The following is a 126,216-nucleotide window of genomic DNA, read 5'->3' as shown; positions in this document are numbered from 1 at the left end:
CAGAACATTTGACACAAGTTAGAGGGATGACAAGTAAGCACCTTATCGATGATGGAGAGAATTATCTTGGTTAGGTCAGTCCTCAGCTCTATCCTAGTATACATGTTGTCTAATATTATCTTGCCAGTGGAACCTCTGAGATCTATAGAGCAAATGTTTAGGAACTTCATCTGGAGTAGGCGAGGATGGGGTGGGCGTAGTACTCACCTACTTGCCTGAGATGTGATTTGTCAGCCGACTAGCTGTAGGGGACTGGGCGTTCATTTCCTGATCACCAGGCGGGAGATCATGGCAGCCAAACATGTAGCCAGGTATCTACTAGAGCCAGAGGGCCTATGGAGTTCACTGATGAGGGCAAAGTACAGAGAGGGGATGACAAGGTCTTCCTTTCATCCTGGTCACCAGTGCTTCTTCATATGGCGTGAGATCAGTGCTCGGTCCCCCTTGGTGATGCCGATAATTAGTTGGGCTATTAGTGACGGTCGAGATATTGATATCTTGGAGGATAGTTGGGTGTCAGAGCAGCCCCTCGGACAGTGGCCTACCTTGTTTGACCTGGACAGCTTGGCTGGGAGTAGGGTATGTGATCTCCTTGTACTCAAGAGGAGAGGATAGGATGGGGATGTTGTACGCCGAGCTATTGGGGTGCAGTTGACGGAGAGGATCTTGGCCGTGATAGTGCCCACTATGGAGTCTATGGACAAGAGGGTCTGGTGCACTGCTAGTGGGACCAAGGTTAGAGCATGGGAGCTTCAGACCATGATCAGTGAGGAGCCGACCTATCGGATAGATGGAGGGTGGATCTGGAGGTTGCGTATCCGCCCCCAAGTTGCTTTGTTCCTTTGGAAGGTGGCATAGGGCTGCTTGCCGACCAGAGACGTCCTGGCCAGGAGGGGCTGCAGGTCCCATCAGTATGTGTGGAGTGCCCCAGTGTGGAGGAGACGATCAGTCATGTACTCTTTGGATGCCATCAGGTAGTGCAAGTATGGGGTTGTATTGTAGATCCACCGTAGGGAATGATGTATACCGAGGACTTTCTAAGCTAGCTGAAGGAATTCCAGCAAAATCTGGGCTCCCTGGAGTGGAGGATTAGATGCACCTACATGATCTATCACATCTGGCTAGATAAAAATGGATCGATATTTGAGGGGAGATTAGTGCATCCTAGGGAAGTGCCTGATAGTGCCTTATGCCATGCAGCGAAGATCCTTGATGGTACTACTATGACCTCATATGGGTTGGTCGAAAATACCTGAAGTTTCCATCAAGCTCATGTAGCGTCCAAGACCATATTTGTCTCCTATGAACCCCCATCCACTGGTTCTCTCTAGGTTAATTGATGAGAGCATAAAAGTGCAACCTACATGTCACTAAAATTAGTGTTATTGCTAACCGATAATGGTAAATTCATTGGATTAATATTATATTTGGGGTTGACACAGATTATCATAAATTAGAGATAAAATGCACATTGAGTACAAATTTGACTTCAAAAGGATCCCTTCCCAGATCCGACCCGGTTGAAGATCGGGTCGGGTCCGAGTCAGGTTCGGGTCCGAATCAGGTCCACTTTCTTTGTGCTTTTGGGAAAGAATTTTGGGCAAATCTAATTTGGCCATATCATAACTATGAGGTGCTGGGTGACCCATGACTTGAAAGACTTGCACTTGATCTCCAGTCAGAACAGATGACCCGTGACGAACTCAGTCCGTCTGTCTACAAGCCAAATTTCATATCACACTATTTTTTTATCTATATGACTAATTGGACGGAACTTGGCATCTCCCAGCTCTCCTCTCAGGAGGGCAAAGAAAGTCCCAGACCTTCTTCCAAAATCTAATTCCATTGCAGAAACTGGCACATGACCCATTCAACGTTCCAGCAAGGCGTGATCACGCCACCATCCGCCGTCCACGACACCTCCAACTCTTTCCGAATCTGCAGCTCCTCCGCCTCATCCCACGCGCGTCTCTTCCATTCCGCGTCTTCAACGCTGCTCTCAGCGGCTCACAGCCACTCATCCCGTCCGGCCTCCTCCACATCGAGAGCTCCCGAGCCAGCTCTTCCCTCCCGTGATGCTAGCAGTGGTCCCGCGGCGCTTTCCAAGTGAGCTCCAGCCCCTCTCCCGTGATCCAAGCCGGACGATCCCACGGCAGCCTTCGCCTCAGCCCGCTAGCCAGCAGCCGGTAATCCAGCTCATCCCGTGATCCCCCTCCACGGATCAAGCTTCCGCGTCTCCAACGATCATCGACCCCCTCCTCCACAATCCGCCATGATCCCAGCCTGTGAAGCAGCCCAAGATTCCATCCCGTGATCCAAGCCCTTCCGTCGATCCCGCGATGCATTGTCAAGGAACAGCAGGCCAGCTCTCTTCCGGTTTAGCACCTCGATTCAGCCCCAGCATCCCGGATGACACGCATTCCTCCCCTAATTTTAGCACCCCGCGATCTATAAGAAGGGGGAGAACGAGAGGAGGAGGGAGCTTGGCTGGGTGGTGGCCGGCGGGTCCAAGAAAGAAACAGGGGAGGAGGGAGGTTCGGTTCGGGGAAGAAGAAATAAAGAAAAAGTTCATGCTCTGTTTTCAAACAGAGCATGTTACTTGTTCTTCTTTTTTTTTTTTCTTTTAGTTTTAGTTTAATTAAGAGCATTGTTGTTTTTAATTTAATTAAGAGTCTTATTTGTAGCTCTTTCTGTTGCAATTTTACTGGAGAGTTTTATTTTAAGAGCTTTAGATTTGCAATCTTAATTTATGTTTTTCACATTCTGTAATTTTTCTTTTTATGCAATATAATTAAATCTTCCTTCATGCAATTTGTGTTCGCCTCAATTTTCTTGTTTTCATCCATTTTAATTTATGCCAAAACTCTTCTTTGATTAATTAAATAAATGCTTTTCGAATCTAAGTACCTTTCTTTTAGTTAGTTTCAATTAGAAAATCATATCAACATCCCCGACATAATGTTTTTCTTTAGTTATTCAAAAATCACTTTTGAATCCGAGTGAACGTTTTTATTTTTAAGCAACTCCAATCGCCTCCCTGTGGATCGACCTCTTACAACCGCTATTCTTCGAGTAGGAAAGGTAAGAGTAAAATTAAATTAAACTTTGTTTGTCGGTTCTAACAACGATCTATCTAGCATATTTTTAGTTAGACAGGAATCGGACGAACATTAATTTTGATGTGAGTGTCTTTGAGGAGGGTGACTTGGCTGGAGTGGGCTTCGTGATCAAGAATCACAGATCCAGGCTAATGGCGGTCAAGTGACGACGCATATTTGATGTGTCTGTTTGTGGCATAGAGCTGAGAGCAGCTTGGAAGGATATTACTTATGCTGGGACCGTGTTGGGAGTGGAGTGCATCCGCCTCGAAGGAGACGTTGCTAAAGTGATCGACTGGATTTAACAGAGCGTTGACAGGCACAGATGGGGTGACTAGCGCCTGTTTCTACTTGATGTACATGAGATGGTGCGGGAGATTGTGGCTTTCCGGGCCGTGCATGTGCTTCGGGAGGCGAATAGTGCAATGAACTGAGCTGCCTCCTTCGCGGCACACCACTCAGAAGAGTTTCTCTGGGAGAGTTTTGAGTCCGCCCCTTTTTCCCTTCGCCTTCTTCTTTTCCATGACTCTTATGGGTGCACCTGCGCGTGTGTAGCGTGAGGCACCGTTGTATTTTTTTTAAAAAAAGAACTTGTGAGGCCCAGCCTCACTGGGCCGGCCCATTGGCCTAGCCCGACTCCAAGAGAGGGCCCGAAAGCTCTCTTTCCATTCGGAACATGGTTCTGTAGCCTTGCATGCTTGTATGGTCCATTCTACAGGTATGCAGCACCTATTACATTTTGGGTTTGGGGCGTGACAGAACTTAAATTTTTTTTTATGAAATTAGAGACCAAATAGCCCACGTGAAGGAATTGAATTGAATGGAGTAGACACTTACTTGGTACAAACAATGTAGATGGAATGGAACTTCATATTAGAGAGATTCGTAGATAAAGAATTCGTGGGGTTGCAAAAATAAAGTAGTTGCTGCGATCGAAAGCCTTGAGAGAATTCTGTTCTTGTCCTTCTTCCTCCCCTCTATTTGTATGTTCTGAGGATCTCTCAGGGAAACTGCTAAAGGACCGTTTGAACCATTTGAAACCGCTCAATCTGCAATCCTACACCATTCGAACGCTTTTTTGGGTTTGAACTTGAGAAAGGGTTTTAGGAATGAACCAGGCCCAATCAAATGGACGTGGTCTAGAAGTGGGCTAGGGTCTTTTGGAATTTAGACAATTGACCAAGGCTAAGCTTAAAACAAGGTTTTAAAATAATATTATCTTTTATGGCATCTAGCAATTGATACTAAGATGAACTGTGATCCAAAAATCTATCTTGACCAAGATGACAGATGAGAATTTCTTAAAACTAATATTATAAAACTTCAACCAAAATCAGAACCAAGATTTTGATATCTCGATTTGTATAAAGAACTCGCAACTAACAAGTATCAGTAAGGTTACTTTATAACTACTGTTATAAGCTCAAAAAAATAGAAGAAAGTGCATAAAAGAGAGAGAGAGAGAGAGAGAAGGGAGAGGATAGGAAGGGTCACTGCCATCACACCTTGATGCTCTCTATGTCGATACCTAACTATCCTCTTCATATCGAGCCTATGCTTAGAGGGGAAGTGCTAGATCTAATCCTTTGTACAATTTTTTTTATTTACATGCACTAAAAATCTGACATGTAGCAAATAAATTTTTAAAGATAAACATATAAAAAGTATAAAGAATTTTCACTCTCATCGACATCTTTTTCTTGCCCATTCTAGTATTTTGATCATGGGGCACCTTGTCATTGCCCTCCTTTCATTTTCTTTTCCAATTTTTTAGATGAGAGCTTGGAGTCCATTTTTACCCGAACCGGCCATATCTATATTTTTATCAAAATTCAAACAAAAAGAATGGTATTAAAAAAGTCAAATTATATTTTTTCTAAAAAATTTAATAAACAAAATCTATTTAGTTTCTAAGAATAACCACTCCTCACATGAGGTACATCTCCTCACGTATTAGACCAATCCCCTCATCTCACATTGGATAAGTAAATAGGTAAGTTTGGTAATCCTTAGCAATGCCTGGGTTGGATAGGGGATTTTTTAAATTATGTGAATTTTGTGAGTTCAAAATGAATTTGAGGGTTTGTTTTGGATTAATGCAAAAGTTTATGGACTCAAAGTAAGTACTTTTGGGCTTAAAGTAAGTAAATTTTTTTCTATAACTCCTACAAGTAGAAGCTTGGCTAGAAATTAGGTGCATAATCTAACTTATATCTCTTATATTCATACTAAGAAACTTTACCATCTTAACCGCTTAGCAACTTGAACATAGGTATAGATTTAAAGGTTCGAAATAATTTCATTTTGAGTTCACATAGACTTATTTTGAGTCCATAAATATAAACTTCATAGGGACTAAAATTTTAGTCCTACTTATTTTGAACCTGTTAAATTTGCAATAGACTTGCAAATATAGAACTTGTATCAAAGATTGGGTCCTCTATCTCATTTGAAGGAAAATAGGAAAAGGAAGAAGAATCATTCTACTACTAACCCTTTCATTTTATTTGAGTCATTGGCCTGCCTTTTGGCCACCTCTTAGTTCTTAAGCAACCTCCACAATACCTAGCTACATTCTTCGGCTTTAAACACTTCATCGATTCATCTTTAACATCTTTTTCAAAGCCCTAATCCTTATTTCAAGATCCCATTCTGCTCATCAGAAGCTAGGCAATGATCTTATAAATCAAAGCCCCAATCCTTATTTCAAGACCCATTCTGTTCACAGGAGCTGGGCAATGATCTTATAAAAAGAGAGCAATGGTGAGATTGGAAAAGTACTTACGACCCCTTTTTTTTTTCCGTACAATGGTAGATTACGTCAGACGAGCGTAAGCACTACCAGTAGAATCAAGAAAAATAAGATGACACAAAGGTGTAGGGGCATAGTCAGACCCTGTCCATAAGATCTCTCTCAAGTGATGAGCAACATAGGAGGCAATTCAGTCAGCAGCCCTGTTTGCCTCCCGATACATATGAGCAGCCTGAATAGAAAGACAACCACATATCAATCTTTGGATATCTCTGAGTAATGGATGGCTGTTACCCTGCTACGCAACCCTAAGCTCACCTCCAATAGTAATTATATTGCCAGTGTGCCACCCGCCTACCACAACCAAGTGGAGGTGGAGTCCCGAATCACAAACCCCATCCCTCCTCTGTCTCCACCTATCAAAACATTACCGTCGAAGTACTTATGACCTTTCAAATATCAAAGTAATGAGAGTGAGTTTTCAAGTCCAGGGCATGGGAGAGAAAAAAATAGTATAAAAAAATATGATTTAAAAAAAGAATATATATTTACATACAGAAAAGTGTTGATAGCAGTTATTTTCATTACATAACAACAAGTATATTAGAATAATAGTCAAATAATGACCATTATTTAACTACTTGGAATTAAACACCGAACTGCTGTCACCTTGAAACACGACTGGGATGGAAAGAAGAAAAAAATTTGCAGCTAATGGCGAGCCATGAGCCTTAATTCATTTCTATTAAAAGTGGAGAGAAAAAAAAGAAAGAAAAAGAAGGTGCTCGCACGTGTGGCCCAGACCAAAAGGCCCCAGAAGTTCCCCCGAGTTAGCGACCGGCCCCCGCCCAGCCGGCTCTTTTCGTTGGACCGCCATGTCAAGTCAGGCAGTATCTACACCCGGCCGGTCCGATAAACCAAAACCCTAACCCCTTTCTTTCCCGCCGCGCGCTCCTTTTTTCGACCTCGCTCTCCGCCATCCTGGGCGGCCAAGCGATGGCGATCCGCTCTCGCTTCTTTCCCTCCTTCCGCCGTCTCTCCTCCGCTGCCTCCTCTGCCGGCCCGCTCCTTTGGAGCCACGCCGGAGAGGAAACCTCTGCACCGTCATCGACCGTCCAAATCCTATCGTGGGGCCGGGGCAGCTCCGGCCAGCTCGGCGGCGGCAAGGAGGAGATCCGGTTCTACCCCACCCCCGTGGCTTCTCTCCGCCTCCCGCTGGACTTCCGCCTTGCCCCCGTCCAAGGCCGTCTCCCGCTTTCTCCTCCTCCTTTTCCTTCGCAGGACTCGGCCACTGCCGCTGCCCCCATCGAGGTTGGGATCTCCAGTGGGCTGTTCCACTCTGCCTTGCTCGTGGACGGGAGGTTCTGGATCTGGGGCAAGGGCGATGGTGGCAGGCTTGGTTCTGGTGATGAGAGCTCCGTCTTCGTCCCGATGCTCAACCCTAATCTTGATGGTGTTCGGAGTATTTCGCTTGGTGGAATCCACTCTACCGCCCTCACCCGGTCTGGTGAGGTATTTACATGGTCAGTAGACAGGTTTTTTGGGGATTTGTTTGATCGCTGGGTAGGCAAAATGTGGTTAAAATCAAAACTTTTGCTTTGGTTTCGGTTCTAAAGTTAGATTTTTGTGCCTTGAGTTGAAAACTATCGTTGTTTCAGTTTTACTCAACAAGAAGTTTCCTTTTACAACGTGTAGTGGTGCTTTTGGAACAAGGAGGGTTGCGTATACTCATTTTCATCACATTTATGCACATTTTGATGCGCCGTTTCATTTTTATATCGTTGTTTGTGAATAGAAGATTTCGTTTTAATAAGACATGGTGTTTTATCCTTCCAAATATGACCTCCAATGGCTTTGTTATGTGTTTCTTTCAGTTTGATTTTGACAAATTTCCAACTACGCTCGTCAGATGATATATAGTCATATTTCCGCAACAGCAATCTATATGCCGTTCTTTAAGAAGCATGAACTAGATCACCTCAACTTGCATTGAGTGCCCTATTTTAGTGCATCTGCCACTTAATTAGATCTGTCCATCTTATCGAAGATGAATTGTAGATGTTTAAAGAAGCACAACCCATTTGACATTCCTTCCGTTGTTGGGCTTTTACTGGTCGTTAATGTAATTTAAGGCCACGTTTGGTTTGCAGGAATTGGGAAGTGGGAATGGATATCAGTTTCCCATCCAACATCTTTCCATGTTTGATAACTTTTTGAGGATTTGGACAAACTTTTATCATATTTTGATCTAACAATCGCTATTTTAAAGACAACAGACCTCTTCTTGTTATCAAATATAAACTCCCAATCATTAATGTAGCTTAGTGCACCTTGCATGGAAGTTGTTTCTGAGTTAATCGTTTCTTCAATATGTTGTTGTCTAATGAGTAGCCAAATTACTAAAGTTTTTTATGCTTGCTACATTTGGTGCCTTCCTCCTCGCCCTTCTGCTAACCATCTTTGACTTGTATATTATCTTTTATATTTTCTTCTCTGATTGCTAGTTCTGTAAAGTTCCCAAATTGATGGTTATGATGATCCTCCACAATACGCTCCAATCCTAAGTCATCGATAATCATAGTTCATAAATGTTAGGAAGCTAAATTTAACCATGTCAACATGCTTCATTTGTTCTACATTTGCTGCTTTTGGGTAGGTTTATTTGATGATGCTAGATGTTGAGTTTGCCTCTATGTTGGAAGAATCCCCATTACTTGAAAATTGGATTGAACATATCAATTTTTTTAGGTGAGCTATGAGCACCAATTCAAAATCCAGTCTACGTGGCCTTGTACACCCACATATGCATACAAGGTTTTAAATACCATTGGGACAACGGGGCATCCCACCATCTTGAGTGTTGGAATGGGGCATGTTGGGAAATAGACTAGGAAAATAGGGGACATGCATTATGCTGAGTATTGGGACATGGAGCATGCAATCCCATGGAAAAATCAGATCGGCCTTGTCCCACAGTTTTTAAAACTTTGTATGTTCATGTAATCTAGTGAGCGCATTACATAGGTTAATTTGTAGTCCCCATGCTCAGTCACACAGCAGATTGATAATATATCGGCTGCCATTCCTGTGCTTGATAATCCTCAATACATTCATATATGAGTATATATGAGAGAAAGGGAAGAGATTTTAAGGATATTACATGCCATGAGGTTGAATCTAGTGATGGTGGCCATGGTGGTACTAGAGGGCCAACTTCCTAAGGTGGCCTACAAACAAGAGTGATATCACTTGTCGAATGTTTTATAGAGTGTTCTTCCTTGTGAGAGGCCCCACCAACCATAGTTGTTTTTTCAGCACCACCACTTCTTCGCTTGCCATCCTTGCCCTCCAATGTCGTCTCACCTTCAGACATTCAAAAACCTCAAGATGCAAGAGAGTTTGTGAGAGAACTAATTCACATATTTTCTAGAAAAGATTGAGATTCTTTTAGTATGGAGCAAAGTTTTTTTGGTATGGAGGAAAATAATTCACATTTCTTTTTACTGGTTGGGGACTTGGACAGGTATATAGGGAGTTTCATTAAAATGGGTGCCGGGCAGATTGCCAAGTGCTAAGCGGTGCCAAATGGATTAATGTTCGAACTTCGAAGCCTAATTTTTTATGCTAGATATTTCCAATATTAGTCAAGTAGATTGTTTTGTAAAGCAACATTCTTCAGTAGAAGATATGAAGAAAGATTACCTTTATGGTTTCTTAGCAGATAAGATACAGATCCTTCTTGAACTAACTTCACTGCTTTTGTTGGGGCTGGGTTCTGGGCAGGAAACAAATTCTTGGGGCATGACAAGATCCTGTAAAGATGTTAGTGACCCTTCCTATAATTTGTATTGCACCGAGTCATTTGAAATACCTTTTTCCCTGCACATGTTCAACAATTTAATGACATTAGACATAGTGACTATTTATACTCTTGAAATTCTTAAGTAGGTCCAAAAGAAGTTTTTGCTTATGTTCCGCAATGGAAGTCATATTTATTTATTATTCTTCTGGATTGCCAGAGTCACATTACTGCTCAATTGGCTGGAGTTTGCAGGGGTTATGGTGGGTTTGGAGCTCTTGGGCACTCTGTTTATCACAGGGAACTACTGCCCAGGGTTGTGAATGGTTCTTGGAAGGGACGCATATCCCATCTTGCTACCAGTGGAGCCCATACTGCGGCACTTACTGATTCTGGTCAGTCTTCCGTACATTAATCAGATGCCAATGAATTCTGAACCTTTTTCATCCTAGATGATGATCTGCATTTAGATTCCCGAAGCATGTTTTAAAATGTACTGCATGAGGCTGTGCATGTGGCTGCCTATGCATATGCAGTCCCCTGATTGCATACCTTATATGCAGATACCATGTGGTTAGGCCGTCTATGGGCTGAAAAGACATTTTGGTAAGCACTTTTTGGACGCATATACAATACAATTAGCATTGAGTGGCTGCATAATTAACCCACTTATCATTATGTCACCACATGTATGGCCCTTTTAGCATTGCGGAATCATATATGTGGGTCCTCTTATGTAGGTCCATATGAACAAGGCAGGGTGAAGCTAATTGTTGGGTTGAATGCAGATTTCAAGCAGGACACATGTATATTAGTGATGTCAGTGTAGTAATTATGCTGTAGCTGTTGCTACTAAGCAATAAACACTAGTTACTAGATGTTATTGTTATTAATATGGGTATTCTATATAAAATATTGTTATTGTTGTATATAATACTTTTCATTATTTTTAAAATTTTAAACTCTGACCATGTATGCATATGAATCATGCAGGCAATGTGTATGCAGCCTGCATGATTCATATGTACTATGCAGTCCCTTGACCGCTTCCGTACTGCTTCAACTTTTTAAAACATTCTTTCGAAGTATTTTCAGACATTAATGGTCATTATGTTAATGCGGTCTTCTATAATTGGAGTTTTGCATGAAACTAAAGGTCTGGTTATTCTATAATTTCAAACTAGAATGGACAATTATTTTGGTGCAGTCCTAAATATTGAACTACGTCGCATTTATATTATCTACATCAAAAGCTTAAACTCTGTTTAAAATCAAAACATCTGTTGCTTGGAAAGAATAGTTTTTTATGGAGCTATTCATAAGTGACAATGCAGATTTGTTGAATAAGAATTAATACAAGATGAATGGAAAGAAGAAAAGATAAGAGGTTCCTTGACTTCCGTTTGTTTGAACAATAGAGAAGAATCAACATTTAGGTTACAAAATTTGGATCTAAATGGAACTAAATACATAAATACACCTAAAGCAATAATGACAATATCCAAATGCCTTGAGTACTTCCTCAACTCAGTATTTAGTTGTAGTTTAAATCTAAACATAACCCTAATAACTCAAGAAATTTCTCAACCAATATTTAGCCATTCTTTGTGGCTGTGTTTGGATGGGGAATAACTAGCGGATAACCCCCTATTATCTCCCTTATCCTGTCTAGTGGTTTTTTGAGCCAACAAAATAGGGGTATTCCATCCATATGAATTGAGACTTTGCTATTGTTATAAATTTGAATTCAAAACCATGCTGGATTAATCTTGAATCCAAACCATGTTGGATTTGCACTGATTCACTCTACTAGGTCCACTGCTGAAGCATAACGGTTGACAGTAGGATCTTAGCTGCAAGCATTTTTTTTTGGTTGTATTGTCATATGCTATCAGTTTCAATTTGAACAAAGCATTGCTTCATCTTTCAAGAGTGTAGCTATATGTTGCCTTGCTAAGTAGCTGGTGTCAATGAATTAAAGTCATTCATCTACCAAATTGTGTGAACCTTTATATTCATTTAACCTGATATACATGTGCATTAAATGTGCCATCTCAATTTTGTTGAACATTGGTGAAATCCGTCATTGACTGCAAACTTTTTAATGGATACCATGTAATGAATTGAAGTTTTGGCTCGTTAAACTACTAACAACATACAGATCATCTTATATGTCAGTATATCACACATGAATGCAATTTCCCTGGATGATATTTTAATGATACCTTGGAGTTTGCAGACACAGCTACTGAATTTCCTGAGAATGACTTGGAATTCATTTTTCTGCTGGAATTTGTTTGAATCAAGTTTTATTGACTAAGATTATGCTTCGTGATGCATGTCATGATTCATTGTAGGTGAGCTTTATACCTGGGGCCGTGATGAAGGTGATGGTAGATTGGGCCTTGGCAGCGGTGGCGGTCCAGGTGAGGGGGGTTCTCTTGGAACTCCATCCAAAGTGAACGCACTACCTGTGCCTGCTGCAGCAGTCTCTTGTGGTGGATTTTTCACAATGGCACTAACTTCAGATGGCCAAGTATGGAGTTGGGGAGGTGAGGATGTTTCTAGTATCTGTGATATTTTGCTTCAAACGGCTATGAACATTAAGTACGTACAAGTTGATTTATTTTTGCTTCATTTTTAGATTATCAGATAATGACGTGAATTTGAATATTTTGACCAAAATTGAAGATATGAATCTAAGGCATTATTTTCTGTATGAATTTATCTTTTATGGAATTTCATAAACTAAATTTATATTTAAGACACACATCAAGTTTGTGGTTTAATCATATATTAACTTGTTGGTTGCCTAGCATTTTGATTAAAGCATTGATTGACTTGATAACTAGAAATAAATTTTAGTTTCTTATAGAACTTTGATTAGCTGTTAAAAAGTGAAAGATTGAAAGGAATTTCAAGGGAAGAAAGAAAAGAGCACATTTTTCTTTTTTCTTTTTTTTTTGTTGGGGGGGGGGGGCGGTAACAAGAAAAATTACTCAGGATTAACATGATTCTGGGACCAGTAACCAATTTTTCTCGAGTTTCTTTTCTCAATCCTCTGTCATATTCACCACATAAAATGTAGGAAAATTTTAGGACTTCCCCGCAAAAGATCCCTGATTATCTTATTTTCCACATTCTGAGATTTTTTTGTTACATCGTGAAATAATGAAAAGTGTGTTCTTTCATCTTTCTTAAGTTGCAATGTTTTCATAATACCTTAACAATTGCATCAGGTTACTGACCTTGTTATTGTAGCTGCACACTAGACCATGTAATTGAACCTGGATTACTTAAAACTTGGAATTATGGTATCTAATGCATTTTATTACCTCTAGCATTTCTCTTGCTAATAAAAACTGTAACCTTTGGCACATTTTTTTCTTTCTGTATGGAGCAAATAGCATAATTGAGCCTAAATCTATATATCTTATGAGAATTGCAACTTGAATTCATGCCTATGCAGATTTGCATTTGAGAACTTAGATGTGGAGAGCAAATTGAAGAAATGACCTGAAATCTTTGTGTACTAATTTCTAATCAAATTAGTTGGGATTCAGAAGTGAAAGAAATCATTTTATCTACTAATAGTGGCCAAATTAGTGTATTACAAAACCACACCCCTATTGCTACGACTGTAGATATAGGTCTTCTTAAAATGCTACTAAAGAAGGATACACTAAATTATGTAGATTTTTTATTTTCATTAAGCTAAGATAAATTGAAGTAAGACATTTTTAAATTCGAAAGGCCATTACGTAGTTATGTTCCCGACAATATGGGGTTATGCGAGGGACAAACAAGGGGCAGACCTAACATTTACCCTTTTTTGTGCACAAAGTGGCTGCTATAGGACTCGAACTTGAGCCATTGCACTTATCAACCTAAGCCTTTACCATTAACCAAGCAATGCCCCCTTTCATGCAAGTTAATGTCTTCTCTAAAATTTTCATAACAGCTTTTGCATGCATGTATAGTGTCAAAGTTTTCATTTTTATTAACTTTTGCTTCCAAGTAGAAAGAAACAAATCTTCATTAATAACTATGTTATATTCAGTCTTTGATTGAGCAACAAGAGCACTAGATTCCAAGTACTTAAACCCTAAGTACATAAAAGATGGAAGAGTGGTTAAAAAAGAAATCTGAAACATACTTTACCTTCATTTTTAACTTGTTGAAAGTGACAAATGAAGGCAATTCAGTATTTCACCATATGTCCATGAATCGAAAAAGCCAATGAGGAAAAAGTCCAAACATGACAAGGAATACGGGCCCTTTGTCGAGGAACTTAAACCCTAATGATTCCTACTAAATCAATTAAAGATAGAAAGATAAAAAATAACAGGATCAAAAAGAAAAAAAGAAAATCAGTTATACAATGCTGAAATTGTATCTTCTTGAAGAATCGGAGATTCTGCTTTTTTGCATGCATTTTTTTTTGATACAACGACAACTCACACCATACGTGCATGAGTACACCTATAAGAGTCAAAAAGAAGAAGTTGACGAAGGGGTGGGGGAGCAGATTCGTGCTCTCCCAGCGAAATCCTCCTGGGTGGTATGCTGCATAGGAAGTGACCCGGTCGGCCGCACTGTTCACCTCCCGATAGACATGGGTAGCCCGAAATGCTGCATGCCCTTTCACAATCTCACATATATCTTACAAGAGCGGGTGCCTATCCAGACGCTTGTGCCTGTCAGCACTCTTCTGAATCTAGGTAATCACAAGGGCCACGCCACCCTCAAGGTGGATGCAAGAAGCCCCTAGTACCAATCTGGCAAAGATAATGCCCTCCCATGCTGCTCTTTACTCCGCACCACTAACTGACTCATCGAAGATGTGCCATCCCACGACCGCAATGAGTTTGGACTCATGATCCTTGATCACAAAGCTCACTCCACCTCTATCTCCGTCGTCAGCGATACTGCCATCAAAGTTAACCTTGAGAAAACCAAGGGGTGAGGGCTCCCAAGAGACCAGAATGGTCTTGGGCGCTACACTAGCTAAGTGGAAACTCCAGATGTTCCTAGCCGACCCAGGCAATGATGCAACAGTAGTGCTGGTGATCTCCACTGCGTGGAGTAAAGCCATGTTCGCTATTGTCTTTGGGTGCATTCTTCTGCCCTCAAAGATTTGGACGTTTTTGTCCAGCCATATATGATATGCCACATAGGTACATCTAATGCCCCACTCCAGAGTGCTCGATCGCTGTCGGGCTTCCTTTAGCCGGCCTAAAAAGTCCTCTGCCGAAGTCCCACTCTGCGGTGAGTCCGTGGCCCAACTCCACACGTGAGCTACATGGGGGCACCCAAATAGTACATGACTGATGGTTTCCTCCACACTGGGGCATCCCTCACATATTGATGTGACTCGCACCTCCCGCCTTGCCAGCACACTTCTCGTTGGTAAGCAACCTCAGACCACCTTCTAAAGAAAGAGGACGACATGGGGATGAATGCGTAGCCTCCAAATCCATCATCCATCCGTCGAGTAGACCCTCGCTGACCAGGACTTGTAGTTCTCGAGCACCCACCCTCGTCCTTCCAGTTGCACTCCACACTCTCCTGTCCGTGGTCTCCCCTAGTAGGGGCCGGCAAGGCCAAGACCCTCGCCGTCAACTACTCCCCAAACGCTCTGCGGACACGATCCACATCCCATCTTCTCTCTCCATGTGCAAGCAGATCATATACTCTTCTCCCTGCCAAACACTTCGGGTCAAACATGGTGGGCCATCGATCGAGGGGCAGCTCTGACACCCAACAATCCTCCAGTGCGTCAATAGCCCGCCCATCTCCGATGGCCCATTTGATCCGGGAGCACCAACGGAGCACGAGCGCAAATTTCTCTCTAGATGAAAGAACAGCGACGACCAGTACGAAAAACTGACCTGACCACCCGCTCCCCATACTTTGCCCTTATCAGTATGCACCATAGGCTCTTGGGTTCCAAAAGGTACCTAGCCACATGTTTGGTCGCCATAATCTCTCGTTGGACTATCAGGAAGTGAACACCCAGACCTCCCCACCTAATCTGCTGACAGATCACATCCCAAGCAAGAAGGTGTGTACCACGCCCTCCCCCTCCTCGTCTCCTTCAGATGAAGCTTCTGAACATATGCTCCAAGGCTCTCAACGATGCCACTGACACAATGGTATTAGACAATAAATAAACTAGGATCGAGCTAAGAACCGACCCAACCAGGGTGATCCTCTTCATCTTTATAAAGCGCTCGCTTGCCACCCCTCCATCCTGTGTCTGATATTCTGTTCGATGGCTGAACAATTTTCTCGTCTTTTTTGCCGACCAGTGATTGGAACTCCAAGATACCTTAAGGTGCTCCCACGCTCGCCCATGCCTAAGATCTCCATGATGGTCCTCAGTCATGCTTTGGTTTTCGGGCTGAAACAGATTGCTAACTTATCCAGATTCATCCTTTGCTCAAAAGCCTCACAGTACACCACCAAGATCCTTCGTAGCACCTATGCGGAGTGTCTCTTAGCTCGGGCTAGTCATAAAAAATCATTCGCAAATAGTAAGTGAGAAATCTGGACTGACCCCTCCACTGGTCTGTAGGCCTCCAATGCTTGATCCTTAGTGGCCTGTCGTAGCCATCTGGACAATGCATCTAATAAATGATGAATAAAAGAGGCGATAATGGACAACCCTATCACAGTCCTACCGCAGACTCGAAAAATGCTGGTGTACCATTCACTAGGATGGCAAAGGAGGGGGTTCGGATTCACCCAAAAATTCACTTGATACACTATTGATGAAAACCGAAGCTCTTCAAGGATTGCGCCAGGAAACCCCAGTTCATCTTGTTGTAGGCTCTCTCCATATCAAGCTTGATGCCCATCAAGCGCTTCCTCCCAGACGCTTCTTAGAGGTTAGACTTGAACTCCCGGGCTATCAGCAAGTTGTTGGAGATGCTGCGCCCCCCCAACAAAGGCTTCTTGCTTAGGGCTGATAAGCCTAAGCAAAAACCTCCCTACTCGTCGCACCAAAATTTTCGCTACAACCTTGTATAAGGTGGTGCACAAGCTGATCAGACGGTAGTGGCTCGGCTCTGTAGGATTTTTCCTCTTTGGAATCAGGGTGATGAAAGTCTGCTTCCACTCACAAGGCATGCTGGCTGAAATAAAGAACAGCTAAACAACCTCAATTATGTCTTTCCTAACAATGTGCCAGTACCTCCTGAAGAAGACCGAGAAAAACCATCCGGACCCGGTGTCTTATCCTCAGCAAGCGATCAGAGGGCTTCCTAGATCTCCAAGCTTGATACTGGCCTAATCAGCTTTGCATTCTCCTTCGTCACCCTCGATGCTGGTGCAGGCGTTGTGGATGATTCCATGCCACCCGACACATCTATCCACCTCGATCTGAAGAACTTCTCTAGCACACTCTTGATGGCACTGGGGTCCTCCGTCATTTGTCCGTTGCCCTTCCTGATATTGTCGATTTGATTCCTTTGTCGGCATATGATCGTCGATTGATGGAAAAACTTGATGTTCCTGTCCCCCTTCATGACCCACTGAATTCTTGACTTCTGTTTCCATAAGATTTTCTGCTGCCGAAGAAGTGAATTATGCATGGCTAAATAGGCCCTGAGTTCTTCTAGCTCCACATCTGTCATGCCTCCCCTCCTCTCCTCCCGCTCCTGGAGGTTAGCAATTGAAGCCTCAATCTTCTCAACCCTTCTGAAGATGTTTCCAACCTTTACTCGGTTCCACTTCCTCAACTGGCATTTGGTTAGCTCCAATTTTCGTGTCACCCTGTACATAGCATTTTTCTGCACCGACACCTGCCAAGCCTTCCTTACCACCTCCCACGACCGAAAGTAGGAAAGCCAAATATTCTCAAAACAAAAGGGCCAAGAGTAAGGGCATATAGTCGAGGTACTCACTAGAACTGTGCAGTGGTTCGATGCTATCCGAGGTAGATGAGTCACTCGAAAGTCTGGCCAGTGCTGAATTCATCCCGCCGTGGCGAACACTCGGTCAGTCCTTTCACTCGTCCCAACCTATTGTTGCACTAGGTGAATCTCGTCCTGGTGTACCTCAGATCAACCAGTCCATTCACTGCTATGAACTCCTAAAATTTCCTAACTTCTATCTTGTTGGTGAATGCCTTGCCCCCTTTCTTCTCCTGAGGACCATCAATATAATTGAAATCCCCTGCCACTACTGCTGGAAATTCCTGCTGTACCAAACTGGATATTAGGTGTGGCAATTGGGTCGGGTCGGGTCATAAACGGGTCGGGTCACGTGCAGGTCCGGTCAGAAAATTATAAACCTGAACCCGACCTGTTTATTAAACAGGTCAGAAATTACAACCTGAACCTGTCATGTTTAATAAACAGGTAACCCGACCCGACCCGTTTAACCTGTTTAATAAACAGGTAACCTGTTTGCCCAACCCGACCTGTTTAACCTGTTTAGACCTGTTTAACCTGCCCAACCCGATCCGTTTAACCTGCCCAACCAAACCTGTTTTAATCTGTTTAATAAAGCAGCACAAAAAAAAGAAGATAAATGTAGAAAACATTATAAAAATCTTGTCCCAACATCATTGACATTAAAAAATCATTCAATCTTTACAAAAAGCTGAACATAAAGAATACAAGTTATTTGTTCATTCATCTAATACCAGCAATATTCAAAAAGTATTTAATCTTTACAAAGACAAGGAATACAAGTCAAATCATCCAAATTTACATATGGATTTGCCCGAAAATACTATCTGCTTCACATAGAACAAATGTCAATATACATGATCGCCTCCAATGCTAGGAAAGCACGGTACTTCTTAGCAAGCTTTTTGACCAGCTTCTTATTTTTGTTCATTTTTTTAGTGCTTCAACATCCCTATTTTTTTAGCAAGCTTTTTTGACCAGCTTCTTTTCACAAGAAGAATACTTTGCTTCCACAAATTGCTCCGGTGCTGCTCTTTTTGAGTCATCATCTATTGAGATACCCTGGCTGATAATCCCCATGGCATGAGTATTGTTTTCAAGAGACTGAAGATAAACTGCATCTCCCCTTTCTTTCAATTGGTCATATAAATAATAAAATGATTGAATAACAAGTAAAACCCGACTATTTTGATGCAATAACTAACCTCAAGAGGATCAAATTTGGCACCCAGATTGCTAAGTTTAGCATGAGCTTCAGCATAATCCTTGAAAAATGCATCCTGATCCTCCGCATATTTCTCAGCATAAGCCAGCAAAAATTAGAACTCGTCAGACATATATCCTTGAGTTGGATCATCCTGAAGGCAGCACGAGTTTCTCTGTTTACCTTGAAAGATGGGTCCAAGGAGCTGTTGTCGAACTTCAACCATTGGACTGTCCATGACTGTCCTCCAGGCGTTGGCATATGTTCACACATCATCAAGAATTAATATCACCAATGGCAACCATAGATAATATGCAGTCAACAGCCTGTGGCACAACCACACCAAATACCAGACTGACAGATGATTCAGACAAGGCACAATCTAAGCAACTCTGTTCATTAAAAATCAAAATCATACATAGGCAATGTTGATGATGATGACAATAATGATGATCATGGTCGAGGCGATACTGTTAGTTTGCAACAACATCACAAACTAAACTCTTGTATGTTTACTTGCATACAAGACACTACATTTATAGCTGACAAAGTTAATCCACTACAAGAGAAGAGTGCATGCAGAAAAAAAAAAGTTCATTCCTTCATTTATCAGTCAAAAGATTACATTTCAGTTCTAGAATATTGCTTCCTTTTCTGTTGAAAAATAAATTTTGAGAACTTATTAAACAAATTATGATGTGTGAACATATGCCAATGCCTGTCATCCAAAGATGGATCATCTTACCTTGAAGTAGCTGTTGTCGAACTTCAACCATTGCACTGTCCATGACTGTCCTCCAGGTGCTCCAGGTCCATCTTTCTATAAAGCAGCAGATACAAGTCAACAAGATGATTATACCAAACCCTGTTGTATGTACAGAGCATGCAAAGTTAGATGATATGTCTGCAGAAGCAGCAGAGCCAACTTAGCACTCAGATGATGAGGTTTCAGTAAAATTGCGCTTCTTCTCCCGAGAATCATTTGCAATCTGAGACATTGCTTCCATCAAAAGTTACAAACTTACAATAGCAACCTGTGCAAAAAAAGAATCTAGCAAAAGAAACTATCAAATAGCTATAAGTATCAAAAGAAGCCACACATAAAATTGATGGTAAAATAAAATTGAATATGTTAAGTTACCAATGTTTAAGCTAACACAAAAAAAAGGGGTACTCTCATCAGCATGCAGCTTGATGGCATACAAATTTCCCCATAGATGAACTTGTCTCATTATAATGAAACATGGTGGGCTTCAATCACACTTTTCTTTTGGAACAAAGGCCTCTACTCCTAGGCAGGTCTGTTCAAAATTTTGATATTTGCTTTGAAACTTCTCTTGCTGATTTGAGACGCATAGGCTACTCAAAATTTTTAGATTAACTGAATCTCCAGTCCGAGGTGAATGGGAGCAATATATTTCCTGAAATGGAGTGTTATTGGTTGCTGGTGCTGCAAATGGATTGGATGAATGCTATTTGTACTTTTGGATCAGGTCTCCATTGAATCTTAGTTATAGCCAAGGTGACGATAGGGTGTTTCAGAAGCTTGACCTGGCCAACAAAATTCAAAGTTGAAAGCCATTCCTGTTGGGTCTAGTCCGAGCTTATGAAATTGTTGATGGAAGAAATCCCCAAGAATGCTAGACCTTGACAAAGTGCTCTACCGTTTGATGGTGAATGTCTTTTCTGCTAATATTCTTTAAAAAAAACAAAAAAATTATCTGATATTATAAAACCTTTGGGGTTTTTCTAATATCAAAAAAAGTACTAGCAGTCTAGCAGATCTATACAAATCATGGCCTACTTTAACAGTATGATTCTTATATATTTGTTGAAGATTAAAATATCAAAGAGAACAACAGGAGAAAAGAGAACAACAAAAAAAACCCTAGAAATCCAAGAAATAAACGTAGGTAGGGATGAATCCGTACCGTATCAGATCTGAGAGATAATTGGAAGAAAAAAAAATAAACTAGACGAGTGAATCGAAAGCATTCATCAAAAGATGGATCTTACCTCGGTAGAGCAGAGGATCCGACCTCGCACGCACGGAAGACTTTGAACAGAAGAGGGAGAGGGAAGGCGACGGGAGCCAAAGAAATCCCAGGACCGGTCGAGCCGCCGTGGTCGCCGTCGACGGGGAGGCGGAAGTAGTCGGCAAGGGGGACGAGAGGGCGGAGGTGGAGGTCTAGAGGAGAGGGCTCGGGAGGCGAAGAATCCGGAGCTCGGGCGGCACCGAGAGTAGAGGGGAGAGCGAGAGACAGAGACTATGAGCTCGGGCGGCGCACAAACGGCAATCCCTAACCCTAAGGACCTCGCGGTGAAATCGGGCCAACGCGGTGAAATTGGGCCGAGGCGGAGAATTGGGCCGGCCCTGAATCTTGTGGATTGTGGCCCTTATCTATCAGCCCAACAGTTAAACAGGTTATACGGGTTAAACGGGTCCGACGTCTAAAACCCGTATCCGACCCAATTAATAAACAAGTTAAACGGGTCAACCTGTTTACGACCCGAACCTGTTTAGGCCAAATCCAAACCTGTTTATGGCGGGTCGAACACGGGTCGGGTTGGCGGGTCGGGTCATATTTTGCCACCTCTACTGGATATCTCATCCAACAGTACCCACAAACTGCAGAGAAAATCCATTGGCGCCCATTTTCTTCTGATATGACCATAATGACCTGTTGATTATATTTATGACAAAATATCAATGTTACAACTTCCTAGCCGCCAAGTCACAATAATCCCTCCGACAGCCTTTGAGATTCTACTGCATAGAACTCTCATGATCTTGGCAAACCCCACCTGGCTCGATGCAGACTGCCCCCTGACAACCGAGTTTCGAACAACACATATCTCTGGATCATGTAACTGTACAATCCTACGGAAGGCCGGACGAAAGGATGGCTTCCCGCCCCCCCCCCCCCGACAATTCCATAGCAGGTTTTTCATTCACCCCGTTGGGGGGTTGGTCATCACTCGTGAGCCTCACCTCCCCAGCCTCCTTCACCACCAGCTCATCCGAGTCCTTGCCCCTCTACCAGCCCTTGGAGGACTGTTTTCAACTGTGCCACAACTTTCATTGAGCTCCTGGCCCGTTTCAACGGGCCAGCCCAATGTCAGCCTCCCCCATAGCCACATCGACCGGGGCCGCTATGGCTCGCTCCGGCAGGCTCGGAACCGGCACCGGGCCTAGCCCATCGGCCCCACTTGCCCCCGACTCAGAACCAGAAACCCCTATCCTCCCCTCATCACCCGAGTACGCCGAGCCGCCGGCTGAGCTGCCCCCTTTCACTGGCGACCTCCGCGCCACCTTGGAGGGCTTTTGCGGTCCATTCGAGTCGCTGCCAAACTCGGATGAATTCGGTCGAGCCCTCAGGGAACTCAGGCCGGAATGGCTAGATGACGGGTCCAAAGTTGACTCCGGGATGGTCGCAGTCGCCCTCCTCTGCCGCACCTCAACAACGGCCACCTTTGGCTATCGGACCTGGTTAGTGGCCAACCACGATCCGAAGATTGGGCGGCGACCCTGGTCAGACACCTCCCCTCCTGGCTCCGCAAAGGCCTCCACGACCATTGGCACAGGGGATGCCCTAACCCCCTCCTCCGTCGATACTGTTGGGGGGGAGGGGGGAAACGATATTCCCCCTCGACATGCTCGATCTGGGCACATCTGTAGCAGGACGTCGGCAAGTTTTTATAAACGAAAGCCTGCCAGTGTCTCATCTCCTCCCCCTTGATATAGATCCCTGGCTTGAGCGATTTGAGGGCATCTACTTCCACCTTGACCCGGGCAAATCCTAGCTTCCGCACCTAGTATGTGAATCCATCTAGGGCCAGTGGCCGGCCGCCGTCGCAATATCCCATATTGACTCCTTTTCCTAATACTCCAACAGAAGGGAGGGGAGCCGGATCCATACAACAACCCAGCTCACGGTCTTGACGCCTGGGGCAAAGTTCGGCATCCAACGCTCCATGGCCAAAAGTTGGTCGGCCACTAGCCACAGGCCGTTGGCCAGTGCCACGTCCCTGTGCCCCTCGCTCCTAAAACGAACGATCAAGTGCTCCTCCGCCATCGGGAACACCTCGATGTCATAGTCGAGCTTCCCCCTCAGTCTTAATTCCCGAGCAATCCATTTCGCCCGTACCTGCCTTCCCAGACTTCGGAAGATGACTGACGTGGACGCCCATGCCTTTCGAGCCTTCCCCACCCTCTCCGACGGCAGCTCGAGTACCTCTATGAAATGCTTTAGGAGGGTCTCGAGTTCCTGTTTCGATATGCGATGGTTGGTCCACAGTGGCTGCTGAGGCTGAGCTTGGGCCACTGTCGACCACATCGGAAGCTTCTCCACCTTTCTCGGGGTTGGCCATTCACCGCCTATGCCTTTCCCCTTGGCCTCGCTGGCCCTCTATTCCTCCTCTGCCTTCTCCTCCGTCGTCATCACCGAGCTCTGTTTACTCATCACTGTAAACTACCAAGTGCTCGTCGAATCGTCATTGAGGACACACGAATATTGACGCAAACACCAATTGGTCGCACTGGGCGCAAACGTATGTTTTTATTCGTTAATTAAGAGGAACTACAAAGCCTCTGTTATATATGCTCTTCAAGGCCGTCTGCATGCTTTCATTGTCATAGTTTATTTTGGAAAGATATCAACTTAATTATTTAATTTTGCACAAAATTGTTGGGTGTTTTTTTGGCAAACTGTTATACATTTAGGGTCCCATTATGATTTGTCCATTACTATGAGTATAAGGCGGGTGGTAGTCTGAACAAGTGTGCATCAGACATTCAAAATTTGTGTATTGAGTGTTTTGGAAATCTGTTCAGTAAATGTGTTTTGGAAACCCTGCAAATGTGTATAGCTTGTCTTGTACTTAGACCAATGTGTATTCTTCTGTAAAAGAAATTCTGCAAAAAAAGGAAGAAAAGTTAATTTTATGCAACATTCACTTTGTCATAATTAATTTAGAGTAGTCTGCTTTGTTCACGAACTGCCAACATTCCTACTGAAGAAGTTCTGGAGCTTTATTTTTGTCGAGTAATCCAGAGTGTTGGTTAAACTGGTCAACATCTGTAATGCACAATTCTGAAATCGTCATTTGCCCAAAAAATAGGTGCATTTGATAGCCCAACGTATTGATTTTGCGCTGTCATAGTCAATTTTGATTTTTCAACGGTCTGCTCGGTTTACCAGTTAAATGTCATTTGGAGGTGTTCTGGAGTTCCATTTCTGTCTAACAAGTACTTCTGGTGGAATTCTATGAATCGGGGTCTCTCTCTCTCTCTCTCTCTCTCTCTTGTGTGTGCGTGTTTGCATGCTCTGTGGTTCCCACGGAAAAGATAATGTCCCAAGCAGGGTACGCCATACTCTTCGGTACCAGTATCCGGTACGGGTGGCATATCGATATTCGGTACGTCCAAAAAATTTTGTATCGTACCATACCGACACTGTGCTGGTGTGGCACCGGTACAGGATTTGGTACTGAGACGGCGAACTTTGTTCCCAACTAAAAACTTCATAGACTTAGTGGTTTTGTATTTCTATTTTTTATAAGATACATGCTGATCATGGGGATGAATGGAAGAACAGTCTTGTAGATACCCCAATGGCATATCTGAAGAAAAATCTGTAGATGGAGAACTCATTTCAGTCTAAAACAAAATACCTGGCAACGTGGTCCCTTTTGGGTGATTAATACTATTTTGGAATATGAGTACATCTTAATGTTGTAGTATAGTTTTCTGTTTCTGTTTATTTTGTCTTGATATAGTTAGTCTATTTATGAGATCACAGAAATCTTAACATTATTTTTTGTTATTATTTTACAGCTATACCAACATTTTATTTGATTCAATGGAAGTATCTAGATTTTTCTCAGTTTTCACTTTCCATATGATAGAAACTTCCGCACCAATTACAGTTTTGCTCAAAGTGCCATTGCTAAAAGTGGTTCTTATCTGCTTACTCGACTCTTTCTTATATACTCTCGAATATAGACATGCTGTCTTGTGTTGCACTAATATAGACTAGAGATCAGTGCACTTGATGCTTTTCAGTTTTCGGGCATGTTGGATACAAAGTTGCTGTACTGTTGGAATGCAATGAAAATTCTGTTAAATATTTAATTATCTTCCTCGGCAACTTTTCTGACTTTGACCTATCAGCCAACTGCTTAGCAATAGTATATTGTTTTTGGGCAGCAAATTCGAATTTTGAACTAGGACGGGGTGATAGAACAAGTGATTGGAAGCCACGACTTATTCCTAGCCTCAACGATGTTCGAATCATTCAAATAGCTTGTGGTGGTTACCATTCTTTAGCTTTAACAGGTAAAATAGTTACAGTGTCCTTCTCAGGAGTTTGATAGATTGTGAAAAATTACGTCACCTAGCAGTTGTCATGTCAAGTATTTCTTTATTTCTGCTAATGCTCTTTGCTGTTAACTTACTATTTAATATGTGGATGTATTTAGACAATTCTGAATAGAAATTAGTATCTCAAGATGTTCTCAGATAATGGCAAAGTTCTTTCATGGGGCCATGGTGGTCATGGTCAATTGGGTCATCATTCTATTCAAAACCAGGGAGTTCCTCTTGTTATTGAAGCTCTGGCTCAGGAAAATATTGTCTTTATAGCATGTGGAGGTTCATCTTCAGCTGCTGTTACAGGTAAGGCTATATTTTCAGATACTCTTAGCTTACTGCGTTTCTTGTTATCTTACCTGGTCTGTTTGCATGTTTCTGCAATTTTCAACACTGGATGTATTTCATGGCCAATTTTAGTTGGTTTGCTTTTAGTTGCTCAAACCAATTGTCTGACTGAAATCCTGCCCATTTTGGCTTTGTTTACACTTTGGCTGATAATTGGTTGCCAATTCAAGTTTTTCCACCATCTCAGACGCAATTTATTGCTCATATTCTCTTCCTCAAGTTTGCTTTTAGTTTGTTCTAATGCAACGGCCTTCAGTTTGCTATCCTCTTCTTCAACTTCCTTTTCACAAGCCATGATGGTCTCAAAAGCTCCAGAAAGTGGATTATTGTCAATCCTTGAAATTTCCTTTCCTTTTTCAGGGTTAGTAACTCTGTATATTGTCTGGTACCTTATTTCAAACATCAGGAAAATTATTAGTTGAATGCCTTAAAAAGTTATGAAATTTTAATTATTTGTTTCCTTTCATTTGTTTTAAAGAAGCATTGTTATTCGGCAACCTAATAAATTGAACGGCCAACATTTGATCAAAATTTTGACTGGCTTTAGTTAAATTGGACATTTTCAGCTTTCCATCTTCATGAAAGTGATTCTTTACTTGCTGATTTTTCATGCTCTTTGGCTAACTCATGGCTTTTTCTCCAATGACTTCAGCCGCATCAATGTCAATTTCATGTTAGGCTGATCTGGTTAATATGCACCAAAAGAAGAAATCTTCTTTTAAGCTTTTTTTGTTTCTGAGAATTGTACTATAACACATGACCCTAGTGGCCAGTTTAAATAAGTCTTAAGTTTTTCACCCTCAAACTTTGTCTTTAAAATCTAGATAATTTATGCTAACTAAACAAATATTCAATTTCAGATACGTGATATGACACCAATCCCTAGTTTTCTTAACTTGTATAATGTATTGCATGGCAGTTTCTCCTAGCCGCTGCCTCAGCCTACATATGTCAGCCATTGAGACCTCAGGCTCTATTCAAAAGAGCTGAGCTTGAAATTGTTGCACCATCTCTTGCCACAAATTAATGGAATTCACTGGCAAGTTAACATATTATGCCAAGATTGTTGAGAAGTATGTATTCAAGATAGTTTCTCCAAATTGAACAGTAAATCAACCAATGTGTTCTATGGTTGATTTGTTTACATCCCAAGAAATAATGTAAACTCACGTAACTTGTGCCAGCGAGGTAAGTTATGCAATTTAACAGTCCATTTAGAATATGTTTTTTGGTGTATTGGATGTCCCACTGATTTTATCCGCAGGCCCATGGTCCATAATATTCCCAGGTCATATCTTGCAATTAGTTTCGATTCATATTAAACTGGGGATTGCCACCCAAAGTAGTTCTGTCTTTACTCACGGTCCATTTTAGCCAATTAAACACCAGATTCTTCATCAAATATAGGTTTATCATGTTGATTTCTTCATGTCTGGTCATTTCTTCTCTTACAATATTTCCTCCTTTGTTGGCTAGAACTTAGCACGTGCAGCAGATGGTTGTGGAGGATGGGTAGGTTGAGGCTGCACATTGTCATTTGAATTTAATTGTTAGGTCACTACGACCAGTAACTGTTCCAGCTCTGTCTAATATTCCTTGTTTGCTCCTACTTTTATTTCCTAATGGCCTCTAGGACAGTTAACTTTGGTCTAAGGTCTCAAATTATTGGTCACTTGCCAAGTGACTTGCTTAGAAACTTAATTGTTCGTTTCACTAATTTGCTGCCTGAAATTGTTTCCTAAATTTCCAAAAGCAGATATTCATCCTCCAAGATTTTCTTTCTCAAACTTTGTTTGGATTAGAGTTCTATTGGACCTCTACATCATTTGATGTTCTGGTTTGACTTCTGCATTAAAGTGACCATTGCTGGTTTCATTCTCGCATTTTCACAAAAATATGTTTCCCTTGGCTTCCCTCTTGTTGATTGGAATTGATTCTTGATTAACTGATAAACGACTGGTTGGTTGAATTATCAATTCAACCATTTTAAGTGATTTAGGTGATATAGGTTCCACTTGTCTTGATGAAGTTGACTTCAACATTTGAAGTGCTGAACAAGATTACTGTTTAACAAAAATGACTAAAGAAAAACGTTAATGAAAATAGCTGTCCAACTAACCTTAACAGCTTAAGCTTCCAAGAAGCACCATTCTACTTGAAACCAATCATTGAAGATAGCTATTACTCCAATCCAAACTAATTGATAAAAGCTAAATTTTAAAAGATAGGATGATGATGACATGAGCATTATCTCTGTGATCAATGGCAAGTGGGGGTCTGTGGGCTTTGAGTCTCGAGTAGTGTTACCCTCACGATTTTGCCCAGTTATGGATGGGAATTCCTTCCAACTCCAAGCGAAAATCCTGGGTTCGGGTCTCAGACCAGCCCAGGTACTTACATGGGTGGGACTCCTTCCTAACCTTTGAAAAAAACGAAAAGATAGGAGGGAGAAATATTCAAATGTTGGTGATGCCCTCTTTTCTTTGTTCCTGTCGATGTAATAATTGTTCAATTATTGCAACTGGGACTGCTCAGTTAAAACTCCTTGGTGTGGTAACCTCTCACTTGGATGGAACTGTTCAATTTGGGCATTTAAAATAATCTGGCATGGAATGAATCTTCTCAAAATTGGCCTCCATATCGCTATCATAGCTTTTTTACTATTTCTTGTGTATCAATAGAAATGTCTCTATTTTCAGTTAATGGAAGAATATACAAGGCCATAACCAAATGATCTTTAATTACTCATATAACCTGTTGAGTTACTGGTATGGTAATGGTAGTTTTCAAAATTTAACTATTAACATTTTTCTGGACAAATCAGACACAGGGAAGTTATTCATGTGGGGAAATGCAAGGGATTGTCAGCTAGGTGTTCCTGGGCTACCAGATGTTCAACCTTTTCCCATTGAAGTGAAGTTCCTTATGGAGGATGAAGAATTGGGCCCACATCATGTTATTTCTGTTGCAGTTGGTGCATCACATGGCATGTGCTTGGTTGCAAGACAATGCCAATTGCTAGAGGATTTGCCATCCAGATTGTACCAAACACCTTAATTTAAGAAGCCACAGCTCTCCTAAACTATTGTGTATAAACATCCTAGCTGAGATTGTAGAGGAAGTCTGCGATTCATTAAAATCTGAGTCCAAGTAGTGCTCCCATCTATAGCAAATAAATTGGGGGGAAGAATCCTGGTGAGGAGTAAGAGTCCATACAAATTTGAGTGATCGGCTGCAATTGATGTCTGATGAAACAAAGTAGAAACTGTGGTATATAGTGCTGATAGTGTTGATGTGCACTTTGGACACCTCCATGCCAGGGAACGGCGAACCAAATGTTGCAGATATAGTAGGAGAATTTTTACGGTTTCATTTTGATATTTTTCTTATGTGATTGTTGCCCTTGTAATCACTACTGCAAGGGACAAATATGATCACAGTGCTATATCGTAGCCCACAATCAGGAAACAAGAGTTGAATAAGTATTTTTGAGTTTGCTGGTTGAAGACATACTTGTTTCTGGCATTCTGTTTGCGGCATTAAATTTCATACACCTGTGCAGAATGATATTTTATGTCATTTGCAGCTGGTGCTCAAGATTCAAGGTTTTGACTGCTTTATACGTGGCATTGAATCCATCTACTTAATCTTGCACTCCTTTTAAGTTGAAGAGGTACCTCAGCTTTATTAAACAGTGCAACAATATGATGCCTAGAACTCTAGTTCTTTTCTAGACTCCAACAGCAAGTTCTTGACTCCTTGGCCTTTTTCTACAATATGTATATTTACTTGAATTTATCTGCAAAATGTATCTTGGCTATTCCATGAAGAGGGGTGGTACATGTCAGGTGTTTGGTTTTTCATCTTAGTAATTCGAACTCTTTTTTACGATCCTCTACTACAGTCAATGACATATCTGCTATTACAAAAATAACCAATGTTATAGTCGCCATTGAATGAGCTAACTAGCTAAACTTGCAGACCGGGCTGTCATCCGAGCAGTTGCTACACTCAATTTAGAGATTGTGACCTCAATGACAATCAAAATGGCCTGCGATGTTTAGATTTTTATGGCCAAATCATAGGATGCACTCAATTTCAGCTGAATTCAGTGCCCGAGGATTGTAGGGTATTGAGTGCTCGAGTTTGTGCCAAGAGTTGCTTGTGATTTCTGCTTTCAGGCTGTATTACAGAAACATAATCAAGAGGTCTGTTGTTTGGATTGGAATCTCTAGCTTAGTATGGCGTGGTGATGCAATATGCCATGTTACCTGGAGGAGATGATTAAAGAGTTTACATAGAATCCATGAGTACTTCTCTTCAGCATGCAGTAAGGGAAGCCAAGCAAGGTTGCCAACTAGTTGGCTGACAAAAGATCCCTTGAATCACGTCTTGTATTGAACTATGAGAAGCCTGGTCTACTTATAGAACTTAATGCCCTTATTGGAGGCATCTTTTAAAAGAGGAAAATGTGGCCGTTTGACTGTTTAGTAGCTTTTGGATGGTCTCAGCTGAGTCACCCTTGCTCATTCCTTTACCATTCACCTTCTTTTACAACTTTTAAGAAGGCCGGGATTTTGCCATGCCAGAGTTACTTTGACTACCTTAGAGACTTGCGAGACGTTGCCCACATAAATTTACTGATAAGACTCCACTGTTTCCGGATCATGGTTAATGCATTAATTATTCACTAAAGAGCTGCCTAAGAGAATCAGATGGTGCTCTAATTGCTCCCATTTCTCTAGGAGGAATTTAAATTATATTTCCATCTAATCTAATGAAGCCGAAAAAGGCTTATGTAGTCATGTTTTAGCCCTCTAAAAAGAGGAGCCAACGATGCCTCAACGATTCTTCCTCGTCCCTTATTATCTCTATTCTATATGATGTCAAGGCCTTGGGTGAAGCCATCAATTGCCGGCCAGCGATGAAGTTTGTATGAAAGAAATTTCTTTTCTTAGTATGTGCATCATCTTAATCTAATCACCCTCAAAATAACGCTTGAGAGAGAGAGAGAGAGAGAGAGAGAGAGAGAGTCGTCAAATATGTGTGTAGTTATCAGTTCTCGTAGTCACAGAGAAAAAAAATATGTAACCAAAAATCTAATTGATAAACTTTTATTAGTTGATAGGATCATGACCATTTGTCATATGCTTCCCCCCTGAGTCAATCCTGATATCAAATTTTAGGAGTGATGTTACTTTGGTTGGAAAAATAACCTTCTATACCTATCTAAAACCATTTTTCTCTTCAAACCCACATTATTAGCATCTAATACCTAGTGGCTTTACCAACTCAACTAGCTTGTATCCTTGTTGTATACAGTACTTTGTCACACTAAGATCTAGATACATTTAATATAAAATTGCAATGAATATTATTAAGAGCTTGTTCCTTTAAATTTGCACCAGCAGTAACGAGATGGTTTTTTTTTTTTTTGGGAGGGTGGTGGGTGGTGGGTGGGGAGAATGACCAAGTATGCATGAGTTTGCTTGCAAGTAGTTTTTACCAGGGCATTGAAGGTGTTTGAGCTCCTTTCTTCCATCCAAATATTCCAATTATCTTGCAGGAAACCAACCATGGCTTGGTCCAGCAAGTATTATCTTGTCACTCAGCGGTGGAAGTCAATGACTTAAATGTGAATTAAGTACAACCTATTGATAGTATAACTATTCCAGTGTTATGAAAACTACAATGCTAACATTTAAGCATGTATGCAAGCACCTAGACGATCTAGATGGATTACTAGATCTAATGTGTACTACTCTGGCTAATAAAAAAAAGGTTAGGATAAGGTCGGGAAACTGAATCGGATGCCAAATTTTCGGAGACTTTAATTTGCTTGCATGGTATGTCCGATTGAAATGCTTTTTTTAAGATTAGATAACTTTTGAGTTATACGACATGGGTGCACCTCTAAAGGATTTAAAATACTATCGAGTAGGGCTAAATTCCATTATTTTGTCTTGAAATGGGTTGAACAAGATAAAAATTTTGTTTTTAGAGAAGACTTCAATCATGTTCATCTATCAATTTGAGATCTATCTCTGGTAAGAATTTAACTTTTATGATTATTTTCACTAATCATTTCCATTTTGGAAACACTGTAATCTTCTTTAACTAGAAGGGTAATCCAATCCGGATTGTATAAGGACAGACTTCATTAGTACAAATAAAGACCTTGTGGCTCAGCTTTATCATCATTAATAAAACAAATAGGGATCTAGACCCTATTTTTGCGAATTTTCCTATTTTTCAATATTCTTTTGAGAAATACAAGTTGAGTTGGTTGAAGAAATTTGTTCTTTTTCTCCGATCGAGCTAATAGACCAACATTGCTATTTATGATTAATGATGTTTGTATGGCAAAATCTTGGCTGATTTAATTACTAGTGATTGTAGTTGATTCATGACTTGGACAAGTTAAACTAAGAGCTAAAAAATGATTAGAAAATATAGGAATGCAAATAATACGAAAATTAAAAACTAGAACATACAACAAATAAGCAAAAAAGAATTCATAATATATAATATTTAATAATAATTTTTGTAACTATACATATAATTGAGATATATGAAAATTTTTCAAGAAGATAATTTTGGAGATTAATTAATTGAGTTGGATCATTGATCGACCTGAAAATTTAATTGAGTTATTGATTTGGATCACTCATCTGCCAACTGGATTAGTTGTTTAGCTCATGATTGCATGATGTAGTGACCTATGCAATAAGGAATTTAGAGGATCTATTTTGTATTGGTTGATCTTCTGTCTAGAACACGTTGGATAATACTAGATTTGCATTTAAGAAAAAATAAAGATATACCCATGTCATGAAGGATACAGAAGTGCAAAGAATAATATGATATAAATCTTTGTTAATTAAAACATCCACACAAAGAGAGAGAGAGAGAGAGAGAGAGAGAGAGAGAGAGAGAGAGAGAGAGAGGAGTGGGGAAGGAGTGAGGAAATACGTATTAAATAAAGTGAAACAATCCTATCTACTACACATAAGGCAAAAATCAGCTTTTGTGTGAAACGTATTTATCTATGCTCATGACTAATCAAGGATCATTAGATAAATAATTATACTAAAGAGATTGGAACTTGTGATCTCCAACAAATCTAAGCTCAAATACTATATTAAATAACTAATTAATCTCAAAAGCTTAAGTTAATAAAGAATGGATCATCAATATATAATAGCCTTGACAATCTATTTTAATATTAAATAAAAAGTTAAAATAATATAAATAATGCAACAAACTGAACAAGACTGGAGTATTGCAGCCATATACTCTCTGTCATGTGCATCGCATGTGTCAAATTCCAGTATATGATTACCTCGTTAAGTAAGCCTGACCTCTCCCAATTTGAACACCATAACACCAAAGCATTTGTTTATTATCCTGTTCCATTTCTTTTGAGGCCATGAATGATTATCCAACCATACTCATATTGTAACATTGAAGCTTGGCTAATCTCATATGTTAACTAACACATTATCTCTTCTCTGTATATTTTTGTGTACGTCTGGCATTCGAGTATAGAGGAGCAGAAACTACATTCTTGAGCCCTATAAAATATTTGTGTGTGTGAGAGAGAGAGACAGAGAGAGAATCCAGCACTACTGCTGTCTGCTGCTACTGCAACTATCATGCAAAAGAAGCGAAGCTTCCCCTCTTCCTGATGGTACTTTCTTATCCCGAATCCCTTTTTTCTCTTTACTCTCCCTCCTCTCTCTGTCTCTCTCTTTTCGCGAACACCAAAGCTGTCCCTTCCCAGAGACAGTGCCTCAACAGCATCCGAGGTGCTTTGATCTTCCCCACAGATGATTTCCATTGGAAAACGAGCCTTAAACCCCTCCTCATATGGCGCTCTGACCACCCACCTTTTGAATATAATGCTTCCCCACCTTGCCTCCCCTCCAAAGCTCTCAGAGAAGCTTCCTCGAGGACTGCACTCTCTGGTTGTGTTTCTCCCTTTAGCCTTTATCCCTCCCTTCTCTCTCTCTCTCTCTCTCTCTCGGGTGGAGAGCTTTCTCTTGCCAACTTGCACCCTCCCTACATTTCCCTGAGACCAATAAAGGCAACTGCACCATCTCCTCCTCTTTACTCCACGACCCAAAAAAAAAGAAAGGAAAAAGCCTCCAACTAGAGAGATCTTGGAGGACCATATAAACTAGTCCAAGTTGTCATAGAGCTACGGTACTCTTGTAATGCTCATGAAACCGGAGTGTGCTGATATATGGAAAAAGAGAAAAAGGAAGACTAGATACTCTTTGTCTGCCTTGCTCAAAAGGAAGAGTTTCCAATGAGGGCTATGTCTCTTGCTTTATTTTTCGTTTTTCAATTTTTTTAAAATCTTTAAGGATAGAGTGTTGTGTATAGGACTTGTAGGTCTGCATGGTATATATTTTCTACCACGATTGATATATTCAATGGTTAATGCTTGCAATGATGAGAGTAACTAACTTGGAGTAACAAACCTAAAAGCAAAGGCCAAAAAGGGTTACTCCTCGGTAAAGAACAAGGGAGGAGATGAACACTAGAAGACCCACATGAGCTGACGTTAGAATTCTAAATAAGAGTACGCTCGGCACCAAGATCATTGGAAACCGTGAAGCCGTGACAACTGGTTTTTCTTTTTATTGTTTGCTACCTTTAAGAAAGATTTCCAAGTGATAAGCAGATAGAGGCATTGGGGTGGGGGGTGGGGTGGAGGCTCCCAGGCTTCTTCAAAAGAAACAGCAAAGCAAAGATGGAGCGAGCCAAGGACCATCTTTCGTAAGTTCTCTCTCATTGTCACAAGTATTCTTCCTTCCAAATAATAAAATTCTAGCGTACTTAATATCATTTTCTGTCTTCTACCCTGACTTTCTTAGGTCATGTCATTCCATTAGCATAGAAAGACAATTCACAGAATGAATAGAAGATTAGAAGCATAAATAGCATAACCGGTCAAGAACAGTTCTTTTTTCTATAAAAAAAAAATCTTTCGCAGGGTATCTAAGTTTTCTACAGTCAACGATAAACACAGTCTTCATGCTACAAGTATATTACATGCATGTTAATTAATTAATTTGCCAAAGTTCCATAGCTCATTTGCTGCCTGAGAAGAGAAGAATTTAGATAAATGACACGGGAAAAAAACAGATGCTTCTCATGGCATTGATCTAAAACCATTCGACAAATATAATTTACTTAAATAATCTCCAATCGAGTTACTTATCTAAGCATGCACAGCCAAACTTCCTTACAAGGACAAACTCGACCCTACCTCACCCATAAAACACAACAGAAGACTGATGAACATAAACGTCTTAAGAGTTTTTAACATGAAGTACTTCGCATAGCATCGTAACTTGTACTTGACCATGAACCCTAATGCCAATTTGACTTAAAGATTTACGTAGTCGTTCCCACTCAAGTCAATTATTTAAGCATGAAGGAGTGAATTTTCTTGCAGAATCAACAATCCTCACCCGTAGGATATATTTCTAGTCTGTGGTAGAGCACCACCTCTTATCATCGGATTAATCCTTTCCACAGGAAGAGTAGCTCTTTGTGGAGATGGCCTCTCCAGCTTTGATGATCCCTCATACTTCTTCTCACCCATGCTGTCAGTCGAGAGCACTGGTTTGGTCTCATAGACATCTGTCATCGAGTCCATGTCCATTCCACTATCGATCACAGATGGTGCAAGTTGGAGCTGATCACTCTTAGAAGGTTCTTCTTGTGTGCCCATGCATGCTGCAGCTGATCCCAGTTCTTGCAGACGGAAGTCATCAACCCAGATCAATGGGCTCTTCCCATTAGAACTGTAGGGGTGGGTTCTTTTCTTGCCTAGACAAATGCCTTCATTAGTTGGAAAGAATCCATCAAGAGGCCTATCCATTTGTTGCTGCATGTCTAGTTGATCTCCACCATATAACTGTAGATCTTGGAGTGAAGGATAGCTCATTTGTGAGCCCATATCTTTCATGGCTGCCATATCCACGACTCCTTGGTTTCCAAGAGCTTTGTAACTTCCCGAGCCGGCCATGCCCTCGCCAGCAAGTGTTTGACATGCTTTCTCCAAAATGGTCTGCATATACTTGCCTTGAGCCTCTATCCTCATTTGGAGGTGCTTTTGCACCTATTGATCCAAAAATTCATGACGAATTAATTTAACAGAAAGTAAGTATTAATACTATCAAACACATGTAGATGGAAAATAATGGGTGCTTTTATAAAATTTATTTTCACCTCTAATTGCTCATGCAATCTCCTCTGCACTTCCATCTGCATCCTAATTGCTTCAGTGATATGCACGTTCCTGCTAAAAAGATTTGCAAATCCAGGAACAGTCTCAATAACCAAATAATCCCTCGAAGACAAATATAGCTGTTCTCTTTAGATAAGTTCTTTTAGTCAGCTTTCTTAAAATATGACATGTTAGTAGCTTACTCATTCATGGTTCGACTCATAATCCCTGATGAAGAGGCTCCATTTCTTTGCATCTCTAATGCAGAAGCTGCCATCATGGTTAAAAAAAAGTTAAACAGTAAGTTTATGTTGAACAAGAAACGTGATACAAAGAAAGGAAGATATCAAAGATCTTAAAAATATTTATATGGGATTAAATTTTTATAAAACAGTCACTAGCTTGAGCCAGTTAAAAATATATATATATATATATATATATATATCATGTGGTCAGATCTGTCTCACCATCCTTAACAGAATGGTCGTTTAATTCTTTGTGTGGTTGTTTCCCGAGCCTGAATTTCTGCAAAATAAAACATGCAGGAAGGAACCAAGATTGTATAAAGGGATATGAAAATTGATCAACCCTAGAAGGAGGCAGCTAAACAATATAGCATGGCGAAGGTAATATCACTTTTTCACATATAGATATACCTGAAGGTGGCTCTTAAGGTGATAGAGAGTTAGACCCTTGACGCCCATAACCCTCATGATTGTTTTTGGCGTGGCTTCTACAAAACCAAAGGCGGTACTTGTCATCCATAGTCTATAGATGATTACTAGAATTTTTTTCCGGGGGGAGGAGAAGGGGAGAGAGAGAGAGAGAGATAACTCAGCAGAATAAGAGGAATAAGAAGAAGAAGAGGAGGAGGAGGAGGAGGAGTAGAGACGGGGAGAAAATAAGGAGAGAGCGTGAAGGAGCAGGAATAGAAGAAGGAAGAAGAGTTAGGGGGGGAGAGAGAGAGAGAGAGAGAGAGAGGCAGAGGATGATCATACTGTCAGGTCCTCCGAGTTGAGTTACAGCATCAACAAAGCGATCATGGAGCTCAACCGTCCAGCGAAGCCGGGGCTTGGGATCGGTGGTGAGGACAAGGCCAGAGTCCCCTTGGACACATGACATCGGCCTTTCATGTGAATTCATAGTTGGCTTCTTGGAAGGGAACATTCTTTCTTCTCTCTCTAATTCTCTTTCTCTCCTGCTATAGATTTGGAAGAGATTCAAAAACAAAAGCGTCGCATATATGGAGGAATAGGGTGCGTTTTCTGGAGAGATGGCCTGAGCTTACTCTCTTCTCTTCTCTCTCTCACTCTCTCTCTTGCAAAGCCATGGTATGTTATTCTAACCCTGCGATAAAAGCCACCGACTCGAAAACCTTTGCCAAAAGATGAGAGAGAGAGAGAAAGAGAGAGAGAGAGAGAGAGAGAACATATGTCTTTATAGGGCCATTATTCTTCAAGTCACTCGAAGCTTTTTCAAAATAAGAGAGCCCCATGCAATCATATTGGCCTAGCATGCAGCCCTACCTTCCTCAATTTTGAACTTATTCCAGGTGCACCTATCAATCACTGCCTCTCTCTCTCTCTCTCTCTCTCTCTCGGCCCTCTTTTTTTTCTTCCTCTTGGAGCATAACACTTTTGTGCTCCAGTGCTATCATAAACCAAACTTCGCGTTTAGAACTATTGTTGAATGGTCAGGAACAAGGCCATCATTTAGTTCTTTATATATCACCAAAGAAGAGGTTCCATGGTGATGGTAAGTTGGACAGGTATCTCTATGTTTCACTGCTATTCAAGTTCTCTGCTTCTTATATTAAGGCATCCATCTCGGCGTTTTCTCTATGCTCATCTCGTCACCAAAACGAAAAGTTCAACAACTTAAGTTCTACCCTTTAAGTACCTTTTGGTCAAACATGAACTTCAGACAAATTTGTGCAACATCGATCGACTCCTTATTATTGTGTTCTCTCAAAAAAAATAATAATTATTGTGCTCTACGAGAAACAAAAAAAAACTACTGATCATTGTGACTTGTGGAAATTAATGAGCCTAATAGCCTATACACATTGTTATGGCGTCTTTTTTAAAGAAAAAAAAGGCAGTTTTGAGCCATTTCTTTATCCCAGAAACAACAATACTGGATATACTTCCCATGAATCACTAGTACGTTTGTTTTCTAAAGTCATTCATCAAGCTCGCATACCAAGTTGCGATCAATATTCTATAGATGCCATAAGCCAGCAAATTTTATATATTGCACCAAAGGACAGTCAGAGTACAGATTTTGTTGTGATCTTCCGTATCAACATAACATGAGAATTGGATTGGTAATCACTAGAATATTTAAACGACTATATGTATATTTGCACTGAGCGCCAGTGTTGGTGCTTGGGCATGGCACCATCATTCCCTAAAGTCTCTCGGAGAGGAGCCAGTCGATGGTGCGGTGCTGTGTGGGGCCCTATTCGCTTTGGTAGAATGGAAGATTGTCTCACCCATGCATACGTCACTAAAGCATTTCCATCACCCAAATCACAACAAAAATAAATAAGTCAAAACCCATATGGTTGACAACGTAGGCCCCCACTGGAGAAAAGTAGAGAGGATGAGTAAGAACATTATAAAGTTCAGTGTCTCTCTCCTCTCATCTCTCTCTCTCTCTCGCACAGAGAGATAATGCATGCCATTTACTCTCTTCCAGAAGGGAATAGATGCTTTCTTCTTTGACACTTAAATGAAGATTCGTCTTAAATCTTTAGAACATGGAAATAGGTTTTATTTACAATTTCATTTTTCTTAGTTTTTCCCTGTAAGCTAGCTTCTCCATCATAGTTAAATTTTCCTATCATTCTTTCAAGTTATCCTGATAGTATGTGTTATGTTGAAGGTCGGCGAGAATTCGGAAAATGCATCATGAAAACACTGATAAGAAAAAGATTTATCAGCAGCTTGTGATAATAAAGTAGATAACTTAGGCTGATTGTGTAACCATGCATATATATTTTCAGACTTCCTTATATGTGACTCTCTGCTAATTTCCTCGTTTTTCTCATGTTTTTCTCCTCATGCTTAGTTACAATAAGCAGGTTTTTCATGGCCTGTTCATGAAATGCTCATTTAATAAGGAATTACGAAAATTATTTGTGGTTGGAATCCCTTCGTACTGCTAAATTTTCATGCACTACCTACCATAAAGTGCAACGACTAATTTACATTCGTTTGGATTAATTTCTGAAGTTTAAATTTTTACTTGAAATTTAGTAGCTTCCAATGTACATGCACAAATTTCCCTCAGTCATATCATTCTTGAATACCATATACCTGTGACTATCCTTCCATTTGATCATTGAATACTTTTCTCGAAAATTCTAAGAAAGTGCAACCCAATAAAGCCAAGATTCTAAAGGAATAATATTATCATCACTCATTTTTTTACATTACTCGCTTTGGAACCCACCATTTCCAGCACCTACCATTGCATGACAAATATTGGTTCAATTTGGAGAGCTCGGCTGTGTCAAGGGCCCAAAGCGACTCAAATCTAACTTGGCTCGAAGCCAACCGACTCAAACAATGACCTGAAAACATACAAACGTATCGACCTAAACATAATTCGGTTTTGTTGGTTAGGTTCTCTAGTGCCAAAATTGTTTCTGATTGCAACCTTCATAAGTTCATTTTAGTCTGGGCTAGGCTTCATTGCACTGAATCGGACCGGTCGACCCAATATCTAAAATTAGAATTACGACTTGAGCTAGGAAACCAATCATAAAAATTTTAAATTACACACAAGCTTTTCAGGCCTCATCTTAAATTCCCAACCGAGCTGAACTAGGTACATATTTGTTCAATTTAGACTCAAAGTTACAACCTAGCCTAGATTAGTTGCACCCTTGCAATGAAGAAAGCAGTGTTTAAGAATAAGTGGGTGTCAATAGCAAGCCTCTCTCTCTCTCTCTCTCTCTAAACACTCTTGCCGCATAACATTGTCCTTAGTCCATAGTGGTTCCTGTCATCATATTCTACAAGGAAATTTCGGCCTCATTAGCCTAAAAGGTTCCTTATAAAATCCACGTGCAAAGGAGCTGTCCCATTTAAATATACTTTGCAAAGTTGGTGTTTAACTTTTAGTTCATTAAGCTTCAAATCATATCCACCAGCCATGTTAGCTTAGATTTCAAGCACGACTTCAGAGATGCTCTTTAGAATGAATGATTCCTTGTATAATATATTGGTGCCAATCTTTTCTGTCAAGCTTCATGCAGGCCCTCGCTTTATAGGTAACCCTAGAGGCAAAGAGCACATCAGCACAGCTAATGCATATAAAAAGCATTCGCTCGAAAAATAATATCGGAAGCAAATATATCCTTGTCTTGACCTATATCCTAGTCCGAATGTTGTCTGACTAATTAAATCCTTTTACTTTACGTATGTATATTTTTTTCATGCGCTACGTGATTCTCCAAATTGAATAATTAATTAGCGAGTGATTAAATTTTTGAAAATATATTTATTGTGATTAACTTAATTTACTCAGTGATCATGGAAATGGCTGTAGCATAGTCGTGAAGCAATTAGCTAGAAGTTCTTTTCCATAAGTAGTGGATACCTTTTGTTTTGCTTCCTCACAATTGCTTGGTCCACATATTACTGGCATAGAGCTAAATTAAATTGACAAAGCTCTTTACGGCTAGTCTTTGCATGACCAGGAAGAGATCCAAAGTCATCCCATTTCAGTTTCAGAACTGCAGTAGCTTGCCACGTTTTTCACTTTAGTCGTTGCCATTTTTCCTTTTTCGATCGTTTTCATATTTCCTTCCCAAGTCTCGTTCTTGCATGCTTTGTCTAGCTAGTTTTGCATCATTGTTATGCTGCTTTTTTCTTTTTTTTGTACTCAAAACTTAAACATATAGTTAGGGATAAAAAAAAAATCAATCGGTTTTAAGTTTACAATTTAAACCGAAAACTGAGCTTATTAGCTAAGACACAAATCATAAAGACCGTATCATGTCACCCAAAAATATGAGCTCTATGGGTTTTGGATACAGGAAGATCAATTGAATACCTGTCATCTTACCTCCCAAGTGTACCATTACATTTTTCTTTATCTATGAAAAAAAAATCTAATTGAATGTCTCTCTCCCTCTCTGTGTGTGTGTGGTCTATCATAGCATTCAGTTATATGGAGATTAAGGTGTGAACGATCATAATATCTGGCCAATGATATCTTCACCATAATGGGATTTTTAATATAAGAATTGTTAAAGATCATCAAGCTTTTCTAAAGCACTAGGATTGCAAAAGAACTCATGAAGCGTTTAACGTGTCCCCTTTTTTCCTCTTTACCTTTTCCGTTTGAATTGGGTACGGCACCAAACTAAGGTTTGCGGGACCCTTGGGACTTCTACTTGGAAGAAGGGATAATATAGGAGTTCAAACCTGAAGAAACACTACAAAAGCATGCATGGCACGTCAAAATCATGCGAACCGGTCCTAAGGTGCACTTTTTTTAAGCAAAGACTAGCCGTGTTTCCTGTTACAGTAGTGGCCCTAGTTTAAACCTCTGGTGTCCAAGATACTTGTGGGAGAGTTTGGGCTGATTTAAATCCTTTTTTCCAGCCTCTCAGTTCCTCTCAAATATCATAATGATCCATTGAAGTGGTCTCTCTAGAAAGGGGGCAGTAAATGATATGTATGAACCAATAACATAATCCAGGAAACAAGTAGATTCGGATCTGATGAACTTATTGTGCTAAGATTGGCCCAAAAGGCAAGATCTATTTCTTATGGCACTAAGATTGTCTATGCTTGTTGCGATCTCATGCATTAAGTTGATAAATTGATTAGAAAGTTAACAAACACATTCATATGCATGCATTAGTGACGACTTCAATTTTCTCAGGTGTAACTTAGTTGCATACTACACACACACAAACACACACTAAAATGCATTGTAGGTGATTTTAAGTCAATGATCCATATGATATGTACAGTTCAGTGAATATAATAGCACAAGTAGCTTGGATAATTCTAACAATAAATCTAAGAAACAAATCTTCTATTCAATCATTGGCGTCGTTTCATGATCATGGGATGTGTTGCTAACAAGTAATGTGTGTCTAGGGAGTTTGGATATTGACCACATGAATGTATGCATTATTAATTTGGATTTCGCACAGCATATTTTGACTACTGGACATAATCAAGCTGCTTATACCCTTTCAATATTAATCTAGCTACTAATTGCATAAAAGCATTTTTGCATATATGCATGCATGCATGCATGGGAGTATGCACACACACACAATTACACAATTATACTTCTATATAGTGCAAACTTCTGTGTTGTATCTGTGCATGAGGTATCTAATTGTCCAAGTTTTCTCAATATCATAGTTTTTTCTCATATCATGTGTTTCCTCCCCAACCCTTATTTTACATTTTAACCACAAAATCAAAGATTCTAGTAGTTCTTTTAGAATTTATTTGTTATTTACTTTATAAATTTTATTTTTAATTAAAATAAATGACACATGCATTTTGCATGTGTCATATTCTAGTACACACATATATATAGATACATAAACATGATATACACACAGAGGGAAAGAGAGTAGAAGCATATTTATGAAAATACGAGAATAAGATTAGGGTATTTTGTAAAAATTCATTTCCATTTTAGCAAAATCGAAAAAAAGTAGTGGGCACCAATCGATATTGTAGCATCCTGAAATCAATGATTATATGAATAAAGCCAAATTAACTTATGGATGCTAGCATCCTAACATTTTATAAAGTGAGGATATAATTCTAAACTTTTCAATTTCCATATACCCTTTAATTAGATTTCTCAACCCAAAAATCCAAATCTGTCACTCAAACCCCCATCTTACCCAAATTCTAATCCTAAAATATCTTGCCTTATTAGTTTATAAACCCACGACCCTTTGCTCACAATAACCCTTATTTTTCAAATATAATATAGTTAAATTATCCTATATCCAAAATCTCTAGCAGCAATATGCATTAGTACATGCATTATTACTAGTCTATTAATAAGTTAACGTTTATAAGTTGAGCTACAAATGGTCGGGTCGACCCATGAACTGATCCAATCCCGACTCAATTAGACCTATCTCGTTCCATATTTGAAGACCCGTGGATTGGGTCATGGTCAAAACTTGGACCATTTAGTGTTTTGAAATACTTAAGGGAAAATAAATATTTGAATCTCGAAACTGTCATCATTATGATCCAAACCCATTTAGTCTTTCGAGCATGGATGGACCTCCTGCTGGATTCACCAATTCAGACCAACCTAATCCTAACTTCACCAAGCCTCTCACCCCACTATAAAACTCTCAGCCAGTGATAACATTGGACCAGGATTTCAAGTAGCTAATTGGTTTGGGTATAGGCAAACAAAACAAATCAATGCAGCAAACTAGTCTGGGCCTGATTGGACCTCAGACCAGCCCAGAAAGCCCAAAGATTACTCTGAGCTCATATTGGAAGCCTTCCATAGTTTTGACCCCCTACATTTTCCTCTACCAATAACAAGACCCCTTCTAATTGATAAAGATTAGAGTATAATGATAATATCATCATTAAATTATCTCGGAACATAAGAAGTAGAGAATAATTAATAAGTCGGTTTATATACGAAAACAGGCATATAAGGAATATAAAAACGTCGAGAATAATAAAACGCCCATCTTTGCTATTTTCTTAGATTTTTCTTAACTTAGATCAGATTTTTTTTTTGTTAAAAAAAAAAAAGTATATAAAGCGACGGTGTTATACCTTGGCATTGTTTCCGCTGATGTTCGGCCACATCCTCAACCCGACGGGTAAGCGCTCGCCCCACAAGATCCTCCGCAAGAAGCTCATCGGCGACATCAAGAACGACGACCCCCTCGTCGTCGCCCGCGAAGAGAAGGAGTACGCTTCTCTCTCTCTCTTCTTTCTCTTCTTCCCCGTTCGATGTTGTTGCGTGTCATCGTGTCTGTTTATGCATGCCATATGTTTGCTTTTATGCCTATATGAGAATTGCGGAAGTAGGCCCACTTCGAGGCGGCCTTCGGCTGCTAGATTAAGGAAAAGAGAAAAATCCAGTCGTCTGGGAAGTAGTTGGATGATTGTTTAGGAAGTTGTTTAAATTTTTTTTGTGTTTGCTTTCTTTTCTCTTTATGCTTGCCAGTTGTTCGCTTTTATGTCTCTGTGGGGAAGTTCTGAAATAAACACCTTTGATTGTTTAAAGAATCATGTCAAAAGAGTTCAAGAGAAAAGGCTGGACGATTAATAACTTGCTTTGCTGAGTTTATCTTTAAGACTAACCTCTACTCGAAATTCTTGAAAGAACACATCATCCATGAAGGATCGTTATTGTTAAAGCTTAGAGTCTCGAGTCTCAACTTCATGCTTTCTTTTCTAGATGGTAAAACGAAAATTTAGATTAATTCATGAAGAGCATATAATCACAACTCTGTAAAAAATTTGGGAGAAGTCCTTGAAAGTTTCAGATTTTAGAAACTTAAAACGAGGCATGTATATAGTTGCGATTGTATCTGGTATTATATAGCTGTGATTGTGTCTTAATATGGGGTTGCACATAGCTCTTAAATGGGAGCAGGAGAGGAGTTTTTGGACTCTTAGTGGCTGGAGATTTAGTTTGGATTCTAGGATCAAGTTAACAAAACAAAATTGATATAGTTTTAGGGGCTGAAATTTTCTTGATAAGATCAAGCGGCCATTACTGCTCGACAATCAATATGGTTTGAGGGCTGACGTTTACTCGAGAAGATTAGACAGCGATAACTTCTTATTCTGTACCTCTTGGCCTTGAATGAGCTGAAACAATTGCATTTTCAACTCGTTCACAATCCATTCATCCATCTGCCCATCATGTATCATGCATGCATATGCACATACATTGATATAGTTTCATTTTATTGTTCAAAATCATGCAGGCTTAAAAGGTATCAGTAGTTTGCATGAAAAAAATTGACATTGGAAAAAAAAAATTATTACATTTATAGTTTAACGTAATTTTGGGACATTTTGGTTATGCGTTGAAGTTTCGATGAATTCAAATATCCTTTTTTCACCAAAATATCAATCAGTACTCCCTAACATTTGCAATGGAAAACTTGCAAGTTCCTGGATAAATTAAACAACATGGTATGTAGTTACATGGTTGTTATTTTGGCCATTGGTCAGGTTCATATCAGACTGTCCATAGGGATATTTTGACCACTCCTTATGCTTATTTAAAGCACATTACTGAGGAAAATCTTACCATATCTATATGTGGTTGTTGAAATTTATGCAACTAATGAGTTTGTGGCTATGTTATGCTGCCTGTATGCTGGGCTACAAACCTGGAGTGGCACCCCTCCTCCATATAGAGGTTCCAGATTAGAATCTAGAGAATGGCTGACCCAAGCATCAATGGGTTATTTTCGTATCATGTTAAAGAAATGATCAGTATCTCCCTGTCATAATTCGAAAAGAATAAGAACTTTGTTATGCTGGCTGGGTACTTTACTTGCTTATTTGTCAAGTGGGGTCGATAAACATGTGGATAAGATACCAACTAAACTGTAGTAGGAAGATAAACCGATGTAATGAAACATGAATAAAACCCTTGGGCTTCTTTGATCATATAATAAAACCTGATTTGTTATGCGGCAGACTTTTTAAGTATTTTATTTTGTTCTTTTTTACTAAAATGTTTGTTTCTCAGAAAATCCAGGTTGGATACATTTTCCTAGAAGCACTATTATCCTAAAGGTGGCATTTGGTATGGGGTGATGACCTTGGGATCAATTGTAATGTGGGTGGGGGTGACAAGATCATCGTATTTGAGAATTTTTAATCATTGAAACATACATATCAAACATGGTGATTTTAGCTCATCCGAAATCATATTATGCCGGAATGAGGATCACCAGTGATCAAAGATCATTGTAATGATCCCGTTTGGGTCACCAAATGCAACCGAAAATGCTTAATGCAATTGAAATTGCATTCAGAATGAATTTAGTTACCATCATTTGCTTTAGATATGAATGAGCTTTTTTTTTCCATGACAGGCGGTTGGCTAAATTTGAAATGTTGAAGCATCGTGGAAAGGGTCCACCAAAGAAGGGGCAGGGAAGGCATGCTGTTAAGCGCAATAAATAATTACACCATCTTAACTTTTTTTTAATTTTATACATGAATCCTCTTGTTCAAACATTGAAGGGGTCTGTATTAGGTTTCCATTCCTGATTGTTGATCGCAAGGATCGATTCTCAACATAATTACCCCTTTTTGTTTCAGCTAATGTACTGAAACCTTCGTGCCACTTTGTACTTGGAGATGACATTGGCATTGAATTGCTATCAAAATCTTCTCATCCATTGTATGGATGTGGGGGCCAGTTTTCATTATCCACAGTCAAACTAAAGCTCATTTATATGAGACATCAGTAAACAATTGTGATTCTCCTGTGCTTTGTGGTGTTTGATCATGAAATCTATGGGGAGGATGATGTATTCCAGAGTTGTCAATTTGGAGTTAATTTTAAGATGGTGATCGGGTGAAGGTGAATGTGATAACAGATATTTCGATATAATTCTAATACTAGGCTCTCCATCAATCTAAATTTTATCATTAATCTTTAAATTCAGCATAAATTTTTAAATTTAGCATGTCTCTCATGAGTCCTCTGTGAAGCAGTTACATTGCATTAGATTGTTAGCATCCAGATGAGTGTATGGTTGATTATGAATAGGGCCACACACCCAGACCCAGGGGAGCAAGCAAATTGTTACAAGAGATATATAGTCAGCTTCTTTAGTAATGGACTCTTGATTTTAAAAGAAAAAGTAAAAGAAAGTTCGCATGATTTTTTTTCTTTTTAAAAAAAGTAATTCTCTGCTCCATTTTCCTTCATTTGGAAAGCAGGTTTTTCTTCCCTTCTTTATTTTGAGTAGAATGAAACATATGAACAAGAGATTAGACTAGAAAGGAGATATGAAGATTTCCCCCATAGGTGTTTTCAATCAATTCTTTAGCTAGCAGGTTTGGAATCAAATAGGAATTTTCTTTGGAAACAAAACAATACCGCCTTTAGGTTTTCTATTTAAAACAGAGAGAATTTTTTAACCCTCCCCAAAAAGTAATCCGGATAGTGTTGAGCTCCCAGGGTACATAAAACTAGTTCTTTACAGATTGAGAGAGAGATCTTTTCTTTGCCTTGACCTCAAAGTGATGCAACTAGAAATGTGAGGATGAGTTTAGAACACATTGATTTAAGCAGAAGTGAGACAAGTAACGAGATGTACTTTCTATTGTTTGCATCATCATCCACTGGATTCATGGCAGCCTACCTACATGATATGGTCTATGTTGGCACCAGCATAGTTTGTCCCAACCAGCCACTGTTTGTCATTTATGCACATAGTGCATAACCATATCTACAAATCCGTTTTTGCTGCAGCTCCTAATTTCTACTCATTTCCTCAAAACAGAGTGTATTTAGAAAGTATGAAATGCAAAGTCTAGCAACCAAAGTCTGGTACTTCATTTGGATTGCTGGTGCTCTTCAATTTGGACATAAACTAGCATGGTAGATGCTTGCATTTTAGGTTCTACAAGGATTACCATCTACATACTATTTATACAAAAACCTTCTCTTGAAAATACGTGAAAAAGGAAAACAAACAGGTTGATCTACAAGTTACTCGCGATTAAAGAAACTACTTGTTTGAACCCAGCGCCGTGCCACTATCTGGTAACCTACCAGTGGGCAGCTCACTAGGTTTACAAGGCGATAAACTTGACTCCTTATCTCAGTGAACTATGATTAACGCTTACCATCGTAACTAGTAGTTGCCATCATTAGCTCCAGCTGAGTGGTTTTCTGCTATCATTTTGTATTAAGCCTCCTTCATGTTCCCCAAACAGACATATTTAAGCTACAAGCAGAGGGAACAAGACATGTCACCACACACACACACACTCTCTCTCTCTCTCTTGGAGGAAAACTTGACAAGAAATAATTAGGGAAAAATACTATTATCCACTTACTTCCAAATACTCATCTATCCCATATTTTGAACCTTCTCGTCCAAGACCAGACTGCTTAAATCCTCCAAATGGTGCCACCTGCAAGATGGAACAAATGGTATTTAATAATTATTGTCATCTACTGAGAACAAACTGCCATGTTTGTGAAATTTTCACCTCAGTAGATATCAGTCCTTCATTTACACCAACAAGTCCATATTCAAGAGCTTCAGTTACACGCCAAGAACGAGGTATGCTTGTTGTGAATATGTAAGCAGCAAGCCCTGTGCCATTATGCATGAAAATAGCATATAGTGCAATATAAGAAATAATACAATATAAACACCAATACGAAGTTGGCTACAAGATTCCATTAAACATCTATATGCCTACCTGAGGCTTAGGTCCTTCTACCATAGGTTCAAAGATTACTTAGCTCAGCCAAACACCATTGTGCAATATCAAGCAGTACTACTAGAGCATATCAGCGCTCTGCATTTTTTTATGCTTACAGTATTCAAAAACAAAATGAAAAGGGAATAGAAGGTTCTCTAGGTGTCGTAATAGTTTCCATCTCTGTTATGATTATATCTCTTTATTTTCCATAACATTGAAAACTTTTCCATGATACATTTGTTTGAATACAATTAAATACACAAACAATATTGTTGATTATAGTTTATTTTCACAATCTAACAGTATCTTCCGAGGTGAAAGGCAGCATATGCTTTACCAGAAACTGAAAACTATGTTATGGAGTTGGACGGCATGCAATTGCAGGAAATTCAGTGTTAATGTTCCTCTTATCATTTTTATGATGAGGAGAATATGCAAACTTTTTAGACATGAAGAACAATAATGCTTTTCATGTGTTCATTCTTTACATTGTACCAAGGTTTGCTGGTCCGCTTTCCTCTCCATACTTTTCCAAGGAGGCAGTCAGCACCCTATGGAGTCTCAGCTACACCACTTCTTACATACAACATAAATCATGCTGGATTGAAGCAACTGGCAGGTGAATAGCAGATGAGCTGGTTGAATTCATGTCTTATTGGCCAAGGTATGAGCTCGAATCCTTGTTGCAACAAATACTGAAAACCCTAGGGTGGTTTTGTGGCAAATATTGAAGGTCATCATTTGGACTTGGTTTGGTAAGTGGGCTCTTGCCCTGGACCAGTTGGGAGAAGTCTATGAGGGATGGGTTACCTCTCATGTAGCCACACTGAGCCTACAGGAAGACATATCAAGAAGATATAAACAACTAGCAGCATAAGTTCAAGGCAACAGTATAGTAAGTTAGTAACCTTAAGTCATTCCAATGTAGATCCGGTACTATCTTTTTACTAAGCATGGTTCTCAATCCATGGAATAGTACATGCTTAAAAGTGATTCTTTTACACTTCTGTAATAAATTCTTCTTGGAAGTTGAAGCCCAGGTGCTTCAGAAAGGATGAACTAAATAAGCCCTTCTGTTACCATTTCAGACAATTTATTACAGCTCATCAATATCCACAAAAGTCTTACATTCCTGACGAGTTCACAACAAATGATATAATAACTGCAATGTACAAAATAATTGGAGAAACAATTGAAACAATCAAGCCTCCTACATTAGAGCTCTTAAATCATTATCTTGAATAGTTAAAACTGGAACTATCTAAACATATGCTGCAGTTACCCATTAAAGAATGCAATATTTTAGTATTCCCTTTAAAAAAATAGATACATTGATGAAAGCCATGTTGATTGAAAAATTAGAAAGCAAATAAAAAGTCACTAACTATGCTATCTTAACTATGATTCTTAACATCATACTAGCCTGACTCTGTTATCTTTTCTGACAAATTAAATGATTTTGAGGATTCACATATTTTGTCTAATCTTAAAAGGCATTATATAGTGGCAAGATGAAACAGATAATATTTAATGTTCAAGAAGTAAAAGTTAATGAATTCCAAGCAACAAAGTATAGAGTAGATCGAACTAATACTTCGCTGACCAAAATCAGATTCCTGAAATAGAGAAGTTTGTGCACTGAAGTGTGGTAAGAACCTGCATTTGTGTCATTAGCTATATGAATAGCATCTTCTTCCGTTTTAAAACGCAGGAGCGGTGCAACTGGACCAAATACTTCTTCCCTGTAAGCATATTAATAGTTGGTTGATTAAAAAAAACACAGAACAAAAACAAATAAGGCTTATAAATGGAACTTCTAAAGGATCACAGAAATCAGATAACTGTATGGTATTAATGAAATGTTAGCTTTGGTACTATAAGATTCATGAGGATGGATACTAGAAACAATCAACTAACCATAACAAACGCTTAAATTTCTCAAAGTATACTACTCTGTCAGTGCAAGCTTTTCCAGATCAAAATTCAGCCATTCACAGACTATAGTAACGATAACCAACATCACAAAGTAAAATAGTAGCCAAGGCATGCCATCATGAATGTTATAAATGGTTTTGGAGTTTCACCTAGATACGAGCATTTCATCATTAACATTCCCAAGTACAGTAGGCTCATAAAATGTCATGCCCAGACTGTGTCTCCTTCCCCCAAGTATAACGTTTGCTCCCTGTTAAAAGATAATGAATAGGGATTTCAAGGTTATATAGAATCATAATCCAATGCAGATTTATGCTACTAGGAGTCAGAGATCTCAAGCGAAGGAAGCCCACCCACATGCCTTAGATGACATAATTATTTCACATCCAGATTATTTAAAAAAAATGAAAAATGCAATAAACAACACATCACAGGGGCAGGCAGAAGCCTTCTCTGACAAACATTCTTTCCCCATACAAGAGTTTTCATATATATATATATATATATATATGCACCAGTGTCTATACTATGATGTGATGCAAGAACCAATTCTCTACCAATATCCTCGAGAGCCAGTGTCCATTAACATCACTGCGGCATCCTTATACATTTAGTAGCTAGGCGTTGAGCTGCTGGTGAACTGACCTCATAGCATGATAGTATAAATTACTCACCATTACCTGTTTATGGGGATTATGTAGTCTCCAAACCCTGCTATTATATTAGGATGCTTTCACAATGATCTTTAAGGATGGAATAGGCATAGCATATACTACAAAACTGACCTGCTAGCTAAGACAGCATTAATGCAAATATACAGTTGGAGGAAAGATGAGTCTCCCATATATGTCAAATTGGGTTTTTTTTTTTCTTTTGGCGGAAGGGGCAGGGGGATGATAACGAGGGTATGAGTACTCTTTCTTGGCTAGGATTTAGGCTTTAATTCTGTCAGTGCACAAACAATGATGAATTAAGGATCCACACTATTGATCACGGCCTAAAACAGACAAAGTACCTGGTTTCGAAGGTCACTTATCGCAATAGGTGGTCACAAAATAAAGAGAGGATTTCAATGGATCAATGCCACGTTTTGATATGTTCTATGATTTACAAGTACCCAAAAAATTGAACTTTAATTGATACATTTTAAAATTTACGAATCATAATCAACAATGTCAACTTAAACTAATGTGTTATTGTATTCTTGTGTACATGTGGCAGTTTTTGTGCCATATTTTTTGCATGCACTCGATGCATAGTTAAATTACCTCCGAAATAGTGAGTGTTTGTTTCCAAAAATTTTTAGTGTAGATTATAATCCTTCAAGACTCTCCCCCCTGTAAAGCATGGATATGGATGCTTGATACAAACATGACATGATACAGATATACCGATATAGCAAGTCATGAAAAAGTAGGACACAATATAGCCAGAATATCTCAAGGAATATATGTATGTACGTACGTAAGTATGTGTATATATGTATACAAGGTTCGCCATCTCGGTACCGGCTCCATATCGGTACCATCCTATTATAGTGTTCGTACGCAGTACGATATGGTAAAGTTCAGTATACCAAGTGTCGATACGGTATGATAACCGGTTCGGTACCGGTATGGTACAGTACCGACCAGTATGGCGAATGTATATATGCATATACATGTAAATGCATATATATGTGTACATATATATATGTACCTACGAATAAAATACATGCATGCACATATACATATACACACAAACATATATATGTATATGTATAAAAAAAGCATCCATAAAGTATAGCAGGCTAGCAAATAATTAGTCCCACTTTATACGATAGCATTAACTTTTACAAGGTCATCATTTGGTCATTATTCCATAAACCATAATCTATACTCCATAATTAATATTATAAACTACAAAATTTACCCTTGCAAGTATCTAAGTGTATCCAAAAAGTATCCAGATTCAAGAGTATTTTTTAATTTTGAAAAATAGGATACTTAACACAAGCATCGGATACGTATCTGAGAAGTATCAAATGAGTATCAATATTAGATATAGATACAATAGCGACATGGCATGTGATTTGGCATGTGATTTTAAGCATCTGTGCTTCTCTCACCCACTAGTTCACACATTTTACAAGATCTGTTACATCTATATTTAAGTGCATAAGGCTGCAAACCATGCCTGATCTTCTAGATGAATAGCAAGGCTGCATAATTGGAGACTCTTGCATCACTGATTCTAGGTTTTACCTCCATATGAAAGTTTGATTGCTTATAACCAAATAAACTCATAGGTCCTATTTGGTTGTGGAATAATTTAGCCTAAAGCAAATCGGCAAAACTATCCTTCACCCACTGTAACTTGGAGCGAACTATTTCAACCTATAGAGTGGAATAGTTTACTCTGGGTTAAATGGAAAAAGTGGTACCATGAACTTTCCACAAAATAGAGTTTTTGATCAGAATAAATGAAATAAGTGGGATAAAGCAGGTTCAAGAAGGTCAGTTCCATCTTATTCCACAATCAAACATGACCATAAAGGTTATAGATGATATAAGGAATGTGTAAGTTATAATAACTTGAATGACAATATTGATTTATTAATACTGATGTTAGAAATTACCTTTGAAGTGGCATCTTTGATAAATTTTTCAACCTACAAAATGAAAATTTAAATACAGCATGACACATGTGATTAGACTGTTTAGAAGCTTTAGCAATTAAAGATAAATTGCTTACTAACAAAATTAACATCAGAGAAATTAATATGTCATGTCAAGAGCATGAATCACCTTTTCTACAGCAGCTTCATTGATTAATGGGCCCTGTACAAAGAAAACCAAAAAACTTCGTGATCAAGTAATTAGAAATCAAACAAAACTTAGAAATAAAGCTCACTTTAGAAAAGAAAAATTAAGCTAAAGCACAATCAAATGCTTCTGCAACACAATAGAAGATGCCATATTATGCATGGATGGAAAGAAACTATTTGTTCCATAAAACCAGTCAACAAAATTGGTTATTGAAGATAAACTAATTTCTAAGTGTCAAAATAGATACTCTTTAGGAAAAGAATGGTCATAAAGGTAGGCCAAAATGACTCCAGTTTTGAGTTCCAGGACGATAGAGCACCAAATGAAAGAAATTAGTACCTGAGCTATGCCTTCTACGAGGCCATTGCCAACCTGCAAATTCTGAACAGCCTTTGCAAAAGCATTTGCAAACTTTTCATAAATGCCTGCATATAAGGGGTTGAGTATTCTTAACGGGACAAGAAGTAGTGAAATAAATAGCAGGAATTTTGAACAATCGTAGTGATATTCTTCAAAAAGCTCAGCAATTACAGGAAGTTTGAATAATTATGGCGGCCAATGAGTAACTCAGCAATTCTATTATTAAAAAAAAAAAAGAATGAGCAGTAATTTTGATAGCACATCATTGCTATCAAGTTTAATTTCTTATAAATTAGAAATTTAGAATATGGAAGAACTAAAGCACTAATAGCCAATCAAAAACCCAGCAAGACCACTCATAGACAAAATATACAGATCTAAAAGACATGCATACCAGCAGCACATAATATGATAATATACTAGAAGCATCTCTCCAAGAAGCCCGACGTGGATAGTGGAATATGAGAGGTTGTACAGCATGATCTCAAGCATCTAGTCAAACAGATTGCATGTAAGTCCTTAAAACAGTAAAGTGCAAGAGAATACTGTATTTCAACCAAACAAGCTAGCTGTATAATATTTGTTCATTTATCTGATCTTCAGCAAAATTCGATGAATCCAAACCAATAAATAAGAATCCTTTATAGCCTAGCAGGGACAAGTATATGTAATTAAACTTGAATGAGAATCTTCCTATGCTTGCTAGTTTAATGAATCCACTTGACTTTCTGTCCTATAAATGGATATATACTAAGTCAAAGCATGTATCAGAAGTCTTCTCCCTACTTTTCAAAGTCATCATGAGATCTTCTAGTATGTTTGAATTGCATATACATACATACATACATACACACATCTATGCATGCATGCATACATACATAAGTGAGCTAAAGTTTAATGGTAGGTAGTCAGACCAAAGTGCGGTTACTAAAGTTTAATGGTAATCTCAGTTAGGGGAAATTTTAAAATATGGGATGCTGTGATTTGAAGATATCACCACTTGATGTGAGCTACAACATCTAAAATGCCTACAAAAAAAATTCTGGAAGCCCAGTGCCATGCATCGGGTTGTCCTAAAATGGAGAGTACAATCAAAGCTTAAACCTAAAATGCATTTGTAGCCCATAAAAATAGAGAATCCAAATTGTTGGTCTTGATCTAAGTATCTCGAAGCACATAGCAATCAACAGCAAACCTTTTTGGTTGCTTGACACCTGTAATTGTATAAGCAAGTGCTTTGACAATATATCTTCTACTATATATAATGCAAACTCTAGGCCAGGGTGCTTCTCCACCGCTGAGTTCAACTCCACCATGGGCCTCAAAGTTGGCGCAATTCCATCATTTTAAGGTTTTTTATAGTATAAATGTTTTATATCTTACACTAGGAAACTTCCATCATCCCTTTCTCCTCCTGGTCCATGTGCATTGCATGTGCAGAACTCTAATGGATTTTAATTACAAGAAAGATAATCCATTCTATATATGAGCTCTGATGATAAATTAAACACAACATTGTTCTAGCATATGACAAATGTTCTTAGTATATAACTTATAACAAAGCAAAATATGGAAAACTATTTGCCATTCTGCTAATATAAACAAAATATGCAATGAAGTCATGAACTTAAATAAACCCAACAATATAGTACCATACAGGAGAAAACAAATGTACCTTCTTGCACCAGTATTCTATTTGCACAAACACATGTTTGCCCACTGTTACGAAACTTTGCTGCAAGCTGAAAACATCAATAATAAAGAGGATGTTTAGAGCTGGTAAGACACTAGGTTAGAATCAGATAAAACTGATTGTAAAATGTATTCATGTGTATATACCACTCATTCTTATCAAAATCTGTCTAAACACCATAAATAAGAAAACCATGGAATCTAGCCACAGTATGAGATGGCATAAAGAAACGGATTAAAAGGCATTCTGTGATTCATCATCATACAATCTATGTCTATATCTTTTCCAGTGAGCAAATATAATGCTCTCTAAATCTGGGAAGGCCTATGCAGAAATGTTTCATATTTTGGAGATGTAGAATGAAACCCACCATGTTTTCAAGGGAAGGTGGAAAAGAGCCACAGCTTGATCCAGTCTGTATCTTTTGGACATGCAACTGAGCAGTGGAAATGGCTGAAGGCTAAAGCACCCACTCTAGGAAGTAGGAAGAAAAGCATCTGACACTCAACTAACATGTTCCATCTAGAGGCTTCAAGGAGAATTTACAGGTATAAATTTTAGCTAGCTATACTGCATTTTTACTATCATCTTGGCATACAAAAATCAAACATAAAAAGATGCTTGGGTTCTTCTAGATAACCTAGTAGTTGTGATGACTAATTCTTAAGGGAAGGTCAAGTTTCCAAATATCTAGTATGATGTATGCTGACTTAATAATGCCAAGGAATGTCAATTGCATACAGAAGGAAGCATTCTAGTGAATGTGAAGGGCTTAAACCGGAGGTTTTAAGGGGCAGTCCATGCCAATGGCACATACCATGCCTGGCTGGTGGCGGCAGGGGGTGGACATGCACAAAGTGGAGCCAGGATTTTCAATGCATGTAGAGAGGGAGGACGGAATATTATCTACTAAACATGAGTATATTTATTTATTAACTTGTCTTTGAATTTATTGATAAATAGATATAAAAATTCCCTTAGTCTGTTGCCAGTATTAAATCCAACGGATAAAGGAATCATGGTTTTAATAACACCTTATATGATGGCCATACTCTAAAACAATTACAGACCATGTTAGCATTACATTTGATTGTTATGTCCATTTTAACAATATATGATGGCACATGATTAGGACATCTCTATACTGATTGCTTTGCTTTCTAAAATAGCAATACTTGTAGAAATTATAAATTTAATGCTATTGAAAAAATATTTGATCCTCAATCATCAATGTGAATTTGATGATTGTCATCTATAAGCTATTACATGATTTAATGTTATCACTAACGTATTTTGAAGTTATTATGACACAATAACTATTCTCTTTGCAATTAATGAACTACTCCATATTTTGAGAAATAGCATTGAAAATAAATGATAATGGCACAAGATCGATAAATTTAGATAACATTAACTGGTAATGTAGGTGCAAATAGTTGTGGAAATAGAGAAAAATAGTCCTTTTTAAAGCTAGGCTAATATCCAATCATCTTCTCTAGCCTTTGCATAGCATGGGAAGGATCATAGCTGATGAAATTACAGTTGCAACTTTTAGACAGGATAAAATGTTTGCTTAGTTCCTTTCCATGTGACGATAGATATGAGATTGCCTGCTTGCCAGACTGAAGGACAAAATGCAACGAGTCAGGTGCTAATTTTGTGCCGCTACTATAGAAGACGTGCAAGTCTTAATTAGGGCAACAACGGCCGTATATATGGCTATACAGTTATAAAATGAGTAGAAGTGGCCCGTCCAGCCTATCCTTGGCTTTGCTTCTGTGCATGTCCCAAGTAAATATGGCAGTGTATCGAATTATACTGCAGTCAAAGGGTGCCGATTAATTTAGCATGGCTCAGTATCGACCAAAACCAAATCAAAAGGTTCAAAACACTTTCATTTTGACCCTTCCATTACCTTGGAAATATGCAAGGTTCTTTCTAGGTTGTGGACAATTTATGACTTGCCGGCAAACAACTTGAACAAAAACTATTACATGTAAATGTGGAACTAATCCCCAATTGAGTCCACTAAGAAAATCTAAAATTCAAACTATATCAAAATAAAATCAATTTTCCAACTTGAACAAACTTTGTATTCTTCAGTTGGGCCCAAGGTTGTCAAGGCAGCTAGGCCATAGCCAAGTGACTTAGGTGTCCAATAAGTAGGTGACCTGGCTGCCTAGGTGCCTGAGGGAATTTAGACAGAATTTGATGGATCAAAGTAACAACTTTTTAAAAGACTAAGGCCACACGTTACCAGTATCTTGACTCTTGAGTCTAGCAGAACAAGTCTTATATTTTAGCTTTCAAAGTGTTTTGTCTAATATGACACAGATGAACATAAACACATGAATACATGTCTTATTGTTTTAAAATCTTAGTCTCCGAAAAAGCATTTAAAATTTAATGAATGATTACATACTATCATTATCAAGGATTGACATTAAGATAATGATGATGGATTATGAGGTTGATACATCCCAGAGTATTGAGTATGCATACTCATACTTTTGATAGTATGACTTTGTGGAGGGGCTTAAAGTATTGTTTTAATTCATAAAACAACTCTTAACTGCACTAGAAAGGAATTTAAAGTACTATTAAAAAAAACCCAAAAAGGTAACCATTGCCATTATCTGCCAGCCTGTGTAGTTCTGCACTTCTGCCCAATGGTTGGCACACGCCATACCAATGGCATTCAAATCCTTTCTTACACACCCTAAGTAGGTCATGGATGTGCTGCATGTGCATGAAATAATTTGAATAATATACTCTATTTGAACCAACTTATGTCCAAATTTTCATAGGAAAAGCAAGAATATATACTGATTGTACACATATATAAGTACCATATGGACAAAATTATAGGATACTAAATTATATCCAAGAGACCCTCTTTATCTTGGATAGATCATGCAACAAGACTTGTCCAAAGAGAGACAGCCCTACCATAAGATATACACTGTATGCCAAAGTGCCAATAATGAAGATTATAGTTATGGTGAACAAAATATCAGTTCATCATATATTTATTGTATTTTGCTTTCTTTTATTTTAAGTAAGAACGGCGTGAAAAAGTACTACTTTAGATCTATTTTGGATTGGGATGAGTCATTAAGTCGTTGAGATTTAATATTTTGTTGTTTTTGACCTCCTTCTATAAAGGCTGCTGCATAATTTGGAACTTTGCATTTCAGGAAAGATTCTGGGTATCCACATAGAAATTGATTTCTTGGTTTTCAAGGATCCTAGTTTCATTACGAAACAACGTGTAGAACTTCTAACTCACAGTTTTGATTGAATACACTAGTTAGGGATTTAGATTATTGTTTTAATTTATAAATAATTCTTAGCTGCACTAGAAAGAAGTTGAAAGTATCATTAAGAAAATAAAAAAAGGTGTGCACCCTAATTTATCATCCAGCAATCTGATTTATCATCAGCAACAATTTCATTGCAACATATCAAGATACCATCATCAGTGAAAACCCCAAGGAGTGATCAATATGCAGCACCAAGCAATTTACATAGTTTGATTACTATTATGAAAATTCTTAACTACAACTTACATAACCTGGAGAAATGCATATATTGACAAATAACATTCTGGTAAAGAATATCAAGATGCTGTTTTTGGCTTACAGCGCCTTTTACTGCAACATCCAGATCTGCATCATCAAAGACAATGCAGGGTGCATTTCCACCAAGTTCCAAGGATATCTGAAAACATAAAATTTCATAAGTAGCAGTAAGTAATCTAATGTTATAATTATCATACAGGCTTTTAAATCTAATCTAAAACTTAGTAGAAATTGATAAATTGGTGGAAGTAATTTTTTTCTAAAACAAAAGGACCATGTGACCAAATAGGCTCAGGTTCAAATAATTAAAGCATCCATCTCCAACAGATTTAAAATATAACTGGACAATATATTCATTTTTAACTCCATAATATCAATCACTGGAAGCACCCTAAATGAGAAGTATTATAGCATGGCTTAGATAAAAGTATTCATTACATGAACAAGCAGCAAAGGATAATGTTTAAAATCAGATAAAGACACTCTGTCAGCATGCAGGAGGCATCACATAACAGTGAAGTACCCATTATGACTGCAAGGTTCATTTTTTCATACCTCCAGCTTATGCTGATAGATCAAATGATGTTTGATCTTTCAATTTCAACTTCTAAAAGCTCCATTTTTTAAGCAGTTATGTCCATAGAGTTTATGCTTGAAAATTCCACATACAGTAAAGGTTCTTATACCACTTTGTTGGGAAAACAAGCTTCTCTGTAGAACAAAAAAATATCAAAAAGCTTTAAGTTCTTATGATGTATCGTTTATTAATACAATGGTTAGTGTTTGGAATTTAGCACTCAATCATTGCCTTGTGTATGGGTCAACCACCTTGGTATTTCCATAATTACAATAGTAACCTAGACTTGACAAGGTTGACTTAATTTTAAGAAAAATAACAGAGACATCACACACAAAGGTAATCAATACACGGACATGGAAATTTAGGTACCAAAATCATACATGAGGAAGACTAGGATAACCTACACATGCAGGAAGGCTTCCTAAATTTTCAAAATTTTGAATACAAACTGGAGCCTTCATATTTGCATATCAAGCACATGCACTTTAATATATGATCATTAAACTTTTTTTTTTCCTTAGGTAGAAAGTTGTTAAAAAGACTGTCAAAGATATTTATTAAAAAACCGAGATTGTTAAATTAGGTTTTACAAGTTTCGATTTGCAGTATAGAAAATATTTTGTTTGGACAGAAATTCAACTAACTTCGGTTAGATGAGGAAAATTAACATGAAAATTTAGCATCAAACAGACATAAAAAGAAACATCAAATTGATCCTCCTCTGGAGCTGATTGACAGGGCCCGACAGCCACCTTTTGATATTTATAATTTGTTCGTGGAAGCACTTAATCTCCTCAATACAAGAGGATGTGAAACAAGAAAACCAAGAGAAGACACGAAACAGTTCATGTCACTTGAGGGTTAATATCATGTCATGCACTTTATATGGTTCTCTTTTGTCACTTCAAATTTCTCCTCTCTTTTTACTTTAAGTCAAATATTTCATTTTTACTTTTAACATAGAAGATACTCTACAGTCTACCCCACTTGGGTAATAGTGGTAATGCCAAAGTATGAGGTTCATATGCCATGAAACGAGAGGGAAGCACGGAGTACCTAGGCTGCTAATGTTGGGCATGAGCCAGCCAACCATAAGTTCAAGATGGCCAGTCCTAAAGCTCCAATCATTTAGGCCTAGCTTGGTTCAAAATAACTAGGCCTGCACCCAGCCCAAATTCGGCCTAAAACTCGCAACAATTAGAAAATAAAAATAAATTATTTTTATTTATTTATCTCCCTTCTCAACAAATAAATATTTTATCAAAAAATCTTAAACACCATCCAAATCAAGCCAAAAACAATTCTATGCCTAAAATTAGAGGTCCAGGCTTCGCCCATGGCCCAGTTTGATTAGGCCAACTTGGGCCTGGGCAAGCCAAAATCAACAAGAGCAACCTTGGCCCAGGTCCATCAGAAGCCCTAATAATATCAAATCCCTTTTTTAGTAACTTACTAATTTAAAAAAATTCCCTTAACTTATTATATGTTCTATATGGGTATTTAATATGCCTCCTGATGATGTTAATGATCCGGATATCTACGAGAGGCATCGCCACTTGCCCCTATTTTTAGATATCATTATGTATGTTTGTTGGACTTCAAAAGTATGTAATTGATTGTATTTGGATTTGAAGATATTTTATGTTGTTCATTTTATGATTTGCATCATTTTTAAAGCAATAAGATGCATCATCTAGCCATAAGATGCACCCGGTACCGGTTCGGCGATCCTTGTGGAGAACATCAAAAAAACAACAAAAAAAAAAATCACATTAGACTTAAATTTATAGAAAAAATTCGAAAAGAAAGAGAACTCCCACAAATGGGAGTTATTTAGGGGCCAACCGGTTCGTCCCGATTCGGTTCGGTCCAAGGTCCGCCGTACCGGTCCGGATCGGCGTACCGGTGGCCGGCCGGACCGGTACGGTACCGGTCCGGATCGGTACCGTACCGGTCCGGACCGGTACCGTACCGGCCGTTACCGCGAGCCAGACTTTTTTTTTTTAATGTTGTCTCTGTTGGATCTTAAATTAAGTGAAAATTGATGTTTTTTTATTACTTTTTTCATGATTTTTGATATTTTCATATTTAAATTTAGGGTTGAAATTTGAAACATATATGATGCATGATTGCATGTTATGTTTTCCTCCCGTTCCAAATGATAAAATCATACACATAAAATATCTTCAAATTAAGATACAATCATTTACATACATTTAAAGTACTCTAAGATATCTAAAATCGGGACGAGTGCCGATGGCTCTCGTAGATATCTGGATCATAAGTATAATCAGGAGGAGGCAAATCAACCCAATCAGAAGGAACGCGCGCCAGGTTATAAGAACTGTCGGATCTCTCGCTCACGCTCTGGCTCTGAGAGGTGTCCTCTGATTGTGTAGGGGCCCATCCAAATATGGCGGAAGCAAAATTCATTGCACCATATCCATATTCGTCAGGCTGAGGCTGTGGATAATAGAATCCGTATCCGTATGTTGTCGGATCTGCAGTCGTATCCTGTCTTTCTGAACGACCTCGAGGAGCCCGTCTTCTATATCCAATAATATCCTCACGAAATCTATCAGGTGGTCGACCGTGGTCCGTATCCTGTGTAGCACCCATAAATTGGGACTCACCGGTGAAATAAAGACCACCCTCCGGCTGTGTCTCATGAGTACCATACTGTCCTCCGCTCCCTCCATGGCTAGAAGATCCATCACCACCAGAACCTTCATCGCTGCTAGTCCAAGTCTCTTCCTCGACACTCTCCATTGGGATTCTTTGTTTTTCTTTTCTGGCCCTCTCTGTCTGGCTCCCCTGTGCCTGCAGCTGATCAGCTCTGGGAGTGCGTGGAATATTGCGCTCAGCCCATTGCTCTGGATCGACCCCAGCTTCGGTGGCTATGAAGGTAGCTGGTCATGGAGGCGATCCTGACTCGTCAAGCTCGGGCTCCTGCTGCTGGCCTACAAGCCAGCCGAGTAGTGGATCATCGTCATTAGCGGTGAAGGACCCGTAAATCGGATCTGTATACTTGAGCTCCACTTTCTCCTGGATGCACTTTAGCCTCAACCGCAAATTGTAATGCACATAAACAAGGTCGTTGAGGCGCTTTTGCGTCAAACGGTTTCTTTGTTTGCTGTGAATAAGGGCGAAGGTGGACCAATTGCGCTCACATCCACTAGAGGAGACTGTTTGGGAGAGGATCCGGATAGCTATCCGCTTTAGATTTCTCGCGGATCCGCCAAAATGCACCCACCATTCAGCTGCAAAAATATTTATGAAAATTACATATATGATAGTTCCATAATAGTAACTAAGTAACACCAGGTGAATGTTTTCCTGATGTGTCACGTACCTGGATTCATATTGTGTTTGCTGACGACAGCCGCTCGTTGGCCAAAACTGTAGCTGCCCTCTCTAAATAATTTGCTCTGTGAAAAATAAGCATAAAAAAACCATGTTAATAATTGAAGATGCTGATATACTTACACATGCTGGTAATTACTAAATCATAATTACCTCTTCAAGACATAGGGCCGCTTTTTCTGGATCTGCCTCCATCTTATAAATCACATTACGCAAAGCATCCAGAAGTGTTTCATCCATACCAATTCCTTCTATGCTGTAATGAAACCGGGGGTTTAGGTAGTATGCTGCACATATACGAGACTATCTTAGCATAATTATATAATTATATCCATCACTATAATTGTCACTATAATTATATCTTAGTTTACCTGCTAGATGTAATTCCGTACCCATTTGCGCTCCCCACCGTTGCTCAATGATGTTGATGTATGACCGGCCATGTGCTGGATCTGCCTCCACAATCTGATCCATTGCCTTGACCATCATGTGATACAAAAACCCCATCTGGGAGTAGATCTCGCTATCTACGGCCCGCAGCACTTCATATAATGGTTTGATAGCCTTGACCAAGGTCCGCCGTACCGGTCCGGATCGGCGTACCGGTGGCCGGCTGGACCGATACCGTACCGGTCCGGACCACTTTCTTTCCCATCAAAAAAAAAAAAACACCGTACCGGCCGGTTCATAGAAGAAAACCGGAAATACCGGTTTTCATCTGTGTCCGGTACCGGTCAGGGACCGGACCGGTACGTACCGGCCCGTACCGGCCGGTACGGACCGGTACGGCATTCCTTGGTTCGGTCCAAACCGGTACTGAACCGTACCGGGCGCTGACTGGTATGGCACCCAGTACCGATTCGGTGATCCTTGATAAGTAAGCATATTCTTTCCAAAACTCTATCTATTTACAGTGGCATGATAATTAGTTGAACAAGCTTGCATTCTACAAATAGAATCTGTAATACATAGACAAAAAAGACACTTTGTATTTAACACTTCACAAGTAGATGGTATGCACATATTCAAAAATTACACAGCCAAATCATTACCAAGCATATTTATGCATAAATCAGGTAAACAAACATCTTGTATTGAACTTTTGCAATCTTTGAAGAATTTTATGTGAAAAATCCTTGCAAAAAAACTCAAATTAAAGTAAGAAATACTGATCTACTGCATAAAATGACCATTTTATGGATGAAGTACTTTTTCTTTCGGTAAACATACCCTTTTAACAGTATTTGCTGAAACTGCTAACAATTTCTTCCCAACAGCTGTTGATCCAGTGAACGTGATCTTTCTTACCTAAAAGAAAGCTAAACATGTCACATACAACAGTTCCCTGCTCCTAACTCTGCATTAAGACCAGAACAATATTGGAAGGGAAAAAATCAAACAAAAGACAGAACCTTGGTGCTTTGGAGTAGAGTATCACCAATATCAGAAGCATTGCCCACCACCACATTCAGCACACCCTGAATGATAACAAGCCAACAATAATTAATATAACCAAAAGTTTAATGACATCTATTGATGGACTAGCATAGGTGCAAAATCACTAAAAAATATAGCATACTCCAAAAATAAACAGTAAAAGACAAATTGAAAATCTGAAAGTTCAGATGAGAAGAAAAACAAATTTGGACCCTAAGCAGGTACAGCACAAATGGATGTGTATGAAATGAAAAATGTGGAACCAAAAAAAGATAAAGTGCACTGCTTGTCCATCTAATAAAAGGTAGTTTGTCAATATTTTTAGTCAGGGCACCATTTCCCATGATTAGGTATTTCATGATGCAGCACCTGTTTTTTGAACTTAATTGAATGAGGTGCACCAGTCACTTTACATCATCCACATATGAACACCCTCACATAAACATGCACGCAGATGCACATACAAATCTATATACATATGCATGCACACACATATTTATACAGATTACAGAATCAGTTCTGCTGGGTTAAAAAAAAACTAAAAATCTGATAGTGAACAAATTATAAAGCAATATTTATGGCCAAAATAATAGCAATTCAGAACACTTCTCTCACACTCCTACCTTAGACCAATTTGAGGCATCATCACATCCTCATTCCCGCACACATCCAAACTGTGATCCACTACCACTCTCCCTTCCAATGTGTCATAAGGCCTATTTTATATCATATTGCATTTATATTAATGGGCAAATGTTGTAAAATCCATATGTTACATGTTTTTTGTAAGTCAAGATTGTCATACCCCGAGTAACTGGCTTCCCTTGTTAATTCACTCCAATGCTTATTCCTCAAGTTTCAAGGGTCTTTGAAAACAAATTGTCTTTTGAGTTATTAATTTGGAGCCAAACTTGGATTAAAAATTATTATTGCATTGGAAAAAAAATCAAGTGACCAAAAAGAAGAATATAGAAGTGAGAGATTACTGGTGGTATTCCAGCTTGAAGAGAGAGCTCAGCGGCAGCTAATGCAGTCAAGGGTGTATACTCTGATGGTTTAACAACAACGGTGCAGCCACAAGCTAGTGCAGGGCCAACCTGATACATCATAAAATACATACCTTGTAGACAAAGAAAGCCATGTGCAAGGACAAGCATAGTTTTTCCTTTGAAAAGAATAGTTGTCAAAATTGTACATATAAGAGCTGACAAAGACCTTCCGTGTAATCATGGCTAAAGGAAAGTTCCATGGGGTAATTGCGCCAACTACTCCTACAGGCTGCAAGACACATCGAACAAACACTAATTACGGTATTTTTTGGAGAAAAATCTATGCTTGGTGGTAAATCATTAGAATTTATGAAGCATACACATATGAAAGAACAACAGAAGATGAAAAAAACGAATAGATCAGATAAAATGCAAACCAAAGTAAATATTAAACAGCACCATCTCAACAAAAGCTTTGATAAACACGATTTCACAAGATACAAGTCATATCCTACCTATATTTTTTCATTCTCAACCAAAGTTCCCTTAGAAGAAACCCCAAAAAATGCTTGCTGTAATTAAACATGAGGAAAAGTGCAAACTATTTGAAACTGGTGGCATACCTGTTAAACCCGCACAACAGTGATGAAAGTTATTATTTATAATGGCACATTTGATTCACATTCACGACTAGACCTGCCTATCCCCTAGCACATTCTTCACCTGAAATTCTTAATGTAAAACAGGTCAGCATGATTGCTAATAAAGGCGGTCACTTGAACTAGTCCATATGTAGAAGTAGTACGAATAACCTTCTCATCATGAGCTTTCTCAAAACCCTTGTTGCAGCATTTATCTGGGAATTTTCAGGTTGTTCATGATCTTTTTAGTCCAATGAGTATTTTATCTCCCTTTACAAATTTACTTTCCACTTTCCAGTCTCTCTCACATAGTCGCGTATAACCATCTCAATTAGTTCTATATCACGTTGTCCACTATTTCCATAATTTCATCATCTTTAACATTGATCATCCTAGTATTTTAACACCTAACTACCCGTATATTAGCATTTGAATCTTAGACTACAACATGTACTTAATGTATTAAAAAAATATATATCCACTTGACCTTTCTTCCGCCATCAAGTTGTATAATTGTACAATTTAGCTCATGAAATCAGCATGAACTGAAAAATTCAGAGGATTTAGAAAGTTGAGTCATGGTTAAGTAGCTCATAAATTTTGCACTACTGTAGTCAGAGCAGTCTAATATTTCACCATTATCACAAATGATTCTACATCTCACATGTAATAAGCTACTACTACAAATTAGTTTCCCTATTAGCTATCGTTCATTTAAACAAACTACATACTGGCACTTGTACCCTTGTTCTGATCTTGGCTCTAAAAAGGGCCATTACCCAGTTATGATCCTGGCAATCAAGGGTCCTAGAAGGGCCATTGCTTGGTGTGATGACCCAGTTATGTTCTTACCTTGGCTTTATAACTCTGAAATATATTCCCTAATATCCTCACTTCTCAACAGCATCCAGAAATTTCATTCCCATCTGTCCAAATTCGTTTTCTGTGACTATAAATTTAGAATCTTAACAGGCAATCTTATTGTTAACCGTCAAAAATTTATTAATACTTTCAATAAAAAGTTGATAGAAATGTACAACACACATAGTTACAGAAAAACTAAAGTATGAATCAACTATGGTATCCAAATAACTGCATTATACTTTTAGTCAATTCATAATATTATATTGCTTCTATGATGTAGCAATGATCCATAAAAACCATATCCAGCACTTTTTCACAAAGTCATTTTTGTAAGATCTATATCCTTTATATGGCTCTTTTTACTAACCAGCATCAGTACCTTACAAGCGTGTGGATGAATGATGTCCCACAGAGGTCCCATTACCTTTTTTTTGCATGAAACCAATCAAACCACTAGCTGTGAACGCTGCATTTGGTTAATGTTTCATTAGCATGCCAATGAGATCATTCTCATTTTCAAGCAAAGTGATCATAGTATCTGATCATTAACAAATTAATTTTGGTACATATATTATTTTAAAAAAAAATACATGGCCCTGAAGAAAAGCCAGCTTCTCCATATTTTTAAGTTAAGACTTCAATTTAGATTGCTCAGCCAAAGGCATGGCAATGAAGAATTTAAAACATGCAATATTTCATAGGTGCTAACAAAACCAATTGTCACCCCCATTATTTCTAAATTGCCTCTTATCGGAGTTCTACTTAATTTTATAATTCTAACTGCTAGCTTTTTCAAGCAATTATTTGATGTCTTGGATCTTTTCTAACGGTCTATAGAAGCTGAAACTAAAACATTATAAATAAACATTCTTTTTCTTCTTTATAAGAATAAATAACTGTTTTTTCCAAACCAGAAACTGCATAGTAGTCTATAGACTCCAAGATGGATGAGATACATATAGTGCACAAGCTTGTGGATGTTCAAAGAGAATTCATTAAGCAAGCTAGCCACTTGCAGTCATGCAGCATCCTTAGATTTTTGGCTCATGTGTTATGAACAGTTAGTAAATTTTAGATCTACATAAAAATGTTGTTATCTTTGAGTAATTCTTTATTGTCACTTAGGCCACTAAAAGTAATAATGAAAGAATGGATCCAAGAAGACAGCCTCTTATTAGATGTTAGGAAATAAAATGAAAGTAGTGGTTTCTATCTAAAAGGCAATAAACTACTAGAAATTTTTAAGCATCCAAACGGACCGCTTGAACAATTCAACAATCTTTAAATATTCTGGTTACATTCTTAAGCCTTATGAGTCATGATCATTTAGAGAAATGAGTAAAAGACTTCTAAAAGACAAATGGCAAGTCAGATTATTTGACGATAACAAGTCCACGAACTAGAAGAATGTAAATTGATCATCTAGTGAATGTATAGCCACTTGGAGATTATCTAAAGTGAAGCTAAAAGACAATAGTTTAAGGGAACAAAAAATATAAAGAGAAGATCAAATCAAAAAGATGTATGGGAATTAGTCCGTTGCCTGTTTTAATACAAATAGTCGGCGATCAGCTAGTGTAGCAGGAATAATGTCACCATATATACGTTTTGCCTCCTCAGCAAAAAATTCAATAAAGCCAGCACCATAAGCAACCTGCAGAGGCAGTTTCAATAGCATTTTAACTTTGAGAGTAATCTATGATTGATAGAAATCACTTATGTTTACAATTGCTCCCATGTTCCAAAGTCAATAAGATACCTCACCCAAGGCCTCTTTTAGAGGCTTCCCTTGTTCCAAAGTCATAAGTAGTGCGAGTTCTTCCTTGTGGGAAATCATTAGATCATACCTTTAGAAACAAATGTAACCAAGAAGCGATCAAATGATAACACTTTCTATGATGATGCTAAAGGTATATGATCAACATTATATACATGAAAGCTGATTCAGTGGATGGAAGATAGTCAATATTTGACACAGTTTCACCATGAAAATGCTGAAATGAAGTGTTTAACAGTATGTACAGGAAATCAAATTTTGTAGCAGAAGACAGACCAGAAAACGTTAGCTTTCCTCTTAATTTCTTCCATATTTAAACAGCCTTTCAATGACTGATGAAGAATAACAGCCCATGTTATCCTCACCTAGATCTAGCATAGAATGATAGAGGATATAACCCTAAAACCCATAACAGCAATGGCTGGGCTGAGAATCCTAAAAGCAAAACCCAGATAGTTGACTCAAGGCTTGTTTAAAAATTGTTATCAACCTTAACCTGAATCTATAGGCCTTCAATGGTCGCGTTCTGAATCAGGATTTTTCTTCACATATCTTCAGCTTTAATGTTTCTAAGAGATTGGTCAAACAAACATCGGCAGAAATTTAACTTTCTCACACATGAAGCCTGACATCTCAGAGAATAGTAAATCAGTAAGAGCCCAAGGTCTAAGAATAGAAGAACACCACATGTTGCAGACCAAGATCAGACAAATACAATAATTAAGTGACAATTTTCTTCCAATTTCTTGGAAAGGCATTTCTCATAAATATTGGTAGTTGACGATCTTGCATACGTCGGACTGGACTCCAAGATCCAGAATTGCTATCTCACGACTTTTGGTGATATTCTGGGTCAAGAAGATTGCGCAAGCTATAGCTGTAATTTAACGATGATTTTCTTCCAGTGTTTGGAATTACAGTCATATTAGGATTCCTTTAGAGAGTAGTTTAGGTGACCAAGATTCTTCAATTAAACTAAAATGTTGTGATCATTTCTGGACAGAAATTTATTAGTGCTTTTGTATATACTATAGATGTACACAGATCCAAAATAACTTGGAATCTACATCAATTAAGATTAGCATAAATCCCTAATTTTTTTAAAAACAAAATAAAATGAAATGAACTAATGAAGGAGCCAGAGCAGATTCACGAAACCTCCTAATCAGATCAGAAAAACATTAATAACTAAAGCCAGAAACTTCATGGGGAATTTTAAAATTAAAAAAAAAACTTTCAGGCCTAACTCTCTGGGCTGAATGTAGCAAGCCCAGGGATAGAAAATGTTGCACCAAAAAGTCAGATTACATGTGTCTAGATACATTCTGCAGACAAGCAACCAATAAAGAAAAGAAATTCAATTAAAGAACTGAACAAAGAGACGAACAGAAAACGAAAATGTGATAATACGAAGAAGATGAAGCAGCTAATCCTGGCTTCCTCCTTTTGTTTTCTTTTGCCAAACAGGCCAATTCCACCACTTAATTATCCACCTCTGGAGACTTATTAAAGAACCAAGCAGTTACCTATTCGAGTCCAATTATTACTCCTAAGATAAGATAGATATTAAAAATAGAGGTGTTCCAATGCCTATATCTTTCCAAATAAGACACAAACAATTAAAAAAAACAAGAAATAAAAAGGAATATCAAGATATTAACTTGTAAAGACTCTGCTAACACTTTCTTGGAATGTCCCTGAGAGTGTATCTGCTGTGAACTCCAAAACCACAAAAATATCAGCCAATATATGATTTTAGGCCTTAATTTCAAACCAAACTCACCTCCATGGCCTCTATATGGACCAGAATTCCAAATTGATCCGTTAGATGCTCGACTGGAACTATTTGCAGCCCACAACTTCAATTTTTTCAGCTTCTATAAGTGCTCCACATGCAATCACATTTTAAGGGTTTTTGCTTATCTGCCATTATGTTCCCTTTTACTCTGCAAGTGCTGATCTCCAATCTTCATTGCTTCAATCATTCCAAATCACCAAAACAATAAATTTGATTACTTTTCTGAAAACTGTCTGTTACATCATCAGATTCTACCAGCATTCTCCTAATGTTGTCAGCTAGGGCCTGGTGATGAGTGCTACCTCACTTATCATGGTGATTAAGTTCAACGCTAGCATTTATCCAAAAATGGATGAATTTCATGTACACATGCAAAACAAACCCGCACGCATGCACACACATACAGTCACACTAATAACATCTACATATTGACCCTTTTAATTGCTCTTATATGAGCATCACCTCATACTGATATCCATAGCTTGATAGTCAAAATAATTCCCTCGTATCTTGCATTATCCTCTTCATGCATGCATAAGAGCAATTAAATTGATCATTTATTAAGGCCTCTTATAAACAATAATAAATTGATCTTTTTCTCCATGCTTTATCTATCAGGACATTTTTTAAACTGATGTCTGCATATTGTAAGTCAAAACTGACATTTTATCATAGGCAAGAGTACCCTCTTTACCTACGTCATTCCACCTGGCAACTTTTGCACACTTTTTTGAATCCGAGTAACAATTGGTAGATGAGTCAAGAAATGCACATTGTTTATATATGAATGATAAAAATACCAATTCAAAGTGGCAGATATAATCACTATGTATTAGTGCTTTTTCAGACCTGAAGATTCTTTTTTCAACTACAAGTTCCACTCTTGGAGGGCATATCCATCATTTAGTTTTTTTCAGATTCATAATAAACATAAAAAAACAAAGTAAGCAAAACTTTTAGAATGACAAAGCATATTAAGCAAAGACAGAAAATGTCTGAAAATGTATTTACCATTTCCTTAGACACTTGCTCCTCTCACTTGCAGTGTGCTTACTCCAAGCTGGGAAAAATGATTAAAAGGAAAAATTAATGTAAATCAAAAATATCTAAGAAAAGTCATAAAAATCATAAAGATGGAAAAGAATATGCATATCAATTTGCTGTCTGTATTGGAATTCACAAGACTGGTACGAAAAATGATTAGTGAATGCAATAAACTTTTTACCTAGAATAATGCAAAAAATAAGATGCACGAAGTATGGTTAGTATTTGAAGGAGAAAGTCACTTTACCGACTTATCCATTAACAATGCATTTCATGGAGATTTCTTCAACCATAATTAAACATTTGTTGCCATGCTATGCATGACATTCAGTAGATATTATCCATAAACTCTTCAATATTATGAAAACACATGATCTGCCATCTGTCCCTCATGAATTAAGGAGCATACATGTCAGATTAGTGATGATTACCAATATAAGAGAAAAAAAAACAACTATATGATATTCTAAAACTTACATGATATAATTATATTCATAATACCATGATACAGTGAAATTTTCGAGTCCATAGACATGTTTAAATATCTGAAAAGATTTGCATGCCATCCAGAAAACAAAGCTAGTCCTCTTTTCTGGTGGATGACATAAAACCTCAAGACTAGAGCATGATTAATCACTGAGATCTCTCAGAATCAATCCTGTAGAGGATCGTTCTCAGCCATTGAAATAAAAAGAAAAGACAAGCTAGTCCTCTTTAACTCCATGAATGTTACAAACATATCATGATGAACATTTACAGAACACCTTTAAACATTTAAGTCTTATGCATATACTTAAGAGACACATCATGCAAGTACTAGGAGTTTCAAATAAGGGAAGATGAAACTGTTTTACTATTATGTGTAAAACCATTAAACACTAAAATGCCAGCCAGAGATTTAAATAAAAAGGTAGAGGGTAACAATGAGTTGAAAAACCAATATTAATCTTGACTCTTGAGTCTGAAATGAATCCTGATGCAATATTCACTAATTCTTGGCCATTTAGTTGTAGATACCCCATTTTTGACATCATGAAAAGTCAATAGGAAATCATATTAGAGGATACTCTCTTCTCCCAAAAGAAACTGCACATGGAGACCAAGCCTTTTAGACTAGTAAAACACTTCTAGGCATCCATTCTTTCTACTGTTTCAAAGGAAACATTCACAATCCTCCTAGTTATGTGGGGTTGGAACATGGGGAGGAGACTAGATGAGCCAACTCAACTGGTTTTGTGATAAACATGAAATTCAACTCCACATAAGCATGTGACAAACAACTAACGCATACCCAGACGAGCACTGCATGTCAGCATCAGAATATCCCATCCACACAAAAGCACCCAAGCAATCAAGCATAATTTATATGCGAGAAACGCTTCTAATTGTGAGCCATGTTCATTATAGAATGAGGCTAAGCCACCAAACAACTATGGTTGACTGAGTTCAGCCCAAACTATACTTAAGCCTCTACAGGTCTTCCATGTAATTGATAAGATTCAATTAATTTTACACTTAGGCTATGGCGGTAGATACACTGCTACTTGCTACTGCTTGTGGTTGCTAAACAGATTTGCAACCATATGCACAGTCTGGATCATGTGAAACAGGTTAGTAAGGCTCTTTCCTGGAGAGTTATAGTTAAGCCATATGCAATTCAGAAGAATTCAACTTCTCAAAGAGAAATAGGAAAACTAGAAAGAATCACTTTTAAAATTACATACAGTTAAATGTGTTGTATGCTGAAGATATTGCATCAGTTGTTTCCTTCTTGCCCATGTATGCAACACTTGTTACAATATCCCCAGTAGCAGGGTTTTGCACCTGCCACGACCAATTAAAAAGAAAAGGAAGAAGAAAAACTATTAATTTCTATTCTAGCACTCTCGCCCTTTTTCTTTAAGAGATCAAAATTAGACATTTATTGTCAAATGAAAGAGAACATACTTAAGCAAATAATAAAAAACATAAGCATTTCATGGACATATTCCGACTTCGGAGTATGTGGCATCCAGAATATAAGGGAAAAAGGAATAAAATAAAGAAGAGAAATATCTCCAAAACTTGAAAACCTGCATGGTGGGAAATCCATCCCTTATTCTCATCTTCAAGGATGAAAGGTAAATATCATGAACAAATAAGATTTTCTTGCTCATAAATCCTAGCATGTCTTTTAAATGATCTAAAAGATTATCTAAACATTTGAAACTATTAGTTGTTTTGTTTCTTTTGTTCAAATCCCCGGACCTCTCACTACCATCAAACTGTGCTATATCTATCAGTGTTTTCTATATCTAGATATGTCCCATCTTCAGAAATTCTATAGGAACACTTCAAGCTTCAAGGTTCTTGATGTATCAGGAACTTAGATTTCATAATACTCATGAAATTTTCAATTCATCAATTGATGATAACATTGTCATTCCATGTCAATGTTCAGCATTAACACTATAACAATACAGGACCTCAACCCAAAGAGCTGGCCAGAAGGTGTTTTTTGAGTTTCTTGGCCTATATAAGTACCTAAGATTTACCCAATGCAAAATTGATGTAGGACTAAACACACGCTCACATGCTCCCCTTGTTCAAGCCCTCACGTCCTCGCTAAGTTAAAGATAGACCTGAATGAGAACACTCAGAGGCAGAAGTAAGGTCCTGTCCACAATATGGTTGAAGAAATCATTAATATTCGGCACCTTCCATGCCAACAAATGCTGACACCAGCTGTTGATCAAAATTCTCAAGTGATGTATCAACAGCTTGTAACATAACTTATGGTGATCTATTTTAAAGTATTAACAGATGCAAATGAGACATAGATTTGCATCTTGGTTCTCACTTTAAAACGTAAGGACACTCATGACACCAAACAAAAAGTGAGCAATTATAGTGCCAGTACTTCAAAAATTCATAATTCAGCTCTAAAATGAAAACACATCGTCCTAAAATTGATCCAAAAAGCTCCAGAGCTCATTAGGAGTAGCGAACTCCAACCAAGATGCGATCTTCCCAATCCCCCAGATGAATTTGCATTATAAGATCTCCGGAAGCTTTCAGCTCTTCTTTTACAACCAAGTAGCAAACCTCGCACTCTAAAATTCGTCAACCAGATACAACATCGTAGTACCGAGAAACACTTCAACGACCAACCTTCATGCAAAAAATGAGCACATAAAGAAGGGAAAATTGAAAAAATAACAAAATGCAAGCTTTGAGCGATTGACCTCGATGGTTTTCCCATCATAAGCATCAATCCATTTGCCTCCGATAAGTCCCTGAGTCTTTAACAGCCCCGACTCCCGCACCCGATTGATCGCCGCCCCAGGCTCCATGCTCATCTGCCAGGGGAAAAATTATCAAAAATCATTTCGATCGACGATTCATAGCGATTCAAAATCATGCCAAGATAGAAGAAGACTGGAGGACGGAAGGAAGAAAGATCAACTGTGAGATAAAGAGAGAGATCGGAATTGAGAACTATTGACGAAAGGATTGGCGAGGAGGAGGACGAGGGGATTAGGGAAGAAACGAGCTTGCCTGGCGGCGGAAGAAGAGGGAGGGGGTTAGGACGTGGCGGGCGACGAGAGCTACGCGATGCATCGCGAAGTGAATCGGCCAAAACTACGACACCCTCCTAGTCCTCTCTTTGCCGCCGATTTATATCAAAAAAATATTACCAAGGAAACTGGCATTTGAGCCTACAGTGTTCGTCATCATCCGTTACCATTGTCATTTGGTTTGTCTTTTCCTTACAATGCAACCTATCTACTTTATCTCTTCCTCTATTTTAGTTTTTAATATGACACGAACTCATGACGCCTCCCTTATCTTCCTAACTATTATTAAAATTTAGTAACGTAAAAAATTACACAATAGAAAGCACAAAGCAATTTAACAATAAACTTTAATAGCTATCAAGCGAAAATTTTCGTTAAATTTGGAGTACACTATAATAATATAACAAATCATAATAAAAAAATTAGTAACTAAATTTCTATTGTACATTGAGCAATGAAATTTGATGGCGGACCAGCCCATTAATACCATTTATACCGGTGTGAACAACATCCATTGCATATCTTTAACAATATAAAAATTCAAATATAAAAATAAAAAATAAATATAGAAGCCATTTTTTTTTCTTATCTTTGATCTCTTGATCCTTATTATCTATAGTCGCTTGCATATCGCATGCTACAATTTAGTCTATAATAACTTAAAATCTAATATAAAAGCTGCCTTTTCTTCTCATCCATACTGGCCGGTAGCTATGATCCCAAGTTCCTTCTCTGGATATTGCTCAATAGAAAACCTATTCCAATATGGGGCTCTAGTAATTACTCAAATATGAAAACAAAACAACTGTAAAATAGTAATATTTGGCAAGATTACTTCTTCCAAGTGTGTTATTCGTATGGCTAGCCATGCATCTCACTATAAATTTTGGTCGATTGCCACATAAAGTAGAGATATGCTACTGGAGATTTTTAAACTATAAGGTTACACACAATCCAATTTAAAGTTATATATAAGGGATAGTTTACTTTTGAAACTCGATCCATATGCATATCCAATGCTTCTATATCATATTCCATTATATATTATAGTAAACTATTATTACTATTATATTATATTAAAAAGTATATAACATCCGTGCTCCTCTATTCTAAAATCACTGCAGTTTAAAGTAACAACAGCTACGACGGTTCCTCAAACACTATCGTATTATAATAGTTATTATATAATTAGAATGGTGATTGCTCATTTTTATCTACAATATTTATTAAATAAATTTAATATTTGGGAATTAATTTCTTGCTGAAAACACACACTCTTATTCATTCATTGGTTAGTAAAAACTTTCTTATCTAGATATTGGTAATTTGTACAAATAACAATCTAATATTTTCATTGTTGATCATTTTTTCACATAATCCTGAAAAATAATGACCATTAAACATTTTCAAGTAACATAATATCCACTATTTAGAAGTTCATCTCACCTATATTGGCTAGCAACTAGGTGCAATGCATCGGCATGCACCACATTCAAGCATCCCATAGCCTCTATTTATCTAGAGTTGCAGACCTCATGGATAACATGATCCATCTCATTGTTAAATAGTGAACCTCTTCCAATATGCAGATTGTAATAAAGTTGCTACGAGGGAGTTGCGCTTTTCAACAGCCTGGATTGAGCTTGAGAGGTCTAGCGTGCCAATCATAATCATCTATGTATTGTACACAATAGTGATGATCGAGTGGTCTCTCATAATATAATGCAGGATCTCTTATGTTAGAATAATTTTAAAATATGGGCTTCTACTGATTGCGTATTTTTATTTTATAAAATAGATTAGATGTATGGTTCATAATAGTACTATGATTAAACCAAATATGGTGTGTGATCATTTTGTTTTATGGATTTTTGGTGTACTTTGGATGTATAAGATTGAGTCATATTTATTGTGATAATTTTAGTATGTAGGCCAGGAAACCCAATTAGGATTTGGAGCTTTTAATGAGAAGGCTTCCTTATGTTTCCTATATAAAGGCTAAGTCCCCTCTCCTTTCCATATGGTTGATAGCTTGCTTCATTGACGACTATCGTTTGTGAGAAGCAAGTAAAAGAAGATTCAGCTGCTATTATTCCATGTGATTGAAAAGCATATTCAATATACCTTCCGCAGGTATATCTCTCAAACTTAAATACAGTATTATTGTGATTCTAAATCTTAGCATGTTATTATAAATAATTAACATCTTAATCATCGCCATCATGCAACGAATGGATGATTATGATTTTTCGACACCTTTCGTTATCACTCACCATATTTTTTTTGTGCTCTATCAGCCCGTTATTTTATATCGCATTATCACAGATCAAATCTTCACATATCTAGGAGATGTAATAGTTGGGCTTTGGTCTACCATATTTTTTTTGGTCTACAAGGTATGCATATTCTGCTGGTCCGTGCATGTTTTAACCTAAACCACTAGCATACAATGGATACTTCTAGTTATGCTAAGTAATAAAAGTTTTTTTTTTTTTCGTTTGCAATAGTTTTTTATACATAAATAGACCATAATGCATGATGAAAAATGTCACTCTCAAGATTGGTCATTTCATGGATGACTGCTATTATATTCATCCCATTGTTAATTAAAATGGAAACAGATATTTGATGGATGGCTTTGAACTGATTGGCCAATAAATGTTTTTAACTTTTTGGCTGTCAATTGTCTTTATCTATATGAATTATTTGGCATATACGTAACTCAAGTTCACAACAGTGGATGTTATATTACTTTTGAGGCTTTTTCTCGACCTTAATTTATATGTATTATGAAAATTTAAATAGCAATAATGCCTAACCATATTGTGGTAGCAATTGTTATATAACAAGAAAATAGTACTCTAAGATTTGTGTAATTTGTGGAAGAGAACACATGGACATTGGCTTTGTTATAGAGATTAATCTAGTAACTTTATCTCACTAATCAATTGGTTCTAGCAGCTAGTCGCTATACAAACCCAGTAAGGCTGCAACAAAACTCTTGCAAGTGACCTAAAATAACACCAAAAATTAATTAAATGAATAAGAAAAAAAAGTTAAGGCCTAGAAGCAAAGTGAGTCCACCACATATGCATATTTGCTCAGCTTGATGAACCTCTTGCTTGCGACCGCATGGTCAACCAAGCCTAGCACATATACATATTTACATATGTGGTAAAAAATCCAAAGATTCAACTAGAATCTACGAGATGAAGAATTAAGAAATATAACTGCATTTGCATTTAGTCTCTTATTAACAAGGGGCTGGGCATTTAAATAATAAGTTATAATTAATAATTTTTCCAACCAAAAAATATGAAACAGTTAGAAAAAATTTTGAATATAAAAATCATCTAACAGTAGTTCCCTACCAAATAGTCAAATATAGATCACATTTTTTATTTTAGGAATTGAGGTAACAAAAATTACAATATACAAAAATAAGTACCTAATTACGCCATGTAACATTTGGCCATGATTCTAGTCATTACATGCATTGTTTTTTTGAAGAGGAAAAGGAGCATGGAATAAAATGTTGGAAAAATATAACTTGTTTCATAGTGAATGGCTGAGGTATTATTTACATATATATCATTAGTTGAAGAAGGGTAGAAAAGTAATAATCAATAATTCATAAGAGTACATATGTAAACAGATTATTTACGAGGTATACTCGCAATTTCACATATGTATAAGGGTATGCATAATTTTTTTAAAGAATATATAAAATTAATAAATCTGTGAGAATTTATAAAAATGTACATGCGAGAAAAATTTTATTTTAAAAAGTTGACCTCACCGGTCCGGGCAGGCCCATAAGCCAAGTTCACTTCAGAAGCCGCTCCATTTTAAAGAACTGCGAGAACCGCCGGTTTAGCGTCTCTTTCCAACCGGCCTGGGTTCATGCGAACCGGCCAGTTTTCGAACGACGATAAATTCAGGTGGGGAATTAGGGCTTAGTGGATCGATTCTCTCTCCTTCCTTACGCGACCCCTTCCTCTCTTTCTCCTCTCACTCTACGCGGACCGCGGCCGGCGAGCGGGCGGCGGGCGGCGGGCGACGGGCGGCGTACGGTTGACGGAGGGCGCCCTAGGTACGTCTCTCTCTCTTCCCCTCCTTCCATCTGCAGGTTTCTCTTTTCTTCTCTCTCTGCTTCATTCTCATCTATTTCATTTTTAAAGTTTTGTCCGTGAGAAACAGAATCTGCTATCCGATGTGTTTCATTGTTTCTTTCTAAGGAGAAGAAAAAGAAAAATCTCATCTTTACGATTCTTTGTTCATCCATCAATCGTTTCTTTAATATCTTGTTTTGCGCTATCAATTGTTTACTAACATAACATTCTCCTGAAGAGAGGAACAAAACAAACAGCAGAAACGCCTGAAAACAGCTTAAAAAGTCTTTTTTTATTCATATTTGTAGTGTTGCTCTAGTTTCTGTACATAATTAATTAATAACTAAATGTTTGTTGCATCGTCATGTTGTCCCGGTTCGATGAACGGTCGGGTTTAAGACATTGATTTTTTTTTTGGGAACATCGAAAGAAGAAGATTCTGGCAATGGGAGACGCCACCGGAGAAGGAGATCGTGAAACTCTCGAAGCTGTACGGTCAGTGGTGTTCAAGCCGTCCGAGACCCTAGACGAGAAGAGATTCCCGAGGATCAGCGGCTATGATTTCAACCGTGGGGTGGACCTCATGGGCCTCCTGCATTCCATGGCCACCACTGGATTCCAAGCATCCAACCTTGGAGATGCCATTGATGTTGTCAATCAAATGGTGATCTTGCTCGCTCTTTATTTTTTTCCCCTTTTTTGATTTCCAACTATTTATAGTTTTCTTAAGTTTTTAGCTTAATTTCCAAGGCAATCTGTGAAGCTGATATTCAGCATAACAACCATTTTTAAAATTCTTTTATTTATCAGTTATTTTTTATTTTCTATTTGTGTCCTAATTGAAGTTAGATTGGAGGCTTTCCCATGAGGAGCCAAGAGAAGATTGTGATACAGAGGAGCTCAATCCTGCCTTTAGACAAACTGTCAAGTGTAAAATTTTTCTGGGATTTACTTCAAACCTCATATCTTCTGGTATCCGGGAGACTATCCGGTTCCTTGTAGAGCATCAAATGGTGAGTGTTTAAATTGTTGGAGGACTACATTCTCCTTTTCCATCTTTAGAAAATCTTTTTTTCATTCTTTCCAAATTGCGTTGCATGCACCATCATGTGTTATTGTTGTGGTGATATTATGTGAACTGATGTAACCTTTTAACAATCTCTGCGGCTTTTGCCATGGGTACAGAAATAATGTGTGTAACCATTGATTCATGACATAATTCTCTTTGTCAAATGACTTTATCAAGGTATACTTTTTGTAAGGTTTGGTGCACAATAATTAGAGCCTAGTTATCATTACAAGTTTGAAACAAATCAGTTGAATAAACTAAAATAATAGCATGGCCTGATATCCAGGTATGTTTTTGCTACCCTAAAACTGCTGTTGTCTCCCTATGTGTGGGTATGGTTGGCAGAAAAGGTTCTGGAATAGAACAAAACAGAATACTTGCAGCTAGTCTCCATTATGTGAACACCCATAGGGAAAAAAAGGTAAATTAGTCCTTGTCTTTAGTTGCCCATATAACAAGATATTGAAAGAAAGGAAAAAGTTTTGGCGGAAAAATGCCACATAATAGGTGGCAGAAAGATGATACATGGAGAAAAGTGTCGGATAAAAATTCACTAGTCGCTCAATTTCAAGTCAGCTTTGCATGTCATGTGTATCAGCTTTCTGCTTATGTAACTCCACAGCCTGCAAATTGGGGCTCTAGTGATTTACATTGGTAATGCATCTAATGCCCGTGCCTATGTTCTTGGTGAATTACAGTCTGAGATGTGTGGAATCCCTCATAAAGGACTTATTTCATAATATAAATAGTAAAATATCCTTATTTAGTCCATCGTACGGTCAGCACTTCTTTTGATTAAAAATTTCTACCAGTCCACTTTTTAGTTGTCTTGGTGCATGTATTGCAGATTATGTCATAGAATGAAGGATGTTATTAATATCATTATGGGCATGTGTAGGTAGATGTTTTGGTTACGACAGCTGGTGGTATAGAAGAGGACCTTATCAAATGCCTTGCACCAACATATAAAGGTGATTTTTCTTTGCCTGGTGCTCATCTGCGCTCAAAGGGATTAAATCGAATTGGGAATTTGTTGGTGCCTAATGACAACTACTGCAAATTTGAGGACTGGATCATGCCAATTTTTGATCAGATGTTGCTGGAACAGTCTACAGAGGTAAAAATTTGGTATCACTTTTAACAGAGTTCTGAGTTATGTTTTTTCAGGTATTTTCACACTGCATGGTACGGAATCTTATGTGGTTCTCTAGTCAAAATATTAACGGTATCATTTCCCTAGTTTGTATGATTTGCGTTATATAATAGCTGAAAGACAAAGCATGATTTTCTTCATTCTAATTTCATTTAAATGTTGGTAAAAGTCACATCCAATCATGATTGTCATTAAGTTTCTGTCCTGACGAGGCTGCATCTTGGACACATTAACTTGCCATCTTCTACATTGCATGCTATGTGCCATTCCCGTTATATTGTTAATATGCTAGTTATGGTTGATGGCTGTTATTACTTATAACTGTTTTAGAACGCCTCCATTGTAAACATTCAAATCTGAAAAATGTTAGCTGATACATGTGCATTATGACTATTACAATGCCTAAACATAATAACTGCCAGTTTTAAGATATTCACTGTTTTGAAAATTTAATGAAAACTTTTGTGTTAGGATTTTTTGAAAGAATTGCAGTTTTAATCTGTATTGTGCCATTTTAACTCTTATAATGGTTCTTATAGGGCAGGGATGGAATAGCACAAAATCATTTCTTTGATCTTTCTCATGGAGCAGACCATAATATTCCTAGGGCATGGCTGCAAAGCCATGATATTGTTATTTAGCATGACATAAGAGCTGAAAAAGATGTAATCTACTCATGCTGCAAATTAAGTGGAATCTAGGACTGCTCACAACAGGTTTTGGCTAGATGGGTGTGATCCACATCTGAGCAGCTGCAACTATTACATGTTTGATCCACATTAACATGTTGCTATGCTTAATAATAACCTGTTTGCAAAACCTTAGTATGTAGTGCTTGTTGAGGACTATTACGAAGTTGCTCCACATATTTACTTGAGTTTCCTCCATGTAAAGAGAAATTATCCTTGTGAAAGACCAAGGAATCATTTGCTCTATTTTTAGATTCATTTTTTTTATTTTCAGTCTGGATCAATGCACCTGTCAGGTTGGTACTGAATCCTGTACATATTCCATTCTAGGGTGATCTTTCTTCCATTTCTAATGTAAGTAGCTATCAATTTATATATTTTACTTTTAATTTCACTATAAATAGCAATATTATTATGTCAGATAGAAACTACAATACTTACGTCATTAACAATCATGATCCAGCATCTAAGTGATGACCATTAGTTATATGTTGCCAAAGTAAAAAATTTCTACTCCAAACAATTATGTTTTGCTGTAACATTCTTACTAGTCTTTGCATTGACATGTTCCAATTTCATGGCTTATTTTAACAGAATGTAATTTGGACACCATCAAAAGTGATTGCCCGCCTTGGCAAAGAAATAAATGACGCTAGTTCATACCTCTACTGGGCACATAAGGTAAATATTAATTAGTAGTCATTATCTTACTTTTTGTTGTTTTCACTCTCTTGCAGGACCTTTAAGTGATGCTTGCTATGAATTACCTAATGTGCTAGACCAATAGTTGTTTTCTAGGACTTAGCCTGCAAAGCTTTCATTGTTTCACTGAATTTGTTTGAGTCTAGTCGAAAGTAGTCTTACTTTGCAAGATCTGCAAATCATTTGTTCTTTTAACTTGTATCAATTCTATTTGATGTCTATAGAGATGAGATAATGATATTTCTTATATACTGCCTCTTGTCTATGAGAAATTTTTGTAATACAACTTAGTTTAAATCTATCTAGATCCAACATGCTTTAGGACAAGGTTTCTAAGTAGAGAAAGAGTGGGTATAAATTGTGTATGATCTATCAGAATATCCTACTCAGCGTTATACATCTTGCAAATGTTAAAGCATAAGTAAGTTTGATGCTGGGGAGGTGTTGAACTTGGGCCTACAAACTCGAAGGAGGAAGGTAGAGAGTTGTATAAGGAAGACAGAGTAGGTTATGGAAAAGAAAAAAAATGAAAAAATATGTTGGCACAACCGATTATGGTGAGGTAGAAATCTCACTATGGCACATATGACACAAGGAAGACAGTAGTTGGAAGAGGAGCAAGGGTGGATTACTCTTTTCCAAGGCCAAAAACACCATCTTGTCCGGTCATTCCAAAGATAGCTCTCATACGTTAACTCGCAAACTCTAGGAATCCACCAAAAGGGGAGAGAGAGAGAATAAAGAGAAGGCAAGGGAAGAATGGTTTTCTTAGTAGAATCTCCATTAATCAATAACTCAAATATCTCCATGATGATTATAAGAGAAGCCCTAATGGAGGTATTTATAAGTGGCACAAGGGCACTCTGTGCTTCAACTTTCCAATACGGGATTCCAAATCCTATTATAATTCAAAGAACCCTAACTATTAACTTCCCTAATAACATCAAAAGTTATCAAAAAGAAAGTTCACAAAAATCAAAGGTATTCAAGATATATCCTTCATCAAGCCAATCCCAAGCCTTGGGTGGGTCAAAAGTTATCAATGAAAGCACCATTGTTGGATTAGGAACAAAGTCCCATCTCAATATTAGCACCATTGTTGGACCCGCGGGGCGTGCGGTCCCAAACCCCACGCCAAGGTTCAGTTGAGGGAATTGTTGTTGATTGCGGAACCGTCTTTAGGGCGGGTAACACGCTATCCCTTGCTGCCTTTGGAACCTTGCCTATGCTACTCTAGTGATGGTGCTCGACCAAGGAGAAGAATCAAGATGTGGGGAAGAAAAGATGACGATTCTATTCCAAATGACAACAAAAATGAGAAATCTAGCAAGATCGGAAAGGAATCATGCTAGCTTAATACAATCTAAGGGGAGTTGATTTACCCCACCCTAGCCCAAGCCTTGCGGCCGAAAAACCCACCTAAGTGACCTAATGGATAACCCTTTACAATGTAGAAAAATGATCTAATGGAATTATCCATGGAAAGGCCCTAATGGCTCCTTTATATAGGCCGAATAAGCTTATTGGTGGAAACAATTTGAAATTCAAATGATCTTCCTAATAAGCTGCAAGGGGATCCAAACTAAGTCAGATCCCTTGCGGCCATATGCTGAATTTGCTGGGCTCTTGGATGCCCGGGATGCGTTGCTTGGTTGGCCGGGGCGCGTCCCGTGCGGGGGCTGCCATGTGTCTGCGGAGTCTTGATTTGGTATTCTTTGTGGCTGGCTGGATTGAGCTCCCGAGCTGGCTGGGATGCGGATCCTGGTTGGCTGGGACGCAGGCCTTGATTGGTCGGGACGCGGGTCTTGGTTGGCCGGGACATGGATCCAATTGCCTCTCCTTCCGCGGATTGATGACATATCTTCTTGTGCTCCTTTGATCTTGCGGTCTGTTGCATCTTGACTGCCCATGCTTCTGCTCACCTAGACTCTATGGAAGAGTCCGTGGACTCCATGGATTTTGCACGCGTTCCTTCCTTCTTTGACCCCTTGTGCTTGGATGCTGGCCATGTGGCTCGGCCTGCTGTCTTTGGCCGAGCGCGACCTTTGGGTGCCTTTCCATTCTTGCTATTGCGCGTGGATGTATAACACTTGTCTCGGCCTGCTGGCCGAATGCTTCCTTTGGGGATCTTTCCATGTTTGCTCCCTTGCTTGTGCGCGGATGCTTGACACTTGGCCGTTGACCGAGTCCATTGTTTGGCTGGCCGCGGCTTGCTTTGTTTGGCATGTGGGCGCGCTTGTGCTTGCTGATGCGTGTCCTTTTGGATTGCACTCGGTTGGCTATGACCCAATGTGCTTGGGCTCGGCCTGATGTTGCTTGCTTTAGCTTGGCTCAGCTCGTGCGCATGCTTTTGAATCGATTGACTTGATTGTGCTTGGCCGGGTGCAATGTTGGCCGAGCTCTGTGCTTGCCGTGCCATGCCTTGTGCTCGGTGTCTCCTTTGTGCGTGCGCGCTCAGGTGCGCACGTATGGGCTGGTGCCCCTTGTCGTCGCCCACGACCATGCTCACTCTTGGCACGCGCGCAACAGGTTCTTGCACATGTGCCGGGTGCTGGCGAGGTGTGGGATGGCGGCCTGGCAGTGCACCGGCCCCTTTTGTCCGTGGCGAGGTTCGGGCGCGCCATACGGGCGTGGGTGCGGAGCGCCATGCGTGCACTGGTGCATTGGGTCGGCCTGGCGCTTGGGCGTTGGCCGACCCGGATGCTGGGGCACGCGGAGGGCCGCGCGCGGTTGGGCGGGCGCGTGGAGGGCCGCGCAGTCGGCCGCGCGCAGAGGGCTGCGCTGTTGCGGACCCTAAACGGCCGATGCGCAAACGAGCCCCGCCAAGTCGTTTGGGATGGGACTCATAGTGTTGGCTTCCATGGGCTCGACTTATGTGATGCTACCATCGGAGGTTGCATCAGTATCTTCCTCGGCCTCATCCTCACTACTAGTGATATGGAGAATATAGGATTGGCCGGGCTTGCATTTGTGGCCTTTCTCCCACTTTGCGCCGCACTTGAAACATAGGATTAGCCGGGCTTGCATTTGTGGCCTTCCTCTCGGTTGAGCTTTTTAACTTCTTGGGGCTGCGGTTTGCAAGTGCTTGCGGCTGCATGTGGTGGCCTCGGTTGCAAGGTTTTGGTGTCCTTGCTGTTGGAGACTTCCTTGGCTGGTCGTCGGTTGAAATAGCTGCTTTGGTCAAGGATCTCCGCCATCCTCATCGCATTTTGAAGGTGCGTAGGCTGCTTGAGTTTAAGTTCCTTGGAAAGCCAAGATTTGAGCCCATCGATGAAGGTGCCTAGCAAAGCTTCTTCGGACCATCCATCCACCATGGTTTGGAGTTGGCGGAAGTCGTTGATGTAGCTCTGCACCTTGCCTTTTTGCTTCAGTTTGGCCAATTGGCCGTGGTGATTAACAACTGGTGACGGCCCCCATTGAGTCATAAATTCTTGTACAAAAGCCGTCCATCCCAATCGATTCCCCTCTTTCTCATACAAATTCCTTAGCCATCTCACCATTTGCTTGCTCTCCCTTCTAAATGATAACTAGCTAAGGTAACTCTTTCCTCCGGTGGGATCTCATAGACATGGAAGTATTGCTCAACTTTGTCGAGCCATTCATATGGATCTCCACCTTCGAAAGTTGGAAAATCTATCTTGGGTCTTCAGATCCCTTTTTCTTGGAGACCCGAAACCCTCACTTCTTCAAAATCAACCCGATCTCTCTTTCTCCTTTCTTCTTGATCTCTTCGGCCAGGAGGCCTCCGAGGTAGAGGGTTCCTTCCGGGTTCACTCTCTTCTTCATAATAACCCCTAGGCCGATCCTACTCTGGGATGCCATCGGCCCATCTCTCTACTACTACATCACCACTTTCTACTCTTCCTCCTCTTCTTGTTTCTCTCATATTTTTTCTCAATCCATCACTTGCATCACTCTCCCTCTCTACAAATCTCCTTTCCAATCTCTCAATATTGGCGTTGCTTTCTCTTCTCATGTTGGCCAAAGTGTTCATAACATTCTCCAACACTCGGCCGAGTTGGTCATTACTACTCTCCAAGACTTTGTCCCACCTTTCTTTTAAAAGAGAACAATACACTACTCAATCAACGTCAATATCCCATGTATGGGTTGTACAAGAAAGTGAATACAAGATAAAAATATCTCTCAATCCAAAGAGGTCTTGCCGATCTATTTGTTCCCAAAAATGCTGTAGTTGGGGAAGGCGCACAAGGTACTACCAGTAGCCTTCCTTTATGCGTCTCTTAATATACCCTACAGCGGATCAGTTGAGTCAAATAGCATTGGGTACTACTAGTAGCCTTCCCGTTGTGCTATCCCTAGTTTGAACAAAATAGGATCAAGAGGACTCTTTCCCCTTAAAAAGAAAGACTCTCACAATACATCAAGATTATAAATATCCCCAATACAATCAGATCTTACCAATAAATACAAGAAAAAATTCAGGTATGATTTTAAACTTCAGATCTTATATGAATATGCAAAGAGAATGTAAATCTAAAAGATAAGTGTGTTACCTCTTGAGATCGCCCTTCCGTGGGCTTGAATTTAGTCGATTGCCTGACGATCTCTCTTAATGAAAACACTAGTGTTGGACCCGTGAGGCGTGCGATCGCAAATCCCGCACTAAGGTTCAGTCGCAGGAGTTGTTGTTGATTGCGGGATCGTCTTTAGGGCAGATAACATGCTATCTCTTGCTGCCTTTGGAACGTTGCCTGTGCTACTCCAATGATGGTGCTCGGCCAAGGAGAAGAATCAAAATATGGGGCTGAAAGATGAGGATTCTATTCCAATAGACAATGAAAAAGTGAAATCTAGCAAGATCGGGAAGGGATCATGCTAGCCTAATACAATCTAAGGGGAGTTGATTTATCCCACCCTAGCCCAAGCCTTGCGGCCGAAAAATCCACCTAAGGAACCTAAGGGATAACCCTTTACAATGCAGAAAAATGATCTAATGGAATTTTCCTTGGAAGGGCCATAATGGCTCCTTTATATAGGCCTAATGTCCATGTGCTGAATAGGCTTATTGGCAAAAACAATTTGAAATTTAAATGATCTTCATAATCAGCCCTCCGCGGGTTGCTGCAATGCTTGGCCGAGCCTTGGCCAAGCATTGCAGCAGCCGACCCGACCCTACACAGGCCCTCCACAACGCCCACACGAGGTTCGGGGTCACCACAAGCATCAGCCCAAGAGGGCGGCGTGTTCGGCCAAAGGCCGCGTGCAACACCTCTTGACCACAGCCACTCGGCCTGCTCGCGATGCTTGCTAAAGCGCCCGCGCGCCAAGCCCTCAACCGCGAGGACTTCGGCCCTCGCACCAGTAGCAACGCGCGGCCAACCGCGAGCCCTCACGGTTGCAGCCACGCGCGGACCTCCGCGCGCGCGCCCGCCCAGCAGCGCACGGCCCTCTGCGCGCACCAGCATCCGGGCCGGCCAACACCTAAGCGCCAGGCTGACCCGAGGCACCACGCACTAGCGCGCGCATGGCGATCCGCGCTTGTGCCCGAACCTCGCCATGGCTAGAAGGGGCCGGTGCACTGCCAAGCTGCCATCCCACGCCTCGCCAGCACCCAGCACACTCACAACGACCTGTTGCGCGCGAGCCAAGAGTGAGCATGGTCGTGGGCGACGACAAGGGGCACCAGCCCATGCGCGCACACTGAGCACCCGTGCACAGAGGAGAGACCGAGCACAAGGCATGGCACGACAAGCACAGAGCTCGGCCAACATTGCGCTCGGCCAAGCACAATCAAGCCAATCGGTTCAGAAGCATGCCCATGGGCTGAGACAAACCAAAGCAAGCAGCATCAGGCCGAGCCCGTGCATATTGGGTCATAGCCAACTGAGCGCAATCCAAGGGGACACGCATCAACAAGCACAAGGGCGCCCACATGCCAAACAAAGCAAGCCGCGGCCAGCCAAAAAATGGACTCGGTCAACGGCCAAGTGTCAAGCATCCGCGCACGGGCAAGGGAGCAAATATGGAAAGATCCCTAAAGGAAACACTCGGCCAGCAGGCCGAGACAAGTGTCGTGCATTCGCGCGCAAGAGCAAGAATGGAAAGGCCCCTAAAGGCAGCGCTCGGCCAAAGACAGCAGGCCGAGCCACATGGCAAGCATCCAAGCACAAGGAAGGGGTCAAAGAAGGAAGGAACGCGTGCAAAATCCATAGAGTCCGCGAACTCTTCCATAGAGACTAGGTGAGCAGAAGCATGAGCGGTCAAGATGCAACAGGCTGCAGGATCAAAGGAGCATAAGAAGACATGTCATCAATCCGCGGGAGGAGAGGCAGCTGGATCCGCATCTTGACCAACCAAGACCCGCGTCCCGGCCAACCGGGATCCGTGTCCTAGCCAACCCGGGAGCTCAATCCAGCTAGCCATACAAGATACCAAATCAAGACTTCGCGGACACATGGCAGCACCCGCATGGGACACGCGCCCTAGCCAACCGGGCAACGCATCCCGGGCGTCCAAGAGCCCAGCGATTTCAGCACATGGCTATAAGGGATCTGACTTAGTTTGGATCCCCTTGCGGCTGATTAAGAATAGCATTTGAATTTCCAATTGTTCCCGCCAATAAGCTTATTCAACACATGGGCATTCGGCCCATATAAAGGAGCCATTAGGGCCTTTCCAAGGAGAATTCCATTAGATCATTTTTTCTGCATTGTAAAGGGTTATTCCTTAGGTCCCTTAGATGGGTTTTTCGGCCGCAAGGCTTGGGCTAGGGTGGGGTAAATCAACTCCCCTTAGATTGTATCAGGCTAGCATGATCCCTTTCCGATCTTGCTAGCTTTTTCTTTTTCGTTGTCTATTGGAATAGAATCATCATCTTTTAGCCTCATAATTTGATTCTTCTCTTTAGCCGAGCACCATCATTAGAGTAGCATAGGCAATGTTCCAAAGGTAGCAAGAGATAGTGCATTACCCGCCCTAAAGACGGTTTCGCAATCAACAACAACTCCCTCGACTGAACCTTGGCGCGGGGTTTGGGACCGCAGTCACCGCACGCCCCGCGGGTCCAACACTGGTGCTTTTATTGGGAGAGATCGTCGGACAATCGACTAAGTTCAAGCCCACGAAATGGCGATCTCGAGAGGTAACACACTTATCTTTCAGATATATTCATATGAGATCTGAAGTTTAAAATCAGATCTGAATTTTTTCTTGTATTTATGGGTGAGATCTGATTGTATTGGGGATATTTATAGTCTTGATGTATTGTGAGTCTTTCTTTGTAAGAGAAAAGAGTTCTCTTGATTCTATTTTGTTCAAATTAGAGATAACACAACGGAGAGGCTATTGGTAGTACCCAGTGCTATTTAACCCAACTGATCTGCTGTATGGTATATTAGGGGCCGCATAAAAAGAGTCTATTGGTAGTACGTTGTGTGCCTTCCCCAACTACAACGTTTCAGGGAACAAATAGATCATCAAGACCTCTTTGGGTTGAGAGATATTTTTATCTTGTATGTACCTTCTTGTACAACCCATACGTGGGATATTGACGTTGATTGAGTGGTGTAATCTTCTCTTTAAAAGAAAAGGAGGGTCGGTTCATTCCTTGGGTGACGACCACAGGAGGATTGGGTTATTGTTGGGACTGATTTTATTGATTAGATTTGGAGTCAGGAGGTGACTCAAACAACAAACAAAGGCTTGTTGAAGGCTTGTAGAGTAGTAATGCCCAACTTGGCTGAGTGTTGGAGAATGTTATGAATACTGTGCCGACATGAGAAGAGAAAGTAACGCCAATATTGAGAGATTAGAAAGGAGATTTGTGGAGAGGGAGAGTGATGCGGGTGATGGATTGAGAAAAAACACGAGAGAAACAAGAAGAAGAGGAATAGTAGAAAGTGGTGATGTAGTAGTAGAGAGATGGGCCGATGGCATCCCAGAGGAGGATCGGCCTAGGGGTTATTATGAAGAGGAGAGTGAACCCGGAAGGAACCCTCTACCTTAGAGACCTCCTGGCCGAAGAGATTAAGAGGAAAGGAGAAGGAGAGATCGGGTTGATTTTGAAGAAGAAGTGAGGGTTTCGGGTCTCCAAGAAAAAGGGATCTGAAGACCCAAGATAGATTTTCCAATTTTCGAAGGTGGAGATCCATATGAATGGCTCGACAAAGTTGAGCAATACTTCCATGTCTATGAGATCCCACGGGAGGAAAGAGTTACCTTAGCTAGTTATCATTTAGAAGGGAGAGCAAGTAAATGGTGAGATGGCTAAGGAATTTGTATGAGAAAGAGGGGAATCAATTGGGATGGACGGCCTTTGTACAAGAATTTATGACTTAATGGGAGCCGTCACCAGTTGTTAATCACCACGGCCAATTGGCCAAATTGAAGCAAGAAGGCAAGGTGCAGAGCTACATCGACGACTTCCGCCAACTCCAAACCATGGTGGATGGATGGACTGAAGAAGCTTTGCTAGGCACCTTCATCGACAGGCTCAAAACTTGGCTTGCCAAGGAACTTAAACTCAAGCAGCCCACACGCCTTCAAGATGCGATGAGGATGGCAGAGATCCTTGACGAAAGCGGCTATTTCAACCGACGACCAGCCAAGGAAGTCTCCAACAGCAAGGACACCAAAACCTTGCAACTGAGGCCACCACATGCAGCCGCAAGCACTTCCAAAACTCAGCCCCAAGAAGTAAGAAAATTATCTCGTGAAGAACTCCAAAAATACTTTAATAAGGGTCTATGTTACAAGTGCGGCGCCAAGTGGGAGAAGGGCCACCAATGCAACCGTGACCAAGCCTTTGTGATAGAGCTCGAAGGTGAAGAAGAAACCAATGAAGGTATTGAAAATTCAGATGGGAATCAAACTGAAAATGACCCATCCGACGAGGATACCGGACGTGCCTTTATGATCCATGAATGCAGCCACTCGAGCTCTACTGAAGATCCAAGTGTTGAAGCCGACACCACAGCAGAAATTTCTGCAACCGCAGAAATTCCAGCAGCTGCCCAAAATTCTGCAAGTCCTACTGCAGCCAACCACTTCAAGGTAACACCCCAAATCATGGCTGCTGAACAAACACTTGCAGAAATTCCAGCAAGCAAGGAAGAGGACAAAGGTGCGGCTGCAACTCCAAAAGACAACAGCAGCAAATCAGCACCTTTAGAGGATGTTCAAACGTTCCTATTTGAGGGCAGCAACAAAAGACATGAGGCTGGAACAATTTGCAGCAAAGCAGATGATGCTGCAACCAAACCAGCAGCAGCATGCCATGATGAAGCCAAGCAACACGGAATGGCTAATGCAGGAAGCCCGAATCTGGAGGTAGAAGATCATGTCGGTGCGACCCTTACTGGCAACAAGTTACAGATTTGTGACCATGATCGAAGAGGTCTGATCTTCTACATTCGGTATGTTCATGTGCTTATTATTTATAACTTCAACAGAGACATGTTTGGGCACTTCCACAGCAGTCAAGTGGGTGGACATCCTAAAGGGTTTCGCATCCGGGCAAAGCACTCTTCCTATTGGGGAAGATTGAAGATGTGGCAGAACGATGTACCGAAGGCATCAACCGCACGAGAGGACTGTGACAAGTTGGCTCCAAGGTATTCAAGATATATTCTTGAGGGCAAGGATGTTCTGCAAGAGAGGGGGAATTTTGCGAACCCCGCTCCGCCGTGCCAAATTTCAGCCGGCACAAGCGAGGCCAACCTCACTCAAGGCCAATACTCGGGCCAACTCTATTGCTTGGAGGCTTGGCCGAGCCTTGGCCAAGCATTGCAGCAGCTGGCTTGACCCCGCACTGCCCCCCCACAATGCCCACACGAGGTTCGAGGTCACCACAAGCATTAGCCCAAGAGGACGGCGCTTGGCCAAAGGCCGTGCGTAGCACCTCTTGACCGCAGCCACTCGGCTTGCGCGCGACGCTTGCTTGGCAAGCGCCACGCGCCAGGCCCTCAACCGTGCGGACTTCGGCCTTGCACTAACAGCAACAGGCGGCCAACCGCGTGTCCACTCCATAGCAACGCGCGGCCAATATCCACTCCGCAGCAACGCGCGGCCAACCACGCACCCGCATGGCCACAGCCATGCGCGGGCCTCCACGCGCCCAGCCCGCGTGCCTATTCAGCCCCTATAATTAACTAACATCAAACTTTCCTAACTGAGATAGAAAATAACTAATCATCAAAAAATAGTTGACCTATGTATGGGACCTGCGACACGAGCGGCTTGGATTTGCGTCCAGTTCAACCCATGCTCACTAGGTCATTCATAGATGTTCTGGCATCAAAGTTCCTCAGCTTAAGTCATTAGCAGATGTCCTTGACTTTTTGACTCTTGTTTTTATAGTTTTCATGGAAGTTGATAAAATTAGCAATACATGTTATTGACTTTGTGATTTATGAATATTGACCTATGTGAAAGAGGTTATAACTAAAATATATGATTGTCATGAATTTGTTAGATGATGAGTGTAGCTTGATAAAAAGAATTTGTAAATATGAGGATTGATATGTATATTTTGTGTCTGCTTATATAATACTAGAATCCAGTGCTTGCATGTATCTCTCTCTGAAGGATGTCAAAAGAGGGAAGAGATATCGATACATTCTTTTCTCCTTAAACTTGCAGTCCTTTTTAGATGTGCAGTATTGGAAATTTATTTCAAAAGTCCAACATATGCTGGACGCTCGAAGGCATTGAGAAAGCCCGCAAGTCTAACAAGTGTGCTGGACTTGGGGCTTTCCCTTTGTATAAGTTGAGATTTTCTCCTTGGACTTATAGTCCTTTTCAAGTACGCTGTATTGGAAATTTGTTTCAAAAGTCCAGCATGTGCTGGACACCCAAAGGCATTGGAAAGCTTGCGAGTCTAATGCACATGCTGGACTTGGGGCTTTCCCATTTTATAAGTTGAGCTACATACATATCTATTTACGTACGTATATATGTATGTATGTGCATACATACATATGCGTCAAAGTATGTATGTATTTGTGCATGTAGGTATGATGCTTTGATGAGGAAGATATAGGGAGTTCGCCCTCACACTGAGGAGACACGGGTTAAATGCAATTATATAGTTGACCTATGGAGACACCAAAGCAACGTAGTATGACGCAACAGTGACAGTTGGATCGGCAAGAACTCTGGTTTCTCATTCTTTGGAAATAGATTGACAAGCAAGCCAAAGCCTTGGATACCCATTTCATCCTGCAGCAGCCCAAACCATATACATTATGCAAATGATGTATACAACCAAAGTGGTACCATAATTACAAAACAGAGAAAAATAAGAAAATATATTGTATGTGTGCAAACTCTAACATTGAGTTTAAGATCTAAGGCAGCATAAAGAAGATATTTAAGAAGATGTTGGTGGATTTGTGAGATTGATATTTCAAGTGAGGGCAAAGAATAAGTGAACTTGAGGATTTTGATAGAAGAAAGCTAATGTTAAACTATTGTAGCTATATACCATGATTTGTGAAAATGAAACGCTCATAGATGGCTTAAAGCTTGTTTGGTTGATTTTAAGGTTAGAAGGTTGCAAACTAGTAAGACTATATGTAGTCTATGTTGATATGTGCTGTATGTTAGGCTGAAGATGAGAAATAAATCAAGAAATTAGCTATAATGAGAATGAGGAAAGTGGAGATGATATCACTTTGATGCTATTTAAGATGATTCAAGTGTGGGAACGCGGAGATTAAGAAAAACAAAAAAGATTTTTTTTTTTTCTATTCAAATGAGGATGCCACATGAAGAACTGCAAGAAGAGAGTTCTTTTGCGAACCAGCAGTCAATAAATAATAGTAAAAATACAACAAAAATCTTGTCAGCTAGTATATCATCACTAGGAGTAGAAGCAGGTTTTTTGTCTTGGGGGTTTTGGGGGACTGTGGCACCTATTACTTAATGCATAACTTTTGTATGTGAATCTAGGTTTACCTATTATTTTCTTTCTAGTTGTTCACTCCTTGCCGTTATCTCAGTGTCTAAGTTAAAGCTTATGTTTTTCCCCCACTAATCTCACAATTATCTTTTGTGAAAGCGGGTAGGAAGATATGTAATATATGACTACATTACAAAGATTTGGTGAGAGAGTGGGCATCACTATTTGTGTGTTCAGTAGCTTCACAACTCACAACTCACAAGTATATCACACAATGTTTTATGCATATTAAAATGGTAACCATGGGATGTTAACTTAAGCCTTTTGAATTTCGTTTGATGAGGCAGCCCAAAAATACTATTAAGACACATGCAAAGTGCGCACATCCACAATAGGAAACATAATTAAAAATCTTAAATCATGTTCAAACTTTCACATGAAGAATAGTTTACCTATATTCAAAAGAATAAACTATTAATTCTTAATCCCTTCCAATCTTGTAACATGCCTCTCCTTCCTCATATCAGGTTTTTCAGCAAAATCTCAACATACTTTTAGTTTGTGTAAATAATAAATCTTTGACGTTTGGATGTCTAGGTTAAATTAGATATTCAACTCAACAATATAAGCATTATTTGGGAAAAATAAATTTCATTAAAAGAACAGTGTATTTTATTAGCTAGAGGGAATCTTGTTTTTATTGAAAATTTATTGAAAATTAAAACAACAGGGAGATCATATATGTGTGCAATTTTGCTATTATTGTTGATAAAACAACTAATCTTTAATGATGTTATAAACCACCACCAGGAAGTGAATAGAACATGAAACCAAGCAGTGGGAGGAGAGTGAGATCTTGAACCATGTGCTTGTTGAAAAATGAGCCAGTTCCATCCAAAGGGTGGGAGTAAGAAGCCCACAGAGAGAGATGGACAGAAAATCATGGTACTTGTGATGGATCTTGAGGAAAATAAACCATGAAGCCATAGATGACTGGATTCCTGTAGCATTGAGGAAATTCGGGCATGAGAGATGTTATGAGAGAGATATGAGGTACCATGAGGAGAAGGGGGTGGGGGTGTTGGGAGGAGGGAGGGAGTGAGAGAGATGCTTTAGAATTATAGGAATTGGTGGGGCAGTTTGACACCATAGTTTTGGAAGTAAAGAGGTAATGCATGAAAGTGATTCAAACTCATAAAAGTGGATATAAGGTTCACTTATTTTGAACATAGAACAGGAAGGCAGTTGGGAATTAGGGGGTCACAAATAGCAGAGGAGGGGTAGAAATTTTTTTTCCTGGAGTCAAGGGGGCACGTGCACCCTGTCTTTACCCCTAAGTATTTCCAAGTACCAGGGAGTGGTCTGTCTTCAAATGACAACAAAAAAAAAAAAGACCACGCTTTACAGGGGACTGAAAAATAAGGATATGCGTCTATATTGAAGAAAAGGTTGCTAAAGGATGTTAGATAAGCAATCACGTTCTGATGTCTTATACACCCATCTTCATAACTGAAATTTCAAAATGATGTCTAATTTAACCCTTCCTATTAAAAGGATTTTGTTTCAATTCCCTCCAAAGCACCTCCTTCAATACCATCTTATTTTCAATCTATTTTTTTTGCCAAACTATTAATATTTCATGCCATACTTTCCCAGGAATTAGCAGTCTGTTGTGGTATCATATGGTCTGACTTGATTGTAAAGTTTGTATTTTAATTTTCTACTCCAAAAGATGCGGCCAATCAAAGTGCAGAAGCACGGACATATGATTTTGTCACTGTTTCACTTAAGCACCAGGATGATCTTTGCCTCCTTTTTCTTTATCATAGTTGCCAAATTGCATGCTGAATGGCTAGTGAGTTTAAACAATTACTGACTCATGAGCACTTGTCTAGAATGGTATTCCTGTCTTCTGCCCGGCATTAACTGATGGATCATTGGGGGACATGTTGTATTGCCATTCAGTCCAGAAACCAGGTTTACTTATTGATATCGTGCAAGGTAAAAGAATTTCTTCAGTTTCCAAGCTGATCAATTTTCATTTTCAACCATGCTCATTTCATCATGCAGATATATGTGCAATGAATGGAGAAGCTGTTCATGCAAGCCCTAGAAAGACTGGGATCATTGTTCTTGGTGGGGGGCTCCCAAAGCACCATATATGTAACGCCAACATGTTACGCAATGGTGCAGATTATGCTGTTTACATCAACACAGCACAGGAGTTTGATGGGAGTGATTCTGGAGCACGGCCTGATGAGGCAGTTTCATGGGGAAAAATAAAAGGTTCTGCAAAAACTATTAAAGTATGTTCTTTATCTGCTTCATCCTTTCCATTCTTTCCTCTCCTACTGTTTCTTTTTTAGTATCACAGAACTTTGTTTTAATATGATTTGCCCCCTACTTCCGTAGATTTGTACCTTGACTTGTTTAATGATCTGCTAGTTTACCAATCTGCAAGATTTGTATGGGTTAATTGTCATGATATATTAGCAACTATTTGTTTTACTTTTGATCAACAGTAGGAAAGACATTGAACATCTTATTGGGGGTTTACTTTGAACAGGGCATTCTCACAATGGGACTAATAAAGGTTATGACAGAGTAAACTGACACATCAGTTTAGCAGATTGAAAATTTAACAGACAGTTGCTGAGTAAAGGAAAATGTAGTTGAAGATCATATTACAACCACTGCAACTAGCTGAAGCAACCAATGTTCGCTAGATTGGTATTTGGTGTCGTGCCGGTGTCTACCGCTTCAGTATGGTACCAGTATGTGTTTTACCGATCGAGGCATACTAGAAGGGGGGAGAGAGAGGGAGAATGGAGAGGGGGAGGAGAGGGAGGGGGGAGAGAGAGGAAGTAAGGGATGGGTGTACCTCCAATATCATCGTCATTGTCGGCAGCATGGTGAGAGGGAAGAGAGAGAGAGAGCGATGGTGGTCCATGGTCGTCATTGGTGATGGCGGCGGTGATGGAATCCTAGCCCTAGCAAGGAAATCGCTAAAGAGGAGAGGAGTCACAATGTGTGAGACGCAAGGAGGATTGGGAGAGAGGGGGCCGCAAGAGGCAAGAGAGGAGAGGAGGTTAGGGGGAGTGGGAGAAAGGGGAGAGGCAAGGAGGATCGAGCGAGTAGGTAGAGAATCAAGGACTCGAGCGAGGGGAGGAGATTATAAAGTCTTGAACTATTCAATTCGACTTGGAACAGCTTGAAAACTTAGCAGAACCGAATAGTCAGCCCGGTTTAAGCCAGTTTTAACCTAGGACCAAATTGAATGGCTGAACCATCCCAATTCCTGGCTAATCTAGTTTAACTTTGAATTGCCCATTTTGGGATGGCTCGAGAGACCCTGGTCTTGACAGAGGAAAAAGATGTTCTAAATGGGTACTAGGATGAAATATTAGGTAGGCCGATAGAAGAAGAATTTGAAACTTACTCTTGAAGGAACTAATTTTTCTGGGATTCGATGATTGGATCTTTAGTGCGAGAATATCCAAGAGTAATGGACCATTAAAATGAAATGAAATTGCTCATTTAGAATACTATGCATCTCTGATTGGATATACGCACCTCTTTACCCTGTGACTCATAAGATTTATTAGAGAGCTTGTACCACCGAAAAAAGGCTCCGACCTTTGACCACTCAGCCACGTAGAGGTTACCCTATCAACCCCTATCTCCGAGGCAGGCCAGGAAAGCCTGCTTCGCTCAAAATGCATTCATAAACTTCCTATGAAATTTTGTGGATTATAGCTCAGCAAAAGACATTTCATAATTTGTGCACTTTGGTGTAATAATGAAGGACAAAATAAAAATTTTAAAATGCAATGCATGGGGCCACATATGTGGCCGCATGCATTGTTGGCCCTTGATGGCACTGCTTGCCCTATATGCGGTCAGGCTGCAAACGGGCTGGAAAATGGTTCACTTGGCACCGGACAGAATTGCAGATGTACATGCAGCAAGTTTAGAATTGTACAACTGCAACTTTGGCATACCATTTTTTTTTTGAGAGGGAGAGATTAGCAGGGGCTAATCCTCACCTTTCTACCCTTTATGCATCCATCCATCGAAGGCTGTAATATAATCCCTGCCCCCGTGCCTAAGCGGACATAAATATCATTGTGAATTGCATATTTAGCCCTTTTAGCATTATGTGACCACATGTGTGTCCCTCTTGTGTAGGCCATGCGAATGGGGCAAGTTTATGTAGATGATTAGGTTAGAGATAGGTTCCGGAATGACAACCAACTCGTTTTGCCTCATCAGCCATGCCACATGGCTCTTCTATAATTTGGTTCAACTATCATATTCCTTCCTTCTTTCCTCATCAAGGAGCCAGCCACTTGCTGGAGTTTGGGATATAAATTTATGATGCCTTTTTCCTTTTGAGATAAATTATAACTCAGTTTTCTGAGATTAGGAATGAAGTAGTGGCTTTTCCTTTAGTCATTCAACACTCATCTTTCCCTTCCCTTTCCCTTCCCCGTATTCCTTGTTTGTCATCTTATTTTGCTGTACTTTTGCTTTATTTGCACTGTTTTGCTAGAAATCTCAATCTCACTTATTTCATATGCACTAGCTCTTTGCTTAAGTTTATTGTTGTCTAGCAGCAAATACAGTATACTTGATCATTAATCTCAAGATTCATGCCTAATATTTTATCCTCAGAAAAAAGATCCATGCTTAATATTTTTGATTTTGTCCGTCTTGTGATGCGGAACGCCTTCTCTCTATTACAGCAGTGCTGGGGAACCTGAAAGAGTTGTATTCTAATACTTCAGATTGTGATAGTCAGACTCAGCATCATTACGTGTAGAGATTTATGGGCGGCACCTAGAAATCTCCTGAGAGCTATAAAAATATCCATTCAAAAGCCCTCCTAGCCCTTTCTTGAGCAGCCTAACCCTAGAATTTTAGAATCATATGGCAAGAAAATGTCATCATTTTTGTCATTATATAGTCTTAATAGCTTGATGGAACGATAGTGTTTGAACTATCTGGGCAGGACTAGTCAACATCAAGACTCATGCTTATACTTGACAGCCAGTCCAGTACCATTTTTTCTCGACATATTAGGGGACTGGAAGATTACATATTGTGGATGAATTTGAGATAAACTAATAAGAAGATTGGATCTAGAAGAGGATGAAGGAGAATTAAGATTTAAATGAAGAGCAATAAAAAAAGGTCATAAGTAGTGATGGAGCAGAGAGGAATATGAGATCCTGAGTAAAGGTTTCGAACTGTTATAATATAAAGACAACAGACAGCAAGATATGCACAGATAGTTTGAGTTTCAATAATATATGTCATAACAGGAAGGCATCAAATGGAAAACAGCTAGGAATCCTTAGATAGTTCAAGCGCAAGCAGTAATATTTTACCAGAAAGCATTTAAATTTCACATCAAGTTCTCTAACTATGATTTACCATCATATATATTTTTTGAGAAATCATTTTTCCATTATTCTGGCTCAAGGAACGTTTGAAACAATTCTTATCCAGTGCCTGTAATAAGTTAACAATTGCAAATTGAACCTTGTGAAACTGAACAATTTTTCAGCAAAGCAAATAGAAAAGAAATGAAGACACTGATTCTCAAGGCGTATGTTTGCATTACAAAGTAAACTCAGGACCACCTTCATTGCCAGTTGAGTTGATGGAGTCTTGCTAAGGTAATAATGGAGTTGGAGAAAGATACGAAACAAGAGACTTAAGGGTCTTGCTTAACTTGCAAGATATATGTGGTTTCTTTTACATAGAAAATTTGAAAAGATCATGCTGTCAGTCGGTTTCTGCTATTCTGCAAAGTTGCTAAATTTGATTCCTTTGGTTTGATCTTATTCTGGCAATTCTCAATGTCATGCTGAAACCAAACAGGTTCATTGTGATGCAACAATTGCTTTTCCTTTGCTGGTGGCTGCAACATTTGCGCGAAGGTTGCAGGAAGGGACTAGCACCATTTAACCTTGGAGCCCATGCAAGGTTGTTGTTGTTTGGATATAGGATTGTGGCTTCATTTGCTTATGATCCTCACTGTTGTATTCTTGTGTTTCTAAATCTTGATCAGTATTCAGCTCACAAGTTCGAACAAACAATTCTTCATTTGCTTATTTTTTGTTTCCATGGTTTTTCTTTCAACAGCAGAGTCATGTAGTATCAGTCAATTTTCGCTCCCCAACCAGTATTGCCCTTTTCTTCCCTTGTTCCTTTCCATGTTGGTGGAATCACTTTCTCTACAAAAACATGAAGTTAAATGAACTGCAACTAGACGAATCAAGCTGGAATATACCGAGGTTCTCACCCATCCACACTTCAAGGTCCTCCCGGGAAAGGTAAATCTGAAAACTTGTTCATTATTGGTAAGATCCAATATGCCACTCCATGGATGATTTGGATAGGCATCACATCATTTTGTATCTGAACATGCTCAAGCATGAAAACCAAATAATTAGCCTGTAATTTATTCTCTTTGATTGGGCAATGCAACGTATATTTAGTAGCATTTCTATGTGCAATAACTTGATCTTTTCAACTGATGAGACTAATGCCACTTGTGCAACGAGTTGGTACTCTTTATGTCTTCAGAAATTGTCATGCGTCTGAATCGGGGTGGGCCGGAGGGCACTGTTTCCATAGCAAAATAGCTGACAAGGAAATCTCGTGAACCCCCATTTCATAGTTTGTCATTCAAATACTCGGAATGCAAGGAGGTTCCGTAGCACTAGCTACCTTATTAGAATTGTAATCTATGTTTCAATACTCAAATTTTCTTTTGAGATGGAATAAAATTTAGTTGGCGTAGACAACTTCATAATAGAAGGTTGACAACAGCTCTATGGACCGTCCTATCTCTCTGGATGCATATTAACACCCCAGTTTGCCCAAATATTTCTCTACCTTCCATTCTTATATATATACATATAATGATTTTTTTTAATTTTTATCCTCTATCATCTCTCTTAATTTAATTTTACCTGACACCATACCCTCTCTTCCAATTCTTTCCGACAATGGTAATGACGTTTTAGAAAGGAAGTGCCATCAGCTTCGCGGGACTTACGGTTTAAATGGCTGGCCAGATTAGGCTTCCTCCCCGCCTCTCCTGCGTTCCCCTTCGGTAAGTTCATTAGTGTGGTAATTAGAAGACAGCATCATGGTACCATTAATCAAGGAAGCAGGTATTGATGATTAGTAGAAAATCTTGATCAAACCAAGACAGCTGATTTTTTTTTCCTCTTATAATTCTGTTTTCCTATTTTTCCCATTTTCCGAATCTCATATATTTTATTTATTATGTATTTTTAACGTTTAGGAATTTTTATTTTGTATGATTTTTTTCACACATTCAATTTTATATAACTATTTATACATTTAAATACTTCAGCTTGTATTTTTCCTTTATGTTAATTAAATTAAATTTTATTTTTCTTATTTAAAATTTTCATTGTAACTTTGTTTTTGATTCTTGTGCTCTAATTTATGTTTTTATTTTATTTTTTTATGTTTTTACCACTTTAATTTATAAATTTCATTTCTTTTTATGCTTTAAACAATTATATCTTTATTATTTTAATTTAATTGTTCATTGCACTATGGATATGGATTTTGTAAAGTTGTCTTTTAGTTATTTTTTGTTTTTCTCACAAAGCAGTAAGCAATTCAAATTTATTCTATTTTCTGTTTTATATTTATGGTGACTTGATACACAGGTGCGGACTCTTCAAAACACACAATTTCGATTAGATATTTTAGGCCTTTTAAATCATGTCAAATGGCCTACAATTTTATTTTTTCAACCACTAACATTGTATTTGTTGTTGGGTGTAGATAGTTTTCTTTCCATCTTATATGTATTATAACTCCCTCCTTAATTATATATCATGATATATATATATATATATATATATATATATATATATATATATATATATATATATATATATATATATATATATATATTACCATATATGTCGCCTCCGCATGCCCATGGCCAATGCTCCATGGTGCACACCTAACAAGCATTTTGAGTTAGGATCCTTGTGGAGTTCGAGATTGGACTGGATGTTGGGTCCTGCTTTTTTTTTTTTTTTTAACATCGGCGGCTCACATCAGACGGGTGTGGATATAGTTAACAAAATTAAAAAACAAAATGCTGCGCAAAGTATAGACACAGCCCCGTGGTTTAGCCAGGAGAAACTTCTAGAGTGATGAGCCGTGAAGAAAGCAACTCAGTTTGCAGCACCGTTCTTCTTCCGATATACGTGCGTAGTTTGGTAAGAGTCGGCCTCTTTGAGTGCTCTAAGCTCAAAGCTTACCTTTGTTCAAAGTTGTAGCAAAACAGGTCACAGTGGAAATAGGGGGTTAGACATGGATCTAAACTTGAGCAACATGTCGAAACCTATGGAAACTGCCGGAATAAGGCAGAAACCTGGTACCAAAATTTCCCAATGATGGGAATGTACAAACAACGAGAGATGAAATAGGCTAAAGATAACCAAGAACTACAAAAGAAACAAAACAAGCGCCAACGCAGACAGTGTGTCGAGCACAATAAAGACAACCATGCAACAATGAGATTTACGTGGAAAACTCTTTTCGAGGGAGAATCCATTCCACGGGTTAGGATGAGAGAATCAACTACGAAACCAAATTAGTATGATCACCCAAAACTTTGCCGTACACGAATTCTTACATACTCCTTCCGTTTAAGATCTGACGTCCTCGTCAGGCTAAGCGTTCAAATTCATTCAAATCTAATCACAAGTTTATGATCAGCCCATTGTCAGCCCAAATTAGGTCGTGTTGTAGTGTCCTTAGTCCATCTAAATTATGGGCCGAGTTTGCTCTGATGCCATTTGTAACAACTTAAGACCTCACCCAAGATGACTAGTTGAAAGGTATTATTTGGATTTCTTAATCTTACATAAGTACCTAAGATCTACCAAGCGAATAACCGATGCGGAACTAAATATACGCTCGTATGAGTTCTTACAGTAATAGCTCTCCTCAAAGTCCTCTTCTAGCTTTAGATACAACAGTTCTTCTCTCTTCCTCTTTATCAAAGTCCTGGAGGAGCCCCAATCTCCCCTCTATTCTCTCTCTCTCTCTCTCTTAATGTCTCTTCCAGCCAATGTGGGAGCCATCTCATGTCAAAGTGACGAAGCTCCTCTTAGATTGACCCAAGGAACCTCCTTACGAGCTAGAACCATGGTAAAGATGATGGAAAAACTGCATCTTAGCAGGGTTTACTGCTTCCGTAAGAGATGTAAAAATTGCACCTTCGGCGTGTTTTCTTGCTTTCTTTGCAATTAGTTGCTATTAACTTGTCCACTTTCCCTTAGGATTCATTCACTGAAATATACCATGCTTTATGTGGAGGCTGCTCGTTTCTCCCTCTCCCTTTTCTTCTTCTTGAGAGTGTGGATTGGGTTTTGAGATCTGAGGAAAGGGGGGCAGCCATAGTCTGAAACAATTATAGGCCATGATGGCACTTTAATGGATTTTATTTGGCTATACCTCTTGATTTTATTTCGCTATACAGCTTTATAAGCCTTTATTCTTTATAAACAATGTTCCATAACTGCCATAACTAGCATGTGCTGATTTTTGTAAGATCACTAGAGACTTTCCGTAATTTCTGTTATAACTCTCAATGTTTCGTTATTAGCCTTCACAATGTTTAACTAAATATCTAAATGATAGAAACGTTCTATGTTTTTAATATTTGAACCTAAGTATTTGTATTCTTTCATTTGGGATGGAGCAACTGCTTCCAAATCACTGTTGAAACCTGTCTCTAAACCCGCTTTTTAAGTGTTCTCTTATTAAAATTTTGAATAAATTACAAAAACTTTTCTGAAATTAGAAGTAAATTATACTTACACCTAATAGTATGACAAATCTATGCTTACCTCACGAAGATTTATTTTTATCCAATACTTCAACCCATAACTTAACAAAATGTTAGTCAACTATTAACTTCTAATGGGCCCAAATGCCACGCCAGAAAAAAAATTAAAAATAACCAAAATAATCTTACAAAACCCTCTCGGAGGTTTATGTTTATTACACTTACACCTAATATTTTTGTAAAAACCTATACTTACATCAATTTAAATTGACAATGTTAGTGAAACTATTTATTTGTTGTAAAAAGTCAAAATTTTCACTATAAGAAAATAAGGCTTTTCTTTCACTTTTTCAACTCTCGAAACTCTTCGAAGTATTATATTTTCAAGAGTCTTCTTCTCTTTGAGATTAAGCATCTAGAGGTTCTTTTCCATTACACCAACCCATCACAAGTGTCCCTTCACAATGAGCGATCAACGACAAGCTTCCTTCCCAACCGACATCTGACGATGAGCATCCCTCCCAACCAGTTTTGTTCTTCCTGATCAAGTTTTGCTTTTGCTTTTCCGCCCATCATATCATAGAGATCAAGGATGCTAGTGTATTATTTGCCAATTTTGAGTTCTACTTGTCAAATATCGTAGACATAATTTCTTAACATTGTCGCTGTGAATAAGAATTCCTATATCCATATATGGAACTACAATAACTTTGGCAGCTTATCATCAAAAGAATCCAAATCAATATGTACGTGAAAACTTTCTTTTTGGAGAGTGCATCAGTTGTGGTTCCATAGCCTGGCTTGGACCATGGACAAGCTGACTCAAGCGATAAAACTCTAGATGTTAGTTTCCTGCAACAAAAAATTTAAGAGGCATTTACTTACTTGAGAGATTTAGATTGCTTTTTCTTTAGCACGTGACTCTTTTATAATAATTCATCAAGATTAATATCAGACCCATGGCTCCTTGTGTGGATGTTACATCATTTAAGGCTAGTTTGGTCATTTTATAATTTTTTTTTCTGACGTGACATTTAGGTTCCATTTAAGTTAATAGTTTGGCTAACATTCTATAAAGTTATAAGTTAAAGTGTTGGATAAAAACAAACCTAAGGAGAATAAACATACATGTGTCAAACTATTGAATGTAAGTATAATTTATCTCTAATCTTATGTGCTTTAATAATTAACTTATCACTTAGGGGCAATTTCGATTTTTTATATGAGGTAAACGAATTCACTAACACAGGTATAAATATAGATTTAGATTATATAAACCAGTGGGTACAAGTATAATAAATATAAATCTTAAGGGGAGTTTTTGTAATTTATTTTAAATTTTTTTTTCCGACATGCTTTTCCGGCTAAAGCCTAAAGTGCCGCCCAGGCCAGGCCGAAATTTACCGGGCTTGCCCCCTAAGATTAGGCCCGTAGGACGGGCCTGGGCAAAAATAAAGGCCTGACCAGAAAATCGGCCGGGACTGGGAAAGTTCAAAGATAACCCGATCCGTTCCGGCCCGGCCCGTATGTATATAAAGTACATACACACTACAGGGTTTCCCACATCAGGCCACAGAAATCCCAACTCTAACCTCTCCTCTTGGTAGCCGCCGCCTCCTCTCCTTGGTCTACTCTCTCCGCTCGTTCAGGCACCGGCCTGCGCCTCTCCGCAGCCATCTCTCTTTCTTCCGTGGCTTATTTCACGCGCCTCTGCTCGTTCTTTAAGTTCTTGTGTTTGGTAAGGGACTATTGTTTCTTGGTTTTGATTTTTTTTTTGAAGATTATTTGGGATTGGATACATTTGTAGGAAAATCTGTTTTTTTTGGGCTTAATTGTATGTGATTTCAATCGTTTTCCGGAGCTTGCATCGATGGCTCGTGATCTACAAAGAGAGGGGTGAGAGAAAAGAGCAATCTGCTGTTTAAACCCTTGGCTTATTTCTCTTTCATTTTTTCCCGGAAGGGGTTTGATTTCTTGGCCCGCTTCGAGACATGTTTCAGGTTGTTTTTGTTTTCTCTTGGATATCTCCTGTTTTTTTTTTTAACCTCTGTTTTGAGGCAGTCTTCACTGTTCCCTTTTTAATGATCGGAGACACGGGATCCTAAGTTTTATTCTTAGGATGCATGGTTCAGGGCTCAGGAACTTGATGCTTGTTTCCTGAATGAGCTCGTTTTATCGAAAAAAAGAGAGAAGTTTCTCCAATAAGCCTGATTCTATTTGAGACGGGAACAAAGTCACGTTTTTTTTAGAAAATAGAATGCAAATCAAAACTTCAAGTTGGGAGGGAGCATTGGCAATCTCAGATGTATCATCCCGGGTTTTGATCAGCTCTACTCATACCCACACCCGGCATGCTTCCGGTAACCAAGGTTTAAATAATAATATGATAGGTCTATCTAAATGATATGTTAGATGTATATGAATGTAACTTCATTTTAAATATTAGTACTAAAACATTTAAATGATATGATAACATATGAACATTAAAAACAATATGTCTCCCTTTGTAAGTCTTATGTTGAAATTATCGACCAGTTTTCCTAAGGTGCTTGAAAGAAAATTGAAAAACAAACACAATAAAAATGATGCAGGAAGGAGTAATCAGTATAACAAATGCGAGGATGTTGAAATAGATTGGTAGTACTACAAAGGTTGGAGATAGTGATTGTTGGTACTCAGGAAGAGTACCAGTCTCACTAGTTGAAGCTAGAATGTTGGATACTAGTTTTCTTGGTCCTGTGATGTGCAACAAAAGCTATGAAAAAAAATGAAGGAAAAGGAGGCAGGATGAAGGATGTTGAAGCAGTTGTACATTGATGAATTATAATGGCAATTGTATAATGAGATGCATATCGTTGACCTCTAATTAGGAAGGCAACACTTCTGGTATTTTTATTATTACAAAGAAACCAATCAAGAATTATTTATAGAAAAAGAAATCAGCGTAATAAGATGACTTAAAATTTCAGCTATTGATAGACTTCTATCCTAGTAAATAGCTAAAAATATTTGCAATGCATAGACACCAATAACTACACCTAGAAAGTAGTGATCTTAAAGTTAGCTTAACAACTACATATTCTATCTGTTGCATTGAAGTTAATAACTGATATAACATGAAATATATTGTGTTTATCATATGATCATGATAAGAATCATTCTTTCACCATTTTTGGCATCATGATTTGAATCCCCTCACATTTATGTTAGGCAATACCATGGTCATCAAAGTGAACTTGCTTATGTCAATATTATCACATCTTAGTATAACTATCTAAACGATCAGAATGGATTGGGCATCTTTCAATGTAGTTTCTCTCCCTCTCTGCTTATGCTTATGTATGCCTTTATTGTTTTCCTTTTTCTTTGTTATAGTTATAATAAGAATGGGTTAATAGGAACCGTGGATAAGCAACTCTACTAGCATAGATAACATGATATGTTATAGAGAGTTAATAACGATACTTATTGTAACCTAGTAGGACTGATAATTATTTAACAATTCTTTCATGCTTGACACAGATTTTTATTCATAGTCTCATATGATTTACTGTAAAACAAATTATTTATGCATGATCTATTTTTAATATTAATATTTTCACCAGGCATTGGCCTTAGGTATGTTCTTGTTCTTAGATGCTTATTTAATTGAAAAAAAATTAACACTATCTCCTTAGGTGCTTTTATGGGTGAACGAGGTTTGGTTGATCAAGATAAGCTGATATTAAGGGGTTTGCAGTTTCATGGATTTCATGGGGTGAAACCAGAGGAAAAGAAGCTAGGTCAGAAGTTTGTGGTGGATGTTGATGCCTGGTTGGATTTAAGTGAAGCTGGTAAAAGTGACAATTTGTCTGATACAGTCAGCTATACTGAAATTTACAGGTAATTGTTATTTTTCGCTTCATTTTTTTGGAGTTTAAAACTCTGTACTCCCTGAATAAGTGGAAATGTTGCTTCTTATGGAGTGAAATAAGAAGTATGAAAGAATGCCCTTCATTGAAAATCATGAGCTAAGAATATGAAAATTTTGATCTATTATTTAATTGAAAACTTAAATAGACATCACAACAAAATTAGCACCCAACCATATCAAGTGGCCAAGGACAGGCTTTGCTTGTCACAGATTGCAGAACAGCCCGTGTAGCCAGTGCTACTGGCCAGGTTGATATAGCAATCGACCTTGATAAATGATTGGGTTGTTTCTTTTCTCAAGTTTTACCCTTTGGGTCCTTTATGGTTATTTTTTGATGCCCAATTGTTGATAAGGTGTGATAACCAGAAAGATATGATAATATTGATTAGTTTATGTGATCACTGATGTCCTCTGTTGGACCTTCTATGCTAAGACTGTAATAGATTCAAATAGTGAGTGCTAAAGTTGGCATAGCTGCAGCTCTATTGCAAAGTTGTTGCTTGCTCGATCTGGGAATGGACAGCCATGCTAGTTCTGATCATGTGGTTTAATCTTGGTTTTCCAAGACTGTATATCGTCGTGCCCAGCTCATATTCAGTCAGTTAAAAATCCCATTTAAATGTGATTTTTAATTTTAGTTTCTAAAAGAGGGAAATAATTTTAATTAAGGAGGAGTTCTGATATACCTGCAGCTTTAGATTGCCATCTGTTCATAAATCAGTCATCAGTGTACTTCAAGAAAGCATGGATACTTCAAATTTCATGCTTTCTCCATATTCAGATGTGATGCTTGTCAGACACAGCTCGAATAGGTGTTGGATTCTTATTTTGAGTATCCTATTATTTTTTTAAGCTCTAGATACTTCTTGGTTAGACCTCTGGAATACCTCTTGGATTCCTCCAAGGATGAAGTGAAGGATGCTTTGTCTGTTTAAATAATGAAATTTTACCTTTTGAACTATGGATGGTTTATTTTAGAGATTGTGATGCTGATGTTACTGTATGTAGTATGGTTTATTGTCTGTGAAGTTGGATGACAACTAAATGATGGAGTTTGTGGGTTTTTGTTATTATATTAACTATTTGCTATGGTATTTTGGATAATTTATTATGCTTTATGATTGCTTTTTGACATGATAGTACGCATTTACTATCATATCCTTGTCATACTGCATCCTACTTTTTCAAGATTTGGTGTATTCACAATCATTGTTGTGTTGTCTCTGTAGCTTGAAAACTTGGGTGGGCGTGCCAAAGAATTAGAGATGGGTACTAATATAACACCTAGTATGGGTTTATAGTCGAGAACCTGAATGCAACATCTGTACCTTAACCATCAAATATGGGTTCCAGTTGACATCAGATAGCTGCCTAGTTGGTTATTGGTGGATGGTGGATAAGTCGAGTTTGAGTGAACTTGGGAACTGCTAGCTTTTGGTGTGAAGGAACCCAAAAAAATGAGTTTCCCTGGCACTCCAAAAGTTAAGTTTTTGATATCCACCCAAATGGCGTGGAAGTGGCACTTCCAAATACTTGCACCTCATTACTAATTCATACTACAATTGCAAAAGTCCAAAAGAGTAGACTTTATCCACAAACAAACAGTTGAGGTGGTCTATGGCTCCTTGATAAACCACTCTTTGTACTGGACTTTTGAACTGTTTTTCACGTACCTCTAACCAAACAGGCCCTAGATTGTTGGGACAACTGTATCTTGTTAGTTCACCTACAAGACATGGATCATCTAATCTTTAATAAATCTTTATTGTCTCAAATAGGATAGAAGTACTCTTGCTCTGGCATTTGCCTTAGTTATTCTATGATATTTCTGTAAGATTTTCTTTGGGTATATCAAGCCTCACAGCTGACTTTTGATGATAGAGCATTTTCCCTCAAAGAAGTTTGCTAGGACATGTTTGACTAGATTAGAGGGCTTGAGAGGAAGAACCTTCCCAAATTTGTTCCACCTGACCTTTGATGGCTCATTGATACCAGGAGCAAGTTAGCTTCACCCGGAAAGTGTGTAATATGGACTTACAAATCATGATTAGACAGGAAAAAGTTCCTTCAAGCAAGCCTGAAAGCTGCCGGCTGTTGCCATCTACTTTGTAGTCACTGATGACATATCAGTCTGATTCAATCTAGATGTACTTAAGCCACATTTTGTGCTTCGTGGACATCTCTACTATGTGCCCTTGTAGCCATTGCCTATTGGATCCTGCATATATCATTGCAAGATTTAACTACTAATACCTGATTCACCTTTGTGGTTGAAGTTCTGAATTAGTCTTGACCCAACCTGTGAAGGAAAACATCTCTTTAACTATAGGCTACTGTTTGATCAGGGCTTCACTTTATTGAGATGTACCAAACATCTTCAGCTTGGCATATGATCATGTCCGCAGTATCTCTCTTCTTTCATTGGTTTCTGCAGAAGAACTCTGCATTTGATAACACCAAATACTCCGATATGCATTTTTTCCCTTAAGTCCATGCTAGAGATACTAATACAAAATTCATTCTTATTTATACTCCCTTGGAAGCTGACATCTAGTAGTTGGGTTAAGGGTGGGTTGTTATGGTAATTCTCATTCATGCTTCTTTGGGTGCTTGATTAATTCAGTCAGTTTAGTCTGGATTCATGTTTTCTACAAATGATACTTTTTCAACCCCCTTTGCTGGCGTATCAATTTCTAAAACGTTAACAGTCTCTTATGCTTTGCTCACTTGTACATTTTCATACAGATAAATTGCTCTTCTTTCTAATGAAACATGAAGAATATCTAATTGGAACTACATGAGCACAACTATGGTTTGCGATATGTATCTTGTATCAAGATAGTTCTTGCCTTGTTTTTTTTCTCTTTTTATCACTGTACTGCCCGAGATTGGGTGGTCTGGGTCGGTACAATATGGTACACATCCCAGTTTTGGGTGTGTCACTCTGTTTGGACCGGTATTGAGCCGTTTTGACTCATATACCAAATCAAATCTCTATACCATACTGGTACGATATGGTTGGTGTAGGTCGGTACGATAGACCTTGACTACTACTCTCTATATAAATGAGTCAAAAGAAATAGAAAAATGCAAATGGCATGAAATTAAAATAGAGCATGTTTCATGTGTATAAAAATAGAAATAACAAAAAAGTAATTAAAATAGAGCATGTTTAATTGTTGATCCAGGAGGAAGCTATTTGTATGTTTACAAATGATTTATTGTTGGTTGATGAGATAAGGTTGTAGGTGAGCATGAAGCTGGAACTATTCTAGAAAATAATTATACAAAAAGTTAACAAGATTTAAATGAAAAAGTGCTTTAAGTGCTACGTCCATGATGTCTGCTTAAATTTTTTGGTACTAGGTACAATTCCAGTACACTCTTTACTTGTTTTTTTTTTTCTATATTAAGGTAATTCTTGCTTATATAGTTCCTTTTTAAAGCGAACAAAGAATGTAGCTTAACATTTCCCTTGAACCATCAGTGTGTTTCAATTTCATATACAAGTGCCAAAGAACCTCGTCAACTGAGTGATGCAATGAAACATTTGATCTGGTTTTGCAAAGTTGTTAACACTACTGAAAACAAAGAAAGAGAACCTAAGCTGATAGTATGAGTTGCCCGTAGTTGACGAATTTTTGCATTAGCATGCTCCATGAAGCTTGGCTCTAAATTTGTTATCCGAAAAATTCATTTGGTCCTTGATTGTCGTATGATTGATGTGCAGGATTGTTAGAGATGTTGTGGAGGGTCCATCTCAGAATCTTTTGGAGTCAGTAGCTCATCTAATTGCAAATACCACATTGCTGAAGTTTGCACAGATATCTGCTGTCCGAGTCAAGGTCGGGAAACCTCATGTTGCTGTCCATGGAACTATTGATTACTTGGGTGTAGAGATACTCAGATACAAAAAGAATGAGAAACCTGAGTCAATGTAAGCTGCTGTATGGGACATAATTTATGTCTGAGCAACCTCTTGGTTTAAGAAGCTTTCCCATGTAAACAAGCTGTCTTTTGAGCTATGTAAAAGTAATCAAATTTTCTTCTCCTTGTTTAAATTGTCCATGAAATTTCATAATGTCAATCAAAAAAAAATGAGACATTTGGTTGGTAGTTGGAGATCATATTTGATATTGTTTCAGTGTGCGATAAAAATTGCGATGCCTTTTGTGGTATCGCATGCAAGAGAATATGAGCATAATTCAGATGGTGTTGCCCTAGATCCTACAGTGACATGTATAATTTGCCTCTTGGAGCTGTGAGATGATTCGACTACCAAACCTTAATTTCAGCTGGCCATGCCTGCCACTACTACCATAATCCCTTCCTGGAGAAAAACACATGAAACACCAGGATCTTGCTTGGTTGATGCCTTTCGGTGGGCGATCATCCGAAGGATTGCCCTATGGATCTCCTCCTGTTAAAAATTTCCAAGAAGGTTGTCTCTGCATCTGCATTGCCCACAATTAAAACAACATCAACGTGGAGCACGTCCCAATGCACGGGGTTTTCAGAGAGCCCACATAAGGTTAGTTTTATCTCATATGCAGAAAGACTATTTCTTACTTTAAATTTGTGACATACAAGTTATAGTTTATATTAGCTATATATTTATCTCGATTTTTTTATTTAATTATCCATCACATAAATGGCAGCAAAACTGAAAAAAATAATTCAGAAAAAGTGCATATGTATCATGATAAATGATATAAATTTTTAAGTAAATAATAGGTAATAGTTGTTTATTATCATTTTATATGTATTGTATGTGTCAACTAGAGCTAAAATTATTATTAGTATTGCTCTAAACGCTATGTGCCCGGTCTACCGATGCACAGAACCGTGACAGGATACGAGTTATTTTTGCTCCTTCACAATGTTCCAACAAGCGTGGAGCAAGGGAAAAATCTCTACAGTGTTTGAAAGCAAAGTGGCCGCCTGATACGTATCCGCCTAGAAAAAGGCGATAACCAGTGCAGAAGCTCATCAATGCACGTGAAGCCCAGCCAGCATTAAAGAGAACGCGGACTAAGAACTGGTTAAAAAAAAAAAAAACGGTGGGTCTAGCACACGTGGTGCAGAGGCAGCCTTCGGTTAAAAGCGTGTGCTTTAAATATTTTAGTCATTATTTTTGTTATTTTAATAGCTTTTTCAATTTGTACTATAAATTTTAAATGAATTGGACTTGGTCCCAATATTAGGCAGCAGTTCAATTCCAAAATTATAAGTTTTGGTCTCGATACGAACTCAAGGTACCCTATTTTCGATATTGGACTCCATTCTGATACCATTTTGTTACCGTATTGGTATGCTAATATAGAATCGAATGTTGGTACATCTTCCATATTGCATACTGGTATCAAATTAATATGGTATGCTATGCTCCGTATCGTCTGGTTCGGTATGATATGACCTATTTTGGTCATGTTCGATGCAGTTCTATCTGAATCACACTCAAGTAGTGCTGCTTTGGATATGCTTGGAGTTGGAATTGGGCCGGATCGGTTTGGATCTCTATACAGCTTGGGCCCAACTTGGATAGTATTTTTTTTTTTTGTAAAGGAGAAGGTGGGCCAGGTCCAGCTCAAAGTTAGGCTTGAGTCGAAATCTTTTGAGGCTGATCCAAAACCCAGCTTGAAGGTAGCCCGGCCTAATAGGCCTTGATCCAGCCCAGGCTTAGTTCCAACCCTAGAGCTGTAAGCAATTTGCTCGTGTTCATACCATATTAGGAGCTGAGCGAATCCATCTGCAACTCTACGTGCAGTCGGCTTGCACTACACCGTGCGCCTTTGACCCTGAAATCCACTGTATCATAAATCGTGACCACATGATTATATGATGAGATTGCTAAAAATGACTCATTAGATCACAGCTATGTTTATCGGATGGCGAGGTAGTTGGGGTTTGATAGGTTCTCAATGTGAACTAGGCCTAGCATAGCCAATCAGCAACTTCCATATCAACTATTGAACTGAGTAGTAGGTGATCTTTGGTGTTTTGATCATACATGTATTTGGATGATCAGAAATGACTGCATCTTCCAGAGTAATCTTGGAATTCTTTAATGATACTTACAAGAGCCACCATCCAAGCCCAATAGCATATCCAAGTAGCTGCATCAAAAGGATTTTTGACGGCCAGGAAAGACTCACATATGATTATTTCACTTGAGAATCATCATCTTTTAGTTTTCTCAAAATAAATTTTGATGGTAGCGTTCAAAACAAGAGAGAGTTGGGCGGACCAAGTTTTGTTATTAGAAGCATTAGTGGTGCACTAGTTGCAGCAAGTGGTGTTTGTTCATTCGGTACTATAGTTTTTATAGCAGAATTGCGTGTTGCGTGTGAAGGTTTGGAATATGCAGTAAACATTCTGAAAGCTTCTCACATTATATTTGAAGATAACTTTTTGATGGTTGTTCGGTGGCTCTCTGATTTATCATTTTTAAAGACTAATTCCCATCCTCTACGGTAGGATTTTTGGAGAATGAGGGCTAATTTATAGGTGACATGTATCTATAGAGAAGTTACTAGTGTTGCAGACTCGATGACGACATATGTGGTTTGTCACATAGGGGCTATCTTATAGATTACTATGTCGAATATTTCTTTTAGGCAATTTATTTTTCGATTGCCGTAGACGTGTTTACAATAGCTTGGTATAATAAATCCGACTTTGCCTAAAAAAAGTTGGTGCAGAGAGGATGGTTGAATATTTTACCGTACCACACCATGATTAGTAGTAGTGGTGCAAATAAGCCAGGCGAGTTGCTTGAGCTCGACTTGGGTCCAAGCTTGACTTGACTCGACTATTACGAGCTCGAATAGATCAAACAATCTTTCGAGTAGCAAAATATTTGGCTCGAAGGTTTACAATCATAGTCTAGTATATATTTTTATAATAATATTATATTTTATTTATTATATATATATTATTAATTAAATATTTTAAAATATATTATTATGTTATATTTTGTTTTGACTCTCTTTTTTTTTAATTACGACAGAAGCTTGAATTTGAGCTCAAATATAGCTCGATCGTTCTCGAGTCAAGTATTGAACTTCAGTATTTTGAATTAAGTCGAACTCAAATCTTTAACTAGTTAATTCGGCTCGGCTTGGTTGCTCTCTGAGCAGAGAATCTTTTCATTATTTATCTTTCTCTTGATTTTTGCATAGGAGCAGTCTTTGACCATCTAGATTGTAGTAATGAATGGTATTGCAACCATGCCGAGAATTTTTCAAACGAGAAAAAAAAAGTTTGAAGAAGCGGTCTCATCCTCAGTCCTCACAGTCCAATGACCTTAATGACCCTTTCATGGACTGCTCTGAAATTGAGAAGTTCTAAGAGGCCATGTCATGGATCAAGGGCAGGAATAAGCTCCATTACCATCAATTCTGAGATTGAATACTTCATCACCGGAGGAATACTATCGCCATGATTCTTTTTGCAAGATGATTACAATTTAATATTGAAAATTGAAAGTGCAATCCCATCTATTCTGCCATATAAACCGGAAGGCATATCTACATGAGAGAAGGCACTTCCATTATTGTCATTTCATAACCAGCTTCTAGAATAATTTATTGACCATGTGCATCCCAAGCGCTTCACTAATTTGACCTTCTATCAAAGTATTAATGATGAATTATTCCACAGACATGAATTTTTTTTTTTTTAATGTAATATGAATACATCTAATAAAATTATAAAATAACAAAGCCTAAAGTGCTCTAAGCAGCTTAAATTAAATGATTTGATTCATATTTTATTTAAATATATATATATATTTAAAAATTACATAGCAAGAAATATTTATAACAATTTTCATTTTATGATTATATTTTTATATTTTATTTACAAATTTTTGGTGGGAAGACAAAGTCGACCTTGAAATTGGGAAAGTCAAGAAAAAAACTGTGTTCAACTATTTGCGAAAAAAGATTGCTTATAAAAAAGGGAAAAAAAATTAACAATAACAAAGAAGTAGATCACCCTGGGCGCCAATCTGTATCACATCACCTCCGGTGATCGGGTAACCGCGTACTAATCAAACCTCTCCTTTATTATTATTATTTTTTTAATTGGAAGGAGAAAAACTCGGGGTTGGTCCGGCTACGAATTCTCCAAGGAACCGCGTCTTTTTTATTCCGACCCGACCTGTTGACCTCCCTCAATCTCTCTCTATTTCGCCGCCGGCCAAGGAAGAGTGCTTCTTGCCCCCTTCTCTCTGTCTCCTTCCTATCTCCTTCTCTTTTCACACTAACGAGAGAGAGAGAGAGAGAGTAGTTTAATAGACCGAGAGGAGAAGAGGAGGAGGAGGAGATTCGAAGCCTTTTCGACAGGAAAAATCCCTCCTTTTTGTTGTTGTTTATAGAAGGATTGGAGGCAAGGGATCTCGTCTCAGATCTCAATTCTCTCGCTTGGAGCCTGTTTGCTCTCTTGCTTGTTCTTAGGGTTGTTTTAGTGTGGTGGGATGATGAATAATTCGGGCGCTTCGGCGGCCGGGTCGAGCTCGGGATCGGGGGAAGGGCAGGCCCCCAGAAGGAATTCCAAGAGGCCCAAGTGTAATCTCTCGTCAAAATCTCTTTTTTTGGCTTATTTTTTGTAGAAATTTTTATGATTATTTGGGTTTTGACCCCTTTCTTGCAGGCGGGGTTTTCTCGAGATCTTGTTTTGGATGCTTTTGATCCATCATTATCACCTTCTTTTTGGGGTTTTTTTTTAATGACTTTCCTTTTTTTTTGTTTAGATTTTTGGTATCGCTAATCTTGGATATTGAACTTCTGGAAAAAAAAGCCCCCATCCTCCCTCCTTTTTTTGTTTTCAAATGGTTATGTTTTCGAGATTTTTAGATCTCTCATCGCTTTTTGTGGATTAGCTTGAGTTTTTCTGATTAAATCAGATAATTTTCCGAGCTCCTATTCTTTTGGTGCTAGATTTGTTGGTTTAATCTTTCGACTTGAAAAAAAAATTGCTTTTTTTTTCTTCTGGTTACCTGCTTTTTATCCGTTCCCAAGTTGCAACAATAACTAAGAACTGTTGTTTGCTTTTCCTTCGTGCTCAGATTCGAGGTTTACACAGCAAGAACTTCCAGCTTGCAAGCCGATCCTCACTCCCCGATGGGTAAGTTCTGCTGATTATGACTTTGGAACATGTTATTGGATATTCAATGTAGCTTATAGATTGGACAGACGTATCTGACAGCTGCCATACCATCTTTTTGCAGGTGATCTCGGTATTTACACTTGTTGGCATCATCTTTGTCCCCATTGGCCTCCTTTCGCTCATGGCTTCCCGTGATGTATGCTGAATTTATTTTGTTTTAGCTCTTTGATCTCCAAGTGGCAACAAAAATTGTTTTTGTTGTTATATAGAGTCTGTTTCTTATATGAATATGCTTCTTTCCTTAAAATAGGTTGTGGAAATTGTCGATCGGTATGACAGTGCATGCGTACCACCGAACATGACTGATGATAAGGTTGCCTACGCTCAGAATGCAGCAATAGATAAAACTTGCACCAGAATTCTTAAGGTAATGAGATCTCTTAATATGCGAAATCTGTAGTTCTGAAAAAATATACCAGGTATAATGGGCCATAGGCTGTGAATTGCTTCACTTATTGCATGGATTTTTTTTTTTTTATATTAATTTATAAGATCATGATCATGTATACAGAGAGTATCTAGTAGAAAATTATTTCTTCAAAATTTGAACACTATGAAAAGGAAACAGCTGTTTCTTGCAGGTGCCCAAGGATATGGATCGGCCTATTTATGTGTACTATCAGCTTGATAACTTCTACCAGAATCATAGGAGGTACGCATAAAAGCCATTGTTAAGCTAAGATGAATAATTTCTCTTTTAAAAGGTGTATTCGTGAATTGGTAAAGAGGGTGGGCGTAGGCGCAACAGTAAGGCTGCTCTATTGTGACCTGGGTGTCAATGGATTCGAAACTTGGAAATAGCCTCCCCACATGTGGGAATAAGGCTGTGTACATCTGTTCCTCTCCATACCCTACAATAGCAGGAGCGCACTAGGATGCTTTTTTATTTATGAAACAATAAATGATCAATACATTATATTGTTTGCTTTTTGACATAGACTCCATGTCTCAAAACGAATTACAATTCTTCAAATATTGATATCGGTGTTATTTAAATCCAAGGAGAATTGTTCCTCAGGGGTAACTTACATTATTGGTTTAATAGTTTTTGTATCACACCATATCTACAGCAGTTCTTTAGATATTCCGCAAAGATGTAATCTAGAGCGGTGCTTTAGATACTTAACAAAGAAAATGTATGTATTAGGTGCGATGATGCTGCTTATATTTCTGCTTAACTGGCTGATGAATTTTAAATTCAGGTATGTGAAGAGCCGAAATGATGAACAGTTGATGTCTGCTAAGAAGGCAAATGATTCTAGTGGTTGTGATCCTGAAGCGACTACAGGAAATGGTACTATTGTTCCTTGTGGCCTCATAGCCTGGAGTTTGTTTAATGATACTTACAGCTTCATCCATGGCAATAAAAATATAACGGTGAATAAGCACAACATTTCCTGGAAGAGCGACAGAGACCACAAGTTTGGAAAGGATGTCTATCCTAAGAACTTCCAGAATGGAGCTCTAATAGGTGGTGCAAAACTTGATCCAAAAAAATCTGTAAGTCTCTTTTTTTATTTATTTTCCTTGTTATATTTTATATGATTTAGCTAAAACAGTGTCATTGTGAGGAAACATATATACAGGTTGTGTTTAAGACCACTGAAGTTCTCCAGCATCTCTATAGAGAGGCCATTGCTACCATGTTTGTTAATCTTGAAGGATGAATAATGGAAATGCTGGACATCTTCAGTAGCTTCATTATTTCTTCGTCATTCTAGTTAATTGCAAAAGTCCTCTCTCCTGTCTTAAGGCTTTTTGTAATTTCCTGTTGTTTTTGCTACCTTAAATCTTTTTGCCCTGATAAGCAAAACCTCTCTGTTGATTTCCCATGTTTCTATCGGTTTTGTCTTGCCCTTCCTTAGGTCTTCTTACTACTAAATATATCTGTTGATTATATGCTATTATTGATCCTTCTATGTTTCCTACATGAACAGTTAAGCGAGCAGGAGGACCTCATTGTTTGGATGCGTACTGCAGCCCTTCCAACATTCAGAAAGTTGTATGGGAGGATAGAAGTGGACCTTAAAGCTAATGATACCATAACGGTGACGTTAAAGAACAATTACAACACTTACAGTTTCAATGGTAAAAAGAAACTGGTTCTTTCTACCACAAGCTGGCTTGGAGGAAAGAATGACTTCCTTGGCATTGCATATCTCACTGTTGGAGGATTATGCTTCTTTCTGGCAACTGCATTCACTGTTGTATACTTGGTAAAACCAAGGTGAGTACTTTTATAGATGCGCATCAGCAACAACAAGTATTAAGAAGAAACTTTATCTGACATTTGAATGCCATCTTTGCCATTATGATTAAAAATGGTTTGGTCGATCTCATCCAGAGTACTTAAAAGAAAACCATCTTTTTGGTAACACACTTTCTCACTATGCACTTTTGACACACTTATATTTGGATAAATAAGTTTATTTATTAAAGCATATCCGTTATGATCAAGTGTTAAAAGGTAACAAATAACTGTACTATTAGATGAACCTTTGTTTCCATAAAGTGCAATATGATGACAAGATTTTTGAAAGATCTTTATAGATGCAGAAGCTTTAAATCGACAGGCCCTTTTTTTAAACACATCTTTAATAATCCATAGATACTGCATTAAATCATTCATGACTCTATAAAGAGCACTTGGTAAACGTAGTTGATACAATATTAGTTCTAGAAAAGAAATGCATATCAACTGTTGATTCATGAATGACTAAACTAATACCATTCAAGTCGGGATATCCCTGTTCTAGGGAGGAGGCAATAAATCCTGGAGAGGTATCTAATTCCTGTAGAAGTTTGCCTAAAATTTGCTTATGTAGCTGATTTTTGGCCTCATTGTTTGATGAGAGAACCAAACCTCAGGTGGGTGAGTATGAGATTAAGCTAAATAAGGCAATTCTCTATCTTGTGGGATGCCATATCTAAGAAGTGCTACTTTTTAAGGTGGCGTCTTTTAATCAAAACTTAAGCTCGGTGTTGAAAGGTTGTTTGATAAAATCAGAAATCCTTTCAAAATTTGATTTTAACCAATGATGGTATTTGGAATGAGGTGAAATCTGTGGATCATTCGTGTTAGAGTGAAGTTCATTTACATGTATAAATGTCAAAATGAGGTATTTGGACTGTCATACAATCTGCATATTCGTATCATATCGAAACCTGTTTGAAGTTGTAGCATATCTCTTTCAAGGTTTACTTGCTTCCTCCTAGACAAGTTTTGAGTTACTCGAGATGATAACATGAATTGTACTGAGGTTGTTTCTTTATGATGTACGTTGGCAATAAAGTTCTATCTAGTCTCAAGCTATATTATTTTTAACTATCAAAAGAGTTAAACATACTTTAATTTCTTTACAAATGATGTATGATGGCTTATTTAATGTGCATAATTAAAATACAATGTAGGTTCTCTTTTCTCTGTTCTCTTACCACATTGTTAATGTTTCGTTCGTGCTTTTGTAGCCAATTGTTGATGTCTTATTTTTGTACTTGCACCACATAGCATGCCTAGCATCCATATATTCTTAACATGTCAGTCAAGGTTTAAAATATTGCCTGGTTCATGTTGTGCTGACACCCAAAACAGCTATCTTAGTGCTTTAGTGGCTGCTCAGATCTCTATCTTGCTTAACCCTTCAAGTGGTGCCTGCTTTATTACTTAGCTGCTTTTTAATCTGCTGGGTTGTTTAGATGTTTGCTTTGCTTTTATCTGCATAAGCACTTAAATGATTAGCTGGCACTTTTTTTTTAAAAAAAATTTATTTTGAATATAGAAAATATATTTGACTATTAGTTTGAAGGATTAAAATAATATATCCTACACATTTTCTAAGGTGATCTAACAACTGTAATTTTTTTTCCCTGTAATGTTGTTTTCTTTCATGTCATTGCATGCTAGAACCTCTTTCATGTCAATACACCTAAATATGCTAAAGATGAGAGGAAAAACAAAAACTTTTGCTTTCTTTGCACCTGACCATAATCAAGCTGGTTTGGTAGCTGTATAGGTTAAGGAAGGTTATTTTTCTCTTTCTTAACTTCTTAGATTTTATCTTATTATCTTTAAATGTTTTCCCCTTTATTATTTTTATACTCAATGATCGCAATCAAAACATTTTTATATTCTTCTCTGTACTACTACGACTCCATATCTATTACTACTCATCTTCTCCGGTTCTCTTATAGAATCGATAGTAAGTTGAGCCCATAAAATGAACGTATAAAGTCCTATTAGGTAAGTGTGTGGATAATTATTTTTATTATTTTTAATCATCATCTGATGTCAAATGAACATTTTTTAGTGCGAACACGCCAAAATCAATGCCATATTTTCCATTGCCGTCCTTGACTTCATTCCCCTAAATGTTGCAGGAAACTTGGTGATCCTTCTTATTTGTCATGGAACAGAAATCCTCAAGGCCATTAATGTCTCAGATTTGTGATATTATCGGACGCCCTACCTCATATTTTGAAACCATGTACTCTGATCCACGAACGATGTATATGAGTTACTTATGGGCATTTGTGCTTCCAAGTGGGAAATGGATTTGTGTGGAAACCTAGTTTTCACTAGATGCATGTATAATTAGCTTAAAGAATTCATACATCTTCATTCTTTCAGTGCCAAAATTATCATTCTAGAAGTCCAGATGTCCATCTTAATGAGGATATGGTTGTTCGATATTAGAGGGAGAACAAGTTCCTCTATCATACCAACTCAAATACTGGCTTGGTTTTTCATCCATCAGTTCTTCTAGAGCCATAGCTCAAGAATCATGCGTACAGTGTTCTCATTCTTTAGAGTGGAAAACAAGTCCGCCAATCCTCCCAGGAAGGCATGCAGATCTCAAACATCCTGGTTGCAGGTTTTTCGCCTATCAGCACCAATAAACCTAGCCTCGTTAAAACAGCTTAAAGTCTAAGACACCATATATTTAGAGATGAAAATCCCCGGCTCTTGCAAGATGAGAGAGATGCAAACAGAGCAACGCGAGCTGCTCGAGTTAAAGTTGATGGTTTTCCAAATTCATTCTTAATTGTGCAATATGAAATTATCCTCCTCCTTTCTTTTGCCCTCGACAACCGAGCCTTAAAGGCTGGATGTGATTTCCTGCTAGACAAAACGCAGATCAGCTTCACGAGAATCCATATAGCATCACAAATACTTCTAAAAGCAGCACTTGTAATTACTCGAATCTTGAAGCATGTCGATTAAATTTTCACCATTGAAAGATGTTTTTATTCTTTTGAAAAAATAGAAAGAGCTGGTTTTACTTGCCAGTTGCAACCTCAGTGCATCCTGCAAAATAATGAGCCAGGGGCAAATAAGCCAGCATGATGGGAGCCAAGGGCATTTTTCTCTGGTGGTAAGAAAAGAAAGCCATCATCACAAAAAAAAAGAAGGATGATTGGAACAAGAAAAACTTAAGTTGCAAACAGTAAAATTCCCACATGTGCTCATATACAAAGAGTGATGGTGAAGAACCAGATAATGTATCATATCTTGTAGCTGGCTGATTAGACAACCAGATGTTGCAATTGCTTCTTTGTGAAGAGCGCGAACGAATAAAAAGTGCATATATAATTTAACAAGAGTTCATACAAAATTTCCTTGCCACCTAAATTGCCATTGTTCTATAGACTCGGCGGAGCTAATTGGCGAAAGCGCAGTTAGTCATTCCATCGTAAAATGGAAAGAAATTGATTAATTCCTCTGCATATTCATGGTCGCCATGCATCTTCATAGTACTCTGAGCAAGAAATTGGTAAGGTATGCACCTTCTTGGTATGCAGGGTCGATGGGATGATCGCATGCCGCCCCAGCTTGACGTAAAATTGTGATTTTCCTGCCAGCCATTGATGCAGCACCCTGAACATAGTTTTGACAGAAAAAGGAAGGATCATATATTGCATACACGGCCGAATACTAGCGGCCAATTATGGCACGCACTTAATGCAGAGAAGTCAATACAGGGAAGAACATAGAAGAAAGACTGTTGGCTAATATTTGAGGAAAGTTCATCATCATTAAATTACCATCTGTCAATGCCCTTAAACAGAACCGTAATTGCATAAAGTAAACACATATCAAAGAGTTAAGTCTCCACATAAACAATGTATACTGAAATATTCATTCCTGCAGATTATATCAGTACCACCACATATAATGATCACAACCATGATCTTCAAGCATTTTCTCATAACAGGGTTATCTGGAAGTACATCTGAGTGGAGAAGACTCCTTGAAAGATCAAGTAGATTGTCATGGTTAGGCATCGACCCAGCATCAACCCTTCAAAACTAATGCCAAATTTCTAATGAAGGGAAGGGTTAGTCAAGAGAGGATCCAGTGATGGCCGGTATGAAGACCAAGCTTACTGCTCGCAATTTAAGGATAAGCAACCAGGGAATGGCCCCTCAAAATTTTCTAGTATTCAGCAAGGGTCAAGGGAGGAAGATGTCAAGGTTTGACACAGGAAACTATTAATGTTCTCTGAGAGATAAATCACAGCCTGAGTTATATTAAGATACAGTTCCCAACTTCAATGCATCGAGGGGAAAAATGCCTTCAATGTGTTATTAGCATGGATGAAATATTAGCATTGCATTGAGAAGAAGGCAAAAACACATCAGCATTGGAGCAGTCTACAAAGTGTTATTTGCTGCTATAATGAACTGATGTTGTCTTCATATAGTGCCAATCCATGTCAATATTATGCAGTTGTATGGTCAACTGCAAGTACAAACCTGTTTCTTGGTGATCTAAGTGACATATTCCAAAGCTTAACAATTTAGTTAAAAAATCTCCATTTTGATCATCATATATTGCTGATGAAAATAACCATGAAGTTAACCTGGTCATAGCATGAATAAAAAGAGAAAAAAAAATCACACTGCCATAATTGCTTCCCATATGCAAAACTGGAAGCTTTTGGTACTAACTCGTTCATCCATTAACTTATATGTCTATCATATGCAATAGCAGTCATGATAGTTCTTTGTAAAGTTTCCACTATAACATGGCATCACATCAACAGCCTTTTATCCTGGTAAATAATGGGAGGCAGCAATAGAATTTATCCATAAGCATAAAACACAGCCAAAGTCCTATGGCCAAGACCCACCAAGCTACACACAGATCAATTATTACAATTGATGATACCAAATTGGAACAGGTAAAAGTGGTATGCAGCATTCTGCATGATTCTGTTTTTTATATTTCGGGATTTGCAAATGGATTTCATTTTTTTTCTAACAACAAATAAAAAGTATATACATACAGTACTCTATCTGTAAGCAAATCCAATAACAATGGCAAAGCCAAATTCAAAATCTGGGATGTTAAGGAATTAACATGGCTGCAAGTATCTCATCTAATTAACACGTAACCTTTTAAAGTCATAACACAATTCTCCAAAATTAAATATCTCAATCAAATGATGGAAGTTCATATCATATTAAAATTCCTGACAAATGGAAACGAGTGACTTGCCTGAAGCAGTCGCAGAAACAGTCCACTTTGAGTCATAGCTCCTGAACATGAACATGTCATGAGTAGACCGCCTCTCCTTGTAATTTGCATTGCTAGTGCATTTAAACTTCTATACATACCAGACGCACTATGTAGCACCTAAAACAAGCTTAAACTTAGAAGTCATGTTACATTTAAAAGAAATGGTTAGTCATAAATATATTGTGTCAAATACTTCTTTAACCACACATTCATTTTAAGGACAAGGCTAAATGGCTCGTTGGTTGGAATGGAAAAGAATAAATTCTGTAAAGAAACTCTAATATATCAAATATTCAGACTGGAGCCTAAAGAAGATTTTCAGTAGCATTTGAGAAGTATTACTGGTTTTAAAAACTTAGACACACCAAGCATACCAGCCAACTTGCATGAGCCCATGATCATATTTAATTATCCCAACAGGCATGCTAGCACAAAAATAGTTGATACAAACAAACGTATTCATGGTTGTTGAGATCACAATCTTGCAGAAAACCGTGAAACAGTTAGTAACGGATTAACGTTCCTCCAGAGGAATTAGATATGAAAATGAACTACGGTACAACCACTGCATTCTTAATGACATAGATGAATGATACATCATAAAATTTAAAAATGTCAGAAAGGTTGACTTGAACCATATTCAGGAATATTTATCTTAATCAAGTCACTGAAAAGTAAAATTTTAAACCTCTTAAAGGAGACATCAATTCAACTATTTTAAATTTTGCTTTTAAAATGCGAACTAAGAAATCATGAAAACTAACTTCAGAAAAGATTATTACTTCCATGCCACAAGAAAAAAAATACCTCCAGCGATCTACATAATTTTGCAGCAAGCAGGTGTTGGAAAAACAAGTACCTTTCTTCGAGGAGCTAATTTTGGTGGATCCAAAATTACTAAATCCCATGTTTCATTTCTGGATGCAGCCCCTTTCATAAAATCTGTTGCATCTTCTCTTAGAAATGAAAGTTTCCCTGGGTCAAGTTTGTTAAGAAGGATATTTTCTTTTGCTAGCTCCAAAGCAGGCAATGAAGAATCGATGCCTGAAAATGTTCGGAGTAATAAAACTTAAGCATCATTCTTACAGAATCTGCAGCAAATTAGTCCCAGTACATCCATATGCAGTCTGAGTCAGTAATTTTATAATGATCAGCCACATAATACACACACACAAAACAAAACAAAACAACTAGCTTGAACGTCCTCAGCGCATTATTAATAAAAATTTTCGAAATGACTGCCAACATGATATAGTTTACGAGCTTACAGTATTTTACCAATGACATCATTAGCACCACCCCTTGCTGCATTCAGAGCAAAACCTCCACTATAACAGCAAACATCAAGAACTCTCTGATATTTTGAGATTGACGAAATAAGGTGACGGTTGTCTCGTTGATCTGCATAAAACCCAGTTTTTTGACCCTCCAATGAGACCAAGTAACAAATTCCATTCTCCATTACCTGTAATGAAGGACCAAAAAAGAAAAGAACACTTGAGCATCATTTACATACCATATGTGATTTGAACTAGTAAAAGAAACCAAACTTAGGTCTCAT

The 126,216-nt window shown here is 38.7% G+C and overlaps 9 protein-coding genes across 32 annotated transcripts in view; 4 read left to right on the top strand and 5 right to left on the bottom strand.

The window, feature by feature from the left end:
* Positions 1–6,748: 6,748 nt before the first annotated feature.
* RUG3 (Regulator of chromosome condensation (RCC1) family protein) lies at positions 6,749–29,316 on the top strand. Of its 2 annotated transcripts, none has more exons than XM_039124844.2 (6): positions 6,749–7,373; positions 9,905–10,044; positions 12,007–12,201; positions 24,978–25,106; positions 25,290–25,445; positions 28,312–29,316. In XM_039124844.2, exons 1-6 carry the CDS (start codon positions 6,847–6,849, stop codon positions 28,542–28,544), a joined length of 1,380 nt encoding a protein of 459 aa, XP_038980772.1. In that variant the 5' UTR covers positions 6,749–6,846; the 3' UTR covers positions 28,545–29,316. The 2 variants fall into 2 exon arrangements, with proteins under 2 accessions (XP_038980772.1, XP_038980774.1); XM_039124846.2 differs by having other exon boundaries at positions 26,407–29,316.
* LOC120110287 (putative L-ascorbate peroxidase 6, chloroplastic/mitochondrial) lies at positions 18,649–19,984 on the bottom strand. The gene is made up of 5 exons (XM_088717216.1): positions 19,973–19,984; positions 19,795–19,803; positions 19,515–19,589; positions 19,062–19,161; positions 18,649–18,883 (listed from the first exon to the last, which is right to left on the bottom strand). Exons 1-5 carry the CDS (start codon positions 19,982–19,984, stop codon positions 18,699–18,701), a joined length of 381 nt encoding a protein of 126 aa, XP_088573342.1. The 3' UTR covers positions 18,649–18,698.
* A 5,312-nt stretch (positions 29,317–34,628) lies between the features above and the next one.
* Positions 34,629–37,038, bottom strand: APL (Homeodomain-like superfamily protein). Of its 2 annotated transcripts, none has more exons than XM_039122825.3 (6): positions 36,729–37,038; positions 36,387–36,463; positions 36,198–36,255; positions 35,934–36,000; positions 35,733–35,805; positions 34,629–35,622 (listed from the first exon to the last, which is right to left on the bottom strand). In XM_039122825.3, exons 1-6 carry the CDS (start codon positions 36,895–36,897, stop codon positions 34,966–34,968), a joined length of 1,101 nt encoding a protein of 366 aa, XP_038978753.2. In that variant the 5' UTR covers positions 36,898–37,038; the 3' UTR covers positions 34,629–34,965. The 2 variants fall into 2 exon arrangements, with proteins under 2 accessions (XP_038978753.2, XP_038978754.2); XM_039122826.3 differs by having other exon boundaries at positions 35,733–35,802; positions 36,729–37,029.
* A 10,238-nt stretch (positions 37,039–47,276) lies between these two features.
* On the bottom strand, positions 47,277–74,786 carry ALDH5F1 (aldehyde dehydrogenase 5F1). 4 transcript variants are annotated; one of them, XM_088716770.2, is made up of 21 exons: positions 74,586–74,683; positions 74,273–74,386; positions 74,043–74,198; positions 72,773–72,872; positions 71,016–71,064; positions 68,189–68,276; positions 67,973–68,083; positions 65,151–65,213; positions 64,922–65,032; positions 63,911–63,976; positions 63,729–63,806; positions 58,617–58,694; positions 54,957–55,023; positions 53,261–53,346; positions 52,901–52,933; positions 52,732–52,764; positions 50,264–50,364; positions 49,836–49,921; positions 47,961–48,067; positions 47,805–47,882; positions 47,277–47,692 (listed from the first exon to the last, which is right to left on the bottom strand). In XM_088716770.2, the coding sequence occupies exons 3-21, from the start codon at positions 74,079–74,081 to the stop codon at positions 47,654–47,656; spliced, it is 1,413 nt and encodes a 470-aa protein (XP_088572896.2). In that variant the 5' UTR covers positions 74,082–74,198; positions 74,273–74,386; positions 74,586–74,683; the 3' UTR covers positions 47,277–47,653. The 4 variants fall into 4 exon arrangements, with proteins under 4 accessions (XP_088572896.2, XP_008809896.4, XP_038980748.3 ...); XM_008811674.6 differs by lacking the exon at positions 74,043–74,198 and having other exon boundaries at positions 74,586–74,786; XM_039124820.3 differs by lacking the exon at positions 74,043–74,198 and having other exon boundaries at positions 74,494–74,667.
* LOC120111069 (uncharacterized) lies at positions 61,295–63,457 on the bottom strand. Its single transcript, XM_088722751.2, has 4 exons — positions 62,870–63,457; positions 62,652–62,785; positions 62,488–62,563; positions 61,295–62,395 (listed from the first exon to the last, which is right to left on the bottom strand). Exons 1-4 carry the CDS (start codon positions 63,003–63,005, stop codon positions 62,049–62,051), a joined length of 693 nt encoding a protein of 230 aa, XP_088578877.2. The 5' UTR covers positions 63,006–63,457; the 3' UTR covers positions 61,295–62,048.
* Positions 74,787–78,566: 3,780 nt separating the features above from the next.
* Positions 78,567–101,021, top strand: DHS (deoxyhypusine synthase). 19 transcript variants are annotated; one of them, XR_015975765.2, is made up of 10 exons: positions 78,567–78,698; positions 79,148–79,381; positions 79,563–79,730; positions 80,685–80,903; positions 82,223–82,309; positions 96,089–96,194; positions 96,264–96,499; positions 99,763–99,874; positions 100,080–100,184; positions 100,347–101,021. XR_015975765.2 is itself a non-coding variant. In XM_017846273.5 (9 exons), the coding sequence occupies exons 2-8, from the start codon at positions 79,163–79,165 to the stop codon at positions 100,164–100,166; spliced, it is 1,122 nt and encodes a 373-aa protein (XP_017701762.4). In that variant the 5' UTR covers positions 78,567–78,698; positions 79,151–79,162; the 3' UTR covers positions 100,167–100,184; positions 100,344–101,021. The 19 variants fall into 19 exon arrangements, 14 of the variants coding, with proteins under 14 accessions (XP_017701762.4, XP_088572890.2, XP_008809891.4 ...); XR_015975766.2 differs by having other exon boundaries at positions 78,567–78,734; positions 100,344–101,021; XR_015975767.2 differs by having other exon boundaries at positions 78,567–78,734; positions 100,347–100,704.
* A 4,581-nt stretch (positions 101,022–105,602) lies between these two features.
* Positions 105,603–112,081, top strand: LOC103721450 (dihydroneopterin aldolase 2-like). The gene is made up of 3 exons (XM_089929130.1): positions 105,603–105,790; positions 107,730–107,934; positions 111,696–112,081. Exons 2-3 carry the CDS (start codon positions 107,738–107,740, stop codon positions 111,904–111,906), a joined length of 408 nt encoding a protein of 135 aa, XP_089785256.1. The 5' UTR covers positions 105,603–105,790; positions 107,730–107,737; the 3' UTR covers positions 111,907–112,081.
* Positions 112,082–116,058: 3,977 nt separating this feature from the next.
* On the top strand, positions 116,059–121,785 carry LOC103721449 (ALA-interacting subunit 3-like). The gene is made up of 8 exons (XM_008811665.4): positions 116,059–116,535; positions 117,036–117,094; positions 117,198–117,272; positions 117,387–117,503; positions 117,718–117,788; positions 118,339–118,636; positions 119,074–119,363; positions 121,514–121,785. Exons 1-8 carry the CDS (start codon positions 116,445–116,447, stop codon positions 121,566–121,568), a joined length of 1,056 nt encoding a protein of 351 aa, XP_008809887.3. The 5' UTR covers positions 116,059–116,444; the 3' UTR covers positions 121,569–121,785.
* Positions 121,786–122,550: 765 nt separating this feature from the next.
* The window catches only part of LOC103721448 (S-adenosyl-L-methionine-dependent methyltransferases superfamily protein), an 11,872-nt gene continuing 8,206 nt past the window's right edge, over positions 122,551–126,216 (bottom strand). The window contains exons 5-8 of the mRNA XM_008811660.5: positions 125,934–126,120; positions 125,515–125,699; positions 124,635–124,772; positions 122,551–123,011 (exon numbers count right to left, since the gene is read on the bottom strand). Of these exons, the coding sequence (XP_008809882.2) occupies positions 122,883–123,011; positions 124,635–124,772; positions 125,515–125,699; positions 125,934–126,120 (639 nt within the window). The 3' untranslated portion in view covers positions 122,551–122,882. The remainder of the gene's footprint in view (positions 123,012–124,634; positions 124,773–125,514; positions 125,700–125,933; positions 126,121–126,216) is intronic.

The sequence above is a fragment of the Phoenix dactylifera genome, chromosome 2, assembly GCF_051530095.1.
Source record: "Phoenix dactylifera cultivar Ajwa chromosome 2, Ajwa_hap1_PhDact_Kaust_v1.1, whole genome shotgun sequence".
Classification (NCBI taxonomy): Eukaryota; Viridiplantae; Streptophyta; class Magnoliopsida; order Arecales; family Arecaceae; genus Phoenix; species Phoenix dactylifera.
This window is presented reverse-complemented; position numbering and strand designations above follow the sequence as displayed.

Bases quoted from the DNA above. Each gene is read 5' to 3' on its own strand.
- RUG3 (XM_039124844.2), top strand. From the start codon at position 6,847: ATGGCGATCCGCTCTCGCTTCTTTCCCTCCTTCCGCCGTCTCTCCTCC. The intron at 10,045-12,006 runs GTCAGTCTTCCG...GATTCATTGTAG, and splicing joins TGCGGCACTTACTGATTCTG to GTGAGCTTTATACCTGGGGC. The intron at 12,202-24,977 runs GTGAGGATGTTT...GTTTTTGGGCAG, and splicing joins CCAAGTATGGAGTTGGGGAG to CAAATTCGAATTTTGAACTA.
- LOC120110287 (XM_088717216.1), bottom strand. The intron at 19,162-19,514 runs GTAAGATGATCC...TTTAATGAACAG, and splicing joins TCGACAACAGCTACTTCAAG to AGTTGCTTAGATTGTGCCTT. The intron at 18,884-19,061 runs GTGATATTAATT...ACGAGTTCTAAT, and splicing joins ATTATCTATGGTTGCCATTG to TTTTGCTGGCTTATGCTGAG.
- APL (XM_039122825.3), bottom strand. From the start codon at position 36,897: ATGTTCCCTTCCAAGAAGCCAACTATGAATTCACATGAAAGGCCGATG. The intron at 36,464-36,728 runs GTATGATCATCC...TTGGTTTTGTAG, and splicing joins TCAACTCGGAGGACCTGACA to AAGCCACGCCAAAAACAATC. The intron at 35,623-35,732 runs GTGAAAATAAAT...TTGGATCAATAG, and splicing joins GATTGCATGAGCAATTAGAG to GTGCAAAAGCACCTCCAAAT.
- LOC120111069 (XM_088722751.2), bottom strand. From the start codon at position 63,005: ATGGGGTTTTTGTATCACATGATGGTCAAGGCAATGGATCAGATTGTG. The intron at 62,564-62,651 runs GTAATTATGATT...TATTTTTCACAG, and splicing joins CGGCCCTATGTCTTGAAGAG to AGCAAATTATTTAGAGAGGG. The intron at 62,396-62,487 runs GTACGTGACACA...ATATTTTTGCAG, and splicing joins CAAACACAATATGAATCCAG to CTGAATGGTGGGTGCATTTT.
- ALDH5F1 (XM_008811674.6), bottom strand. From the start codon at position 74,648: ATGCATCGCGTAGCTCTCGTCGCCCGCCACGTCCTAACCCCCTCCCTC. The intron at 71,065-72,772 runs GTATGTAATTTT...CATTTTTCCCAG, and splicing joins AGCATACAACACATTTAACT to CTTGGAGTAAGCACACTGCA. The intron at 48,068-49,835 runs GTTCTTACCACA...ATAATGGCACAG, and splicing joins AGCTAATGACACAAATGCAG to GGCTTGCTGCTTACATATTC.
- DHS (XM_088716763.2), top strand. From the start codon at position 79,163: ATGGGAGACGCCACCGGAGAAGGAGATCGTGAAACTCTCGAAGCTGTA. The intron at 79,731-80,684 runs GTGAGTGTTTAA...GGGCATGTGTAG, and splicing joins TCCTTGTAGAGCATCAAATG to GTAGATGTTTTGGTTACGAC. The intron at 80,904-82,222 runs GTAAAAATTTGG...TTATTTTAACAG, and splicing joins TGCTGGAACAGTCTACAGAG to AATGTAATTTGGACACCATC.
- LOC103721450 (XM_089929130.1), top strand. From the start codon at position 107,738: ATGGGTGAACGAGGTTTGGTTGATCAAGATAAGCTGATATTAAGGGGT. The intron at 107,935-111,695 runs GTAATTGTTATT...ATTGATGTGCAG, and splicing joins AGCTATACTGAAATTTACAG to GATTGTTAGAGATGTTGTGG.
- LOC103721449 (XM_008811665.4), top strand. From the start codon at position 116,445: ATGATGAATAATTCGGGCGCTTCGGCGGCCGGGTCGAGCTCGGGATCG. The intron at 117,273-117,386 runs GTATGCTGAATT...TCCTTAAAATAG, and splicing joins CGCTCATGGCTTCCCGTGAT to GTTGTGGAAATTGTCGATCG. The intron at 117,789-118,338 runs GTACGCATAAAA...TTTTAAATTCAG, and splicing joins TTCTACCAGAATCATAGGAG to GTATGTGAAGAGCCGAAATG.